Genomic DNA, 126362 nt, shown 5'->3' on the forward strand with positions numbered 1-126362 from the left:
TGGGCAGTCACAGCAGGGCAGAAAGTGGGACAAGAGAACGGCTGGGTCTGTGACCTCCTGGCTACTTGGGTTTCATTTCAGACATAACAAAACGTGGCTGCTGCTTCTCCCCCCCAGGAGTCACAGATAACATGCATGCGGAGCTCAGTGAAGGTGTGACACGTTCCAGTTTTATTTTAAAGGACAAAACCCCTGAAATTTCCAGGTTGCCACCGTATGCCATGAGCTGTGTGGTGAGGTGCTCACTGCCTAGAGCTGCAGCTCAAAGGGATAAATCTTCCCACAGGACAGAACCAGATTGTGCCCTGTTGTTATCGCAACCAGCAATTGGGGACTGCCAGCATGGCCACATTTTTATTTTCACTGCTTTTGTTTGTTTCTCACCGGCGGCTAACTATGCAGCACATCTAGGTAAATGCAAAGCAAGCAAGAAATTTCCTAAGAGACTTTTTTTTTGGGGGGGGGGGGGGGGGTTGGGGGGGGGGTGGAAGCGATGCTTATAGAGGGAGCAACAAGTTTCTAGGTGTGAATTAAGAAAAACCAAAACAAACAAACAACACCTGCTCCTGAAGGAAGTGCCAGCTGTTCCAGTACCACACAGCCTCAACCCTCGGGCTGAGCTGACACGAGGGGAGGGCTCAGGGCTCTGCCTGACCCACCTGGGGTGCAGGTGTGGGGCTCCAGCTCCCTCCCCTCCGGGCTCTTCCCTGCCACCACAACCTTTGGTGCTGTCCCAGGGAGGGTTTTTTTTGCCGCCAAGCCTCTCAGCACGGCGCAATTCCCGGAGTTTGCTGAGGTGCAAACTTTTTTGCAGTGCCTCCTTTAGGACCAGCTCTACCTGCACCGCTCGCTCTCCGAGACCCTCGCTTCCTGCAGTAACCTCCTCCCCTCTCCCTCCATCCCCATCCCCTCACCGGCCCGAAGACACCGGCCCCTCCTCCGCCTCCCCTCGCTGTAAATCCGCCCCTGGCGCTGGGCAGGGGCTCTTCGCTCCTCTCTGTGTCCTAGCACGTTTATTTAGGCGCGGTTAATTATCATCTGGTTCTCTCTCTCTCTCTCTTTTTTTTTCTTTTTTTTTTTTTTGTTTGGTTTTTTGTTTTTTTTTTTTTTTTTTTTTTTTTAGAGGGTATAGGGAAAAATCAGTGCGGTTCTCTTGGATTTCCTGTAGCGGCGGAGGGGGCGAACCAAAATCCCAACCTACTCTGCTTTTATTTTCCTCCCCTCTCCCCAGAGGGGTAGCTGCGACCAACTCGGAGCTGGCACAGTCGTGGGGAGGACACATAGAGCGGATTTACCGCGGGCTGAAGCTTTTCCCTGTCCGGAAGCCGAGCCGTGCCCGCTGAGGGCGGCGCGACACCGGCTCTGCCGTTCCCGCTTCCCGCCGGGATAACCTCACCATGGGCAGGCGGCGGCGGCTCTGGGAGCAGCGCTGCTGCTTCTTGTCGCTGTGGTTGAGCTACCTGGCGCTGTGTGCGCAGGGAGCGGCCGGGAGACAGCGGCAGGAGCGGCCGGCGCTCCGCGCTCCCTCAGGCTCCCCCTCAGGCTCCTCGGCCGCCGCCGCGCCCCGGGAGGACGGGCCGTGGAGCGCCGCCGGTCGGGTCCACAAGCGAGGACAGCAGGACGCGCTCCGAGGGTAGGGTCAAGGCTGAAACCCCCTTCCTACGTGTTCCCCAGGGCATCTCCCCGGCCACGGACCCTTTGCCGGCGGTCTCCGGTGTGCGGCCCCCCGGTACCGCTCCCGCCTCTTTGTGCGGCTGAGGACTCGGGGCTCGCTGAGATGAGAGTTTGGTCCTTGCCTGTGGAATCTGGCCTTCTAATTAGTGCGATGTGATTCAGAGCAGGCGTTGTGGGGGGCCTGTGTAACAGCTAACGACTTGGCCCCGCTGGGCTCCTTGTTCCCATACTGAGATAATTTGATGCTCACTTTTTTTTTTTTTTTTTTTTTTTTTTTTGGGGGGGGGTGGGGGTGGTTGTTCTACAAAGAAATCACGCGGAGTTTGGTTTTCTTCTTCTGATGTTTTGGTGACTTCTTGGTATTTTGAGTTAGTTTATATTTCCTTGCGAGCAGGCGTCCCTTCTGCCTTGTGTCAGATGACAGCAAGAAGCCTGTTTTTATGGCAATGTTTCTCAGACTTTGAATGAAAGAAGAATCAAACTCATCCCTTCTATATCCTTGGTCGCTGCAGCAAGGATGAATGTAGCCTGCTCTTCCCTCATCTACCTCTCCTCTTCATACTAATCAGCTGAACTTACCCAAAATAAAATCTTCCTTGAAGGAAGATTTTGTTCCTTTGGGAGGATTTTTTTTGGTAGTTAACTTCGCCATGCACTTTTTGTTTGTTTTCTGTGGATGGATTCTTCCCATATGTGTGTGTGTGTGTGTGTGTGTAAGTTCTCTTTAGACTGCTTCCTGTTTTCCCATACACATTTATTGATTTGTCTGTGTTGCAGGCCAAATGTGTGTGGTTCTAGATTTCGCTCCTACTGCTGCCCTGGATGGAAGACACTTTCCGGAGGAAATCAGTGCATTGTTCGTAAGTGTCTGACTGCTTTTACTCTTCAAGGGGTAACAATGAAAGTAAATATTCTTCTATGAGTCACTGTTCCATTGGGTATGAGAAAAGCCAGTTCTGTTCTGTGTTTCACCTTATTTTAAAAATAAGGGAAAAAAAAAAAAGATGGATTTACAGGTTCCTTGTAACTGAAGGGCTCCCCAATGACCTTGGTGTGTTCAGAAGAGATGTCTCCACCTAGTTTTTAAAGAAAAAACTGTGACAGCAATGGAAAAAGCAAAAAATTTGTCTAATGAAATACTGAACTGCAGTAACAGAAAAAAAAAAAAAGCCAAAAGGTCTTGATATAGGCAAATCAGATCTTGAAGTTCTTTGGAACTTGGAATTACAATCAACTAGAAAGCTTCTTTACATCTGGGATGCCTATTCTCTTGTCTGTTATTTTTAGTTGTGTTTTGATAGCTGTCAGGCATGTAGATTGGCTACTTGCTGGTCATGGTAGGTATTATGCTGTCAGATGTGACTTTTGACATACAAGGCATGGCAAAAAAAAAAAAAAAAGAAAAGAAATGGTGTGTGTGGGGAATGTGCTCAGTACTCTGGTAGAATGATGTCTTAGGGGATATTTACCATGAAACAGAAAATGAAGTTTAACTTTCTCTCTGTTAGGTAACAGCTTACAGTAGACACTTGATTCCTTCAAACCTTAAATTTTTAGTCTGTTGCCATTTATTCTAGCCTGTCTCTCTCTTGTTTTGTTAAAAAGTATGCTCAACTTCAAAATTCAGGTTCAAGAACATACTGTTCTTTGTGTAAGCAGTAGAGGTCTATGTAATATTCCATCTGATAAACTGCAGGCATGCAGGATGAAAGTGGGGAAGGAAAGGGTGATAAGCCAAGGTCTACCAAACTTTTCACCCTTGATGGCTTCTTCTTTTTTTGTTTGTTTGTTTTGTTTGTTTATTTTGGGTTTTTTTTGTTTCTTTTTTTTTTTGTAATATGATTCCAGGCCTCTCTCACCTCTTCACATCTAATGGTTTTATGTAATTAAACTTGACTAGCTAATATTGGGGATAACTGTGCCATGTGTCACTTATTTTCACCTAAAGCTGACCCAGAATTTCCCATTAAAAGATAATGGTGCCATTCAGAGGAAGAGCCTTCTATTAATGTCCCTGCGGAGTAAAACGAGTTCCTCAAAATGTTCTGTTCACATTTATCAACTCTTTCAATAACTGACTTACTTTAATATGGAGTTTTTTAAGGAGTTAGGCTGCCTGTTACACTTGATAGGCTTTTCAGATTTAGGTTTGTGTCTGGCTCAAATGTGGTTAGGGGCTTTCAGCAATGCTTTCAAGATATCCTTAATTAAAATTGTGACTCTCAGTGCCTCTTAAAGGCCTTGGCCTCAGGTTTGCCCACATCCAGAATCCTCTTTGATTTATTTTTAATTTATTTGCACAAAAGACATATTTTAGCTCTTGCCTACTTACTGCATTCTAATTGCAGCTTTCCAATATGTTTGGAGGGTGAATGATTTTGGCAGACCAGTATTGTCTGTGACACTTTTCTGTTTCTGCTTTAGGTGAAGGTTTAAGCGTGCAGATTTCTATGCTCACATTCAATGTCTGTGGAGATGACATTCCTTTTAAGCTAGAGTCCTTCATCTAGAAAAAAAAACTCCTGAACAGGATGCTGGGCAAGCTGTTAAACGTCTTGTTGGAGATGTACTGGTTATAATTGATGCATATTGTAACTGGTGATTTTAAAGTAGCATTTCATGAGGAGAAATCCATGATCAAGTAGTAGTTCAAAAAGAAACTGTTCTGACCTGACAGTGTTTCAAGATAATCAGGTGGTGGTGGTTGGTGGTGGTCTGTGGCACATTTATGATTAAAAGTGATCTTTTATCTAAAAACCAATGGTGTGCTTACTTTTACTCTTTTGTAATGCAGAATAAACTGTTCTGATTAGAGCATATTTAGGATTAAGGTCTAGGGCTTTCAGTTTGTTAAAAAGTTAGTCCTTAATGGGTAATCAACCAACAAAATGGACTAAATATAAACCTTGCTTCATCAAGAGATTGACCTGTGTTGTATAAAGAGGGACTGAACAGGAACATAAGAAAACAACCCCGTTTCCTGTGCTTGTCAAGTGCACTAAATCCAAGTTTCTCACTTCTGCTCATGAAAAGGTATTTTAAGTCAGTCCATGGTGTGTCACTAATTCCATCTAAGTAGAAAAATCCAACAAAGTCTTTGACCTCTCATACCTTCACATTTGGGACATAATTGTAGCAGAATTTATTGATAAATGTAGATGATGCATTTTGCATCCTTTTGATGCCCAAAGAGCATCAAAAGAGTGTTTGTTTTTGAGATTTTTTTTTTTCTGTACAGGTTGTCTGTTGCACCATATATATCTTTTTTCAGTCCTCCTGCATTGTGCTATAGTGGCTCTTACTGCTTCAGGCTCTCTTTTGATTCATTTGCTACTTGAGGAGATTAATTTCGATCTGCTTTAAAAACTTTTAGACTTTTAGCTTTTTATTTTTTTTGTGGTTCTTTGACTTCTTTCTTCACTGGAGCTGTGGTGAATGGTGAGTGAGAAGGGAAGGCAGGACTCTGGGTCATATGGGGTGTGTCTTTCTTGGGGTTTTTATGATTAGTTTTTAGATAAAAGTGCGGGAGCTACCTGTGTACAGAAAACTCTATTTAGAGAAAGACCACAAAATCTGCAATGTCCAGCATTTGGACATTGACTTGCAACAAAACTGCTTTGGGTAAAGGGCAGATAATCTTAGAAAAAGAAAAAAAAGACCCTAAAATGCCTTTAAGATAGTGATTATGAGAGTGAAGCCCATTGGATAAATCTGCATTGTTTATATATCTTTAAATCTTGGATTCTTGGTAATTTTTTTTTCACAGGTCTTGTGGTCTGAAAGATGTATTTTTAATGATTTTACATTGCTTGCATAATTGGCTGGTATTTCTAATTGGGGAAAGAGTTAATTACCTGGTCTCAGTGATCAGGTCAGTGTCTGAATATACCTGCTTTAATTCTCATTCTCTTCAATCAAAATATTGAAGAAGGTTGAAATTTGTCTTCAGATTTGTTCCAGAGATACTGATCATGCCAAAATTCAGTTTGCTTTATTTAATTTAAAATTATATTTGCATATGTAATAGCTGTCCCAATGCAGTAAGTTTTCGAGTGGTGGGGTTTTTTCTCTTGCAAGTTTAAGACTCAGGTTGCTGTTAATCCCTGTCCCTCTTTTTCTGTGATCTTCCTCAGCAATTTGCAGGAACAGCTGTGGTGATGGGTTTTGTTCCCGTCCCAACATGTGCACTTGTGCCAGTGGCCAGGTATCACCCACATGTGGATCAAGACCTGGTAAGGATTTCTTTGAAAGTCATTCTCTTTAAGTTTCAATGACAAAAAATGCCAACTTCCTCAAAAATAACTTCTCGTTACTGCATATGCAAATGTAAATTACACTCAGGTAAAATACTTAAAGTTCTTGATCAAGTTGCCTGTTTTTTCTATGTGGCAAACTTAAATAAAATACGCTTAAAGAGAGAAGCAAGTTTACAAATGAACATGTGTGGTATTTTCATTGAGTCCATTTCGGTAAGAAATTAAGATTGTGCAGTCCCCAGTGCAATTAAAAGTTCAGACTTGCTACAAAATGGTCGTGGAAGACTCGAGAAAACCTCTCTGTGAGCATACACTCTAAAATATATAGTGCAGATGGCACAAAGCTCATCGCTCAGATCCTGTTTTAAGAACACCTTAGTGGTGTTTTGGCTAATTTTGGGTGTCTCTCTGCAGCTCAGCAGTGCAGCATCAGCTGCAGGAATGGTGGGACGTGCGTGGAGGAGCGGTGCCGGTGCCAGAAGGGCTTCTCTGGTGCCCACTGTGAGCTGCGTAAGTCACAGCCAGTTTGCTTCAAGTGCAGTGAAACACCTGAAAGAAACACTTGGTTAGGGGTGTGGTGTTTAGCTGGCAGTCATTTCCTGCATGAAATGCTTTTGTGTTCTCTAAAATCCAAGTTACAGATTGGATTCACCAAGCAGTTTTGGGAAAACCTTGGGGAGCAGTGTCACTGTGCATCCCACTCTTCATAGCAGATGTTCACTGGTTTTTCATTCTCTTTAACCAAGTTTTCTCTGCCTCAGAACAACAGTCTCACTGCTGGGTTGAAGCATGTTTTTTTTGTTTTCCACTTAGTCTAAGAAAAAAAGGATTATGGTTCAAGCTATTGGATACCTTTTTGTGTTGGCAGACAAGCTAGAAAGTGAATTATTTTCCCAGCTTTACCTATAACAGCACAGTGTTTACAAGCTGTAGCAATTTAGCAAACAATAAAAGTCCCTAAAGGCTGCAGGGATGAAGAAAGACTCAAAGTGGATTCTGAGACCAGCTGACTACTAAACAGGAGAGATATCAATTGCATAAAGCAGTCTGAAAGAACTAGAGACAAACAGAGGGCAGCTATGCAAAAGCCAGATGGAATATTGTGGAAGTTAATTTTTTTTTGTCCTAGTTGTTTTTGTAAATGCTGGAACACAGTCTTCTTGGTTTAACTGGATAAAACTCTCTAAAATTTTAGCAAGTAGTTGTAATCCTGAACTGTGACCCAGGTCACAGAGAAATTTTGTATTAAGGGTTGCTGGTCCCTTTCTGCTTTTGTTAAAATATTGGGTCAACACCTGAATGCTCTCAGATGAGGCAAATTTCCAGTGCATAAAGGAAAAGATGATTAAATTTTGAAGCGATGACCCTGAAGCAAACCAGAAGATCCGAACAAACTCTGGAGATTGGTTTCAGTGTATCAGGTAGTTAAAATTTCAAACTGGATTATGAATATGTGTCTTCTAGACAGTCTTAGAAATGCAAATAGATTTTTATTTCTATTTAGAAAAAAATTAATTGTATATAATGAAGTTAATTGTCTTGCTGAAGTGTTCTCCTTTAATTCAGTAATGTAACATGCAGCAAAATATATTAATTTTATGTGTGCATTCTCAGAAAAAGGTAGTTTTCTTTGGTAGCTCTTGGTAAGAAGTAAGGCTTTATCACATTTCCACACAACAGTATATTTTATTCTCTCCACTATGATACAGGAGTCATGTGTACCTTTCTTCAGTTTGAAATTATTACCTTCTCCAAGTTTCTGAGGTTCCTTTGCCCTGGATACTCAAATGCAACCTCCAGACCGAGGAGACACGTTTAGGTAGCATAATGACTTTGAGACCAGAAGTTTAAAGTTTTGAAAATTTTGTGGCTGTCCTGTAAGCTGAAATGTTTTGATTTGGAACGTATGCTAATTTTGAAGCAATGGCCTGAAGCAGTAACTCCAAAAATAGCTAAAATGAGTTATTTAAGGCACTCTTTTAATGGTGTTTTTCAGCCTCTCTGAAGAACCATCTTCCTTTTGAACTGAGAAAAGTCAGTGGTCTGGCAGGAAGCTTTGTTTTTGATTCAGACTATTGGTAAAGAGTATGAGTGGGTGCTCTGAAGCCCCATGACAGTGAAGTAAATACCTTTTTCATCTAAATGGACTGTGAGTTTATAACTCTTTCACCCCACCCAGCTTCCTCCCTCAACACAAAAATTTTATGTCTTGTTGGGATCTTTTAAGAAGTGCAGTTTTTTCAAGTACTTACAAGGATGAGTTAAGTAAGTAATTCTTCTCCCTTGCCTCTAAACATCACTCCTTGTTCCAGCAGCATCAACTCTGAGAGATGATTACCTGTCTCTTGGACTCCTTTCTCTTCTCCAAAAGTGACTGGACAACACAATATGCCCAAAAAGCCCCTCAAAATAGTTGAGGTTTGACAGCTAGCTGACTTCAGTGAGGGATAATAAGGTCTTATAAGTTCTTATATAATTCCTATGGTTATGAGTGACTAGAGCTGCACAACTGATTAAAATACACTGAATTTGAACATCTGCTGTTAGTCTGTGCTGAATCTGTGCTGAGCAGCTGTTTGCAGTTAGCATCAGCAGGTACTAATGGAATTTGGTTTGCACAGCCATTGCTGGTGGAGGTGCTAGGAGGGAGATCATCTCCAGGCCTAGAAAGACTCAGAGCAGTGGGAGGAAAAGGAATATTTTTTAAATGAAGTATATGTCGATGTTGGAAATATCACTGCCATGACATTATTAAGCTTTCTGTCTGTTTGCTTTGTTAACTGAAGCTCTCTGTGAGAGTGGCTGTCAGAATGGAGGACGTTGCATTGGACCCAATCGCTGTGCTTGTGTCTACGGCTTCACTGGCCCTCAGTGCCAAAGAGGTAAAAGAAATTACTAAATTAATTCGATTTAATTTTATGAGTAGTTATATAAAAAAATGCTGTGTTTACATGTTTTACACTGTGTATTTTCACCCAGTAAACTTTCAGTAAACACCTTAGTATTTGTAATTTTAGAAAGTGTCTTTTTAGTTGTTTTTTTTTGGTTTGGCAGACACATTAAAAATTGACAAATACAAAGCCTAATTGGTTGGAATTCCAGCTCATTTGGGCTGCATATTTTGTCCATGTAATAGTTAAAAGATTAGCTGTCTTTTGCTCTCTGCCACATGAAATAACAATCCAGCGAAATTGCTGTTGGTATTAGGATTGTGTGAGTCTAGATAATTTAAGGATTTTTTTTTTTTTTTCTGTATAACACCTCTTTCATAAGAGGAGCTTGGGAAGTAATTTGCTCTGGTTAGTTAGGTGGAAGTCAGAGAAGGACTGAAAAAATAATCAATTGCAATAGTACAAGAGTCAGTTCCTAAACCCTGTCTTATTCCAGAGTAAGTCTCAGAGGTGGCTTCTGAAGGGAGTTCTGTGGAATTCCCTGTTCCAAATTCAGCTGTGAAATGCTCAGAACTGTGTATAAATTGGGAGAAATATCTTGCACCTTTTTTACGTTTTTACTTTTTTTATTATTATTTTTTTAGCATTTGTTAACTGTGAAATGGAAATAATTTCCAAGGAGGTAAAGGAGCTAAAACCCCAAACTCTGAAAAAGCAGGAGCTTCTATTTGCTATTCCAGGCTGGTTTATATACCCACTAAAGTGTCACAAGCATGAGAGGAATGTAAAGGATCCGTTTGTCTCTAGCTTGTTGTTGTTTTCATTCTTTAAATCTGATTTACAGTTTTCTATTTACCCCATTTCCTGTAGTTGCTTCTTCTGAAGCAAGCACAAGGATTTGAATCTTACATACTTTGGTTAGTAGAGAAATAGGAAGTAGTATTTTGTTAAAATTTTGTTAATACTTGGAGCCATTTTGTAGCCATTCAGAGGTATGTCTGTGCAGGATGTATACCTGTCTGAAGTAAGAGACTACTAAGGCTGTCTGCTTAGAATGAATTTTCAAAGGATTAGACAAGGTTAGGGTAATTTATAGTTTGAGCCTTATTTCTGGTGGATCTTAACACTGCAAATTCTGCTGTCTAAAATGCATTGTAGTTCTAGCTGATGACAGAATTGAAATATTCAAAATTTTTATTATTTTTTTAAATTTAGATATGCTTTTTATTGATTGCCAGACCACTTGGTAAGCTTGCTTTTTGTCTCAGATAAAAGAAATCATTCCTAGTTAAGGTTTGCTTCTGTTCTCTGACTACTTTCAGGGCTGTGGGATCATGTTAATGCATCTGGAGAGACTCCAGCTGTGATGGTGGCTCAGAGTTTTTAGTAATGATATTTATACTTTAAATGGTTTGGCCTTCAAAGCTTGAGAGATTCTACTGCACATGGGTGTTGCAACTTAACTTCTGTGATGATGACAGGGTTTAGATTTGCTTTCTTACGATTCAGTGTGAAATCTTTAGCTGGAGAATTCAAGCCCTGCACAGGAATTGAAACATCAGTGTTTTAGCATCCATATTTCCCATCTGTCCTTGAAATTCCTAGAGTCTCAGTTTTGTGTAGAGTGGTCTTGTTCTGCACGAGTTCATTTGCCTTATGTACATATTTGAAAACTGAGTTATTTCAGTTAAAGGTTTGCATTTTATTGCTTGAGATTGGAGGTATTTTCTTCTGTCACTATAAAAAAAGTATAGCACATATCTAGCTTATATAATTACATATAATAACTATCAAATATATCTAATCTAATACAGTGTGCTTTTACAGCTCTGACAGGGCTAAGTAAAATTTGCCTAATCTTGGTGTTGCATAGACCTTCTTATATTCAAACAAAGAAGTTACTAATTTATTTTACTATTACTCAATTAAAGAAAAATTATTTGTGTAGTATATCTTGATAATAACTACAAAAAGTATCTGGGTGCTCATTTTGTTTATGCTTTACATGACAACATGGAGGACGTGAAAGTACTGTAAAAGATGCCTTAAATGCCTGTTTAGTTCAACAGTAATTTGTAATTTATGCATTTAATATAAGAGTTTATGCTTTCCAGTAAGTAGCAGAATGCAGTGATTTCTTCATCTGTGAGTTGTCATAGTTTCCTGTAATATTTTACAGCAAGAAGTGTCTCAGTGGTTTAATTTTGAACTGAATTGAGAAGCAGTTCATAACTCCTTAAGTAAAACTTTATAGTTTAAGGATATCTGAACTTCCCTTGCAAATCACATCAGTTATAAGAGACGTTGTTTTGTAATTTTTATTTACATCATTCCATTTTAAATGCGCACTTTTTATGGTTCTGTAAATTAAGTTCTTTAAAATTAGGTATTTTCTTGCTAATACAGAACATGTGTAGGTTTCCTTCAGCTTGGCCTCCCAGCCTAAGCTGTATGATAAAATGTGGCTGGTTTTTCAGATATCTGGGCTCTGAGCAGACTAATTTCCGGGCTGGAGACAGGAGGCTGAGCAGTAACTGGTGACTGGCATGATTGGAGTATTTAAGTTCAGGTCTTCTGGGGCAAAAAGAGAGAGAAAAACCTGTTTGGGAGCTCCTGCTTTTTCTGATATGTACGCTGACCTCTTACATTTCCTGTCAAATCTGGTCTTTGGTCAGCTGCTTGTCTTTGATTTGTAAGCACATGAGATCCAAGTTTTTTGTGTGGTGTTTTTAAATAAAACAAAAAAAAAAAGTTAAAATTTCTGCAGTTGAATTTTCCAAATAAAAGGAATAGAAAAAAAGAAAGAGCAACAGAATAAGAGGCCTCATTCTCAGTTGTGCATGTAAGGACTTTTTTTTTCCTAACATGACCAATTCCTTTGCTTTCTCAACATTGTAAATGATAATTGTATCACTGCTTGTGGTTGTGCATTTTTCTGAATTTATAATCTTTGGAGTTAGGAAGCTGTGGAAAAGCAAGGATGTTTTCCTCCTTCTTTATCATGTGATAAAAGGAAGAAGAAGTGAGAAAAGCACATCTTGTCACTGATGTAAGCTTGGCTTCGTCCCATGTAGAGGGATTGTTTACTCTGTATTAAATGGCTCTTAATGGGAAGCAAAAGGGTTTGGAATGAGTAGAAATGTGTAGCTTGGGAGAGCATCCTTTTGAAGAGGGAAGAGAATTTCAGATAAAGCTTTCAAGCTTTGACAGGTAAGAAACTGGCAAAAATAAGGAAATACAGTATTTGAATAGCAGCTTTCCAATAGCTAAAGGGGGCCTAAAACAGATCTGGAGAGGTTTTTTTTTTTCACAAGGGCAGGTAGAATTAGGACAAGGGTGATGGCTTTAAACTAACAGAGGGCAGGGCTGGATGAGATATTGGGAATTAGGAATTGTTCCCTGTCAGGGTGGGCAGGGCTGGCGCAGGGTGGAATTCCCAGAGCAGCTGTGGCTGCCCCTGGATCCCTGGCAGTGTGCAAGACCAGGCTGGACAAGGCTTGAAGCAGACTGGGACAGTGGAAGGTGTCCCTAACATGGATGGGGTGGGAATGAGCTGAGCTTTGAGGTCTCTTCCAACTCAAACCATTCTGGGAGACTAAAATTCTATGACTCTATGTCTCAGAGAATTCTTCCATATAACTTCAAGCTGGGCAGAAGATGGAAAAGCAGCACAGAGGAACAAGTAGGACAAAGCAAAATACATCCTCAGTTAAAGTGTTGTTAGTGTGCAGTGACTGAGGGGAAAAAAGTAAAGAAAAATACAGAACTGAAGTGGACATACACTGAAACAGCTGATAGGCACAGAATTTATAAATATATTTGGAGAAAATACATGTAGTTAAAATTAAAGTAGCATAGCAAACTGACACAGATTTGTGTAGGGGCCAGTCGTTCTCAAATACAATTTTAATATAAAGAAGAAATACGATTTGTATTTAGTCAGCAGTGTTGTTGAAGATGCTTGTGTGTGCTGAAGTGACAGCGATCAGGTCTAAATGAAGCAACAGAAAATGTAATTCCTTAACTAGGTACTTCTTCTGACTGGTATTTAGAAGACCTCCTAACTTTACATAGCTTTTCCTATCTGTTTTTGCTAGCAGTACCATGAGGTGCTTAACAGCAAAAATGTTTTTTGATCAGCAAGCTCCTCTCTTTTTGTGGGAGTCTTGGGAAGGTAGCTTTTTAATTTTGCTGTGGGGTTGTGCTTGGTTTTTTTTTTCCTTTATTAATAGCTGCTATTATCCTGAGCCAGAATAGAGGTATTTTATGGTCTTCCTGCTTCTTTTCTGTCAGTGTACAGTAAATGAAAGACTGACCTGCTAAACATCATTTTAATTCATCTTCAGTCCAATTTTAGCCTTTGGGAAGTGGAGCATGTGCTCTTGGGTTATTTTCTGCAGGTTCATATAGGAGCTCTGCAAGGCATGTTGAATGAAGAAAAACGTCATTAATTTACTGTAGGATGCTCAAAACTACATGGCCCAGTTCACAGCGGGTGTTCATGGTCACTGGAGAAAATACAAGTGTTTAATCATCAACTTGAAGTCTAATTTAACTAAAATAAATAAAGTTCTGTTTAATAAAATCAGCTAAAATTAAGTCACCAGTAGTTTAAAACTATGGAATGTGAAACTTCCTAAGATTTGCAGCTTCATTCTGTCTACTTTTATCTCTTTAATTTTTTGTTAGAAAGTTAATTTCTGTCAGCTTTCAGCAGTTAGTTGAAAGCTAACTGCTTTCAGTTAGCTTACTTCAGTTTTTGGTTTTTTTTAACAAATGAAGCTTCAGTTTAGACTAAAAAAACATGCTTTAATTCCTCTTGGACATAGTAGGAGATAACAATTGCAAATACCTGCAGGAGTAAGAGGCAACACTTTATCTGACTGGTAAGTACCTGATTCAGGACAGTAGCTCAGATTTTGGAAGAACCGGTTATATATTTTGGGGTTTTTTTTGTTTTGTTTTGTTTTGTTTCTTTGAGGCTAGAGATGTTGTCAGGTGTTAGTAATACACACATTTAAGTGCAGTCCCTGCTCACCAAGTTCCTTTTTCTGCTGCAGGTTCTGACCTGTAGATACTGGCCCACATCATCCCTTGATGGATTGTAGCAGGGCAGATTCAAAAAGCTGCTTTCCTGCTCTCAGATGTCAGTACCTAGTGGTGTCACTGGCAGTGCATTCCCTGTTTTTGTCATCCATCATTATCTCCAAAAACAAGGTTTTCAAAGGCAAATATTCACCTAAAGCACTAAAAGCCTGCCAGGTGCTTACAGAATGTGTGTTTGCTTGATACTAGTTGCCATTGGAAAATTTCTCCCATCTGTGCCAGAGATCTAACATTTTACATTTCAATGCAAAAGAGTTAACATTTATCATTTTTAAAAATGACACAGGTAATGCTGATCATGCAATTGCAGTGGTGATGAAGAAGGCATTGTGATCCCAGTCAATGTCTTTCTCTTACTCCATTCTTTTAGTTTATTAAATTCCAGTATTTGAATGACTCTTCGTTTGGCACCAGCAGATGAAAACCCTTCAATGCAACAGCTTTGCTGCTTTTGATGCACTTGAAATCTTCCAAGCTTCTCAGTTTGTTCAAGCACAGGAAAGGCAAGTGCCAAACTGTCATAGAAGTGGGGTTGTTGCACTTAGTAGTTGAATTAAAAGCAGAGGTTTTATGCCTTTAAAGGAGGTTTACAAAAGTAAAATGAAAATATGGATTTGAATGACCTTTTCTGAGGGCTTGAGAGTTTTCCCCAGAGTGCAGCTCAGGCACAGGGAATGTTTCAATCATTTAAAAGGGAAGCTCTGTAGCTCTGCTGCCCTAAGCTGTGAAAAGAAGGAAAGAACTACCAGAATTGTTGTGCCTTAAACTTACAGCCTATATATATATATATATATATATTTTCTTCATATATCTCTTTTTTAAAATCTGCACTCAGAAAGTAGTTCTTTTCCTCTTACCTGCAGGAGGAACAAGTCTAGGAGAAAAAAAAATAAGTGTTTTTTATGTGTTAGGTAGGATTTAGACTAGGTTATGCTCTGCTGCATCTAAAAATTGTTCACTGAAAGGTGAAATGAGGGTCTGATAATATAGGGCAGTGAAGCAAAATCATGGGTGAGTGAGAAACATTGCAGAGGAGAGGGAAGATGATGATGCCTTTGAAAACTTCTGTCTAGTCTTACCTTCTTCCTTCCTCTGTGAAAATTTTGCTCTTTTTCAGATGCATTAAGATGTCACCTTTTTTTAAAGAAGTTGCCTGGATAGAGAGAAAATACAAGAGCTGAGCAAGGCCATGATGGCATTGTTAGAATTTCAGAAGAAAAAATATTTTCATCTGAAAAGTAAAAAACATATTAATTTTATTAAGCTAATTAATTTGTAAGATATCCAGGAAAGAAAAATCTTAATCTATTTTCAGGATATCTAGGAAAGTTAGAAATCAGAAAAAAATTGTCTTTCACAAAGAAAACGCAAATAGCTCTGAAATATTTATGTGCATAGGAAAACTTTTGTCAAATTCAGCAAGTGCTGGTGTTATGTATTACTTATATAGGCATTCTACACAAAATTGAAAGAAGCAGAAATAAGCTAAGCAACCCAATTTTGAAGTACTGGGAAAAAGGAAGAAATAATCAATTTTTTTCACTTTTTGTGACTGTAAAATGTATTATAACAAATTAGATTAATTTCCTCTTAAGTTTACAAGTATTGTGTAGAGGAGCCTTGAGAGATTATCTAGGAAACTCAGGAACCTTGGAAGTATATTTCTATAATGGTTATTAATGTCTGAAATTGTTGTTTTACCCTGGGTATATGTTCTCTGTACACAGAGGTTCCATATTAGATCTGAGAGTGAAGGGGGGGGTTTGGATATTTCTTTGAATATTGCAGTGGTGGAACGAGAAACAGAATAAAGAAAGTAATTATTATTCAATAACACCTGAATAGTAGTTTGTGGAACACCGAGTTTGAAAAGTTAGAAATGGGAAGATACTTTTTTGCTTGGTTGGCTTATTTTTTCTGTCAAAGGGTATAGTCATCCACCTTAGACTTGTTTTGATTAATAAGGAAGGAGTTTGGTAAAACTGTCTCTATGTGGAGCCACGAGGACAAGTGTGGAGAACCCAAACTCTCTGTGGTTGAAGGTTAAATAGATGATAGATATTTGGAAGTAATTCTCTTTTTTGTATTTTTTCCTCTTGTGTTCTTCACACACCCTGGTATTTTTCATCATGTCCATTACGCTTCAAGCTCCCTTACAGTGAATTAAATGTTGAGGCTTAAGATTCTGTAAATTGGATTTGCTTTAAATTTTCAACCATACCTGCCTTCATAAGCAGTAATTATGCAGTATTTTAAAAGCCATAGTTGCTATAATAAAATATAAATGGAAAAGGGTAATCCAGATATTATTGGGATAGTTCACTGAAGCCAGTCAAGAGCACATCGCATCCAGGGTTGCAAAATCATGGAGTACCAAAAGTAAACTGGTTTATTCCACCTCAGACTAATAACTTGCAATATGGGAAACAGGATTAAATTATTTCTGTATTGAGAAGACACATAAATTATCTTCATTCCTGTATTTTGGTTGTTAAAAACTCATCTCTATAATGTCTCCCTGAAAATCTTGTATAAGCCCAAGAGGTAAATTTCTAAAGCCCTTTGGTTTTGTTGAACGCACATAAAAGATTTGAAGAACAGAAACTGTGTTTCTGCCTCTATGCAGACAGAACCCTAGTAAATAGTAGCAGGCTGGGTTTTTAGCTTATTATGAACTCAGATTATCACAGCAGTCTAGACAGTCATCTGGGGAAACGTTTCTTGCAGTTCAAATGTATATATATATTTAATTTTTTCTACGGTTAATGTGTGAAACAGTTGTTTTTCCTACTTAGGTTAATAATTAACAAGATTGCGTTCAGCTCCAGTGTCTGTGGTTTTATTAGGGTTTCTGGTCTTCTGAGAATGCCTTTTGCCTTTTTCCATGCCGTTCTACTTTACACCAACCAGGGGCTGGTTATGAAATATTTTCCCTCCTCATTTTGTGAGTATGGGTGCATTCTGAAAGCCTTGGCTTTTGCTGTGGGGAATGATACTGAGTTCCAGAGTGGGAGGGTGAGGGTGGAGTGTGGAAATCTACACTGTGCCCTTCACACTGTAAAGCACTACTCTTAAAAGGGTGTCCTATCTTAAAATTAAAGTCTTCCTCTTCACTAATGCCAATTTTCTGTTCCTCTGAGGCTGAACTGAATAGCACTGACTTCATGGAGTGGGGAACCAAAAGCCTGTGGACAGTGTAATTCAAGTTTACATTTTATGGTCAAGAAAAGTAGCATATTTTTGCACATTATAAAGTGTTGGCTTCTTAACTGCTGGGTTGTGAAAGAGTTAAGAGCTTAATGTGCACCTGCCTGGCTTTCCAGTATCCAAGCTTTGATGAGTAAGGTTTTTTTGAAGGAGAAACATGAGAGGAAGGAGCAGTAGGCAGCATGAAGGAGTTCCCTTGATGCTTTAGATATTCTGAAGCAAAGATGTGCAAACATCGTGTCAGGTTAGTTGGTATAAACTGCTGAATTTTGCAAAAAAAACCCAAAAAATATTATTCTGCATTTTTATGTCCATGTACACTTTGCCCAGGGGTGATTAAGGCTGTAACTTCCTGCAGTCACTGATGATTAGTATTTCACTGTGTCACATTGTGTGCTGATTGTTGGGATTTCATTAGTCCCATCTTTATGTAATAGCAGGCCCTGTGGAAGTATAAGGAAATAAATGCATTTACAAGGAGCTCCAACCAAACCAAAATTGGACATCTTGCTGGAACCAAAATTCAGGAATGCTTCTCTCCCAGCTTTTATTCTGTGCTTGAAATTTTCTATCAGTCACAGTGTGATGCTTCAGTTACATGTGGAAATATTTTGTTCCAAGAATTTTTTTAAGGAAGTATTTGAATTCTGGAAGGTGCTGAATTCCATAAATTAGAAAAGTGAGGTATTTCCATGTTTCTCTTTCTATGCTTTTTTTTTTGTTTGTTTGGGTTTTTTTGGTGTGTGTGTGTGTGTGTGTACCTATCAAAATGTTTTGTGTCCTGAAGTATTTAGAGGCGTTTTCTTCAATGTTCAGATTGATTAGACAAAATTACATTTTTTTTTTCAGAAATACTGTTGTCTTTCTGCTACTTTGCCATCCCCCCCTCCCCCCCATGTTTAGGTGTGTAATAACAAATTGCTTTTTATTTAATTAATAAGAGTTTTCAAATCTGCAGTTATTTACTACACTAAGACTTTATCTGCTTAGAACTGTTGTAATACCAATTATATAAAAATGTCGGTGTGAACCATGGAGTTGTTGCTTTTGGAAAAGAGCTCCTGCTGCTCTTCCAGCCAGAGGAAAATGAGAATATGCTTAGAATGGATGTGACAGAAATGCTGGTGGAACCTGGAATTTTGCTAAAAGCTACTAAGCCCACACAGATTCCTGCACTGAAGCAGTGGCTTTTCTTTCTTTCATTTACAGCTGCCCTCCACTTCCTTTCCAGCTGTCAAGTGTGTGTTGTTGTTACCCAGTCAGTCACAGGAGTTTGTGTGATGGGAAGTTTTGCATCACAGGAGCTGATCAGAAAAGGTCATGTGGGACCACTAGAACAGTAATAAAATTTCAACCTGGAAAGGAAATTTCAACCTGAAGGAAAACTGTTAGCTCTATAAAAACATCCAGACCTTCATGATGTATTTAATAGCGATGTTCAAAATAATTTTCCACTAAGCTGCTCTTCCCTGTTACATATGAAAATAAAATGTATAGAAGTCATCACTTCAGGTAGTAACTAAAGAACCTGCTGGGAATGTGTCCCAACTTGAAGTTAGCAGCAGTTTTAAATGTTTGAAGGACTTTTGTGATCATTTTTTACGTTAATGACAAACGTGATGCTATTAAATATTTAATTAAGGAATTTACACACAAGTTTTTTAGGGAAAGTCAAGGGAAGGGGGCTTTGATGTTACTTTTCAGGTTTGTAAGAACTCTTCAGTCTAAATAGCAGTACTGCCCACAGATTTTCTCCAAGAGAAATTAATAGCATTGCCAGCTCCCTTTCATATTCCAAGAGACTCATTGTTCATTTCCAGCCAGCAGTCCTTTTTTACCGTAACTTTTTGGATGTCACCTTTGAAAAAAATTATTTTGATTTGTATCAAGTACAATTCATCTACCTTCTTGTTACCTTTGAAGTGTCCCTTATTATGTACTCTGTGTTGGCAGCTACGCATCTACTGAGAAAAAGCCTCCTAAATTTCCGTGTAAAGTTGATTAAAATATTGAAGGAAGATAGATTTTTAGATAATATTTAATAAAAATATGCACTTTAAAAATTTTAATAGCTTTTTGCATTGCTGTGACTTATGATCTGCAGATGTTGGAGTTGAGTAAGAACAGCATTTACATATGCATGTATTTCAGATTTGTGCTCTGAGTATTATGAGTATTGCCAACCCTTTCATGCTCACATGAAAAGTTTCTCAACAAAAGCCCTGATCTCCCTTTCTTCAGAAGGTCTGGGCAATGCTGTCATTTATCCAGAATTAGTGGGAGAACTGGGTATGCCTTGCTCTTCCAGTCTGGATGGTCCCATGGTAGGAATCCATGGGATACCATGGAATTTCCCCTTGGAGGAAGATGGAGCTTGACTACACTTTTATTTATCAAAGTATAGGGATTTCACATTACAAAGAGGAAAATTCAGAGAGTTCAGTTGAAAAATCTCTTCAGTAATCAACAAGCAGGTTCTGCAGCAAGCATCCAAAAAGAATTTCAGATGTCTGGAGAACTCTGAGTGTTAGTAGAAATGATGGGAAATTTGCCACCTATCAGAGTTGTAATGAAGACAGCTGTTTCTCCATCTTGTTTCCTATTAGAGTAACTTTCAGCAAAGTAAATTTAATCTCAGGTCTTTGCCAGTAGAGACTTAATGTCTCCACTCTAGTGGTTCCCTCACACAGAGTGCAGACCCTTGGGCTTTCAACTACGGTGCTGATTTTTTCTTATGTAAGAGAGTGAAGTTCCTGGTAGTGCTGACAACATTTACTTCTTTCCAGCATTCATTTAATAATGTTTATTTAATAATGCTGTTGTATGAAATGGATTCTTGAGATCATAATAATAACCTGTTTGCTCTACTTGAGTCTGAGGTGATGGAAGTTGAACTTAATTATTTTCTTATCTATTCCTTAATATTTCCTAAATCTTTCTTAGGGGAGTGAGGTTCTGTGAAAAGTCCAATGAGAAGCAAATTTGCTTTGTAAGGGAGTGAAACACATGAATAAAGTATTAGTTCTTTAATTTACAGGGGCTGTGAAGGCCTACCTCAGACACCTTCCTCACTCACTCACTCCTGGTGTGATCTACATTGATGAACATGCTTATTATTTGCAGTGTTTTGTTTTTAGTAATAGCAATATCAATCTTCTGAGTAGCTTCTAGTTAAAAATGCTTGTTTCCAGATGCATTGCTTCCTTATTTACTTATGGTTCTGTGGGTTTATTTTTTTTAATAAAAACAACAGAAGATACTTTCATCTAAAATATCAGTCTGTGCTTTCTCACTAAAGAAAACTCAAATTTTAATATTCTTCCAGACAGCTTGCAATGGACATTCCAACATGTGTACTTACCTTTTTACTTTTCTTCATGCCTCACTTTTTCTCTGTCATGTCACCTGGGAAGATGTGAAATTTTTAAGGGCAGGAGTAGTGACAAAATTCGGCTAGAAATTGGATCCTTAAGTGTGCACCAAAATATTTTAATGTTTTGTCCTGAGTGACAGTAGGTGGTATTTGGGATGTTAAACATTATGTTTCAGGTTTTTAGCTAGTGGGTGTTAGACACAGAGGATATGTGGCAGACAGAATATTCCACATCTGTTTACAGCAGGTTTCTTTACATCTTCATCTGAATCATTTGGCCAGAGGAACAGAAAGAAAAATGAAATGGATACTGAGCCAAGACTAGAAGTCTCAACTTGGCAGCTCTTTGTCTTAGGCTCCTGTGGACTAGACTTTTTAATTACAGGTAGAATAAGAATTTTGAAAAGGAATTAATAGAAAAAGAAATCCCAAGAACCATAATAATTGAATAGTTGCATTTGAGAATACAAAATATACACTTTCATGACAGAACAGAAATGTTGCACCATAGCTAAATATTAAAGTCCATGGTTTGATTTTTTTCTTGATGCCAGGAACAAAGTACTCCTCATTAAATTCAATTATATTAACAATGATAAAGGTTGTTATTCTTCAGGTCACTGTGCCTATTGAATATAATATTCTGAAGTTAAAAAACAAAACTGCAACACATGTGCTGAAGATCACTTTCCTTCACCAAAGCAGTTACCCTTTCTAGAGCAACAAATGATTTATAACTTACGTTCAACATATGTTCTTTCTGGCAAAATTATTCCAGCAGCAGTGCTGGCAGAGGAACAAATGAGGAAACACCTAAGAATAAGACAAGCAAACCCATATGGAAAAGATGATTGATTCATAAGTGGGAGTTTTTAAGGTCTGATCAGACATTATAATAATATAATCTGACTGGCCGTGTGAAAAAAAATCCTCAGCTTCATTTGAAGCTACAAGGTATCTTCAGAATGGCATCTGATTTTATTGCATTTGCTTCCCATATGTAAAATTTACTGTGTGGCTACAGATCTTCGTGTGAACAGCTGAACTTTACCATTAACCAGAACATGCTTGCCTTCACTTTTTATTTTAAAATCTTGTATTTTCCTCATAGTATAGAAGAGCAGCCACTAACAGCCTCTTTACATTTGGGCTTCATGCTGGGTAAACTGAACATGTAAAGATTTTTAAAATGGGTGCACTTTTTATGAATAATACATTGTATTACAGTAATATTTTAAAATAATGTTATTATAAAGCATATTTATGAATAGATAACGTGCTGCAGGCTTATGCTGATAAGTATTGTGTGGTTACAGAATCTGAACATTAGATTAATGCATTTTTTGTTTATTAAAGCATGGGTAGGCACCTATGCATAGGTGCTTTCTAGAGTGTATATTTGTATGTAATAGGATATAGTAAGCAATAGGTGTATTGGTATCACTCCTTTTTGTACCTGGCTCATTCATATTCTCTTGAAAAAACATGCTTTGGTGTCTGGTTATATTCTCTGATCTTTCTACTGAACACACTCCCTAAAATGAGCTTTTCATTGCTAGTTTTGACAGAGTTTATACACAATTGTTTTGTGTCTTATGGGAAGGTAGTGGAACTCAGGTACAATTCACAACTCTAGGATGAGTTTCTAGTTTAATTTCCTCTGATGGAATTCCAAGCTTCAGTGTGGAATATCTTTGGCCAGGATATTCCTGTTGGTCACCAGCCATTAAACAGAGAAATACATGGTTTGAATTTCTACTGCTGCATATCTGCTGTGATATGCAGAGATTGGTCCTACAAAAAATTGTATCTTGGAGAAGATACAGTTCTTGGAGAACTGCTGATGCAAGACTGTTCAGCAGAACTACTTATTTCCTGAATGAGAATTGCTGAGTGAGCTGGGGTGTCATGATTGTCACCTGCTGAATGCAAGTTTTGGGAATTTGAAGATATGTAGTAGGTTATTATTTGATTTCATTACAGAGGGCATTCACCCTTGGACTTTCTTTTTATTATGTATTTATTTTACAAGTAGTTCCATTTTTGTGGCTTGATGGTCACAGGGGAAGCTCAGAGTGTAACTTTGAAGACTATTTTGTACTGATAATCAAGAAATACTGAAGTTCACAGGCCTTACTGAGTATTTAGTATCATCAGGCTTTTCTGTACTTGTGTACTTGGTTGACTTTTATTTGAAGTGAAAAGCCCAGCTGAAATTAACTACCAGTGTGTATGACTAACTGCATAAGTCTTTCCTAGACTGATACCTGAATGACCCTTACCAAAGAGAGGGAGCAGAATATTTATTTCTGTTTGAGCTCTCATTTTAAGAGCCCAGGAAGATCAGGATAACATCTCACTTGGAAGACCATTCTTTTGCTTTCCAAAGATGTCAAAGCTCTTTTTTTTTTTTTCAAGGTGAAAGTATCAAGTTATAGAGAGCAAGGGTTATCCCATTTGCATCTTGGTTGTGAGACCAGCTGTACCCTAATGAAAGTGTGTGGAAGGCAGTGTGTTATCCATATATTGGTATTGGAGCCTGCTTTTGGTAGGGAAAAAAGAGGAGGATAGAACAGCAGCAGAAGCAGCCATAACCCCATTGTTGTGCCTTTTTTCATGTGACTGAGTCTGAGTATTGCATTTTCTTCTGGTTTTTTTTAAGAGTTTCCATAAGGATGTGCAATCTGGCTTAGAGCAACAAGCTGTTTATTTATTCCTAGAAAATTTCAGTTAATTGTTGATCCCAGTTTGTGTTGACTCATAAAGTAAAAAAACGTTCTCTTTATGCATGTTCAGTGTTAATGAACTAACTGTTCACAGGAATTTTTCATATTTTCATAAAGTTTCTATGCTTTAATTACTGTACTGCATGCAGCTTGGATTGGTTGTATTGTCTCACCATTTTCTTCTGGAAATAAGTGGTGAATTTCCAATTAGTCCTCTGTAGGTAGAATATTTTGCAACAGGCATTCCAGCAGGAATGATGATTCTGTGACACTCTGGATCTTGGCATGGGTCTTGTTCGGTGAAGGAATATGTGGCTGCTCTGGTCTGCAGCTCCCTTCCATAAATCCCCATGAAGTATTTTAGAAACAAAAAAAAAAAAAAAAAACAGTTTCCAGTCCTTGTTTGCTTAATCTGATTTTGTCTTTTGTTTGCATGCTTGTTTGTTGGTAAAATTCTTCTGCTTACTGTGGATTTTACTGGATATGTTGTCAATGCTCCAGCAGTTTTGTGTCCTGCTGCCCTTCATTTAATTGTATCTTTTTAAAATAAATAATTGAATGATAAACCTAATGAAAATCATTACCTTGGTAATTACTTGGTGGGAGGTGTCATGCAACTTCAGTAAGCAGTGATATATCTTAAATTTCCAGGCAATTTTGTTAATATAGGTGTCTACTGGATTTAAAACCAATTCCTTCCACAGCTCCTAGTGCAGTGCCTTGTATAATACTGTGATCTTTCCTTTTTTCCCCCCAGATTACAGGACAGGCCCGTGCTTCACACAGGTGAACAAGCAGATGTGCCAGGGCCAGCTGACAGGGATTGTGTGCACCAAGTCCCTGTGCTGTGCCACCGTGGGACGAGCCTGGGGACACCCCTGTGAGATGTGCCCTGCCCAGCCCCAGCCCTGCCGCCGCGGCTTCATCCCGAATATCCGCACTGGGGCCTGCCAAGGTGGGCTCCGACTGGAATTCTCAATGTGGTAACTCTTGACAATCACCCTGGAAAACCTTGCTGTGCCCTTGGAAGGTCGCTCTTTTCCTTGTGTGTGGTCTGTGTTTTGTGATGAAATCTGAGTGTGCTTTGCTGCCTCCAGATTTTTGCTGCTGGACCTAGGGAACAAAGCTTAAGTGCTTGGAGAAAAGTGATTATTAATCAATACCAAGGAAAAATATTTGATGTTGTTTTTCCTTATGTGTCAGAGCTAGGCCTCTGCCTGCATGCAGTAGTTTATGTTTTGCCATTCGTCTTGAAGTGATTAATATGTTTCAGACACTATTTTCATAACAGTGTCAGGAGCAGAAACTGTGCACTGCAGAAGGGGTGCATGTTGCAATCTCCAAGTCAAACTCCTTTGTATAACTTGGCCACATAGAATGGGTCCTTGAAAATGCTCTGCTAGGCTGACCCTGACATAGCCTCTAGGGCTTCATTTGAATTATGTGAGACATCAGTGGTGCCCTTTAGCACCCATGCCCACAATAATTGTGTTGTCTTTTTCTGGCAGTATATTCCTGGTGGCAAATAGTTCTTAAGTTACTGGTTTAACCCTGTTTAACCACTGTTGCTAAATACCCTTGGGAAGCATAGAAACAATGTGGTAGTCTACTTTGTGTGATGGGTAAACAAAGGAAGTTTGAACAGCCATAATTTTTGCTACATTTTTGACATATGATTGCTAAATAGGAAGCTCAGATTGTATTTATTTCAGCTGGGCTTAGCACGCAACATTACAAGGTGATGGCAAGGCGTAAATGAAAAATGCTTGGCCTTTCTTTGGGATAAAGGGAGAGACAGAATTACTTTATTTCACAGAATCTTTGCCTTCCAGCAGTCGAAATATTTCCTTTTAGGCTCTGAGTAGTGGTGAATCCTCCTGACCTGAGCTCTGTGCTATGAGCAGGTTGGTAGCTCCATGTCTGCTCTGATGTGAATTACCAGCCCATTTTGATGCAGGAAGGGGCTGGATGTGGCACTTAGTGCCTTTCCAAAACTCCATGTTGCAGTGCAGAGCCTGCTGAAATAAGATCACAGTCTCAGAATGGTTGGGGTTGGAAGAGAGCTCTGGACATCATCCAGTTTAGCCACCTGCCAGGGCAGAGTCACACCATAGGTGACACAGCAGTGTGTCCTTGTGGAGTTGAAATGTCTCCAAACCTCCCTGGGTAGCCTGTTCTGGTGTACTGCCATCCTCGAGAGAAAGCTCAGAAAAAAAACCAAATATTTTCTCTGAGGGTTTCAGAAGCAAACAGAGGGATCTGTACTGCTTTTCAGGGTTTTTCTTTCTGTTGAGGAGATCAGATTTACAGAGACTTTGATACAAGGAGCAAAAACTTCAGTATTCAGTAAAACTACATTTGTCATGTGTCAATTAGACCAAACTCACTCAGTTCATACTTCAAGTGTTTGGCATTTTTTAAGTGAATGCTTACGACACTATGATAGACAGGTTTAGGAGTTGGTGTGAACAGCTGAAAAGCAGTGGAAGTTGCAAGCCTTGCTGTTGGAAAGGAGGTAATAATTTCAGTATGCATTAGATACCCAAATTTGACAAGATGTAACTCCTGAGTGGAAAGCTGCTCCTATTCTGCAAAGGATTTGCATGATTCAATCTTAAATAGTTTTTAGCCCCTTTTAGGGTTAATTATGTTTTCTGGGTAATGTTCTTGTATAGAATGTTGTAGTAGTAAGAGAAGCAAAACCAATCAAAATTCAAATTGTTTAGTTGTGTTCCTTTTTTGTTGTTTTTTTTCCCACAGAAGTTTCTGTTCACATGTCTTAAAGAGCAGTTGTGGCTGTTCAGACACCCCTCATTCCAAGAATTCAGGCAGGAGGAACTTCAGTGTTCTGCCTGAATGAGCTTTATTGCCACTGCTGCATGGCCTTAGGAGCAGCATAATGGCAGAAATCCTGTGTTGGATGTTCTGTCAGTTCCTCCCTGCATTCCTCAGCAGTCCCATTTCCCACCTACATCCTTTCCCTGCAGACAGTTAATTTTTTGCTCCAAGGAGAGAAGAGTGGTCATGGATGAGTTGATTTTGAAAATAGGAAGGTTCTTCTTCCTGCCTCCATTGCTGACATGGTTATGTGCATATAGCCATTACAGGAAATAAAATCCAAGAAAATCTGTTCTGTAGTAGGAATGCACTGTCTAAATTTTAAAGGCACTGATGTGAACTGGACAAGAGAGAGAAGATAGATGGAGGTTCAGCTTCATAATGAAGAGTGATGATTTCTTTTTGTAATCTAGTGCTTGGTATTAATGCGTCCGAGCTGCTGAAAATGTTGGCAGTGTTGTCTAGGATCACTTAACTCCTGCTGTGAAAATAATTATTAAAACAGGGAAAAAATAGCACGGTACTATTTCTGTTGTATGCAGTATTTCTGCTTTCTAGGGTGTAGAGGAAGAACCAGGAGCTCCCCATTGTACTCATGAACCTTTTCGTTCCCACATGCCTGATCAGTTACAAAGAAACTCTCCATACAGATTCCCCGCAGAATTAAAGAGAGAAATTTTAATTTGGACAATTTTTGTCACTCCAAAATTTGTGTCTAACATTTGACTAGATTTATTTTTCCTAGCTTTTTGGTTTTTCAGAGTTTTTTTTGAGAAACAGCCCACAGATCAGAAAGGGAAGGTGCATGTTTAAAGTTAGCTGTACAAATCCCACAGGCATTTTGCAGAGAAAACTCTGCAAAAGCACAAAATCTTTTTTCCTTTACCAAATACTAGACTGTGAACACATGGAAACATTCTACTTAATCTGTAACATATTGAACTTTTGTATATAGAGCTCTGTCTACAAAGTTATTAATCAAATTTGGTGTTTATGGTAAAAAGTTTCTTGTGTTAATATGATTGAGGTTTAAAAGTGTAAGTGGATAATTAATAATGCTGAAATTCTTGTGTGGTTTAGCCTAACTGTCAAAGATACTAGAAAAAAAAAAGCTTCATTTCATTTTTCTTGTATTTAAAAAAAAATTAATACATTCTAAAACAGCATTTAGGAAGCAATTGATAAAATATGCCATTTTAGTAAAAAAACTCCTGTTGTTCTTGACTTTTCTCGGTCCCAAAACACCAATAATGTATTAAAATAAACTTGAATTTTCAGAAAAAGGTGATACTGACACAAAAAACTGCATCACTCTTCTAGCATATATATATTTTTATGATAGGATTAAAGTTGAATATGCTTGCTTTCTTCACATTTAAATACAATGTAAATACCTTAAATATGATGTAAAAATAATGCATTGCATCACTTGGATTGGCTCTTCAGGCTTCAGCAAAGCTCAACATCTATTTGCTGTCTTAAAATAGCTGAAGGAAATCAATGGAAACCAATAGAGCTTAAAATTTTGTTCAGCTCAGGCCTCCAGTGATACTTCTGTTTTTGGGAGGTGTTCATTGACTGCTGCTGCTGCTGTTAATTCACTATTCCTTGACATCTTCAACTTCTAAAACTGTGTAAGACACACTGTGGATTTTTAACAACTTATCTGCTGACACGGGAACCTTAATTTAATTGTTAATAAGGGACAAAAGGCACAGGCACACTGTGTGTGATAAATGGATTTTGAGGCCCCAGGGTCAGAAGACAAACACCACATGTTCTACTCCGTAGGGAGCCTCTGGGTGGGCTGTGTATCAATAAATGCTGGAACCATCTACTTTCTAGATGTTGCTAAGTCATGTCAAGGTTCACAGAATCACAGAATAATCAGGGTTGGAAGGAATCTCTGGAGAGCACCCAATACAGCCCCTCAGTCCTTAAAATACTTCAGACATGAAGTGTTTGATTTCCAAGTAAACAAGCAGCAAGCACTGGTTATTTAGGGGAAAAACAAATTAAAATGGAAAAAAAAAATAATAAAGTCCTTAATCTGTTTGCAGTCTAACTGTTGCATTTTGGACATGTTAGCATGCTGGCTAAATCAGGACTCAGGAACTAAACCCCCAAAAAACCCCAAACCTGTAAAAAATGCTTCCCTTCTTCCTGGACTCTGAGAAATTATGCTTGCTTAAATGGAAAAGCAGGTGACTGGACAAGGCAAATACCATAGATTTATCTATAGCACAAGCACCAGGACGAATAAAAGCTGAGGAAACTCTATAATCCACAAACTCAAGTGGAATTTCAGTGCCTTGTAAGGGCACCTTACATCCACCTGAATCGTCCACCTGAAAAAGAGTTCCATATTCTTGCCAGATGTTATCTGGAGGCACCACACAGCTGGAACAAACAGGTCCAGAAGATTGCTGAAACTGTGGATGGTAATTTCATGGTTACAGGTACTAAGGGAGCCAACCAGGAGAAACTTACTGTTGGAGACTTTTACATACAAACGTACAGAAACACAGGGTGGTTTGTATGTAACCAAATTAGAGCTGGGGGAAAAAAAAACAAACAAAAAAAGCCAAAATCCCAACACAATTTGAAATGGAAGTAGAAATAAATGAAATGCAACAGGAAGTTAATGGAAGTAACTTGCGTATCTTGTGTCAGGTAATCCGATCTGGGTCCTTTTTTTGTGTGTGTTTGCAGATGTTGATGAGTGCCAGGCTATCCCTGGAGTCTGCCAAGGAGGAAACTGCATTAATTCAGTAGGTTCATACGAGTGCAGGTGTCCTGTGGGCCACAAACAGAATGAGGCAACTCAAAAATGTGATGGTAAGTGATGCTGTAGAACATACCTAAAGAGGGGTTTTGCAGAGCATTAGAGCACTTTGGTAATAAGCATTGTTAAATTGTTGAATACTTGCAATGTCTGATCTGGACATGCATAACATCACTGAACTGTGCTTTTACTTTCTACTTTGCAGCATCCCATATTTCTACTTGGCTCTTCCTATTTTGCATGAGATTTTTTTTTTTTGTCTGACTCTTGTGGGTAAAAGATGGTGTTTATTCTCTTTGAAAATTCAGAACTGTTGATAAAAACTGTGTAACATACAACTGCTGCTGAGTTGCTAGAATTTTCTTTGTTTTTTTAAATATATAATTCAGGTAGATATTTGTGGCCTAGTGACTACAGAGTGAAAGCAAATGTGGCAGTTTTGATGAGTCTGGGTGAGTGAAAAATACCAACGAAATGCCCTCCTCTTTTGAGTGAAAAATTAAGCAGACCATGTTTAATAAGTGTAATTTAATAAACATAGACCACATTTAGTCAGCAAACCTGTCAATGCAATTAAGAGCAGTAGTTCCTTATAATTTAAAATAATGTGAAAGAGAATTGCTGAGTTTTTGTGAGTTTGCTGAGGACTTCACTGATTTCAGTGACTTGTTCATGCCTTTGAAAGAAATCAGAACTTTAGACTTCATCCCAAACAGTGGGTGCTTTCACATTTAAGTTGTGCTGATTAGAGGAGTTTCTTATTGAAGGCTTTGACTTGTTTGCTGGCAATTTAATTATAGTAACAAATTACATTATACTCAGTATTCAATTACAAATACATGGTTTGTAGCCAAACATCCCCTCAGAGTTTTACTGAGATTTGCCTACTGTATAACATTCACAGAAAAATGAACTAATATATTCAGTTTAAAAATCATGACTTTTCAATGAAAGTGTTGCTTCTGGTGTTGTTGAAAGTAATATTAATTACTTTTAAAAAATGTTTAAATTCCAAAGTTTTTTTTTCCAGTCCTGTCTTCCCCATTCTTCTGTTTTTCTGTGGTTTGGGATTTTTGTGTTGACTAGTTTAAATTTCTGCTCAGCACCCAAAAGGGTAGTCAGGTATGTAGATGCTCATGGTTGAAAAGGAACAGTGAAAGTCAGAAGGTCCCTGAAAACTTCAAAAATTGTATTAGGAAATTAAGCATTTGGCATGGAAATTGTTATGTTTGTCTCTGACCTCCTGGTATCAGCACATGGGGATTTGAAATACAGGGTAGGGTGAAAGACAAGAGAGATGGAGAGAGAAAGGAAGGGAGAAAGAAAGATAAAAAGAAAAAGAAGGGAAAAAAAAGGGGGGGAGGAGAATCTCTTGCTTTGGCTTTCTACACAAATTAGGACAAGAGGTCCTTTATTGGTCTAGTCCTTGATTTTTACCCACAGACTCATAACCTGTTCGTGGCTGTTTCTCTTGTCTGTCTCTCCATGCCTATGATCCATTCTTTTCTGTTAGAAGTACACTTGGTTTTCTGATTCTCTTGACTGTGGCTCTTTTGATGCCAAAATAATGTATTCAGAGACATGTTTCCTTGCTTCTGAAAACAGTACTTAGAGCATTCTTTGCATTCTGTTTTAGGCTAGAATTGTTGAAAACTTTATTCTGCACTTCTTGGTAAGAGGAAAAGATGAATGTATTTTTAACATCTTAAAAAGCTGTGGTGCTAATGGGACAATGCATAATAGAGGTGAAACATCATCTTCAGCCTTATTTTGCTATTATTTCATGGTTCACTAATCAACAGGTCTTCATTTCCTGATGTTGGCAGCCTGCTGCAGACCAGCTCATATGTTCTGGCTTTTTGTCTTTCTAGCCCCTGCCACTTCTGTCCGTTGCAGAAGTTAAACACTAATTAGTCTCTGGTCACTGCTTCCCTGGTCACATAATTCCCCACAGGGAATTAGGCAAGTAACAGCCCTCTCCTTACAGTTTGTACCATCTTTTCTGGGAAAGAAAAACATTGTGAAAGTTCACAGCCAAGATGGGAATCCCAAAATTACACCAGGATAATACCATACTTACATTACTCTAGCAATGGAGCAGGGAATGAAAGATAAGCCATGGTGCTATTCTGGCTTTTTTTTTTTTTTTTACTTGTTTGCTTAATTAAGTGCTCATGATCTCTCAGGGTTAAATTTATAGGAAAAACCTACAGCAAACTTCAAACAATTGCACTTCCAGAGGCTGGAATCTTGCCATAATTATTCAGACCTGCTTTAGTATAACAGCAATTCTCCTAGGAGAATTGATTATTTCAAGGGAGAGATTTGATACGCCCCTGGGCATCCACATGAATTTTGTGGGTTAGGGTTTTTTTTTCCTATTGTTCTTCCTGGAAACAACAGCACTTGTTAGAATAAGTAGGAATGTCCACATTGTGCTTTTTGTACCATAACAGCTGAAAAAACTGGGGGAAGGCCATTACAGGGATTGTACCAAATTCCAGATATCCAGTTCACCAATATGGTGTCTTAGCTCAACAAAAGAAAACCCCAAACCCTTCGTTTTTATTTTTTTCCCTAAAAGTTCTTGTTGACAATATACTGAGTTTTCACTGTCTTTTTAGAAATGAAATGCTGTTAATTTTTAGGATGTTATTATCTCACAGAGTTAATGGAACTTACATCTTTGGGTTATTCAGAGATTAATTAAATGTAAGGAAGCTCAGAAGAGCGAGAAACTTTCAGTTATGCTTGCTGCTATACAAAAGGGGTGGAGTATTACTTACTGTGTTCCAGGGATCTAATAAATGTGTTTTACTTACTCTTCTCAAATAGCAAATACATCATACTTGTTAAATAGATGTAGTTAGTTGTGACACCCTTTACAATTAAAGGTCTTCTGATAGGTGGGATACCTCTGTTGTTTTTCCAAAAATATACCTTACTGTGTACTTTTGATATCAAAAGTTTAAGACTATATGAAACAGATTAAGGCCTTAACAAAAAAACAAAAAAAGAAAAAGTGGCATGAAGATGGAAAGAATACCTTAAAAGAAACAGCTATATTTCAGATTTTCCTGCTTCAATGTATAATTTCATTCAACTGTATGCTATTCAGACTTGGTCCTACCAGGTAGTACTACTTTCTAATACTGTTCTCAAGACTAAAACTGTTTTCAAGGAACCCTTTCCCAGAATTCAGCAGTTAAGAGCCCCACTTCTGGTACTTGTAATTTAATTATTTATAAAACCCTGCTTTCCCCTAGCAGTAAAAGCCATGAATTCTGAATTGTAGGTAGCCAGGCTAGGTCCTTTTGGCAGAAACTCACTGGGTAATAAATCTGCAAAATTTTTTTTCACACATTTAAATAATTATTTCTCACGTTGAGACTGGCTGTCCCACCCTGTGTGCAGCACTGGAACCATTCATGCCACAGCTTCACCCTTAACACAGCATCTCCTCTTATTTATATTTGGAGCATTTTCCCTGAGACCATTAATTTATGTATTTTGGAGGAGGGGGGAGGGAAGAAAATTAGTAACTTTTTCAATCAGCTTCACTAAACATAGGCTTCCTGAGGTGAGGTCTCAGAACTTCCAGTCAGAGGTAATAACGGTATTTTGAAATAATTGCACATGCAAGAACCAGGGAGGGGGAAGTAGAGACAGAGATTTGGCTCAAAAACCAGTGAAACAAAAAATCCAATTACTTGTTATTGCTTCAGTAAGTTTAAATTATTCTTCCACCAGGTTTCTCCACGTTAATTGGTTTTGCTGTTCACATATAGAAGACTATGGAGTTTTCCTTCTGCTCTGATCACTGCCTAGATTTTAGGAAGGTGCTTTTTTACCTTCCCAACTTCCTGTCATTCTTGGACAAGAGCCCTAGGGAGTGTTGAACTCCCATGCATGTAGCTGGTTAGGAAGGACAGTCTGCATCCTGCAGCTTTGCAGAAGTGGTGAAAAACTTCCTTCATATGCCTTTCACTTGCCAGCTACAAACTCCTTATTCACTGCTCTGATGGGCTTTGCACTGTTGGACCACTGGTTTGGAATTTGGCAGCCCCTTGTTAACACACAGCAGCTCGTTTATCAGCGTGGTGACATCTCACTTTTTACATATTTACACACAAAATTGCCTCGGCATTCAGGTGGCACCACTGCTTTCAGTCAGTGAACTGAAAAAATATATATTTGAACTGGCCAAAAGGTTCATTTGCATTTGAAGGGCTTCGCCAAAATTCTTTCTTGCAGTCGGAGTGTTAGGGGGCTAGAAAGCAGTCAGATCTCATGAGCAGTATTTGTGTGGTCACAGGAAGCCCAGAGATGTCCTGGCTGGCTGCTGTGCCATCCTTCTCCCTTCAGCCTGAAAGCAGGATGTGTATTTTGGCATTCCAGTTGTAGCTGTTCTGTGCTTCTCAGAGGTGCCACTGAGTCATTCAGAAGAAGGAAATTTCAGCCTGCTCTGGTATACTCTGTGATTTGAAGTGTTAAACACCTAGTGCATCTATGAGGGAAACCTTCAACAGGTGGCAAAGAAAACTATTTTCAGCAAGCAAGCACCAGCAATATTTTATTCAGAGTTAAATAACAGCTTCATTTCAGAAAAGCTCTCTTTGCCTCTTTTTCCTGCAGCATGTACCAGTGCTTTGCTAATTATCCCATGTCCTTTCCTTTTTGGGTAGATATTGATGAATGCAGTGTCATCCCAGGGATTTGTGATGGTGGCGTTTGCTCCAACACCGTGGGGAGTTACTTCTGCATCTGCCCATGGGGTTTTGTCACATCTGTGGATGCATCCTGCACTCCTGGTAGGTGCTCCAGCCATCTGGCACTTCCTCCCTGTCCCAGGGCCTCACTCAGTTGTCCAGGCAAACATAGGAATTGTTAATTTTATTTGTTTCTCAGTGATGGGCATCTGATGAGCCCAAAAGTTAAGCTCACTTTGGTTCTAAAGGAGCAAACATTTATCCCTACTTGGTGCTTCAAATCCCATCTCACACAGGTTAATTTAACCTTTAATTTAACCTGGTCAACATAAGGCATAAACAGAAACTCAAAAGGCACTAAGTAGCATATGCTAATGTGACACTAATTTGTCAGAAACAGATAATGAAGCAAACAAATTGTTAGATTTCAATAGATTGCACCTTTACAGGACAGTTTATTTAATAGCTATCCTTACATTTTTGTTTATTCCCACAAGTCTTGATTTCTTATATAAAAGTGCATGTGTTAAGTATGTGATTTAATCCATTCTGATCAGTTAACTATAAATACTGCATGCCACGTGTAAAAACCTTAATGATTGATAACAGTAATGTATTTTCTAGGTCTCATGTGATTCTTATTTGAGCTATTCAGAGCTCTTTGTTCTCATATTGGGGAAGGGATAGGAATTCTGAAGAGGTTTATGACCTGTATATAAATGACGTAAGCACGTAGCAGCACAAGACCAAGTGATTTAATAATTTTTTTAATGATGTAGCCAACCTCTGTTATTCAGGGTCACCTGAAGAATGCCAACTTCAAATACATTGTGGCTAGGCTCAGGAATAGTGAAAACCTGTGATTTCCAATATGATCAAAATTTCTATGGATTTTGGCATATTTCATAATTTAATTTTTGAAGTCAGCTCCCAAAACCTGACTGTTGCAGGAAAAGGGCAGAGGGCAGGTCCTTATGTTAAAAAGAAAATGTGCCTGGAAGTTCTTCTGCTCCATATACTTGTATTAGAGTATAATTCATATACTCTGGAAGTATAATTTCTCATTCACTTAGGAGAAGAGTGAAGAATGCAAACCTTAATACAAAGTACTTTATTCTTCCTAGTTTAAGATGAATATTTGCTTTCAATTAAAGCATCAGGATCTGCTCAGTCCATGTCCTTTCAAATTAATTGAGCTTTACTTGCAGTCAGCAATCAGGACTGTGACAAAGATCATTTGCCCTTGAAAGAGAGTAGTTTTCACATGGCATTTCCAAATACTCTGTTGTACTTTCAGTCAACTGAGCAGAGCAGAGTGAACAGTATTTTTTTCAGTTAGATACATCTAAACCAAGGAAAAATTAATTAAATTAATTTATGGTGTTGATCTCGCTACATGAAGTATCTCGGGTTTTGCCATGATAGAGTTTATATATACACACATACACACACACATATATATGGTTTTTTAAAATTTCTTTTTGTCTTTCATATCAACCACATTTCCTGTTGGATTGAGCAGACTTTAGAATTGCATGGTGGATTAATGCAGAGCTAATGCCACTGCACCTGTGTGATCCTGCAGTAAATCCAGTGTGGAGTATGTGGGCAGATAATTATTGGGTGCAGTTTAGATGTTGTTGGGGTTTTTGTTTGGTTGGTTTTGGTTTTGTTTATTTAAATACAGCTTGCAAAGCATTTTCATCCTTACCTCAGGTGAACAAGGGAAAGTAGCTTTGAGAGGTCATGTTGGTGCCTTTTTCTCTGGCCCTAAATATACGAGTCAGGCAAAATCAGGGTGATAAAAAGGGTACCTTTATATGAGGATCCTCAAATACACAAATTCATCAGGTAGAAAAGGCTGAAGATGCACCCACCGTGTAACACATGTACAGTTTTTATAGATTCTGGAAATTAGTGTATCTGACATGTTAGGAACCAGTTAGGAACTCTCGTGGTGAAGTAATTCCACCTTCTAGTTCTAGCACCTTCTAGATTCTCCCCCCTTAGGATGAGATCCAGGCCCTGTTTACAGAAGTCTGTCTTGGAAAGTTGGTTTCAGTCCTGATTTCTAAGGGAAAACCATGCAGCACAGGGATCCCGGAATTTGTTTTGTCATTCTCCCTAGGAAAATCTTGAAACCAAGGTGCAATATGAGGCTACAATGCTACATGTATAAAGGATACAGAGAATATATAAAAGAAAGAAGGGTAAAACCAAACCGGCATTCATGTCACTATTTTGTTTTGTTTTGTTTTGTTTTGTTTTGTTTTGTTTTTGTTTCTGACTTGACTGCCAGACCAGAGAGCAGGCAGCTGTTTCTCCAGCACTGTGAGTGGCCGCTGTGCCCAGGAGCTGCCCGGGAGGCACACCAGAAGGCAGTGCTGCTGTGAGTCTGGCCACTGCTGGGCTAGTGGCTCTGTCCAGGAGGTGTGTCCTTTCAGAGGATCTGGTGAGTGCCCCTCTTGGTTTGGCTGGTTTGTTTTCTCCTTCCTGGTTCATTCTGCTTTGGGTGGAGGTCACTGGAGTGTTGTAAACTGGTTTAAAATGTAGGCTAAACAAAAAAAAAATAAGGTCGTGGATTAGATTATTATTTCTTTCCGTGTTTTTAATACTGATATTACCATCTATTAACCATTTTTCTTTTTGGTCCATGGTTGTTTGGGACGTGTTTCTTTGATGTCCTTTTGTTGACTTCGGAATTGGTTTTTGGGAAATAGTAAGATTTTGTGGTCAGGCTCAAGGAGAAAGTGACTCTTGGGGTTCATAGTTAATTTTGATTTAAAGGAGCAGCTGCTCTCTTGTTCAATTGCATTTTGGGTTACTTTGAACTAGAATGCATCAGATTTTAAGTTGCTCTTTTGGTTCTGCTCAGAGAGGAATGGTGCACATCCCTCACGAGAGGTATTTTCTTTATCAACACCTCCAAGAAACCAGGGAGTTACAGTGCTTCTGTCAACACATCAACGAGGCTCTTTCAACAAATAGTTGAACAAATATTCTTAAATTACAGCATTCTTTTTTATAATTCCTTGTATCCTTCCTCAAGCAACGCTTGCCCACAGCCAAGGGAGGTTGGGTGCAGCAAGGGGAATGTGCGCCGTTGGGGAATTGAGGAGTTGCCATCCTGGATTTTGTAGCACACAGGGAGAGCTGTGCCTTCCTTTTGAGCTGTCTGTGAGACGCTGACCTGGTCTGTGCTTCTCTGTCCCCCCTGTCTGACAGATGACCACCGCAGGCTGTGTGTGGACAGTGCCCCTGCCCTAGGCGGCTCCCGGCGCGGTGGAGCTGGAGGGAATGGATTCCTTCCTGGGGGCAATGGAAATGGCTTCGGACCAAGAGGAGCAGGGTTCATCCCCATCCCAGGAAGCAACGGATTCTCCCCAGCTGTGGGTGCAACAGGGGTAGGAGCAGGTGGTCACAGTCCCACTGGAAGTGGCCCGATCATTACAGGGCTGAGTAAGTGCTTGCCTTCTGACTTGCTTGACTTTTTTTTTCTTTTTTTCACTATTCCTTCTGTTTTTGTTTTATTTTTACTGCTCAATCTGGATACAATAGAGTGTTCTTAAGACTTAAAAATGACTTTGCTATCCAGTCACGTTTTAAACACCTCAGCTGATACATCAGGAAATTCAGGAGCCCTCCTTTTAAAAAGAGTTCAAAGGCAGAGGTTTTTGCTTGACTTCAGTTACAGAGTCCCTGAGCATGTGTTCCTGTTGAGGTGTCTTTGTCAGCCCTAATAAAACTCCACATTTCTAAGTGTTTTCAAAAAACCCACCGGGGTTTAAAATAAACTGCCTTCTGTATTTCCTCTTCCAACTGTAAAACCTACTTACTCTGCAGAAACAGTGCCTTGGCTGAAAGCCCAAGGTGAATGATTTTCTGGCAGAAGTCTCATGGATGCCATGAGAGGATAAACATTGCTTATTACGTGTGTAAACACATCTCTGGGATCACAACCACAGAGATCATAAAATGTAAGAAGTGTTATTAAGACAGGTACACCAAAAATTGCTTCGACTTTCACACAGATTGTGGTTTATCCATGAGCTCACTGACAGGCTCATCAGGCCATAGACAGAAGTGATAAACCATATTTAGGAATATTTGTCTAATGCGGTTTTTATTTCCAAGAACTGTTTGTAGTTGTTAGTTTACTGCCAAGTCAACAGATAGTGCTTTGAAAAAGGTGGTTTTTATATGTTTGTGCACCTGATTACATCCTTTCTGAAGCCAAGTGTAATACATTTCCTTCATTTGAAAATATAAATATCTGCCTCTTATTCTGATTTTTTTATATTAGCAATACTCAATCAGACAATAGACAACTGCAAGCACCATCCCAACCTTTGTTTGAATGGACGTTGTATACCAACCCCCTCTAGTTACAGATGTGAATGCAACATGGGATATAAGCAGGATGCAAATGGGGATTGTGTTGGTGAGTGTACATTTCAAAATCCGTTTTTGTAATCTTCTTCATCCTTAAAATCCATGCTTTTTTTTCAGAGAAATCATATTCATTTTAATGATACTGCTCTTCAGAGAGAGTGCAAAGACCATGATATTAATTACACAAGAATATTTTCAGTTTTCTATGAGAGTAATCTGTTTTTTTACCAAGAAAAAAAACCCTTTCATTGTAGATACTGGTATTGAGTACTCCTATTCCTGCATTTAAAGGCTATTGCACATTTTTGTCACATTCAATAAAATAAGTTCTTCATTTTCTTTTTTGTTAGGCTCACAAAACTCCACTTTTGGGATGTAGTATTGTTATGATCATTATGGTGAAAGGTAGAATTTATGTTTTTCCTCCTTATAAGGATTTATGACAATTTGAAAAACACAAAATAATTTTAAAATTGCATTAATTAACTTCTGGTTAAAATTGCATTTCATATGAAAATACAGAATGCTAACTTTATATAACAGGAACTGAATTTGGAATCCTACACTTTTTTTTCAATTACTGTGGACTTCACTCTTGCAGTGTCCAAAATTCATCAGTTATTTCAGAGAAAATACAATATTTGGGAGTTCTTGTGGGGTGATTGTGTGAAGAGGAACTCCCTATGCAGGATACATAGATTAATGTATAGGATCCTAAATAAAAAGTTCTGGTTATATTTTGGGTTGAACCTTTGTTTAATGAGTCTTTATAAAGAGATTGAGATCTGTGAATGAAAAATATCACACAGGAGCTTGTTAGCAGTAGGCTTCATTCACAGTAAGTGTGGGTTTAAAATCAATGTCTAATGTCTCTGTGGATTGCAGGTGTCCTAGTTCAGCTCTGCTCTTGCATCAGAGAGGTTGGTTGTACCCGGCCACTGTACACCCTCATTTTAAGAAAACTCAGTTAACTGGAAGTCCACCATGTTCCGAAGCAGTTGGACTGCTCCCATAGTCAAATAATCCAGAAAGTTTTCAGAGCATCTAATCTCATTTAAACAACAAATTTGCAAAAAACAAATTCAGCTTATTATTATTATTTCTTGTCTTATCCTCCCTACACAAGGAAAGCAGTTCAGCTCTTCATTTCAGTTTTTGTACTTGTATGTTGATAAGGTTCTTCTTTATGATATGACGAGCTTGATTTTTTTTTTTTAGCTTTTTTATTTGGGTGGGGGTTTTCTGTACCTCTAATCTCTGACTGGGAAGTTCAATGGGCTTTACTGTCTTGCTGCATCCTTGGGTCTCAGGAGCCATAATCACATTGTAAGTGGGAAGTAGGAGTTTTGTGATGTCTGTCTTGCATGGCTGTTCTTTATAGAGTATAGAGAATCCTGAGCTCCAGATTTAGCATCACTGAAATCTATAATATTTTTAACTCTGGTGGACCTTGACACTCAGAGATTATCTGGCCTCTTGGACTATCTTATCTTTTTAAATCTAGCTCACATCTTGTGTTCATATTTTTGTTACTTGGGGATCAAGTTGAAGCACACGGGTTCTAGCAAGTAGAGCTGTATGAACTTAGTTTTTAGGTTTTCAGTTGTCAGTGGAGTATGGCAGTAATCTGTGGTTTGAAAGGCCCGTTACCTTTCATATCTGAGTTCTGAGACAGAAAAATAAATGTGTTCTTGATAATGTGCCTGTAATTCTGTCCCTGTCTCTTCTGTGGGGTCACCCTGCAGGACACTTGTTTGGCAGTTTCCCTTCTACTCCAGGTTTGTGATAATGGTGAAATTGTATCTAATTTTCAGTTTGGGGGTCTGAGTGCCTGAGAACTGTGAGGTTAGGTTAATTGATGCATTGGGGAAAAAAAATAAAGTTGACCCGGTTAATTCTCTAGCGTACAGGTATGTGCCCAGTAAAAATTTATATTCACATAAGGAACTTAATCTTGACTTTGCAATGCTTACCTCAGCATGAAAGAGTAGACTGAAAACAGAGACAATTTTGGATGGACTGGGACCAAAACAAAAATTTCAATTGGTTCAACAAAAGCTGAAGATGCAGTGCCAGCCACAGTGCTGTCCCACGTTGAAAGCTTCCCCCAAAATGACTTCAAAAAAGTTTGTGTCATTTCCCCAATTTTTTTCCTGCATGAAATAAATCAGTCATTACTAATTTCAACTCTGCAATGGTTTGCCTTTTCAATTGCTGCTTCAATTCAGAAGATGTTTTATAAGAGAGTGAATTCTGTGAATTACAGATAACTCTTTGGACTCTATAAATATCACAGCCTTGTTTCACTGTTATTTTCTAATTGTATTATAAAGAAGCAGCCAAAGTATCTAAAGTTACCCAGTGAATTTGGGATTTGTGAACAGCAGTTGCTGCAAATTACACAGAAAGTTTCTTGGAAATATGGCAGGAACCTAACTGCAAGGATTTCATGTGTGTGCTGATGTATATTAAATTAATTTAAAGGCTTGCTTGAATCTCATTTGAATCTTTCTCTTATTACTGAAAGAGCACTCTTGGGGCACTGGAAATAGGATTAATGGCACATAAATGAACACTATTTCTGTCTCCATGCTCCTAAAGCAATAAATTAAGGATCCAGAAATGGTTCACATATTTTTCTATGGAATTAAACAAAAATATAACTCTGTTTCAAGATTGATCCTGCCAAAACCAAAAATGATGGTGTTACTTGTTTTTCCCTGACCTAGACTTGCATTATGCTGTTGCCACAACAGAACGTGCCTGATGGGCCCAGGACCATGAATGTCCCAAGTGGTCTGACTAGGAATGGTCAGTCCTTTTCTCCAAAATAGCTTTAATTTTATTACCTTTCCTTATTAATTTCTGCTCATAAAAACTCTGGATAAAACTGTAGAGATTCCTAAAAAATGGGAGCAAACCTCTAGGTGTCCACTGTGTTGAATTTTAGTTGTCAATACGAGTATACCTATGTAAAATTCTGTAATTTGTCTCGACTCACTGCAGTAAGTCTTTTAAGGGGGGTTTTGGAAGTTTCCTGCTGTGCCTGAGAGAGTTCTGACAATTTGTTAGAGATTAAAATCTGAGAAGTGTGTGAGGCAAGTGCTGAAAAAGAAATATTTGACATTGAAGGGGATATGCTGGGAGACAGAATAAATGGGTTAAATATCTCTGTCTCAGATGTTTCCTGTTTATACTGCTGGAATATGCATGCTTTCAATGCAAACTCAAAGCCAACAGCTCCTTTATACCACCATACATTTACCATTTCCCTCGGTTATCAAGAGCTTATAAAAATAAGAGCATCTTAAGATGAATGTGGAAGTCATGTGATGCACATGGCTTTGGAAGGATTTCCAAAGCTTAAGTCAGCTGTTTCGTAAAGAAACTCTGCATTCCTGCTGCAGAGTTTATAAAATTGCAGACAGGTCCTTTCTAGCATGAACATGGGCTTTCTTTTTTTTTAAGCAAGTTGAAGCCTGTAATAGAGAAGGTTCTAAATGTCATTCTCAGAAGTAAAACTAAACAAAATAGATGAGTGCTGTATGAAGTATTTTTAAGTTCCCCCTGTGCTTACTTACAGTAAAGCAAGATATAAATACAAATAAAATAATTTGAATTGTGGCACTTGAAAACAAAAATTTCTGTCAAGATGTGATTCAGAGTTTGATGTTCTGTTGGTAGCTGAGGACTTTGTCCTGAAGGGTTAGTGTTCAATTCTCCTTGACCCCTTCCCATATCAGCTGAGCACTGAGGAAAAATCACTTCTCCTAAAAATCACCCCAGTCATGACAAAGAGCATCCCAACATCCAGGCATAGCAGAGAGGGCAGGGAGCTACTACAGTGATACAGATTGGCATGCAAAACCTCAGTTACCTCTGTATTTAACACTCTGAATTCCTCTTTTCTTTATCTTGTCTCAGTTCTTGTGGTTTTACTGCAGTGGTGGTTCCAGCCAGTATGTAAATGTAAATGAGCTAATTACTTGGGAGGGGAGGTATTTGATTATTCCATTTGCTTTTCCTTTGTTCATTCAGCTGTTTACACAGATTGTATCTGGGCACCAAGAGAGCTGTAGAGACCAGGCCATTAAATCAGTGACTTGTGTAAACACAGATCTCTTTATGCACACTGGTGCTCCCAGTTTGAACTTCTGTGTTCATTAGCAGGGTAATTCCTGATAAATATGTGGTCTTATTTATGATTAAATTACAACAAAACTAAACTTTTACCGTCTTTTATAGTGACGTTATTCGTGGAACAGCACTTTATAGAAAGTACACATAAGTATTCTTACGATTTCAATTTATTGTCAGATCCCAGTATTCTCAAGATGTAATGAGAGAAATTGTAGAACCAGATTTGATAAGGAGGTGGAAATTATCACAAAAATTGCCCTGTGATTTGCTTGGTGTTTCTGGAAGCACACACTGCTTAAATGCATGAGAAAAATCATCATTGTTAGCACCTGATCAGCAGTGGCTTCAGAATTTTTTTATGGCAGCTTTCAGCCAGATGCCAAAATCCTTCGAATCACCACTGGCTTTGTGGTGTTAAAAGCCAGCCTAAATGAAGAAATGAGTAATTACAAATACATTGTAAATGAAATTAAGTGCCTAGCTAAAGGAAAAAGTCAAATTAGCAAAAGTTGTTGATAAAGAAATGGGAGATTTAATCAAGGGATCCATTTGTCACACATAAATTGAGCTCTAATGGAGAGTAGCTGCTTAGGTCATCCTTTAGGAGCTGCAGTGGGGACTCAGCCAGCAGTCCTGCCCTGCCAGACCAGTGGGATACACCCACTCTGCTCCCTGGATTACAGTGCACAAGGATCCCAGAGCATTTACAGAACGCTAATGGGGTGAACAGTTGATGTTATTTTAGATCTGGGAATAGCTGTTGTGAGCCAAAGACACGTCTGGCTCACTGGTAACTACTGGGCATCAAGTTTGGGAAGGGTTCTTGAAAATAACTGTTGAAGTTTTCAGAGCCCCTTGTTCAAATCACAGTTATTTCTGACCAGTTAGCTGACATTTAAATTGGTTAAAATGTGTTTGGTTGCACCCAGGTGCCCAAAACTTTTAGAACGGAGAGTAAGGTACATTATAGGAAAGGGTTAGGTTAAATCTGACATTACTCGGTGCAAAGACTGGGGTTGAGGATGCAGTGGGGCATAAATAATTGAGATGTGGTGCACAGACTGTGGTCTCATTAAGAATCCCTCCTGCTGGTGTGCAGCCCCTCCTCACTTCTTTACAACAAACCTGTAATGTAATAGGGGTAGTTTTTGGATTCCATGCTTTGCTCTGATTTTAAAGTGCCTATTTTGGTTTATATTGATTTTATTCTGAAGGAGCATAAATGGTCGTTGAGTTAAATTAAACTGGGTTGTATTAAATCAACCATTAAGACAACCATCAGGTCTCAAAATCCTCAAGAAAATTCTTTTTCTGTTGTCCCTCAAGATGCTTACAAATGATGCAGTGCCACTTCACTTCTGGCAAATGCCTGCCTAGCTGAACCAGGAACAGCCCCGTGCTCCTAGAAAAGTGACTGCCCCAAGAACAGGCTTCACTATTTAGCATTTGGCTGCTAGTTACCATCTTGTTCACTCAGAAGCTTCCAGACTTGGAAGGGGTGGGGGGGGGGGGGGGGGGGGGGGGGGGGGGGGGGGGAACGACAAAAAAAATGTTGTAGGTGGTGTGAAGTCACTAATGCTTCTCTGTGCTGCCAACAGATGTTGATGAGTGCACAGCAAACCCCTGCTCCAATGGGGACTGTGTCAACACACCTGGTTCCTATTACTGCAAGTGCCATGCAGGTTTCCAGAGAACTCCTACCAAGCAAGCCTGCATTGGTAAGAAAACTGCTCCATGTCTGCTGGTATTGCAGATGTTCTGACCCCTTGCCTCAGACTCCTTTTGAATTAAAAAAGTAGGAGTGCAATTTCAGTAAATCCCCATGTTAAATCAATTTGTATTCTAGATCTGGGCTGCTCCCCTATTAGTTCTGTTGCTGTCTTCTAATATTTATCCATTATTCTGGAATATCCATCCAGGGAATTTCCCAGACAGGAGTTCTTTAAAAAATCCAAAAAAACAAATTGAATTAGAGCTGCTTTTTTTTGTGTATATATGCAGATGAAAAAGTGAGTAGGTTTTTTAAAGTATTCATGAAGGAGTTGCAAAGCATCACAAAATACAGCATTTGCTCTACATGTCTGTAAAAGTAATATTTTTACCTGATGCAATTCCTGAGTTACTTTTGAACTTTTTTTTCTAAGTAACATTTAAGTGACTTGCCAGCATTTTTCAAAGCAATAATTGGTGTCTAAATGCATTTTTATCTTGCCATGGTTCTCTGTTTGTGTAAGATTTCATTTGTTTGGCTTGGTTTGTTTTTTCTTCCCCTTAGATATCGATGAGTGTGTTCAGAATGGTGTTCTTTGTAAAAATGGCCGGTGTGTGAACACGGAGGGAAGCTTCCAGTGCATTTGCAATGCTGGGTTTGAGCTGACTACAAATGGAAAAAATTGTGTGGGTAAGGACTCTTCTAAAGAATGGGGCAGACATTAGCTTGGTAGTTCTAAAAATTGTATTTCATATGGCAGGTAAGGATCGTTAAAGATTACCTTTACTGAAATACTGTGAATTTAGAGGCCCTTCATTCAAATAGTTATCATACAGAACCATATGATTTCAAAGAAAATTTGGGGTAATTTTTTGTTTTTGAAGCTGCACGTCTCCTCAAGGGTCCTAAGAATAATATTTTTCCATAAAGCTTCACAGCAAATAATCCATAAATCAGCATTGCTGAAAAATAGACCTGTTTTTAATTTTGGCTGCACGGTGTCAAGAAGAAACCTTGCTAGCTAAACAAGCTTAATTCTCTCAGGCTGTGGAAGCTTTTTATCCTCTCATTTATGAAATAAAGACACTCCCTCTTCTTGTGTACACAGCCTGCTGAAATATGCAAAGCAGCTGATCACAACATGAAAAAAAAAATCGCTGCTTTTTCTGTAGAGTGAAAACTCTTGAGATACTCTATCAGAGTTATGATTAGAAACCAATCTTTGAGTGAAGAAATATGCCACACCAGTCCTGATTGATTATTTTCACTTTGTTGTCTTCTGGAGGGTGAGAAACTAAAAGCAGTTTTCTTTGCAATGTTCTGTAGACCATGATGAGTGTGCCACGACAAACATGTGCTTGAATGGGATGTGCATAAATGAAGATGGGAGTTTTAAATGCATCTGTAAACCAGGATTTGTCCTGGCTCCAGATGGACGTTACTGTACTGGTATGTGAAACTTGGGGGATATTGACTGAAAACAGCTTTTCCTGTCTGTTCATCCCTGCAAGATTTGGCAGTCTTGTCACATGGATTGATTCAATGCCATATAACACCTTGCTGCTCACTAAAGTAGATTTCTTTAGCTGCCTGGATTAGAAACAGATCCTTACTTTACTAAAAAAACTATTTAATAATATTGTGAAAGCTACAGTGATTAATAAATCAGCTTCTGAAAATTCTTGGAGTGTTGTAAATGAATCAGGATATTCAGACCCTTTGTGAAGTGGCAAAGTGAGCAGCAGTATGGTAAATTTAGGAGGTTTGAAAGATTTTGCATTGATGAGCCCCACCCCCACACACATTTTCCACATCATTATTCTGATAATTCAGAGTGCCTAACACTTGAATCATTTTACGGGTCACCCAGCATTATAAGCTTTAAAAGTGCAGTCACTAAAAACTTCCATTGAACATTTTAAGAATACAGTCTGATTTATCTTCAGTTTCAGCAGACTAACTGAAGATACCTGGTGCTGCTCATAGATCTGGGTTTGGGCTTGAGCCACTTCTCGTAAATCTTCTAAATTGTTAATCTTCTGATTTGAAGCTGTGCTTTCCTTAGTAATATGCAGTAGTGCTTAGAAATTGATGACCATTTAAAACTTCTTTGAAATTAAAACTAACCATCATAAGGATATTTTGTGTCTGGTGCTCTTCAGCCACACTTTAAAGCAAAATTAAAATATCATGGGATGGACAAAGGTGAAAATTTATCCTTGATTTTGCTTGACGGAGAATATGAAGTACCTCTGTTCCTACAGTTTTTCTGCATGTTTTGGGGATATTTTGTTTGTGCAGCTGGAATTTTGATTATTCCAAGATAAAATTTTTCCTAGAAATAAAACAAGGATATTATTACCTGCTATCATAAAGTAATATGAAAATGTTCTGTATCTATTAGCTGTAATCTTGCTTTAAAACAGATTGATTGCTGAAGTGTCTTGCCTCCTCTTAGATATTGATGAATGCCAGACTTCAGGAATTTGCATGAATGGTCACTGCATAAATACTGAAGGCTCATTTCGGTGTGACTGTCCAGCTGGCTTGGTTGTTGGAGTTGATGGTCGTGTGTGTGTAGGTAAGTCAGATTTATTCCTTTTTTCTTCATAGAAAAACAAGTGGAATTATCAGGTTAATTAATTGTCAAATTATTTCCTTCTAAATAATGTTGACCTCAAACAATAAACAAGATGCAATCCCATAATCCTATTGTTAAAGGACAAGAAACTTAATTTCCTCTGTGGAATTGAAGAGTCACTACCTGTTTACCTGTTACTCATATAAAAGTAAGCTTAAAGTGCTTACTCTTCCTGGCATCTCCTTTTGATTTTGAGACATACCCTTTCTAGTCTGATGATAAAAAAATATTTTTTTATGTAATCAGTCTCTTATCCTCTCAAATGGTACTGGTTGGCATTTTAAAAGATTCTTCACTAAGCTCTGCTAGGAGCTCCAGCCTATCTTCAGGGAGCTCATGGAACAAAAACCAGGTAATTTTCCAGCTGATGAAGAATTAAAATAAATGGGGGGGTCAGAAGTATTCAATCCCTTGTTCTCTGCTGATTGCTGATGAGGAGGGAGGAGAGGAATAAACATTTGACTGGGATTTGTGAGAGTTATGATTCCCTGTGTGCTTTGCAGTACTGCAAAATTCCATAATTTAATCTGCAGGAGATATAATCTTTTCCCTCTGAGTATCAGAACATCAGTTCTATATTCCCTAAATTTCTCCTTCCCCAGCTCTTGCATGTGTCTGTCATCAGACACATTAGTGACCAGAGACTCTGCAATAATCATATTTATTAATCAGTGGTATGGCTGTTCTTGCTGATAAACACATGGATTTTATATCTGCCTTTGTTTTATGAGCATATTGCCAGATAAAGGAAAAACAGACTGCATCACAATGCTTGGAGGTTCACACACCGAAGGGATGGGACATACTAAATGTTGCTGTTATCAGCTCATTTCAGATAACATTTCAGATGGTGCAAAAGTTCAAAATTGTTCAAAACAAAAGCTAGGACAAGTGTTTCTACCAAATGCCAGCACAAGCTAGCCCCCTTTTCTGTTACTTCAGCTTTAAAAATGCATGATAAAAACTGAGACTGTCTTAAAACCATAGGCTCAAAAAAAAACTAGGACACGTTCTCAGTCTCTCAGTTGGAACCCAAATTTTGTTGTTTTAAATAAATTAAATGTTCTAGTAAGCAAAACTATACTAAAGATTGAACCAACAAAAGCAAGTTGTGTTCCCTCCTGTGTGGTAGCTGAGTTGTTTTCTTCTGGGTTATTAAAAGTTTGGGGAAAAGCAGTGAGAAGTTAAACAATGAGAAAAGGCCTGGTGTACTGTTTAAAATATTGGAATTTCAGTGCTCAGAGGCCCACCAACGAAACCAGATTTGAGTACAGGCTGTTCAGTACCTTTTTTGTGTTCCAAGTTGGCCTCGCCTTTACCCCTGTCAGTGATACAGCTGCAAAGAATCAATACAGTACTCAATTTTCTGTGCTTTCATTTACCTAATGTTGCCACAGTATTAGCAGCAAAAGACTTGACAGGTTGGCCATCATCTGTGAACACCATTTATTTAGAAGTTGCATGTTATGCAGCTTTAGGTTTTACCATAAATGATTCTTTTCAACAGGAAGTACCCTTCATAAGACAAAAAATCATAAAGCAGAATCATGATCTAGTTGGAAAATTCATTTAAAAAAGATGATGTAATTATTCCAGCCATAATGTACCGTAGGAAATTTCAAATACTGCATAACAAAATATCCTCACACATGACTTGAGAATAGAATTTCCAAGCCAATCCACTGTTCAGAATTGTATATGTGTGTTTATATATAATCCACATGCTGTGTTAACTACAGGAATTCTGTGTCTGGCCATTCTATTTCATATATTGCACGACCTAAATAATACTTTTCAGAACATTCTGGCTGCTCGAAGATCATTGGTAGTTTGAAAATTAATAACTTAAATTGGACATCTTGTAAGAGCATACCCACAAAGTCTGTTAGGTAACTAGCAAGGATAATAAAATCTAAGAGCCCACAGTCCAGCTGTCCCACTCTTTCTCTGAGCTCTGCTTTACTTTTGAATAATGACCTTGATCCTGATGGGAGTACACTTTTAAAAAAGAAAGCTGTTTTACTTAGTATTTATAAGTATGGCTGAGTCAATCACAAAATGTTATACAAGCTTGAAAAAGGTACAGCAAAGGGGAACAAATGCTTGGAAAAGGAACAGTTACAGAGTCATGGAACAGCTAGATAAATACTTGGAGCCAAACTTCCAATATTTGAATATTTGCAGGCTTTTTAGGTTTGGCTGTACTTCCAGCTGCAGCTCCATGCTTGGACACCTCAGCTGGCTCTGTGTGTGAGCGTGTATCACCTCAGAACTTGTGCTGAGCTGTGGCCCCAGCTTCACACAGTTCTCTGCTGAGACACCTCTAATTACCTCTGCCCACAACCAGAGTCATCCAGCACACAGCAACTAAGCTTTACTTTACTCTAGTAATTGTGTAGAGCCAAATGAAAAAAGTGTTTGTCATAAGCTTGATTTGTTCTTCTAAGGCTCCTGGATGGGTGCAGTGACTTTCCCTGAGTGTGGGTCAAGCACTGGTCCACCTGATATTGACCACAAATGTGGTGATGATCATTTTTGTAGGTATTGAAGTGCTACACTGCTAAATTTAAGAGTGTAGAAGTGCTGTGCCTTGGGTAAGAGTGGAGAGTCCCATAAACAGGTTCACAGGTACAGCAGCAGCAATGCTAATCTCTGATCCAGAGCAAAAATTAAATTCTTGGTGCACTGAAATGAGTAGCTGAAGGCTAATCTAGCTAAACATGGGGAGCAACCCAGGTTCATCAGTAAGGTCCAGACTCAGAACTGTTGTGAAATGGAGAACCTGAGCTTTTGTGAGGTGCCTGCAGCAATTAAATCATCCACAAAGAAATGCCTGTCCTTATTCTTGCTTGTGGCACAGCCCAAGGGGGAATTGCTGGTGGGAGAGACAGCTTGGTTCTTCATCCTTCACAAGGTTAATGAATCACAGACTGTGTAGATCAGACTGTTTTCCTGTAACGAGGCATGCAATTGTCCCCAGGTTCTCTGTGTCACTTCTCTAAAAGCATTGATGTATGCTGAAGCACTTGCTCTCTTGTGCAGAACAGTTGCTCAGTACATCTGTAGCTTCCTTCAGCTTCTTCCCACTCTTCACATCTTTGATGACCTTCCTCCAGAGTATTTCTTTCACACTTTCCAGTCTTCTGTTCCTCTGCAGTTTCCCTTGGTGCTGTTTCCTTCCCTTGATTTGCTTCTCCATTCACTCACAGACACATAACTAGGAGGAAGCCTCCTCTTCTGTGGCAGGGCAGTGGTTGAAAGTCCCTTTGTTCAAGGCAGAACTTGTCAGAGTTGTCTTGAGGTGGAGGGAAAGGATGCAATGCCACTAACTGTTTTGCAGAGTAAATGAGCAGACATTTCTTGTGCAAAAGTCCTTGACCGTTTTCAAGCATCATAATCTTTTCCTGATGTCAAGTGCAAGCAAGTTGTACTGGCTTCACCTAGATTCTTGGCAAGGAAAAAACTCTAAAATCGAGGACATATTTAGCTGTGCTCCAGAACTATCTGTTCCATGGGATACCAAAAGCAAGAGAAAACATTTATGTGCAGGCATTATGTTATACAGGAGCCAGCTTACAACACTCAAAGAGCCGACAGAACACATAAGGTATTGCCAGTTCTTATTTGGATTGGCTCTGGATATTCAACATTCACTCTAAAACTTCTCATGCAACTTTTCTGTGTTGTTTTGGGGTCATACTTCAAGCAAGTAACTGTCTGGATCCCCTCAAATCCATTTCAGTTTCTGAGTCCACTCAGGCTCATGTCCAGGCCACATGCATGGTGGTTTTACTGGGGCACTGAGAAGGAACATGAGTTAAAGCTGTGTTCTGTTCTGGCCCATAAAGATACCTGAAACAAAGAGTATTTCTGCAGTTCCAGCAGTGTCTGTAGAATTGTAGGAGTCAAAAGTAAAGACTATTTACTCTGTCTGTATCCTGCAGTTCTCAGCTGCGTTTTAGAAGGACATTATTAGAAGAACTGTCCAATCACATGCTTCTTAAAAGATCTCTAATACTCTCCTATAAGCAAACATGGGAAAAAGCACTGAACCTTAGAAAGACCAAAACCAGAAAAGTGCAACAAGACCCCAGACTGCATAAAGAGCAGTCTCAGACGCTCAAAGTCAAAGGCTGTCAAATTGATTTATGTAATTAAATCAGATCTAAGATTGGCAGCATGTACATGGTGAGTCTTACAGGTGTATGGTTGGCCTGTGTAATTTTTCTGCTCTCTTTTATGGCGTGATTTTTGGGGTTGAAAGAACCTTTCAGGTGTCCTGTGTTTTGTTTGTGTGATAAGTGGTGGTTTATGCAGGCCATCAATTCCAGTCCTCTCCCTGGGGATGACGCTTCAAATTCCAGTGTGGCTTTTTAATCACAAACCTCCTGAAGTTTCTTACAGTCTGGGCAGTATCACTGCTTTCCTCACTGCCTGCTTGTGCGTAAGATTTGCTAGGCTGCTGCTCCCAGCTAGATTCTGGGGCCTCTTTGGTGTGCTAATCCAGCACTGCTGCCTGTTCACATATAAACCTATTAAGATGGTCATGTCACATAAATACTGGTCTGCACAACGTGCTAAAATTGCATTTCTGTTCATGATCTTGTAAATACAGCTGGAGACCACGTTCCTCCTTTCAGAAGCAGGTATTGCCCGTGTTACCAGCCCTGGGCTGCTGGTGAGTTACCCTACCTGAGGAACCATTTTGGAAGTCAGAGATGTCTGTGGTATTTTTCAAAGGGAAGAATCAGCTACCAAGTGCTGATCCAGGCCATCCTGTGTTTCTTACTGGGATATTTGTTGATGGATTTACAGAACTGCTTCGGGGTGTGGGTCACCTTTGCTGGGTCCTTTGGAATGCCTTTGAATTTACTCACAAAATCCTGGTTTAGGTGGTTTGGAAATGTGCTCTGGAGAAAACCCCAGGAGGTAACCATACTGAAAATTGGCCTTGGTGCCATCAGGATTATTAAGGCAGTGCAGATGTAGCCAGTAAGTGACATTTTGCTGACCAAAAATATGGGGTTTTAGCTTTTGGGATAGCATGGATAGCATGCATACATCTCACTCAGCCTAAGGAAATAATTACTTCTCCCCTTGTCCTTTTTCTTCAGATACTCATGTGCGTAGCACGTGCTATGGAGGCATCAGAAAAGGGCTGTGTGTCCGTCCCTTCCCTGGTGCTGTGACAAAGTCTGAATGCTGCTGTGCCAACCCTGACTATGGTTTTGGAGAGCCATGTCATCCCTGCCCTGCTAAAAACTCAGGTAAGATTTTGTGTTTCTTGGAGTGGTACAGTGAACATACAGACTTTAAATGAAACAAAACAAAAAAAAATCTTGTTGAGATCACATTGTTGATTTATTTAATGCTCTGAAGAAAAGTGAATGGGGTGAATTTGGTTTCCTGAATGAAGTGTTTGCTATAAGTAATAATTCTTGCAAGACAATAAGCATAATTCTCCAGTGAATCTGTAAATTTCCTGGTCCAGTCAATCCAGCTTAAAAGAGCAGCCCATATTTTTTCTAGAAGTTTATATTTCATTTTATAACAATTAATTCTTTAAGTAAACCTGGGGATTGATTTTCAAAAAAAAAAAATCTCTTTACTACAGAGCTGAGGACATCTTGGACAGAATTTCCAATTAGTATTGTTTTCTGAAGCATCAGAAAACTATTTAGAAAAAAAACAAATAAAACTGACAGTGTGATAAAAAGCAATAACTTGACACAGTTTTGTCAAGACTGTAAAGAAATCACCTGAGGGTTTAGCTTTGGTCATCTAATTTTGGTTTTGTATATATACATGAAAGCTCAGGATGGAGTGCTACCTGACAGATTTAACTAAATTATCTGTAAATGGTTATTTTTATGTGAACATTGGCATTTCATTAGTGTAGAAAAAACTTTAGAAAACAAAAAAAAAGGATTTAGTTTAGGATGAAAGAAGGTGAAATACTGGAAATAACATTTTTTTTCCCCCAACATCTCCACCTCAACTGAGCAGCTGAGTTCCATGGCCTGTGTAGCAGTGGAATAGGTATTACTGTTGATGGAAGAGGTATGTTGCATGGTTTTTTTTAAGATATATTGATTATCATGGTTTAGGGCAATCTTTGGGAGGAAATTTCTGAAGTGTTTTTTTTCTAGAACGTAAAGTTAAACAGTCCCTTAAGGTAAACTTCTTTTGAGAAAAGTGGAAAAATTTATTTAACAAGCAATTAACAATTTAACAATTCATTGTCTTAACGTCAGCCCAGGACAATGATCCAAAATTAAAAAAAAAAAGAAAATCGTCAGACTTATATTTTTTGAAAACATACTAGAGTGGAGTTTTTAACTTCCAGATTAATATGTTGATTTTAGTATTTTAATTCTCAAACAAAAGTACTTGAATGTCATCTAGAGAAAAGGCTGGAACAGTGCATTTTTCCTGACCCTATCAAGGAAAAAAAAGTTTCAGAGTTCTGACCTGTGGTTTTTTCTGGTTTTTTTTTTTTTTTTTTGTGTGTGTGTGTTGTGTTTTTTTGGTTTTTTTGTTTGGTTTGGTTTGGTTTGGTTTTTTTTTGTGTGTGTGTGTTTTTGTTGTTGTTTTTTTTGGGGGGGGGTTTTGTTATGTTTTTGTTTTGTTTTGTTTTCTGTTTTTTGAGATTAGATATTCTTTCAGACTGGCATAAAACAGTTTTCTCTCATTTGACTGGAGTCACTTGCATTTGCAGTTGATTTTCAGTCAGCTGGGATAGTAATAGAGCAGTTTTTCACTCCAGAAACAGTGTTCACTCATGGATCATTTCCATGGACAGATTGTTTCTCTGTAGAGTTAAAAATTGGAAGGGAGCTTAACTGAAAATAAACCATATCCTTATGAAAAAAAGTCCTGAAAGTGACCACTTGCATTGAGTGTTGGGAACTGTAAAGCTCCAGATCTTTTTTCTAGTATCATAGAGGCAGAGATTTTTAAAAATAATGACTGAGCCAGGTCTGAAGTAGGAGCAGAGCATGCTGCAGCTTCCAGGTAGGTAAAATGGGTTGAAGAAGGAACAGGAGGATATAGGAAAAAAATTATTGCTAGGTATTTGTCTGATGTGTTAATAATTATCCTTGTCGGCATTGATACTCCTATGCAGCAGGAGCAGAACAAGAACTCCCATCATTACACTTAGTAATAGCCTAAATAACATTTTAAAATAGTACTTAAATAAAAGAAATTATAGGGTTTTTCAGTACTGTTATTATTTGCATATTTTTTTCTTCATTACTTAACATGTTGTAAGCTTGTATGAATAATTTGAAATCCATAGAATTTATAAATTCTCTCAGTTTACTTTTCAGTGAATTACACAAGGCCCATTGAAGAATATCTACATCTCAGAGAAATAACGTCAGCATTCAGTAATACTGTTGTACAAGCAGCATCCTACCATAAGAATTTGCATGCAGCCTGGTAGAGAGGTTATGTGTCCTTTTGGAGACACATAAAATACAGTTTCTCATTGAAACAACTGTGCTGTCTAGCAAATGTACTACAAAGATCTTGGGTTCACATCTCAATTAAAGTCCTTTTTTGTTCAGGTTTCTAGAGCAAACACAGGGTTCTCTGTACATCTTTTGCAGCAACACTGCAGCCCATTTTCATGCTTGTACACTCCTTCTGTGGCTTGTCCCAAAGATTCAAACATGTCTAGTAAGCTACAGGATGCATTTTGCTCTAAAGAAAATAAAAATCTGAAGTAGTAAGAAAAACTTCTTACAAAGTTTTTCAGATGTCTCATAGCACTGAGTTTTATCCAGGGGTAGCATTTTTTTTTTTTTTCCAAATGCACATATGATTAAATATAAATCAGTATCTAAACTGCACTGTGATTAAAGAGGAAATATTCTTTACAAAAAGTTGAGCCCTACCAGTATAACACAAGCCTTTCATGAAGTCACAGCTAGGCCAGCAGCCTTTCTTTCCAGGGCTTGGGAAGGGAACTATTTAAAGTAATGGAATTACCATATGAGAAGGAGGAAAATATTGAAAAACCCTCTCTTCCTCAGAGACAAGAAGTATTAAAATTAGTCTGTTACTCGTCTTATAGTTCATATGAATATTTTGGACTTTTCCAACTACAGCAGAAATTTTATATGGGACTGTAAGTTTAGGGAATATAACTCATCCATCATCCTGTTCAGTCTGTCTGAGAAAAAAATTTAGATTTCCAACAAGTTCTTATAGGACTGAATATGTTGTAGTTTTGACCTATGCATTACTTGTGTATTAGGAAAATTCTTGGGTCATCTAATAAATTATAACTTCTTACCTAGTAAACCACAGCCACTGGGTGCACAGGCTAAGTATTTTGCATCAAGCTTTTTCTTACAGACATGTAGTTTGGTGTTAGTTTAGGTTGGAAAGAGTATCCGGAGGTCATCCAGCCTAACCTGCTCAGAATAAGGGCATCATCAAAGTTGAACCATTTCTCAAGGCCTTGCCTGGTGGAATTTGGAAAATCTCCAAGGATGGAGTTCCCATAGCCTCTTTGGGCAGCTTCCTCCAGTGCTTAGCCACACTGGTATTGAAGAAATTTTTTACTGGTGTTTTAATTTCAATTTCCACTGTTGTATCTTCTGAGTGTTGTCTCTTGCCACGTCACTGTGCCCCTCAAAGAGGAATCTGGCTCCATCTTGTCTGTAATCATCTGTTAAAATGAGACAAGTGCTGCTAGAGGTCCCTCTGATATTCCCCTTTTTCAGCTGAACAAATCCAGTCCCTTCAAGCCTCTTATTATACCTCAGGCACTGATGCTGCTGAGGGAATTTAGCCACACTGACATGAGCTCTGTGTAGTCCAGGAGAATTCTGAGGGGAAAGTTTTGTAATCCAGGTGATAGTTTAAACAGAGCAGAGGCATTACGGGACCTGTTGATTACCAACACAGAAGAACTAATTAGTCATATCCTGATGGCAACCCTCGTGTTGGAACTCATGCTGAGTTTTGAGGGGTGTGGACCAGGTGGGGAGTAAAGACACCCTGAATTTCATGAGCATGAACTTTCAGTTGCTTAAGGCATCAGTGAGTGGGATTCCCTGGGGAGCTGCCCTCAGGTTTAAAGGAGCGGAACAGAGCTTTGAGGATGTTTTCCTGAGATCAGAAGAGCTCTCTGTTCACACCTGTAAGAAACCAGGCAAGAAAGGCAAAGACCATGGCTGAGTAAGGCTCAAACTGAAGAGTAAGAAGGAAATGCACAGTCAGTGGAACCAGGGAAGAATGCTGTGAGGAATAGAGGAGAGCTGCCCAGATGTGTAGGCATGGGATTGGGAAAGCTAGGGCACTCTGGGGCTGAGTTTGGCAAGGAGTGCCAGGAGTATGACAGGCTTCAGTAGGTGCATTAGGAGGCTTGAGGAGTGGGGCCATTTAAAGTGGACCAAAACTGGACAAAGTATTCGAGGTTTGTGGCATACTGTTAATGTCAAATAGAGGAATAATCACCTCTTTCAGCCTTCTGGCTGAACCTGTTCTGTGCCTTGTCTCTGACTGAGAGCCCTGGTATCCTGTGAGTCAGGTGCTGCCCACACCTCTCACAGGAACAGGTTTGTCATGCCTATCAGTGTCTGATTATCTCCTGGTGGTGTGCTGATGCAGATATTAACGAGTGTGCTTTGGATCCTGATATTTGCTCCAATGGGATTTGTGAAAACCTGCGTGGCAGCTATCGCTGTAACTGCAACAGTGGCTATGAGCCTGATCCTGCTGGAACCAATTGTGTGGGTAAGTTGTTTGTTGCTTTTTTATTGTGGCTGAATTATTTACTGCTGCATTGATGCTGATTTGGCCTGACAGAATTCAGCTAGCAAGACATCTACTTCCTCAAGCTGAGATCAAAATGCAAAAAGCCTGGAATGATGCTTTCCTCAATAACTGCAGAATCATTATTCTTACTGTATATTTTCCTGTCATGTGGTGGGTGAGAGTTGCTCTTTGGGAAGTGTCAGCAGGAGGAAACATTGCAGGTTTCACTCCCCATATATTTAATTTTATTATTCATGTCCATACATGAAATCCAGTGGGGTTCTCTTGATATTTTTTTTTTGGGAATTCTGACATCCAAAAAAAAGTGTGTTATACCAAATGCATTGTACAATCATTTTGCTTATAGCCTGGTAATTTTAAGCAGAAGGGCGAAGTTTGTTTAATTTGAAAGCTAATGGAAATCTCTCTGAAACCATCAGGATGTCCAAAGTATTGTCCTTAAGTACTGCATTTATTTTGGTGAATTATTGCTCTCTGTGCTTAAATATTTACTGACCTGTCACTGCTGTTGGTGCTCAACAAAACTCCACCAGTTTTTCTGGGGAAGACTTGTTCTATACAGCTGTGGTATAGTTTTCATATCAAACATTCCTTCCTGATGATGCAAAGCAAACACAAAGTAAATAAAGTGTGTCTTTTAATCTGCTTGAATAAAGGAACTTTATATCTAGTTGCTTCCTAAAGCCCTAAATATGACCTTTTGCCAGAAAAATCACTGCTGCAGGAAAGTATTGGTGTTTTTATTTTTAAAATGCTGCAAGGAGTGTCCATTCTCCAAGTGGATTTTATAGGAAGGGGTTTTATTTATCTGGTTACTCTTGGGGTTAGGTAAGTCTTTATATTTACTTAAATAAAGATAAAGCTGACTGAATGTGAGGATGTGTTTATTTTTGGATAGAATTCTTCCACAAAAGAATTTGAGCACTCAGATAAAAGGTTGACAGATTTTAATTAATGACACAGTTTATGAGATGCCAGGAAATATAAAAAATGGCCATCAGTCAGAATGCAGACAGTATTTTTGTCAGGTTGGAGTGGGTTTAATTCATGAGCTACATTGTTTGGTGTTTTTACAGAGCACATCACAAGAGATTAGAGTCAAAATCTGAAGTTATTCCATAAGATTTGAATGAAACAATGCATTCAATCACACTGCAAAGTTTGGGCTAAAGGATTGTATGACAACAAGGTCAAAATTTCTCTTGAAAATGTCAGTTTACAAATTTGTCTCCTGTCCTTGACTGAAATCTCGTGAAGTTAGGTTAAGGACAGGTTAGTAAAGAAGAGCTCTTTTTAATTCATGGCTGCCAGACTTAAATCTTGGATTCATTATCTGGGGAAATTTAGGCTTTGTTGTCTGAATCCCACAGGAATAAGCACATCTTAGAAAATCTAAAGTAGCTGAGGAAAGGAAAATTCTCCAGATTGTAGTTATATTGTATTCTCACTTTTCTTCTGTATTTTTTAAACTTAAAAACTCCCTAAAAATCTATTTAATTAAGGATTTCAGTTGCAGTATCAGGTTTGGGAAATCAAGCAGTCAATAAAGATGAGTCAATTTGAAGCAGGATAAAATGTCATGTTTATCCTGAGTTATCCTATCAATATTCTTCTGTTAACATTGGTTATTTTGACATGTGATGGGCATTAACGGAAAAGGCTTAAAATTATATTTTCTTCTTTCATAGCAGAGCAATGAGGAATACACATTAGTTTTTATTAGTGTTATTTTCAGTTAGTTTAAGAGGAGTTCAGGGAATTGTGTTAATATATGGGATTTTCTTAATCTGTGTTATCCTGATCTTAATCATAGTTGTTTTTTTTTTTTAATACAGTGTTCCTCTGGAGGGGAGGTGCATGTGTACTCTTGAGATTGCTGCCATACGTGAACCATACAGGATAGATTTTAATCCACTTCATGGATAACAACAGCAATTTCAGCCTATAAAACATAGAATGTCAACACACTGCTGCTGTGTGTTTAAGAAAAAAGAAGTTAAAATACCATTTTCAAAACAAACAGGCTTTCCTGAATTTATATGACGTAGTCATACAAATGACAAAGATCATTGTCATTTGACCAAGGTCATTCACCAAACTCAAATGGCCAAGGTCATTGCAGAAAAACATAATTATTCTTTTAAGACTAACCATGAGCTAATTTTTGAGTTTGCCAGTGAGAAAAAAAACAGAACAAAACAAACAAACAAACAAACAAAAAACTTTAAAGGCAGGACAAAAATTTTTGCAGCAAGAACCTGATAGTGAATTAGAGCTTTGAAAGTAAGAACTGTAATTTTTGGCCGTGGTGTGTCTCCTGTCCCTGCAGACATCGACGAGTGCTCTGTGAACGGGCTGCTGTGTGACAACGGGCTCTGCCGGAACACCCCGGGCAGCTACAGCTGCTCCTGCCCCAAGGGTTACCTGTTCAGCTCGGAGACAGACACCTGTGAAGGTGAGCAACCTGCACGTCCTGCCACATTTGTTGTTTCTTATGTCACGTCACAGCGAAACGCTCACGGGAGTGATGGCAGAAATCAGAGGAAGAAAGACAGAGCTGTGATGCTGCATACATCTTCTATTTATGCAGGTTTCTCTGCTTTTCAGTGTGTTAGGTATTGCTGTTGGATTTCTTTTAAAGTAATCATATAATTTTTATATGATAATGTTTTCCTTTGCTTGGCTACAACATCTTAAAACTACAGTAGAGGGAGATACATGCTTGCCTTTGATCGTGTAGCAGGAACACCATGTCTGTCATTCAAGGAAGTGCATCTGCCTTGATCACAGTCTCCTTTTTCTTTTCTCCCTTCTTCCCTCAGTCTGTGGGGATGGTTAATTCTAGATCAAATCCTGTTGTCTGTTGTGCATTCCAGGACCTGGGTATTACTACCTAGGAATACTACAGTCATCCTTTATTTTTACAGTATAATCAAAATTTCTTTATTGTATTACTATTTAATACAGATGTTAAAGCAGCAAAAATGTCATATAGCAGAGACTAATGACAGATTTTAATTATTAAAAAAAATACATGGCAAACTGTACCCCAAAAAAGTGATATTGAAAGCATTACTTTTTGTGCCAAGTCTTAATTAGTATTCGGAGTAGTAGAATTTTACTGGTCTTCTTCATTTTTTGTTTAGTTCCATAGTCTGTAAATCTCAGTATTTGTTATGTTAGAAAGTTTTTATAGTAAATAGTTCTGCATCTCTTTGAGTGATAGGGAGGCTGTAATTCTTCGTTGTGAAACACTTATTATGTGAAGCAGTATTATCATCAGATTTTTCTGAAGTGGTGGAAAATATTACTGTCCTAAGCTCCTTATTATTATTGAGCAGGCAGAAGTTACTGCCATACAGCTAAGCAAACATATAGAAAAGAAAGTGGAAATGGTTCAAATTATGGCAGTATAAAATCATTCACATGTTCTATACAATACATCTTCACCCCTTCTATGGAAAAGAAATTATATTCCTGTATATTTTAATATTAATGTGGGTTTCAGAGGTCACCTTTAAAAGACAGTTCTTGCTCCTTTTGCATGCTAAAAATTGGTGCCACTTGTCCAGAGTGGGGCTTTTCTTGTGCCAACCCTCATGGATTTACAGAGCTTTCTGTGCCAAGTTGTCTCAGTGCCTATCTACCCAAAGTGCTCAGGAATTTATTCTCCAGGGTCTGTCTCTGTCATTAGTATCTGTTCACTGGAAGATTTCTGTCTGTGAAAACAGTGTACTCTGTGCCCTTAATGTACATGTTTCTTAAGGAATCTTCTAGACAGAAAAACTGATGTAGTATGGTAAGGGGAGGTGCTTACTACCAAGAACATCAGAGCATAAAATATTAACCTAAAGCTGGATGGATGAGGAGCCAGAATGCAGACAACCCAGCCAGTCTCATTGAAATAAAATGTATCTACGTTTTCAAACCACAAACTTGGATTTATTTCTTAATGGTAGTGATACTGTTATTATTAATACATCTAATAATCTCGTCATTAGATTGATGTCTAAATTTAGCCAGTGAGGTAAAAAAAAAGCTGGTCAGGAGGGGTTTTGTGTAAAAGTGTCTGTAAAACCTATTAAATGTGTTGCTTTTTTACTCATGTTGGGTAGGCAGTAGTAATGCTAGGTTGGCAGCAGAGAAAGAAATTATTCTCTTTCTGCCCAAATCCTGTTTCTCGTAATTGGTTTTGGAGTTACAAGTTCACTGGTTGTAAAAACCTTCTGTAGCCAGGAGTTCTGTGTTGAGCACTTAAAAATGTTCTGATGCTCATTAGTCACCAAGAAATTTTTAATACAACTGTCATCAGCAACCCTGAAGAAACAACAAAACTGTTGTTTCACTGTTTTTGTATGTAGTTCAATTTAATTTTTTATCAGTTTGTTGCAAGGAGTACAAGACTTGTTTGAGGCTCCACAGTCCTGAAAGTTGAGACCTTTATGACAAGCTCCATGGTTTAGTTTGTGTTTCCAGTGACATAACTAGTTAAATGTAAACCAGATGTGCTTTGAAGTTCATTTCCAGGAATGTACAGTGGACTGTTTCAATTTTTATTTCTCTGACGTTTACAATGCACACTCACTTCACTTAAGAGAAAAAAAAATTTAAAACACACCTCAATAAATATCTTCATTCATAGTGGGTTTTATTTTACCATACAAAATAGTGTTAAAATCCATTTGGTTTCCTGCTTACTTTTTAAAAACTACCATTTACTAGTATTATGAGAAGGTGTAGGGAAACAGTTTTTGGAGTTTGTTTACATTGTGCATATGATAATTTTTCACTTGCTTCAGCTGCGCACTAATGCTAAATGCACTTAATATCATGTTTTAGTCCTTTTTTTTTTTTTCCTGGAAGGTGATTTTGGGATGTAGTCAGTTCACTATTATCAGCCTATTACTGTCCAAATTCACTGGGTTTGGCTTTTTGTTTCTTTTTTTTTTTTATTCTCCTTACTTAGCATAGTGCAAAAGTATTATCAAATGCAGAAGGGCGTGGAGCATGGCCCATGGAGCCAAGAGATCTGCCTCTACTTTTCAAAATGTGTTGAACTTTGGCCCCTCTGTCTCCACTTACTTCCTTCTTTGCTTGTAGTTTCAGGGATATTGGCTTCTAGGTGTGGCCCCCAGTTATTTTTTCTCAGGTTTTGGTTTAAACTCTGAAAATTTGAAACAAAATATGACTTTTCTTAGAAGAAAATTGGCTGTAATCCTACCTTGCTAAATGCCAGGGAAAATTAAAGATAGGAATGATAACCTCATATTACTACCATAAATGTGAAGCAATTTTAAATTTCATGTATGTTCTTGAAGTGATGTTTTTGGATAGTGTCACCTGTCTGCTTTTTACTTTGTCTTGCACATTGGTTGTGTCTGTGCAAACCTGTGTGAGGTCTTTTTAACATGAGCCAGTGTGACAGTGTGACACTTTACATGAAAATCACCCATTTTCAGCTTTAAGTAGCTTCAGAGATGATGCCTGGTCCCTCATGGAAATTCCTCTGAAGTTGCAACTTAGTAAAAGAAGTGAGGAACACTCATGATTGTTTGGACAGAGAATACACCCCTTCCGTTTTGTTAGTTTGTCCTGTCCTTTTAATTTTTTCTCACTTTTTTTTAAAGCTAGACAAACTTCTGAAAGCATGATGGCAGATGGAGAGGAAGCTAAATTGTGTCTTTCTCCCAGAGCATTTCTATTCAGAGGATTATTTGACATAAAGTATATACTTAAGATTCCTTTTTTTGTGTCAGTGAGATTTATGATTTTAAGAACCATTTGGTTTCTCTGCAAAAGCAGCAGAGAACACTCCGCACAACCAAGCGTTGCTGGCTGGAGAGAGAGTGGGAAGCAACAGAGGCAGGGAGCATTCCCTGGGTAATAAAAAACTGAGGTAATAGAGTATAAAATATATTCACAGAGAGGAGAAGGCCTTGGTGCAGAGCATATAATTGGTGGTGAGGATTGCTGATTGCCAGCTTGGATGCAGAGGGTCTTGGAGCTTATTCTGCCAGAACTAATAATGAGGCACATTGTCCTGACCTGATAGAGCCTCTTAGATTTTACATCCCTGTATCTGTGTATGATTTATCTTTAAAATGGGCAATCCACAGTTTTAGAGTAGGCTTCAGAAACATGAAGCTCTGTTGTTGTTCAGAAAGTTGCTGACAGTCAAAGACAAGTCCTGTTTGCTCTTTGTAGATAAGTCCATTAAGTAAAGGATCTGTGAAAGCTGGCTTTTAAATTAAGTGCTTGCTTTTGGCATGAAGAGTGACATCACAGTTTCCAAAGTTTCCCAATTCTGGGTAATTTTATCTCTCTTGATTTATTTTTTTTTTAATAATAGATGCATGTTATTGAATTATATATATTTAAATACCTATTGCTTCTTGTGATGCACATCTCAAGTGAAATGAAGGCTTGATGCATCATATTAAAATAGAAAATTGTATCTCTTAGAAAAGTTAAAAAAAACATGGAGGTCATTTCAATTTGTGTTGAAAATGATCTCTTAATGCTATTACTGTCTCTAGTGTTTAGCTAGATACTGCATTAGATTATATTTAATTTAAATTAAGCTGGTTTAATTTATAGATATTACAAGATATTCCTCAAGCACTGCTACCAAACATAAGCAAGCGCTAAACATTTTTTACTTCTGGCCTGCCAAAGGGAACTGGTTGGATTTGAATGTATGGCTTGATTCAAGATGCATGTAAAAAAAAAATAAATTGGTTGGGTCCAGAAAGAAATGGTGGATATGCATCAACAGTTCTTGGAGAGAATTTGTTTGTATTGTTTTAATCTTAAAACTGATTCCACTTAAAAGAAAAAATCAGAAAATAATGCTGTCTGCTGGGGTCCTATTCTTTCATGTGAACGAGCTTAAGAACCTCAGAGCCATAATAAACAGGATTTTGGGGCTAAAGAGAAGTGCAATTTACAGTATTCCAGTTGCAACTGCTATTTCTTCAACATTTCCATAACTAGAAAATTGCAGCCAGCATTGTGATATTTTGCTTCTGACGGGGTTTTCTTAATTCTTCTCATGGAGCCATAAATGCCAGAAACAATGAGGGCTTTGTTTCTACTCTGCATGGTGTGGCTGGGAATGCATTTGCATTCTGTGAACAAAGAGTTTTGTTTTCTCAAGGGACCACTTGCAGTTGATGCTGGAGAACTTTGTGGCTCATGGTGTTGGACATTAACTGTCCTTGTATAAAAGGCCCATTTAATTAACACTTCAAAAATACATGCACTTCAAAAACACAGGCTGCCTGTGCCTGTATCTTTTGAATGCCATGCTGGGAGGAGGGGAGGGGCAAATATTTCAGGTAGTCCTGGTCCCTCACAGTCCACAGCAGCATTTAGAGAGTATAAATTACTGTGCAATATTCCCCAGAAGCACTCTGTAGTTCCAATAATGTCTTTTGTCTCTGGATTACAGATATAAATGAATGTGAAAGCAGCCCATGTGTCAATGGTGCCTGCAGGAACAACCTTGGGTCATTCCACTGTGAATGCTCCTCTGGCAGCAAATTGGACCCTACAGGACTGATTTGTATTGGTGGGTATTTCCTCCTTTAATTTTCCCTTTTTATAAATAAATACATACACGCACACACACAGAGACATGTATTCTACATACATATTAAAACATTGGCATCCTTTGAGGATTCATTTGGATAAACAGCAGAATGCTGAAGAGGTTTTATTGGAGTAGCGTTTATTAATGGGCTTTTTTTCCTTGCCTTTCTAAGAAAATTCAAAAGAGTTACAGTCTTCTGTACTTCACAGGTGTTCATAAGCTGCCATTATATCATATTATTTGTGTAGCATCATTGAAATTATTGTAGTATGTGTGGTCCAACTGTGTTGCAGTGTCATTTATAAGTAAGTGTCATTATTAAGTGGGTGATGCTAATTTTAAATGTTAATTTTGTTTTCAGATGGATTTGTTTGGTGTTTTCCATTTGAACACCTTGTCAGGATTTTCTTAAGATGGAATAAATGAATGCAAAGACTCAAGTTTCTATTTAATGAGGGAATTCTTCCATGTCTTAATATGTTTTTTAAGTTAATGTTACTTTTGTGTCCAAGTCTTCTCTTACATTACCTTGTAGCATCACTGGCTGGTGAAATTTATTATTGTTTTTGTTTTGTTTTCATGTTGTTTTAATTTCTTGATATAACCACACTAATGCATGTTTTTTGTATCTCTTATTTTTAATCTTGTATTCTTACATCCAAAGGGGTCACAAGTTCATCAAGAGCCTAATTATGATAGTGTTCTGGATTCACTTTGCAAATGGTTTTCATTGGATTGGTTACAGTATGAGGTCCCATTTGGCCTGAATAGCAGTGATAAATAACATAAAATATAAACAAAAAAATTAGCTGAGTAGTCAGATAAAAACTGAAGAACAGGTCCAGCTACATACTGCGAGCCTAATCATTAGTTTTTCATTTGGCAAAAATTGTGTCAGGAACCATGTTTTCCCACTGCAAGTGTGATTATGTTAAGACAGAAGGGTCAGAAGTAGAGCTAATGCAAGACATAGCAGATTTTTACTGCTAGAGCCCAGTTTTTCCACTTTGGCCAAAATTTCATCAGCATTGGAAGCAATGAGAGGAAGGCAGGATGGGTTATTGAAAAGCGAGTGATGGGCTGGAGATTACAGGTGACTTACTGTGTGGAAGAACTTAAAAATGTTCTTGTCAAATGTATGCCATTTTAAATCTCAAGTTGATTTTCCTCCATTACCTTTGTAGAGAAAGACTTGTGTATTTAATATGTTTTTATTTTTTTTTAATCAGATTGCTTCTGTAAAGCATTGCCGCAACAACAGATAGATACCTTATTCCTAAATATAAAAGAAGGCCTAAAATTGTATTGAGGTTTAGGATTTTTTGTGTTCTGCATAGGAATGATCAAAGTAAGGTAATGTCTGATCCTGACAAGTTTGGGGTTTTTTTTACTTCCAAATTTGCTCTCAATGTCAGAACCAGAATCAGTACCAGATTATTTAGCATAGATATGAGCCATTTGTCTCCTCCTGTGAGTTACCTTGGGCAGAGAGAAAAATGCTTCGCTCAAAATACAGTAAGAATGCAATTCACAGCATTTGCAATCAGATTTTAGCTCCAACCTTCAGGAAATGAGAGTTGTAAGTTCTGCAGTTATAATAAAAACTTTCAGCAATGATGTTGACATACTGTGCTTGCCCATGAGCAGCTTTTGCAATATTAAGACCATGCTCAAGGAGAGAAGAAAAGAGTGGAATTGTTTTTTGAAGCATATTTGAAGAATACAAGTGTTTCATTACTATTTTGGGAATTGCCCATACCTTAGGGATACTGCCATTTGTGCTTTTTGAAATACACACTTTTGCATGCTTTTTATGCATATTTTTAGTCACGATTTGTGGAGTTCATACAGTGCACAGTAAATAGGATGCCATCTGCCTGTAGTATGCATATATTCTTCTTCAAGTCAGAATCAAAGAGATAAGAGCAACAGAAGGAATGCTTTGATGTTGGTTAATAACTCTTTCACCAGAGATTTTTTTCTGGACAAAAGCGATGATGCAAAATGAAGGAATAGCCTGAAAAAGATAAGCAGACTTTGCAGGATAGTGTGGATGCAGCTGGTGTGAACAGAAGCATCTGCTAATTTGTAGAATTTCTATAATTTTTGAGACGCTTTGAGTTATTGATTTTTCACTCCTATAAAGTTGGCAAATAAAAGGAAATAATCTTGAGCTCTATATTTATGCCCCTGTTCAAATATGGAGCTCTGTCCCACATGTTTGAGACCAATGTTAACCTAAATAATACAACTGTTTTACACTTAACTGTTAATGAAATACCGTGCCCAGTTTTTGGGGCTGATTCCACTCATATTATTGGGCAAGTTGTTTTTTTTCCTGTTGCTTTAACCAAAGAAAGGTTGTGCTCCCTGTGCTCCACATAATTTTGTAATATGGCAGCTTGATAGAAAAGTTGAAGCTGTTTGGATGAAAATAAGTCGTAATGATTCTGTCTTAAGCACATTGTTCCTGAGCATGAGGTATTGGTAATATATCTGGCTTTTTGCACATACAGTGCATGTAAATTTTAAACCCAAATACTCTTCTCTTTTCATTATTCATCAAACTAAATTTGTCTGTGTCACTTGCTTAGCCTTGAACTCTGAGTATGCACCTACATTTAAATCTAGCCCAGGCTGATCTGGTTTGATCTGACCTTACAGTCTGCTTTTGCTGTCTGATCACCAAGGTTGTTGCCTTGTCTCAAGAAATGTACAATTTGAGCGTAACCTTGTAAAGTTAGGGAAGTGTAAAGGTGTTGAAGGTAAAACTTATGAAATACATACCTGATTTGAGATCTGACCGACTTTTCAAAGTGAAGCTAATGCAGTGGCAGAACCAGACCCCTAAGATAATATAGAACCCTCCTAACCACAACGTTTGGTTTATTTTTTAAACTTAAAACTTTGAAGGTTTCCCTTCAAGAGATAAGAACACCTGAATTTCAGAAAGGGTTCAGGCAGTCACCTGGGAAAGGGAGTCCCAGGTTGGGATCTCTGCTTTTGTGTATTTTTAGATGGATCAGTGACTTGCTGAAATAAATTAATAAATCCACTGCAGTGTGTGGAAGACCTCTGCCAGCTGTGGGACCTGGATGGTAAAATGCCCTTTAAACCAGTTCTAAACCAAAATGTGTACGAATTTTCTCTTATGGAAGTTTTTGATTTTTAAAGAGAGCCTGTGCTCCCTTGGTACTCTGCTTGCTGGTGTCATGGACGTGGCACACCAGCTCTTCTGGCTGTGACAATTCTGTATTGCTTTTGCTTTCTGTTCTGCTGCAGACAGCCTGAAGGGGACTTGTTGGCTTAATATCCGAGACAGCCACTGTGAAGTCAACATCAATGGTGCCACGCTGAAATCTGAGTGCTGTGCTACCTTAGGAGCAGCTTGGGGCAGCCCATGTGAACGGTGTGAATTGGGTATGCTCCAATATCCTGCATCTTTTGGGAGGAGAGAATAAGTATCACCAGTAGATTCATATGATCTCTGTTTATAAAAAAAATCCAAACAAAAAAAAACACCCTTCCAAAAAAACAAAACAAAAAACCCCAACCAACCTAACCAAACAAGGAACACCAAAACCAACCTCCAGTCCCAAAAAACCTATGAAAAGAAGTTGTCTTCTTTAGAAGTTACCTATTTTAGACTTGGAATCTCCACCATCAGAGATCATTCTAATAAGTTTAAAGCCTGTGAGGAGATAGCCTGTGAATAAACCTCTTAATGGCTACAATATGTTTAATCTCCACAAGGACTGTGTATTGACTGGAATAGAGAGGTAAAGGACTAAAACAGTAAAGCGAAATATCTGGTAAAATTCTAGATGACTTTTTATTTTGTGGGCTGTTAACACCTTTTTCCCAGATCTTTTCAAACACTTGCTTGTGTACCATTATTGATTACAGAAGTCGAGATTGCAGGGCTACTTATGGAAGCTGGAAGCATCAATACTAACTACTCCAGTTTGTGGCCAAAAAAATACTGATCCCCTTAAGGTTTGAAAAATGCCATTGGCAGCTGAACTGGTGTCTAGATGTTTTAGCCTCTCATTTTTAATTGGAGCAGTCACTGTGTGCACATGTATCCCCCCTAACAAGCAAAGTGCAAGCAGCATCCAGGAGAGCTCTTAACTCTGCAGTGCAGGAAAGATATTCCTTTGGGCTTCAGGAAGCAGCATGGTCAGGTTAGACTGGTAAAACTGTTCAAAACCTAATCAGTCTAGACAGATAATTAGCTCAGATTGGGTGTGTTTAGCCCCTGAATTTCCTATTCTGCAGCTAGTTAAATTACAGCAAGCTCTGAAATCACTATATGATGGTACATTTCACATGCATCTCCTAATCTCATTGCTCAGATCCATTATTAAACTTTGGTGGGGAAAAAAAGCTGATAATTGGCATTACTACAATTTTAAATCTTCAGGCCCTCTTAAATGAGTTTTACCTTTTAGCTACATGTGAGTGCAGAGACTGATCTGATTAGATGCTGATCATTTCACTACGGAAAGCACATGAGAAAGTAATGGTCTAAGATTTAATTTCCTCAGCTATTCACTTAGTTTAAACAGCATGTATGAGTCAATACTTTTCTTGATTGAGGCTAGACCACCACCTTACACAGTGAAATTATCAGAAAATTCTGAAGATAGATATACTTTTAAATTTTCTGCTCCTTCCTTGCTGTCACTCTAAAGCAGTAACAATATCTTTTTGGCTTGATTCCAGACACAGCTTGCTCAAGAGGATTTGCCAGAGTGAAGGGTGTTACCTGTGAAGGTGAAGTTTTTGCTTTTTACTCAAGATGTCACTTTTCCCTGGCCCTCCCTCCCTTCCCCCCACCCCCCCCCCACCACCCCCCGCCTTTGAAAATGTGGGGATAAAAGGGGATTTATTGTGTTGCTTCTTTCCTGTGACTTAAAATTCTCAGTAGAGCTGTAGCTCTCCCCTTGGAGTCAGCAGGTAACTGAACTCTTTGTGTCCCGACAGACGTAAATGAGTGTGAGGTTTTCCCGGGGATTTGTCCCAATGGGCAGTGCATCAACAGCAGAGGCTCCTTTCACTGCGAGTGCCCCGAGGGGCTGACCCTGGACGGCACAGGGCGAGTGTGTTTAGGTAAGAGCACCCCCCACTCTCACAGCTGTGTCCCACAGCTGTCCAAAATCGTTCTTCGAGGGGCTTGAAAGAAAGCGTGAGTTATTTCTGAATTATCCCAGATAATGTGTTGCTCAAACACCAAAATATTGGTGCCAGTTCAGAGAAGAGTTGTTAGTTCCTTCGAGGAATAGTTTTTGAGGCTTGTTTTGGCCTCAGTGCAGTCAGTAGGCTGTGCTAAAGTGCTGTCCCTGCTCTGGCTCTTGTTCAGGAACAGCAGTGTCCTGGGTGAGCACAAATATGCTGGTGCAAATTAGTGGGTTTTTTTTCAGTGCACAGGCCAGTTTGCATTTTTTTTTTTTTTCTTTTCTTCTTTGACATTTGGGTACACAAGTACAATACTTTGCCTGCACACTTGGTTGATTCTGGTAGACCTGCTTTGCTGCAAATGGAATGGGCCCTTGAGTATCATAACCATAAATAACTTTTCTGGAAACCTTATTGTGTTCTCCTGCTAACTGGTGTTACAGTAAGCCTACAACAGTCAGCTTTTTATTTTTAATCTGTATTCACTGCATTATTAAATTAATTAATTAAGTAACATAAATATAGGGAGGAATCTTTTTTCTTTTTTTTTAACCACAAGAGCCACAAAAGGGTCATTTCATAAGTCAGAATACCTGGTACAATAAAGAAGTATATGTGCCTGCCCTGTCAAATACACACAGAATCCTGAAAACCATGGTCATATGAGGGTAAGAGTGTACCTTGATATTGGGAGACAGCAAAAGAAATTTTTGTACCTTTATGTGGCACAAGAAAGACATAGAAATTTAACTATAGTGCAACATTAGCAACTTCAAATGACTAAACATTGTGCAGAAATGCGGATTCTTGAGCAGGAGCTGAGCATTAGTGTGTACTTGTGTTCTGCCAGTTGATGGGGGCAATTTAAAAAACACGGACACCGATGGAAAGAGTGGTCTTACTTTACTAAGCATATAAAGGCAACACAAAAGTAAAATAGTACATTCAATAAAACCACACTTGGCTTTAGCAAGAAGCAAAAGTAAGCAAGGTAGTGCACCTAATCATTACTATATGGGAGAAATGATAGTGATTGAGAAAGATACATCACCAATTGCCGAAATACTTCCCCATCATCCAGATCCTCAGTCACTGTGGAGCCTCATTCACAGTAAGGACATGGAAAACTTTTCCCAGCAATTGGGAAAATCCTGCATGGTGTGTCCACCCATAGCTGAGGTGTCCAAATTCATCCCAAAAATGAGTCCAGCTTTTATAGGCCCAAATCACCAAGTCAAAGTGACTTGATTATGTATTTTTAGCAGAGAAACTCCAGGATATGATGGCGCACATCCCAATGAGCAGGGGCCAGAGCACAGGCCTCAGCTTGCAAGGTTTCCCCTAAAATACCCTACAAACAGGCCTCTATTAATGAAGAAACTGATGCGTTTTTCCAGGGCTACCTAAAAGCAGAGGCCAGACAAAATTAAGGGAATAAAGAAGGTGGGTATATTTATTGGAAGGCCTTCAGGTACATTTCGGATAGACAAAGCCCCCTCAGGAACTGTCACAGGTTTTCACGCTTTTATAAGTTTGGTCCATGTACATCTTGGGGATTAATATTTCAATTACAGCTTCAGGTAATGAAGTCATTTATCTCAAGTTTGCTCTCCCTAACTCACTTTTATTTGCACTTCTGGGGCCTGAGGCAGTGAGGTGTCCTTGATTTCCAGCCTGGAGAGGAATTGATGTGTCTGCCCAAAATGGGGAAGCAGCAGCTCACACTGGGTATGGAGTTTAGAGTTATACACTAAAGATGTATTGTATAACTACACTTTAGGGCAGGATTATATAAAATATATAAGAAAAATATCCAAGGTAAAATCCTAAGGCATCAAATGGCATTTGGGAAATTTTCTTAAAGTGGCACATTTTTCAGTAGATAATTACACAAGATTATACAGAGTTAGCATAAGTGTCTTTGTAATCTATTTTTAGCTAAATAATACTGATGGTGTTAATCACAGAGCACCCAGGGTTCATCTTTTAGGTCAACTCCCAGCTGAGGCCTGCGGCTCAGGCCTCAAGGGAGAAGCAGCTGAGGAGAAGGGATAAATGCCTGTTTGTTGTTGTGGGACGCAGATATTCGCATGGAGCAGTGCTACCTTCGTTGGGAGGAGGAGGAATGCGTGCAGCCCGTGCCCGGCAGGCTCCGGATGGATTCCTGCTGCTGTGCTGTGGGGGCCGCCTGGGGCTCCGGCTGCCAGCGCTGCCCCACGCCTGGCACCGAGCAGCACCGAGACCTGTGCCCCAGGGGACCCGGCTTCAACAACAGGGGGGATGTTCTCACTGGCAGGCCCTTCTACAAAGGTAAGCCTTCCTACTGTATGCCTGAGGGTTAATTGTGGGCGTGTACATGGCGGTATCCTGAGGGAGTTGCAGTGTTTGGGGCTGGTGCTTGAGAGGTTGGATAAAGGGATTGGCCTGAAAGAGCTGAGAGTACTCATACCTTGAGGTGGCTACTAGAACAGAGGCTGGAGATTAAGAGAGTAGGACAAAATTAAGAGAGTGAATGTGGGTGTTTATTGAAGGTCTTCAGTACACCTTGGGCAGTCAAAAGCCTCCGAGAGTCTGAGAGTCCGCACCCAAGATGGACAGCTTCACGTTCTTCACACAATTAAAAGTTTGGTCCATTTACATATCAGGGGTTAGTCCTTCATCAGGTGATGAAGTAATTTCCTCCAAGTTTGGCCTCCCACAATTCACTGTTGTTTATGTCTCTTGGGGCCTGAGACAGTGAGGTGTCCTTGAGTTTCAGGCCTAGAGAGGAATCATTTTCCCTGAAAATGGGAGAACAGTAGGTGACAGGCTATGGAGTTTTAGAGCTATATACTAAAGCAGTATGGGATCTGAAAAACATAAAATCTAAATCCAAAGGCATCAGTTCTGGTGTCTGAGGATGAATTGTGGGTGCATCCAAGAGGGTATAGTGAGGAAATTCCAGGATCTGAGGCTGCTTGTAAAGTGTGTTTGAGAGATGGGATAAAGGTATTCTCTGTTTTCATGGGAGCTTGAGAGAAAAAGGTGCAAAATCTGAATTGGGTGAGGAGAAGAAAGAAGTTCCTAAAGGAGAGGAGCTCTGAATAATGAGAATAACACAAAACATGCATGTTTTTTAAGCTAGTGCTTTGCAGGGAATGAACTGAGCATCAGATGGTCTGTGAAGTCAGTTACTTTAGATGTAAGCATAAAATATTACTAAAATCTGACCAGGGCTCTCTGGGAGATTGAAGAAAGGTTGATTCTTTGTCTGGTCTGCAAAATCAGTGAGTGATTAAAAGGAGAGAGTGTCTGTTGCATTATGATCATGAGGCAGTGACAACAAGGACCTGCGGTGATAAAGGAGTAAACAAAAGTATTCTGTCCAGTTTTTGCTGGCTACACCTTCTGTAGAGAAACAACAAAACAGAATAGGCTGGAAAATGTTAAGAAACCCGACCCAGGTTACTTCGGATGGCCAAAACCTGAGAAGAAAAACTGTAGTATTCTGTGTCCAGAAGCTTAGGTGATCTAAGAATTTGTTAGGTTTTGTTTCTTTGTTTGTTTGTTTGTTTGTTTTTAATTTAAAAAAAAATTAAGGATTTATTCTGAAGCATTTGTCTTGGAATATTTTGAGTTGCTTGCAAAAACTGTAACAGATTGGACCTCTGCTTCACTATAAATAAGCTGTGATTTTTAGGAATTGTTACTCTCAGGCAAACCTCTTGATTTTTGTTTGTGATTTACAATAGAAGTAAGGAAAATAACAGCAACAACGATAGCAACAATAATTTTATCAACATTTGTTTAATTTAAAAAATTAATTATTTCATGAAGCTTGTCTAGGCTGAGATTTTCTGAGGTTTGTCTTCTAGTTTCTGGTTTTTTTATTTGGACTACTGTTGTGTTGTTCTATTCACAGAAATGCAAGGAGGTAGATGTTTATTTCATTGAAGTTGATTCTCAGTTGAGGACATTGCCTCTGCAAATAATATCACAAGACTGTAGGAAATCCTTGTGCTATGCAAAATCCTTTAACAGTTTATGTTACCCAGCATTGAGGAGAGGTGAAACATTTCACTTGACATTCCACAAAAGAAAATATACCATTTTCAACACTGAGCTCCAGATAAAACTCTGGCAGTCTCAATTTAAAAACTGAACACAGTTAACCAGGTAATAGTTGCATATTTTACAAGCTGGGTCAGGAATACCAGGAATATTGATTGTGCTACAAAGCAATCTTGAGCACAATACGCATACCAGAATTTCAACTCTGAAAGCATCACTGCATTTCTTTGCTTGCTAATAAACATAAAGTTTTAGCAACTGGTTTTGTGGATTGTGAAGCAAATAAAGCAAGAACAGTCCAAAAGGCAGGGAAACATCTTGCCTCCAGTCAAGTCTCCAAGGATGTCCCCTCTAACCCAAACCCTGCCTTTTATGCTCAGTGCAGTTGGTAAGAAGGAGCAGGAAATTCCCATTGATTCCATATATCTTTGTGGTTAAGAGTGTTCATTTCTTTGCTTTTATTCCTAGATATCAATGAATGTAAAGTGTTTCCTGGCATGTGTATGAATGGTAAATGTAGAAACACAATTGGAAGCTTCAAATGCAGATGTAACAGTGGGTTCACTTTAGATATGGATGAAAGAAACTGTACAGGTGAGTAAGCCCTACATTTTCCACAGTTTTCCTGGAATCATGGAATAGTCCTGGTTGAAAAAGACCTGAAAAGACCAACTCCTTCAACCTGTGGTGGGTAAAGGGAGCCCAGATGAGATTAACTAGCACCCTGTCCATCTCGCGAGTGATAGAGATTCCACCACATCCCTGGGGCTTTTTTAAGGACCATGCTCTTGTGGCATAGCTTGGTGGTCTGAAAACCTAATGCAATTCATTCAGTTTCTAAGAGCTTAATCTTTGGGTAGAATGGCCAACAGTCAATAAATGCAACAATTTTTGTAACTGATGTTTAAGGTGCTCAGTTCATGCTGTATCAGTACAAAAAAAAGTCAGTAAGAATCACCAGCGAAGCCAAGTTTAATGTTCTAATACGGAGATTATCTTAATTTATGTTCCTTACTTTCTTGTCACTGTATTATCAGATAAATTTAGAGACTGCAAGTTACTTTTCATTTAGATTTCATGGCTGAGGACACACAAGGGCACCTCAGCAATTCTGACACCAGTGCAACATTAACTCAGGAAAATACATGCTTATGAGTTTAATTTACAACTTCAGGATTTTGTTCTTTACTGTCTGAAAAACCTGAAGATAAGCTTGACAGTTCTGTGGCTGTGAGATCTTGGATGCCTGCATTGTGGGTGGCTCTGTGCTGAAAATGAAGGAGGTTTTGTTACAACATACAGGCATCCATGAGTGTGTCTGAGTAATAACTATGAAGTGTGGGTGGTAAGGCATGTTCACTGAGGTTGGTCTGGGTGCTAATGTTGCCCTAACTGGTGATTTCCTTGTTTTTATAGTGATTGCATTGATGAAGAATGCATTTAACAAACTTTATTTCTAAACTAACCAGAACAGGTCAGAAAACTCCTCGCAAAAGCTTTTTTGCCATCTGTTCTGTGGTGATGAAATTATTCCACTGAGCAGCTGTAGAGAAACAGGTTTTCTTAAATGGATTACTTTCTTGGTTGTTTTAAATCAACAAGAAATTGTTTTATAAAGCTTGTAAGAGCCCTGATACTCAGTCATGTCCCAGATCTGCCACGTGGGTCTGACACTTCCACACATCTGTGAGGACTGGGTGTCATCACCCAGCAGAAACCTGTCCATGGACAGTGGCACAAACTCCTCTCCTGCAACACTCATCTGTTTCACTGGATCATATCCACATTAAAATTCCTCTTGAGACTTTTGACTCACTACGAGTGTGGTTTAAAAAGAGCTCATCTGTCTTTTCTGCTATAGTTTTCCACAGTAGGTTTCATTCAAAATTAACTAACAAGACAACCAGTGAACTATAAATGTAGCTTTAATATGAGCTAATTCCTAATGGAAAGGGTGTATGTAAGCTTATAATGCTATTGCTGGATAAATATCTTCATAATTATCAAATTACAATCAATTGCACTGTAGTAAATGGGTCACTTGATACCCCTGTAAGAATGGTATCTCAGAATGTTTTACACTTAATTATTTCCTGAAGAATCTAACCTTAAATTACACAATAGAAGCAAACTTGTTACATAGTTTACAATGACCTGAGAGCTCTGATGACACAGCCTTACAGATCTTTCATGAACCGTTTCACATAATCAGATGTTTCTATAAGTAATCAAGTTTTCTTTGTTGATTTGCATACTGTATATGGTTTCTGTAGACATAATTTACAGTGAATTCTTTTCTGTGAGGAGCAGGATAACCTTAAACCCAGTTTGATTTTTCTACCTCTCTGCTGCAATGAAACAGACATTGATGAGTGCAGGATCTCCCCAGACTTGTGTGGAAGTGGTACCTGTGTCAACACTCCTGGCAGCTTTGAGTGTGAGTGCTTTGATGGCTACGAAAGTGGATTTATGATGATGAAGAACTGCATGGGTAAGTGTTACCAGGATGCCCTGGAGTCTCCATTTGCTGTGCAAAGCCTGGCTGTTATCCAAACTACCACACTGAATACTTCAGCTATGTCACTGTTGTGTATTCATGAGCATATGAGTTAGATATGCAGTTTATAGACACAGATAACTGAATTAAGTATATAGCCTTGCTTGTTCTTTTTGCTAATTACTTATACCCTTAAGAGACACTTATTCTGTACAGATATTTTAGAATGGCAGGAATTCTTCACACAATTAATTTAAAAACTGCTAATGGGGTACCCAAACATTTGGTAAAGCTAGGAATAGAAAGCTGGGGTTTCAAAAGCAGTGTCAATCCCTTTTCATTGCCTCTTCTAGGACTCAAGAAATTCTTACAGCATTTCCTGGAAAAATAATTACATCTCTTTAATCTGTTTAAAGTTGTAAGAATAGGTCTGGAGACACCAAAATATGTTTAGCCACCTTTAAAAAATCTTGAGTTAGGCTTCTGTCACCTTTGCTTGTTTTCCTACAAATTATGATGCTTTTAGACTTCCCTGGAAGTCCAGAAATGTGAGTGCATCCTCCAGCTTGAACATCTCTTCATCCACACCTGTAATGTTAGCTGGTTTTATCAGGTTTGTGAGTCAAATACTCAGTTTGCCTTTACGAGCTGTAGCCAGAATATTTCCCAGCCACACTATGGCATGCACAAAAGTTACCAAACTGAGGAGTCATCTAGGTAAAAATTGATACACAAACATACACCATAACTGCATCCACAGACAAGAACTTCAGTGCATACATGAGTAGGTGTCTGGTTGCCTTGTGCAATTAAAACACTATACATCACATTAATACATTGTTCTAAAGGGAAATGTCAAAAAATATGCTGCCTTTGCTTGTGTCCCATGTTTTACTGAATACCTAATATTAAATGATGAATTTCTGGTTTTCTTGAGAGAAAAAATACCCATCTTTATAGTTAATAAAGATATATAGTTTTTTGTTTGCCCTGTTGCGTGGCATGAATAAAGGAGCAACACCATGAAACAATACTTTTATTTTGTCACCTGTAGACAATGGGAATTGCTATTCTCTTGGTTGCCCCTTGTGTATGCCCATTTTATATCTGTCTATGATGGTTTCTCTGCAGATATAGATGAGTGTGAACGCAACCCTCTGCTGTGCAGAGGTGGCACCTGTGTGAACACTGAGGGGAGCTTTCAGTGTGACTGTCCCCCAGGGCATGAGCTGTCACCATCAAAGGAGGAGTGCTTAGGTGAGTTTCAGCTCAGGAAAATAATCTTCAGCTTGAGGAAGGTCAGTCCCTGGCAAAGGTGGGGTCACAGGAATCTCTTAAACAAATTAATGCTCCTCCTTTATGTTAGTATCTTCAAATCAAAAGCTAAAAGCCTTTAAAATCCTTCAGTGCCTGTCATGCTGTTGACTCCAAAGAGGAGTGTTTTACCAGGGCTCTTGGGGGTTATTTAGCAACTGAAAGGACTGTACCACTCAGGGGAGCAATTTAAATCAGTCACAAAAAGGTGTTGTCCTGTCTTGAAATGCATCTCTCCTTTTAGCACATAATCCTCCAAAATTATAAAAAAAAAAGGTAAAAAAAGGCATATTATCGATTTGGCTTATTTTCTTGATGGAAAATAGCAAACTTGGTAATTAATGCCCACAGCAGATTATGTAATTAATGGTCTCAGACCTGAGTCAGAGAAGATAAATCTTTGGACACTAGCTTAAACATGCTGTGCAGAACTCCATTCCTTGAACTGGAACATGCCAAAAGCAAGAAAGAAATTGAGTAAACCTGAAAGCCATCAGTTTGCATTTTTACCTCTCATTCTTCCTGGAACCTGAGCTGTTAAAGCTGTTTAATGTTCTGAGTTGCTACTGATATGGAACTGTTCTTCCCCAGATGTAAATGAATGCTCGTTGAGTGATAGTCTCTGCAGAAACGGCAAGTGTGTGAACATGGTTGGGACGTACCAGTGCTTCTGTGACTCAGGCTACCAGCCCACTCCTGACAGACAGGGATGCACAGGCAAGTGTTGAGCACCTGCACGTGGGAGTTTGTGCTTCAGCTGCATTGTTCCATCTGTCCCTGCTCTGATTTAATTTCACACCTTCCTTTTGAAAATTAGCAGGGCTGTTTTCTCATGTGCTTTGAGGCCTATCATGAGCTATTGTGGAAATACAGAAGTATAAAGGTATTTAAAGAAGGTATAAAATGATGGTTGCTGTAGTGAACCCTGCAGGATACTTTGAAATTATACTTACTGTACTACTCCATTAAAATCAGAGGTTTGACCTAGCAACCAGAAAATACACCTAGATTTCTTGATCAAGCAAGAAAAGCCCCATGCATTGATTTTTCTTTGTATCTTTCATTTTTTTTCTCCTTATCATTTTTTTCTCCTTCTCCATCTCTTTAATCTTTTACTGTAATAATACTGAATTACATAGTTGCCAGCTCATCAACTCCTTGCAAAGGAGAACAGCAGTACAGAGAGGGGTTTTTGTTGGCTTGTTATGGATATTTTTTTGCAAAAATACAAATTTGTGGTACATTTCAGGCTTTTAAGTTTCTCAGGGTTTCCCTTTTTTTCATTTCCAAACTTTGTTTCTTGAGCTTTTTTTCACACCCCTAGCAATACACTGGAACAAAAGTAATATTTAACTTAGCCACTTCCTCCCACAGATGAAAAGCAGTTGTAAGAGGGAAAAATGAAAATCAGAGACAGTAGAATGAGAATAAAAATTCAGAAGGAAGCCACTGACAAACTTCTTTATGTAAAATGTAAAGGGAATATGATTTTTTTTTTCTTAAAGAAGTAGACTTACAGTTATCAATGTTGTTCCCCCAGATATTGATGAGTGCATGATAATGAATGGAGGCTGTGACACCCACTGCACTAACTCAGAAGGCAGCTATGAGTGCAGCTGCAATGATGGCTATGCTCTGATGCCAGATGTCAGGACATGTGCAGGTAGGTTTTTGCACCTGAAAGGCTCCAGCATCACATCTTTCAGCCACAATCAACATGGTGTTTCAGCCCATCCATACCAGAGTGACAGAATTAATATCTGCTTTTTTTTTTTTCCTCCGCTCAGATATTGATGAATGTGAAAACAATCCAGATATCTGTGATGGTGGGCAGTGTACCAATATCCCAGGGGAATATCACTGTCTCTGTTATGATGGATTTATGGTTTCTATAGACATGAAAACTTGTGTTGGTGAGTAGCTGTGTGCACCAAATTTAGTGCAAGATTTGAAAATTCTGCAGCTTTTGTTTCAAGATGTTCTTTCTACTGTGTCCTTGAAAGTGGGTATTGAAATTATGTATATAATTATATACATAATTTTGGTAAGTCCTTTTGGTAAGTCCTTAACAATAAACCAGATTCCATTGTTAAAAAACATTGATATGATTTTACTATAATGAAAGATGTGTATTGAGAAGGGATTAGTTGAGGGGTGCAGAAGGGGGCACTTCAAGAATTTTGCATTGGAAGAAAATTATTATGGTCACGAATATGTTTTAAGAAAATTACTTTTAAGTGATTCTTGTAAGAAAATGTTTGCTTCAAATTCCTTCAATTAGCATTCCAAAAAAAAAGTTGAAAACAAATGGTATTTGTTTTACCACAGATCAGTGTTTATCCTTACTTGTTTTAGGGAATTTACAGAGTAGAACAGCTGAAATACATTGTGACCTCATATAGTAGGTATTTTCACCTGAACTAAAGTCTTCCAAAATGACAATAATGTCCAACTAATAAGTAATTTATAATCACCTACAGATGTGAATGAATGTGATTTGAATTCCAATATCTGCATGTTTGGGGAGTGTGAAAACACCAAAGGCTCCTTCATTTGTCACTGTCAAGCTGGGTATTCTGTCAAGAAAGGAACCACAGGGTGCACAGGTAAAACAGATTTCCAGTAATTTTTCACATGGTTCATTTGGCTTCTAGGTACAATAAATGCACAAGTGTTCACACACAAGAGAAAGGTTGGTATCTGTATGTATTTGCATCTATATCTGTCTGTCTGTCTATCTATCTATGTATCTATCTATCTATCTATCTGTCTTATCTCTGAGTGTTTCACATCTGCTAGCATATGCCAGAGTTTTAAAGGGAGTGTTCCTTCACCAGTATCAATGCTGGATGCCCCTTAAAAACTAATTTTTAAAGATTTTATCAGCACAGGTTGTGTGAGCACCCATGTTGCAGAACATGGCTTCGGGTGGCAAGGCTGCAGTTGTGTTGGAATTATTTTATCAATGCTCAGTTGTCACATGTACCTGGAGGGTGAACTTAACTCAAACTGCAGGAAAGGGCCATGTGGTCTAAGGAAAGAAAAAGAGGAAAAATGAAAGTATACAAAAAATCCTTCAGCCTTTGCCAACAATTTTTAAAGTTCTGTAGTCACTCATAATCTCTGTACAAGTTCCTGTGATATTTAAGCAGTACCTTTTCTTTTGCATGCTCTCAGTAATCCAAGCTCATCCAAAAGAAGCTGACAGAATTTCTCCTACAATTTCATGTTTAGGAATCTGTTCTATTACTACTACAGCTCTGGCTGTGTAATTATTTTTATAATTGAAAAGTGGCTGTGTACCCAAGGGCCTCATTCCAGTTTTAGACATAAAAAGATCAGCATATTTCATATTTCTGGCAAAGAGCGTTAATTTCAAGCTGAAGACCAGTTGTGGGAAAGTGGACTCATTGCCATGTTTACAAACTAAGAGCAAAAATAAAATGCAATTGTCACTCCTTTTTACTAATACAGAATACAAAATAGCTTGCTTGAATTATTCTGTGTTCTTAAACATTTGTTTTTTATGGAACTGCAAACCCTCACAGTGGAAATATGTAAAAGGAACAGAATTTTTAATATTATGATGTAAATACTGATAGTTTGTTTTGTGCTTGTAGATGTGAATGAGTGTGAAATTGGAGCTCACAACTGTGCCGTGCACGCCTCATGTGTCAATGTGCCAGGAAGTTTTAAATGCAGTTGCAAAGAAGGTTGGATTGGAAATGGCATTAAGTGTATTGGTAAGTATATGGAAAATAAAGATCTTTTTTTCTCTCTCTCTTTTTTTTTTTTCCTGAAGCATGTACTGTGACTGTGTGATTAGTCAATTAGAAATAAATAATTATTCTTCTATCTGCTGTGGCCTGTGGGTAGATGAGCATGAAAGATTCTTATATTTCACAGATTTGGTTTTCTAAGAAAAAAACATTTTGCTGTCTCAGAAACATAATGCTGTAAAATCTTACTGAATTAACTACATATTTTACAAAGTTTATATACAGCTGCTACTAGAATGTGCAAAATAAAAAATAAAAAATCCAGAAATTAATTACCTTTTGTTTTATTGTTTCCCATCAGTTATGTATTTCCAGTCCTTCAGACATTTTTTTGTAAATTTCTTGTGATATATCTGACTTACAGATCCTGATATAAATCAATTGGGACTGGATAGATGGGAAACTTGTATCTGCATTTGCTGTGCTGCTGTAGTTGTGTATGGCCCCTTGCCTTGCCCTTTGGTGGGTTGTAGTAACTGCCTTTTGTTTTCAGAACATTTTGGGATCTGTGGAAGAAGAGCTTCATTTAACAATTAGGCTTTATTGATATAATATGCTAAAAAATTTTACCGTATTATGAGATTTCTTGTTTCTTCTTTTTTTCTTCTTCTTCTTCTTTTTCTCTTTTTTCTTTTTTCTTTTTTTTTATACATATTGACATCCAAGTGAATAGCTTGCATTAACTCTCATGGGGCTGCATTGTTTTCACCTTCTTCTATTACTTGAGGAGACTTTTTTAAAAAGTGGCAGATTTTTACATCACTACATTTCTTTGGTTCAGCTTCTTTTTTAAAAAACTAATTTTGAATTTAAGCTCTTTAATCATCCAAGTGATGAGTCAGCTGAATTCCATCTGTTGCTCAGAAATATTCTGCCTAGTCCCACATGTTGTAATTTAAAGGAAGTACTAAAATGATATCGCTGTAGATGAACCCTGTATTATCTAATAGTAAATATGCGCATTAATGAGACATAAATCATATCTGTAGTGGTGCTGGTTATCTTGGCAGTTCATTGCCAGTCAGTTTTCTAATTGCTGTGCTGCTGCCTTCACTTACTATCTTAATGAATGATCTGCAGATCTTGATGAATGCTCCAATGGGACACAGAGGTGCAGCACCAATGCCCAGTGTGTGAACAGCCCAGGCTCCTACCACTGTGCCTGTGCAGAGGGATTCACTGGAGATGGCTTTACCTGCTTTGGTAAGGAGTTTGGTGACACCTGACTTGTTCTTGGTTGTTCTTCTCTTGTATGGAGCCTTTGTGAATTAGACCTAAGCCCGCAGTGCAGGACAATAAATGTGAAAATGTAATTTAAGATCATGATGCTTCTTTGTCTGCATATGAAATGGTGTCAGAGGCACCTGATTTGTTCTTTTGATTTGTGTGCCAGTTTGATTCACCAGGTCCATTTTTTGGGGGAAATTCCTGTCTGCTGCTTCTTCCTCCTCATCATCTTCATGCCAATTACTTTTAAAATGCACGTCCTGCTTGCAGCAGTGCCTCTAGTCAAGAACACCATAGGTCAGCTCTATTACAGTTCCTCTCTCTGGCATCATCTGTTTTCCCATCACTCTATTAGTAGAACAGGATGTGACCAATAACAAAGGACTTCTTTAAAAGAAAAAGAAACTGCAGCTAAAAACCATTGCCCATTATCTCTGCGTTCAAATTTGTAGATGAGAATGAACATTGTTATTCACACAGCAACTGACTTAAAATAAACTGACATATATTGTATAAAGATTTTATATTAAATATTAATGACAATGTCTTGGGCTACTCTGGTCTTTATCACTTATGGAATGGAGATGCAACATTATCTCTGGTCTTGATTTTTAACCCTGTATTTGGTCAGCTTATTTGAAGGTCAGGAGAAGTGCATCCTAATGATAGTAAAATACCTAGAAAACTACTGTGAATGTATTCATTTTTGGCTAGCTGGCTAATTACTAATAAAAATTAATTTACAACTTAGAAACAAGGTTTTCTGTTTAGTAGTCTAAAATTTTCTGTTTGAGAATAAAGGCTTTCAAATATGACTTGGTTTTTGTATTTCAAGTTCTTGCTTCATGAGCTCAAAGTTTTATCCCTATATTGAGCTTCTGTGTTTCTCTCAAAATCAGATGGAATACTAATTGTGGACTAATAAAATTAAGAAAGCATACAAATTTTTTTTTGACAATCATATGCATACCTGACAAAATTACCACTTCTTATGATGACTGCAATGGTGAATGCCCTCCCTTGCCATTCTCTTTCTTTGTAGCTCTTTTGGGGCATACATATGTCCTGGTGTGCAAGCAATACTTGTAATGTTCTTCATCCTCAAAGAATATTTTCTAAAGTGAATATGATAATAATTTTCTTCTATGTATCTTCTACATAGGAAAATATGCCTTTTGAACATTTTTTTCTGTCAAAATACTGTAGCAATATGTACTAAGAGGCAAAGTTTTGACTTTCTAAGCAAGGTATTTAATTTATTTGTCAAGATTAGTAGTACTGAATCTTAAAAGCTTGCATTATTTAAAAAAAAAATCTGCTAATGAAAAATAAGGAGTAAGGAAATGTGGCAAGGTGAAGGGGATAATTTTGGAAACTGTGTTTGCTTTTCTGTATTCTTTCAGTTTACTTCAGGGTATCAGAAATTCTGTTCTATAGCTTAAATGCTCAACAGCGCTATTATTTTGAACATCAGGATATATTTAGTGGTATTTTTGATGGTGAAACCTGTAGTTTCAGAGAGGTTTTCCTATCTTCCACAGATGTTGATGAGTGTGCAGAAAATGTCAACCTGTGTGAAAATGGGCAGTGCCTGAATGCCCCTGGCACCTTTCGCTGTGAGTGTGAGATGGGGTTCACTCCTGACTCTGACAGAAAGTCCTGCCAAGGTGAGCTGCTGCTGCTGTTCTCAACTTTGTTCTGAGTTGGGGTTGGCTGCTCTAAAGCAAGGAACAAGCAACAAGGACCTCAACCTGGAAACAGAGAAAGCACCACATGTTTCACATATAAGAAATTTCTTCATTGTGAATTATATTGGAAGGTTGCTTTCATTTTTTTAATGATTTTTTTCCTGGCCTTCATCCATAAATCCCAGAGTAGAGGTTTGCCTCAGTAATTTTGTGACTTTTTTTTTTTAAATTCCATTTTGTCACTATTGCATGGTGTGTGGAAAATCCTGTGTTATCTTTCTAGTCCATTTCAGCTTCTATTCCCTATTGTATTCTTATACCTTTTGTTGTTGTTGTTTAATATGACTATCTTAGATGAAAACATTTTAGCTGGTGCCCCAAACCTTTTAGCTTATTTCATATTTAATGGTGGAAACCACATAACATCTTTGGACATTAAAATTCTTGGTGAGATACGAAAATTTAATCTCTAAGATGCATTCCAGAGTCTGGCATGTTCTAACATTCAGGTGTACATGTATGAATCAGACTTCAGAATAATTCAGGTGCTCCTGAGGATTTACCTGTACCACTGCATAGTCAGATTTGTTAATTGTTATAAAGTATTATCAATCATCTTTACTGAATTTCTTGGTGCATCTCAGTCCTATCACAGTGGTGCCAGTGGTCTAATAAAAATCCCCTAATAGTGATGCAATCTATGCCAGTAAACCAATGTTTTGAAAAGCAATGTAATTCTGATTTTTGTGTCAGTGTGTTGGAGGATTTGGGTCCAACAATTAAAGGACTTTGAAAAACTGCTTGATATATTATTGTGATTGCAGCAGAGATCTGAAAGCATTCCACTGATTAGATTGGGGTGTTGTAGACCTAAAATATCTGCATGCTGAATTCTTAAAAGAAGTAAGCGTTTATTTCTCTCATTTTGATGTTCATATATTAATTTGTCCTATGGTAACAAGGGTCCTTGGTCGATTTCTACAATAAAGGGGCAAAATCCAGTCTTCATTTAGTGAAATAATTGTAATACAAATTATTAAGTTCTTCAGAAGTCCCTTGAGATGTCAGTACATTAGCTTCTCAGTGACCTGATTTGGAGGTTGTTCCATGGCCATACTCCAGGGTATTTAGAAATTTTATTTTCCAGATGAAATTGACTCAGGATTTTGGACGTTAAGCATTTTCCCTAAAAAACGTGTCTCTGAAAATGCCCTCAGAAGTTAACTTTTCTGATGTGTTACTATAAAGAGGCATTTTATCACTTCTCAGCCTCCAGCTGAGGTAATCCAGCCAGGTTAAAAGTAGATATTTTATTACTGTAATAATTTTAATACCCGTTTTGCACGTTTTGTGCAAAATTAGTTCATCAACAGAGCACTGTACTCAGAATTTCAAATTAAGATTTGGCTGTGCTTCATAAAATGATATTAATGCTTTCCACTTCCCTGTCTGTGCTAAAAATAATTTGCTATTACGTGCCAGAATTGCATTTGCCTTTTCCACAGCTGCTTTATTCTGGCAACTTAAAGTCTTGCTGTCTGAGAGTACATGGAAGAGATTTTTTTCCCAGTCTTATCCTACTTACTTTGAACTCAGAAGTCTTTTACAGTTTGTGCCTGGAGCCATAGCTTAGCAGTCTGTGGTGTTAGTGTTCAACTCCTTTCTACACTGCAGCTGACAGAATGATCCAATTTTCTGTCAGTGTCTTTCAACTTGACTTCATCTGCAATTTAGAAGCATGCAGGCAGTCCTTTGGATGCATTTTAGCTCATCTGTGTGTAGTTATTACATAGCTATTTCATTGTGGGCTTGCGAAAACATATATTCCAATTTTCTCTGTATTTTTCCTCCAAGGACACTATGCCTACACACTTTCTTCTTATTACACTTCTATACAAATACAAATTCACAAATAGAAATTTTGTGTAGTATTCCACACAAACTCAAAGATGATAGTTTTTAAAATATTTTGCATGTGTCTCCTTTTGCTTTTATAGTGGGATGACACATAACAACAACAGCAGCAATAATGACAACAATAAAGTGGTAATGCTCTGTAACTTTCTTTAAAATATTCCCTCAGACACTGATGAATGCTCCTTCCAGAATATTTGTGTGTTTGGCACCTGCAATAATCTCCCAGGAATGTTCCGTTGTATCTGTGATGATGGCTATGAACTGGATCGAACTGGGGGAAATTGTACAGGTAAATCACTGCTTTAAAAAAACATCAGCAAAGAAGGTGGCTTCTTAAATATGCAGATGAACAAAGTTTGTCTGTAGTCATTTGGTGAATTATTTGTAAAACTTTCCTTCAGTTTCAGCTAAAATCCACTTGCATTTGAAACTTCCTTGCTTTGTTGTCTTAGGAAGTAAAATTATCCTTTTCTGTCCAATGGGCAGATTTTTGAATGTGCATTTCCTATTTCAGATGTTGATGAATGTGCTGATCCCATTAATTGTGTTAATGGTCTTTGTGTAAACACTCCTGGAAGATATGAGTGTAATTGTCCTCCAGACTTCCAGCTGAATCCCACTGGAGTGGGTTGTGTGGGTAAGTAAAAGCTTCCTGAGGTATCACTTCAGAAATCACTGCTTTTAGGCAAATAAAATAGAAGAATAACTATTGCACAGTTCTGTACATCCTGTTAAATAGTTGTTTAGTGTTGTCTCTCTTGACATCAATAACTATCGATGTTCATGAAGTGCAATGACTTCAAGAGCACAAAGTCACCTGAATTCCTCCTCCTAGATAAAAGATTACAGGTGAATGCCTGCTGTTCTTTGCTGATCATGATGTGCAGCTGTAACCACATGGTATTTTTATGTAGATAATCGTGTGGGCAGTTGCTACCTGAAGTTTGGACCAAGAGGGGACGGGGGTCTGTCCTGCAACACTGAGATTGGGGTTGGAGTCACTCGTTCCTCTTGCTGCTGCTCACTGGGAAAGGCTTGGGGGAACCCCTGTGAGACCTGTCCGCCTGTCAACAGCAGTAAGGAAATGTTCTCATGTTCTCCTGATGCTGCCTTAGTTCAGAACGGATGGAAAAAGAATTTACAGTCTTTTACTGTATACATTGGTTATTCGAGACAAATTTCCCTGCCACTCTTAGAGGGACAAGGGTGTGGACCTGAGCATCACAGACCTGGCCTTTAGTCTTCTGTGGCTGACTTGGTGCCTGCTCTCATACTAATAAATCTGTGCTATCTTTAGAAGGCACTTCCCACCAAACCACTTGATACTTTAGGTAGTTTTGGGCACTTTATTTTGCCCTTACTTTTCTCCCATTTAAAAGAAAACAAATTTAAGAGATTTGCAAATGAGAATGAAATAGAGTGCATACAACTGCTGCGCATTTTTGGTCAGCAGCTCCAAGCTGGTAGGGAAATATATAAATTATACTTAGAGCTCAAATCATGGCTACAGTTTGGAATAATTTGAATAATTTTTCATTATTCTCCAGAGAAGAGTGTTGATAACTGTTGTGTATTTATGTCTAAATCAATCTTTAGTACTTTCAAAACTGTTATCTAATGATAGTTACCAGCTTCATAGAGCTTTGAAGGTCTTCAATGAATAATGCAGCACAAATGTCAAATATGTTGCTCTTTAAAGCCTCCTAATAGTAGGAATTCCAAATTTAACACTTATCTTTATCAGTGGCATACTGACATTTCATATTAAAGAGCTAAGCAAAACAGAAAATATGTGCTTTTGTAAGAACATAGTACAGAAAAATCAATATTGTGACTTTCTAAAGAGTATCAGAGGTTATTGCTAAAAAGAAAGCAGAACTCCTAATCTTACATTGTTTTTCTGTTAGTCTAATGCATCTGCTTGATTTGCTGTGAACAGGTCAAAAAAGGAGAAACCAAATTACTGCAGGCATTAAAAACACAGGTGACATTTTATGATTCTGTTGTCATAATTTTATATTTTCAGAGACTGACATGTCTCTTGTTATACTTTACTTTAGCTGAATACAACACTCTCTGTCCAGGGGGAGAAGGATTCAGACCAAATCCCATCACTATTATTTTAGAAGGTGAGTTTCTTATAAATGACTGTGATGACTAATAATAATGACAAAGGGGTCATCTTTGAAGAGGAACTGCATTTTTCAGAAATGATTATATTTAGTGCAAATCAAAAACCACTGTTAATGTGAATTGTGAGACAACATGAAAAGGCACACAGCAAAAGAATATTGAAGAAATCCTGCACCATTTCAGTAGGAAACAATCTAATACATACCTTTTGTGTGCTTCCTTATTTTAACTGGATTTCAAAATTGGGCCCTGAAGGATAATCATTTATGAAAATTACAGCTTATCAGAAGAAGGTGCAAATGTCAGGAAATATTCATCAGACAAAGCAGCTCTGGTTCCAATAAATGGGCAGAAGTGAGGAATTAGATGCCAAAATCCTGTAAACAGCAATGGAACATTTGGCTTAACAAGCTGTAACTGTTCCTTAAGGGCTGTTTGAATGGAAGAGAATGAGCATCTTATCCATGCATTCCTGGAGAGCAATGTAGAAGCAAAAAAATAACCCAAAAGAACCACACATGACAGTTCAAAGTTACTAGTTGGCAAAATTTCAGGGTAGTAGTTAAATTCTCTTCTTTCTTTTCATTCTGGAATGAAAATACTATGAGTTTGGTTTTTTTGTCTTCTGTTTTCAGACATTGATGAATGCCAGGAGCTGCCAGGTCTCTGCCAAGGTGGAAATTGCATCAACACTTTTGGCAGCTTCCAGTGTGAATGCCCAAGAGGTTACTATCTCAGTGAAGAGACAAGAATCTGTGAAGGTTGAGTCCTTTGAATCTCTTCCTCTGTCAGAGTGCAGTTATTATGAAAACCACTAATTTTTAATCTTAAATCCATAAGTGGGCATGGTACCCCCTACCCTTTCCTAGAGTCTTCCCTAAAATCATGGTCTTTGGCACCAGTGATACAATTAGGACAAAGCCTGAAGTGGGACAATTGGATATATTAATGTTTATTTTAGGTATTAGACCTCAGCCGCGTGTATTCAGTAAACTAAGGGGTTATTGATGATTTCTGGCTTCTCACTTCAACACCTTGTATCCCTTGCAAGTTTTATGATGCTCCCTGCATTTTGGGTGTGAGAGTAACAGTTTTACTCAATATGAAGTAAAGTTCATACTGGTTTTCCTTCTGTGTTTGAGATTTTTCATAACTATTAACAACCAAAATTGTGAGTTGACCCAGAAAGTAGAAAGTGACTAACCCTGCTGTAAGGTGTGAATGTCTTTTTGTGAAGTTGATTTGCACCTATTTCAGTGGCAAGTTCAAGAACTTTTAGTTTATTTAGTGTGTTGTCTTGTATTTAAGAGAACTAGGGCTAAACTTAGAGGTTAAATATTTTCCAAGCTATTCTTTAAATGAAGCATTTTTGTTATCTTAGCATGGTTTATTATGGTAGTTTTTCTCAGAAATATGTTCTTGGACTTGGACCACTTCTCCCTCATCAATTGGAGTATTTTTTCCTTGGTCTCTAGATATTGATGAATGTGTTACGCACCCTGGTGTCTGTGGTCCTGGCACCTGCTACAACACCTTGGGGAACTACACCTGCATTTGTCCACCTGAATATATGCAGGTGAATGGAGGACACAACTGCATGGGTATGTGAAATGCCATCTTTACAAGAACTGCAAGAATATCAGACAGATTGAGGGCCAGACCCTGTGCTTTGTGTTTGTTATGACTATTTTTAGTTCCTAGTTGTTGTCATGTAGTCAGGAAAGAGATCCCTGTGACTGGCATGCAGCATTCAAGGACTTTTACTCCCTAACAGGGTACAATGTTCACTGTTTTATTTAGCTGATCATTTCCAAATGGTGGGGTTTGCCATACAAATGGATCTCACGAGTATCTGCACTGTAGTTATGATTTATTAGGAGTTTGGCTTTTCTCCCCTAGTGTCTTTAAATGAAAACAGAAAATATGTCACATAAGTCTAAAACAAACACTGTAGACTACATCAATCCTTAAATTATTTTTAAATGCCTGTGTTTATGTTGCATTCAGAAAACAGAGTTAATGAATCATTGTCTGGTTTGGTAGGGGCTTCATATTTACATAGTACCTAATTATCATAATGTTGGTTACTTCATAAGTGCTTCTCTTCTCACATCCAGACATGAGGAAAAGCTTTTGCTACAGAAGCTATAATGGAACCTCCTGTGAGAATGAACTGCCCTTCAATGTGACCAAAAGAATGTGCTGCTGCACATACAATATTGGAAAAGCCTGGAACAAACCTTGTGAGCCGTGTCCAACTCCAGGAACAGGTAAAGCTCTCTGTGGTCACCTCATTTTGTTACTTTCTTTGCTTATCTGCTGCTTTGACCTAATAACTAAACTTAACATATAATCCCAAAAAAAGGTGCTTTTACTGTGAAGTAATACTGGTATTGAAGATACTTGGCTGATGAGAGATACTTCCTGTCTAGTCTGTCTTCGAAGATAATTAATTTAGGAGAGTGTACATTCTTGATAGTTGGAGACACATTTATCCTGGTATATCTGTCAGAACATCAGGATTGGGTTTCATGCTGGATGTAGGAAGCCTTTCGAGATTTTTCAGCTATGTCTCACATTTGATCCATTATCTTCTTAGTTGCTTTTACACTTCCTCTGCTGAAGGTGACTGAACTTGAAGAAATTGCTCAGTTTGTAGGGCATTTGCAACAGGAAGTAAAAAATTATCTTCTGTAAATGAAGGTGAAAATAATAAAGGACAGTTAATTTTCAGTCATTCTTTATGGAATTGATTTCCTGGAATAAAACATCCCTGAAAGCTCAACTCAGAAAAGACATTGGTGGGACAATCACCAGCTCTCAGGGAAACCTGACATTTATTGAAAGATCATTTACATTTGAAAAAGAGAGCAGAGGTGCTTAGCTAAACCTAAAAAAATAATGTGCCTGTTTTGTACAAATACAGTTTATTGTTTTATTTACTTGCCCCAAGTTTACTGGTTTAGTATCACTAAATCTATGTCTCTGTGCTGTGATTTTACTTCTATTCCAAGTGGTTTATCCTGATGATGGGAAGTAAACAATGGATAATTTAACAAAGATTTTCACTCACAGTAAAGAGGATGAAAATAGAACTGAAAAAAACCCAGCCTTTTTATTTTCCTTCTTAAATAGTAGGAGGGTGAATGAAGGAATGTTCCTAGCAGTAACAAATAGGAAATGGAAGAAAACTTGAAAGAGGAAATACATGTTTGCTACCACAGAGAGCTCATGAAATTCTTTCCCATAGTAATTTATCTAAATGTCATAAAATTGTCATCATGGTGACAACATGATGAGAAAAGTACAGCAAACTGCTAGCAGGGATTCATGCAATTCATGTTATTGGGTAGAAGAAAGAATTCTCCTTTCAGATTGGTGTCGCTCAAATTCTTAAAAACTTCTGCAGCTTTTAAAGATTTGTTAAAATCAAAATTGCTTGGTGTTGTGCAAACAGTTATGGAGTTTAAATATTTCCTGAGATATTTCCTTATTGTCTTGTTAGCTTTTCTAAATGACTTTACTGGTCTTGCAGGCATGGTTGAACTTTTTTCACCATGAAAAGGGTTTGTGCGAGGATCAAACACAATTTCCAAGTGGAAGTGATTGAACAGCTGCCCTTAGGTTCTATAATTAGTTGTTTTACACCCTGGGTGGGGGCTGCACATCACAGACAGGGTTTGGGGTACAATGACCCTAACCATGTGACCAGACTGAGCCCAGTGGCTCATAAGAGCATTATTCTGCCCTGGTGAGGATTGTAAGTGAACTTTACATCCCCATGCATTTCTGGGGTTTTTTGTTTTTTTTTTCTTTCCTTGGTGAACAGAGCTCTTTCTTCCTTTTTCTCTGTTTATGCTTAGCAGTCAGTCTCTGTTTGATGACTTTCTTGTTTTAACTAGTCAAGACTATTTTTTTTTGGTTTTACATATTATGCAGATCATAACTATTAGCATACAGACTTTAATCAGAAAGAATAGGGGTTTTTTTGTTTGGTTTTTTTTTTTTACCCAAAAAAGTATAGAGAGCTGCTTCACTGTTAAGAGATAACAAAGAATGTACATAACTCTTTTGTAGTTTGGTAATTTCAGGAGTGCCTGTCTCAGTTTTTTTTCCTGTTCTTTTTGTCCTAAAAAATAGTATAATTATAAGTATGTGGGGTTCTGAAATCTTTAAAGTCATGGATGCAAAGCCAGGCTTCCAGAAGGTAAATCTCTGGCATGTTTTTGTGTGGATATTTTGGCACTTGGTGTAAAGACATTTTCATACAATCCTTACCTGTGAAAAACTGAATTTAGTGAAATTCATGAAACATGGAGGTAGCATAATAGAACGAAAGAGGTCCTGCAACCTTGGAGCTTAATCCTCATCCTCCCAGACCTGATGTGTTTTATCATGGCGGACACCACTAGGACAGAGTAGTTAGCACAGGTCTCTGTTTTTGTCTTGATACATTTACTGACAGCAGTAAATGGCATACATCTCCTTGCAGGAAAGAACTAAGTTGCTAAACCTCCAATCTTATGCATAAGTAGTATGTAAAATATATTAGTCTATTAAATCATTATAGTAACATGTATTAAAGATAATGAAAGAGCAATAAATTGCTGAGTGGTAAAGCACTGTGGTAGACAGCTGTGTAGCACTGTACCCTGTACTGCAAGAATAACCTGGGTGAGCATTAAGCAGCCATTAAATAATAGGACAGAAGAAAGGAGAAAATTCTGATGTTCAGATACACTGGATCCTGCTTGGCTTAGAGATATGACTAACTATGTCTAAATGTGGGAAAAAGATTTTGCCAATATCATTCTAAGCAGTGATTAACTAAATTTTCTAATAATGAGGATGTTTGGCATAAAGGAGGCAAGAATTATCCAATTTATAATGTTAGTTAAAGATTTCAGAATCATGAGCTGCTGAGGAGCTGCCATTAAAATCACAGAGATGTAGATGATAAGAAACTGAAACTACAGCCAATAATGTCCAAAATGGCTCCAGATTAAAGAGCATTACTTGAAGGAATACCGAAGCAGCTCTTTGTTTTTCATTTTTTGGTATTAGAATAATTTGTCAGCATTTCAGGTTTAGAGACATATCAAAGGCAGGCTCCATACTCTTCCTTCTGTTGGGTAAAGAGGTTTCCTGTAGGTCTTCAGTAGCACCAAGAGTGAGCTAACCTCATGATAGTCTCCAGATATTAACCTTTGAGAAATCCTTTGAATTTTATGTCAATCTGATGTTTTTGTAAATTTTACTTTTTTAAAGCACATTTCACTTTAACCTAGTGCCCTGAATGTACAAATAACCCTGCCACACACCTTGAAATGCTTCCCTGGCAGTAGTTTGGGAACTGAATATTGAAACATACTTTTTCTGGATAATTTGAATGCTGATATGATGTAAAAAGGTGCTGAATAGCAGCTGAATGGTTACTGTTTGCAAACTGTTCCTTCAAACTGGTAGTGTCTTCACCCTGGAATTGCTTCATTTCCCTCAAACAGGTACCAGTTCCTCTGGTAGTATTATGCAATTTTGAAATGCTTGTAGTTGTAGGCCTGTCATTTTTTATATTTCTACCTAGATAAAAAAATATTACTGTGTAGTAACTATTACAATATAATGTGTAGTAACTTTTTGTCTGGAGAGCTCTGTTCTGTCACATGAAACATCATCTGCAATAATTAATAGAATCCATCCTAGAAATTTTTCTCTGCATGTTGCGAACACACTCAATTTCAAACACCTGTCCTAGAAAACCCTGGGTTAATTTATTTTGCACCTCACACCAAGCATTTCCCATTCTCCACGTGCAAAAAGAGGATTCTGAAGGAGCATATTAAAAAATGTGAAGCATCTCTTTTTAAAGCACAGTCTCCATTCTGCTGAACAGTACAGTGGAACTTACCTGCAGTAACTCCACATAAAATAAAATGGACAGTATTGTGAAAGAAGCTTAGGTACTGGTAAATTATATTTGTTTCTCATATTTGAAAGTGCTGCTGTAGATTTGCACTACAGAAGCTTAGAAAGCAGGAATAAACCTTAAGGAGTTCTATTAAAAAACAAATACAAAACCTTAACTGAATGGCTGCATTCTTAAATGAGACATTTACTCATGTGCCAAAGTCTTCAAAGATTTGAGGAAAGTATGAATTAAAATTTCAATTTGTATTAATTTATTGGCAGTCTGAATTTTCAGTGCAAGCTCTAGAAGAAGCAATTGCCTCCCTGAATAGATTTGGCTTAAAACAACTCCTGAGTAGCTGAGAAGACTGCAAGTAATTCTTGGGAGACTTAGGCATTCCCTGAAAATGCATTGCTCTCTATTTTGCTCTAGTTGAATTCAAGAGCCTGTGTGGGAATATTCCTGGGTTCACTTTTGACATCCATACTGGAAAAGCTGTTGGTAAGTTTCACCATTCTTATTTTTACCAAAAATTGTTTTGCATAATGTTTTTGTGCCTGTGTAATGTTAACCACAGTAAACATGTCATATACTTCAGTTGTTAAATTTCATTTTGGAGTTACGGTGGTGAAATAAATTGAGACCAAGTTTTATGTAAAATATTTGTTTGTTTGTTTGTTTTTTTAATTTCTACATTTTGTTATGTTTTGCTCATGTTGCAAAATCTAGCTCATGATTTTGAGTTTTAATTGTTGAGATAAAAAGTTTTGCCTTCAAAAATACTGTGGGACTTGTTTGCACCTTTGTAAGTTTTGCATCTTGGTATCTTAGCTATACTTAGTATAGCTCTGTTTTGATCACTTGCTGGATTTCATATGCAATTTTCTGTCATAATGGGCATATGTATGGTTTTATAACCTGTGTGTAATTTCTGTAGATTAAAAGAAGCATCTCAACTCAGTTTTAAACATGGTGAAAATGAGAATCCTTGCAGAGGATGTGTGTAAAGGCATGATGAACTGTACTTAAAGTAGCTCCTCTGCCTTTTCAGACATTGATGAATGTAAGGAAATCCCAGGAATCTGTGCCAATGGAGTTTGCATCAATCAGATTGGCAGCTTTCGCTGTGAGTGCCCCACTGGATTCAGCTACAATGACCTGCTTCTGGTCTGTGAAGGTGATTTGAAATTTGGTTATTTTCTCCTTAGCCCCCTTAAGCTAATCCTAAAGGGAAATGGAACATCTAATTCATGTGGTTTTCAAAATCTAGGAGACAGACTATGAGCTTTTGTAGGGCTCAAGGTTATAAATCAGTTTAAGTGCTTGTCTTTAATAGAGATGCATATGCACTTAATAAAATTTGTAATTGTTTTCTGTCAAGATCCTAAATAGGTAGTCAATGTTTTTGTTTTGTTTTATTTTAGGGAGAAAATGTATTTATTGTTCTTAGAACTTCTCAAAGAAAAGTATCTTTTTTTTTTTCCCAACTTGTGTCTCTTCTGCTACAGTTTTAAAGGCAGAGATACTCATAGAAGCTAATAAAGTTTGTGTGTGTTAAGTCAGTATGAGTTTTGTCATTTGTTTGAGGATTTTGTGCTAACATGTGCAAACTAAAAAGTGGCAAAATGTGCCACTTATTTTCAGTTCAAAGGCAAAGAGGAAGTTTTTTTAATGCAAAAATTTCTTTGGCAGATGTTACAAATTTGCAAAGTGACTTTGATGTGTGGTAGATTGGATTTGTGGGATCCTCTTTCATCTGAAAGGTGACATGGGTGAGGTGGTGTTGATTTTGCTTTTTGTGTGCATTCCCAGCACGTGGGGCTGGAGGTCAGGCTGCTCGAGCTTTGTGGAGGAATGAAGTTTTCCTCTTGCACAGGCAGATAATACAGTGTAAATCTGAGGCAGGAGTGGTTTCTAATGTCTGAGCTGTTGGTGTTTCAGATATTGATGAGTGCAGCAATGGGGACAACCTCTGCCAGAGAAATGCTGACTGTATCAATAGCCCTGGGAGCTACCGCTGTGAATGTGCTGCTGGCTTTAAACTGTCACCCAACGGTGCCTGTGTTGGTAAGAAATCAGAGGACTTCCCTCTCCTCTTTTTACCTCACCAGTGGTATGCATGTGTTTGTCTCAGCAACCTTTATTTTCTGTCACCTTGTGCATTCTGCTGTTTTTCTTGATAGTCACATTTATCAGTAAAAGTAAAGACAGGGTGATATTTTTAAAGGATATGTTCTAGGTATCAGCCACATCATGATAGTGGTTTTATCCTCAAGGTGTGTAGGCAAGCACTTCCTGTAAAATGAAGTTCTGTTATGATTCAGATTTACTTAGAGATAATTTTGAATCTGGTTTTAATCGTAACAATGGATAGTAAAAACATTATTGTGTAAAACGGGGATATAATGGAGGTCAATAATATGCACCATCTGTTCTGTGTTTTTGTTATAGATCGCAATGAATGTCTGGAAATTCCTAACGTTTGCAGTCATGGTTTGTGTGTGGACTTGCAGGGAAGCTACCAGTGCATATGTCACAATGGCTTCAAGGCATCTGAAGATCAGACTATGTGCATGGGTATGGAGAGAAAATACTTTTCAGTGTGTGGTTTGTTTGGCTGTAGGCTCTTTGCAGGGGGGAGGATGTGTCTAATTTTTTCAGTTGGTTATGCTGACATTAAAAAGCATTTCTGTTTTTTTTTTTCATTTTGTTTTGTTGTTGTGGGTTTTTTTGTTTTGTTTTGTTTTGTTTTTTTTTGTTGGGTTATTTTGTATTTTTTTGTGAATAAATTCTGCGAAGTTGTCCTTGGAGGGGATAAATTAGTTTGAGAAAAAAAACCAGAACAAATCAATGGGTTCAGAGATAGTTCCACATTACTGAAGAACCATTTCTGCATAAATACATCGTAGTGGCTTATTTGACAGGGAGTTCTATGGAATGTATCAGAGAGTGATAGAGCTTGGAGCTAAAAACACACATTTTCAATTATCTAAATCTATTGAGTTAATGTGTTATTTAATAAACAGAATACCCCTTTTAATGTGACTTTATACTAATTTCATGTGAGAATGATGGTATGATAAAGATGATACAAGAAATAATTTTGAACAGTAAGAATGTTCTTATTCCTTTAGTTCATAATCAGTTCTACAGGGTTTTAAAATGAAAATGTGATGCATTTCAGCTTCAAACAGATATTTAAAACCTATTCATATTACAGTACATATTCATATTTGCCTAGATCTTCTTGTATTTAAACTAAATCACATTTTCCAGACGTTCAGAGGAGGATATTTGGAAAAGTGACCTGTTTGTACAAAGCAAAATTTTGAAGAGCTAGCAGGACAAAATCTGAATAGCTTCCAGATCCCCATGAAACTCCAGAAATTACTGTAACACACAGCAGGAGACATTGAACTTTAGTCCCTTTTAAAAATGGATGTTTGCAAAAGTTTGTAAGCAGCCTTTGCAGTTCTGGATGTGATATTGACATTATCCATTTACTTCTGTAAATTGAATTGCATTTTCAACAGCTTTTCATGGGCTCTGAGATAAAATGTCACATAACAATTGATAATTTGAGGGCTGTAGTGTTTAATCCTTTGTAATCAGTCCTGATCACTTGTATATGTTAAAGAAATTAAGAAATGTTACTATGGAAACCAAAAAGATGGAATGCCTTCAGATAACTGCACATACACATTTATTTTCACATGTAACAGTACCTTTTATTTTAAAATACACACAGAACTACATCATGTGGTGCTTTCCTCTGTACTGAGAAGCTGTAAAAATCTGTAGCATAAACACAAAAAGTGACAGATGAAACGAGGGACCATATTTTAGGATATTGCAATTATGCACAGCCAGCACATTCACCCGTACCTGGGAAAACCAGTTCCCACATGCAGTTTGTCTCTCCTTGCAGATGTTGATGAGTGTGAGCAGTATCCATGTGGAAATGGAACCTGCAAGAACACGGTTGGATCATACAACTGCCTGTGTTATCCAGGATTTGAATTAACTCATAACAACGACTGTGTGGGTAAGAGACCTAAGACAGGCTTTTATTTTCGTTGCTGCTGGCTTGGCATGCCAAGGACAGTGTGTAGTTAAACAGAAGAGATGTCAGTGTGTGAAGAAAGTTAATTGAGTGCAGTAGCTTCTGATGTTACCAGCCCTAGAGGTTAATCCTTTCTGTCACATTTTAAACTAATTAAAAGTGTTTTTTAATTACAGCCAGTTGAGGTAATATAATATTCTCCTAAATATCTGTACTACTGGGGCAGCTTTCAGTTCACTGATATTTTAATGCATCTCAACTCCTTTGGACTTCCTTGGTATTTACAGCACATCTTTGGCTACAGGCACAGTCCCCAAGCACCACTTGTTATAGCCCTGTCACCACCAGTGCTGCCTCATGAATTTAAAGTAACTCCTTTATTTCACCATTCTGCTTGATTCTTGCACAGGGTGAGAAAGAAGCAGACCAGCAGTAAGAAAGCCAGGACAGCTGATCTGTAGTCTGCTCTCCTAAAAGGAGAGAAGTCACAAAGAGCCAACACAGGCATTGCTATTTCACATTCCCTAAAGCACAGGGCACCAGAATATCTGGTGAGTTTGGACTACTTTAATTCCTGGGTTCTTGTGATAAAGCAACCAATACCTTCCTGGACTGAGAAATAGGCTCATAAACATCAAGATCTTCTCCCTTGTGCAGAGCATAAGCAAAGAAAAGAGGGAGGCTTCATACACAGAAGGAAGACACAGCAAATTCTAAATAATCTTTCAGCTTCAGGAGAGAACTAATACATCTTTTTAAAAAGCATTTTGAATCCTCTTCTTGTCCAGGAAAACAAAAATTAAAGCAACAAGAATGTGCTGTAAAGTACAAGTTTTTCTTACAGCATGATAATTATCCACTATTCTTTTCATTTATTCTTCCTCATCCATATTTTTTCTCGTGTAGTGCTCCTTTAAGTTTGCATTACTACAAAATAGCAAGCATTTTAAAATGTCATTTTCAGAACTGCTACAAAGGAGAAAATCATCCTATGGAAAGCAAATAACACAGTCCAAAACTTGATATTGGCAGAGACAGGTTTATAGGAGGAAACTTGAGTGTATACAGATCCAGATAAAATCCAGAGCACCCCATGTAACATTTTTTCTGTTGGTAGACTTGGTGTCATGCAGTCCCTTACAAGTAATTGAATATCTCCAGATGCAGTAACTGAAGTAATGCTATAGCCTGGAAATTGTAATACCCTGTTAAAAAAATGTGGTTTAATTAGAACATGCCCTTTATGCTCAAGTGAGAGTTATTTCCACAGGCTGTCAGCTGATTTTTGTTGCTACAAATTATACTTTTTTCACAGAAACACTAATTCTTGAAACTTGAGTGTGTATATAACACACTGTATGTACTTTGCTGGGACTCAACTCTAGCTTCTTGGGTTCAATTTTGATTTTTTTCAATTTTTTTTTTATCAGATATTGATGAGTGCAGTTCCTTCTTTGGTCAGGTGTGCAAAAATGGACGGTGTTTCAATGAAATAGGCTCTTTCAAATGTTTGTGTAATGAAGGATATGAGCTTACTCTGGATGGCAAGAATTGTGTTGGTATGTATGAAACCACATTATGTTCAAGTACTGATGATCTGAAATTAGCTAATACCTCCCATGTAGAGGGAAGCAACATAGTCTGACTGTCTAAATATCAAAAGAGACTGATAGTGACTTAAAAGAAAACACAGTAGAAGTAACAGACTTTTTTTGGAATAGGCAATTAATTGCCTTAAAAAAAAAGAAAATTAGTACAGAACCCTTCAGTCTTTTTAATGTTTTGTTACCATAAGATTTACAAGATTCTAAATGTTTCTTGATTTCCTCCTCTTCCCAAAGATACCAACGAGTGTGTAGCACTGCCTGGTTCATGCTCTCCTGGTACCTGCCAAAATTTGGAAGGATCATTCAGGTGCATCTGTCCACCAGGATACGAAGTAAAAAGTGAAAGTTGTATTGGTAAGGCAACTTGTAGCTGTTGTTCCTGAGCAAATTAAGAATTTCTATGTGGCTCTTAATTGGGTAGAAAGCAGTTGTACACCCTAATGGTTGTGAATGTTTCCTGAGTTAAAATCAAGGTGAGAGGGCATAGATGTGAAAAGTTTTCAGGGAGAGATTTTGAAAAGGAAGACAGAAGAATATTTTGTACTGTATAGTACTCTGTTTTGAACATTGATGCAAGCAAAAATACTTTTAAAAAAGCCAAGTTTTTTTATCTTTCAGTCACTTTTGAAAAAAATCCAATTCATAAAACAGATGTGCTCGCTGTATTTATATAATTTTTGCAGAAAGTAATTATTGGCAATCAGTGCATGAACTAGGCATTTGGTTTCAGAGGGAAGCGAAGTTTAAAAATTTTGATAAAATTATGGCAGTTACAGGAAGTCAATCAAATCAGTTTCTTCTAACAACTGTTTTCTGATTTTACCTTTTGTATGATGCCTCTCAAGTGCTGAGATTCACAGGAGGAGAAGGAGGATACAGCAGTCCTGACCTCAATTTTTATGTTGCAGCTCGCTCATAGAGGTCTCACTTAGAGCCTTGAATACCATTCAGGAGCTGAATGTCACACACTGAACTAAGATTTGCTCTGGCAGAGAACAAGAAATAAATTCAAGTTCCAACTCCCTTTTCCAACAGAGCAAAGCATGGGGTACTGTAAATTTATTGGGCATTAGAGATTTGACTTGCTACCATCTAATCCGTGTGGCTGCAGGAACAGGAACCATTTTGAACTTTTTGTCGTGAACGTCAGGATTTATTTTTCTAAGCCCCAAAGTTATCTCATCCACTTATATCATGCCACCAATATTCAGTTTGCCTGCCAACTTCATGATTTCTTTTGGCAGCTGCTGACTCCATATTAGCAGTTATGTTTGAGGCAGATTCAAATCACCTACAGTTCTAAAATCATGAATATAAAATAATGAAAGCTTTTGGTTTTCAAGGAATGTTACTGTTTATGGCCACTTTAGTACCTTGTCAGAATGTGGTTTTGAGAGCATCAGTGAATTCCAGACAGATTTTTGCCCAAAATGAATGAAAGGGACTTGCTTGCATTCTTTTGTCATCCTGCCACATGTCCAGAAAATGTGAAGCTAGAGCTCCTAGGAAATGCCCAGACTATCACATCTGATTGCACTAAAACTTAGATTAATATTTTGACAGCCCTTGAAGCAGATGTTCCCCATTACTCTCTCCTGATGTTGTGTGCAAACAGCTTTATGAGAGTCCATTACTTCTCTGTGTGATGTGAGGGCTAGCAGTGGCTGATTGCTTTGTCATAATATGCAGGAGAAACCAGAACAACTGGGGCCACAGGATAATTCTTAGCTTTTACCTACCCATGTGAGATATTCCCTTCCATTTTATAGGAGTAAAGGTGGAAGGACTCGTTTACTTCCACAGTCTGGCTGGTCGCTTCTCTATCATGGCCACAGAAATAGTCAGCACCAAACCATTCATTGCAATAATAATGAGCACTTCAGAAGAGAAATTTTCTTGTCCTATGCATCTGAAATGCTGAGCTTTGTATATAAACAGCTATGACAGCAACTGGGATATTATTTACCATTTTCTCTGAAATAAAATGGCTTAGAATGTTTCACACAGGAAGAGCATGTCTGGGGGAAGCTACTTCAGAGTAGCTACTGCAGAGTTCAGTCCAATGCCAGATTGTGGTTCAGTGGTTTGTCCACGTACCTAACAGCAATTTCTGAAAATGGGACTCAAGGTAGTATTTTTAAGAAGTTACATCACAGAATCCCACCTGATTTCCTGCATTGATCCACTTACCTTTTCCAAATAATAAAGATTGTATTTCCATTGTTTTCTTACCTGCTGAAAACAGGGTAGTTTTCTAAAACTCAGTAAATACAGGCAAAAATGGGCACTACAAATTTGAGTATTATGCATATTCAATGAAGCTAATTTTCATGGAGAGAGCCTTGCTCCTGTACTTTGGTTAAGCTCAGTGTGGCTTTTATTGTAGAATGCTTATGTATCCACAGGCTTCTGTGATCATTTTCCAATATTCCTTACTGAAAGACTCAAAAAGCGTTATAATTTGAAGATTGTTAAAATACGTCTCATAATTATCAGATTATAATTAGCTTTGAAAATTACCTTAGCATGGCAGCTTATATAGTCTTTTAATATTTGCAGAGTAGGATAAGTTCAATACAGTTTTGAATAATAGATATCAAAAAATAAGAGTCTCTTAATGTATTATTTTTCTGCTTTGTCTGTTTTCTGTATAGATGGGGATGTACACCTGATGCTGTTTGAGCTGCACAATTTTACAGGCACTTGATATTTGTGCTAAATACCAATACTTTGGCTTATACTTTTGATAAATATTTGATAAAATATTATATTTTATTATATGCTGATATTAAAAATAAATTTTAATTGTCTTGTAATATATTATAGATTATTCAATTGAACAGGAATACATTTTAAATTACACAATGAGAGTGGCAGTAAAAGACTGCTAAATATAAATCTGTGTGCATAAGTACAATTAAGAGTGTCACTCTACTAATAACTAGCTATAGTCTCAGTCCCAGAATCTTGACAGGAAGCATAAAAAAATACTCCTTTAATTAAAAAGAGCCCTCAACACATAGATTTAAAAAAATAATATGTGGATGTTTTATGCTTACAGAAAAATATTGTTTTTATGGGAAATATATTCTGAAGGCATTTGCTTAATGTTTATATTTTGAGTATAATGAAAAACAGAGAATGGTATTTAGAAAAGAAGGTGCATGCCAGTGAGAAACTCTTAATTTGAAGGAGTCAGTGAAACCTACAGGCTGCTTTATCTCTTGGGCACTTTATTGGAAGCTGCTGCAGTTAAATCAACCAATCAATAAATAAACAATTTTCCTTAACCAAGGAGTTCACAGCAATCAAGGTTATGGTGAAGGTTTCTCTGTTGCTTTACAGATATTGATGAATGTAACGAGGATCCCAACATCTGCCTCTTTGGGTCCTGCACAAATACCCCAGGAGGTTTCCAGTGCATCTGTCCCACAGGTTTTGTGCTGTCTGATAATGGGAGGAGGTGCTTTGGTAAGTTCATGGTTAAGGAATGTAATAACTCAGTCTAAAAGATAACAGATACTCTGTAGAAACCCCTTCCAATTTATATCTTTATAAGGATTGCTAAGTGCTTTTTTAAAACTATGAGAAGTACAGGTCTTATGTTACTTCTCTCAGGGCAGTCATCATCTAACTTGGGAGAAGGTTTTAGCTCTGCATAACTGTATTTTCTTCTCCTAGATACTCGTCAGAGCTTCTGTTTTACCAACTTTGAGAATGGGAAGTGCTCAGTGCCAAAGGCTTTCAACACCACAAAGGCCAAATGTTGCTGCAGTAAAATGCCAGGAGAAGGATGGGGTGATCCTTGTGAGCTCTGTCCAAAGGAAGAAGAAGGTACATATTTAAAATCTAAAATTTGTTGCTGTGGGAAAAGGATGAGCACATTGGTGTTGTACTTTTTGATCATTAGAGGGAGAGATCTTTCTGGCATTCGCTCTCAGTGGCTTTTTCTGGAATGATTTTTCAAGTCAACAAAAGGCATAAAATTAAATGGAAGAAACCACAGACTTCTTGGTTTTGCTCTGTAGAGACCTGAACTAGTATCCTTTTTGGAAGGCTTCACCTATCTGTCATGATTCTGTCTCTCACTTGCTCTATTTTTTAATGAAAATGTATCTCTGCAGTTGCTTTTCAGGACCTGTGCCCATATGGTCATGGAACTATTCCTGGAATTGATGATACACGTGAAGGTAGGTATTCTTCTGAATATAAAAACTAAATACTAGTACCTGAAACTACACTTGGATATTATAGGATGTGACAGATTATTTCTCACAGCTGCTGGTGACAAGAGGCTGATGTGTAAAATGTAGGAGCACTTTCTGAAGTGCATGGCTCTTGACAAACATAATAGGGTGCTTAGGGGTTTCTTCAATGCCTTTTGTAAGACTTGAAATGCATCAGCTGAGTGATTGTTAACATCTTCCTGCTTTTTAGATGTCAATGAATGTCTTGAAAGCCCAGGAATTTGCTCTGGTGGTCACTGCATCAATACTGATGGATCGTTCCGCTGCGAGTGCCCCATGGGGTACAGCTTGGATTTCACAGGAGTGGACTGTGTAGGTGCGTGCAGTTATAGGAAATGGAACTCCTGAATTTAAAACACAGCTTGTCCCAGTTCTCTTCACTCTGCATTTATTCGTTATGTACAGATACAGATGAATGTTCCATTGGCAACCCCTGTGGAAACGGAACGTGCTCTAATGTGGTTGGCAGCTTTGAGTGCAGCTGTCACGAAGGGTTTGAGCCAGGCCCAATGATGAATTGTGAAGGTAACCTGTGCTCTTTATTATTTTTTTTCCTCCTTTGGCTTTTGTCCAGTCCTCAGCTTTCAAATTACTTTATTAGCCATGTATTTCATACCGTAGTAACTCAGAGGAAAAGAAAGTTACGGTGTTGTGAAGTATGTCACTGGAAAAAAAAAATAATTATTTAAGCAGAACTTTTAGTGTATCACAGGACTTCCCACACTCAGTGGGAATGCCCCATGTGGGGCATTCTCACAAATGTTATATTTTATGAATCATAATTAGTTTGTTTTCTGAAGTTGACATTTCTCATCACACAAAAGTACATTAAATATGAGCACATAATAAAAATCTGAAATAGGCCTGCCCTAACTTGCCATACTAAGCTCAAGTAGTTCTATATATGTACTATGCCATTATTCTTAAGCAGAGCATTGTTCAATTTTCTCTAGTCACTCAAAAGCTAATGGTTTGAATTACTACCTTTCTGATAATTTTAGCTGAAAAGAGAAGCATAGGTGTAATAAAACCTTCTTGGTAAGTGTTTTGAAACTTACTAGAGAATGACTGTTTTGTTTCTCTCTGTTCAGACATCAATGAGTGTGCTCAGAACCCCTTGCTGTGTGCTTTTCGTTGTATCAACACTTATGGTTTCTATGAGTGCACCTGCCCAGTGGGGTATGAACTAAGGGAAGACCAAAAGATGTGCAAAGGTAATGACTGATGTATGAACTTCTCCCCACCTCCCAGCACCAATATGTAATCCAAATATTTCTGTAAATCTTGAGTTCATCTTCTTGGTGGAATGTAGCAAACAGCCCAGCAGGTGATGATTTGCTCTTTCAGAACTCAAAGCAGTATTTAGTGGTTTTGCCATCAAATGTAACCCTTGATGGGGACTGCAATGCCACAAATGTCACAGTGGTGAAATTAATCTTTAACCTGACAAGATGATACAACTCATGAAGGTCAAGATAACTGCAAATAATCATAGATTTTGAACTTTTCCTTCAGTGTTTTACTTAGGGAAGCCTGTACATCCTTTCTCTTGAAGCTGTCTTCAGGAACTGAAGGTGTTAGAAGAAAATTCAAACACAAAATATGCTTTTATTTTTTCCAGATCTAGATGAGTGTGCTGAAGGTCTCCATGACTGTGAATCAAGAGGCATGATTTGCAAAAATCTGATTGGTACCTTTCTGTGCATTTGTCCTCCTGGGATGACCCAGAGACCTGATGGAGAAGGATGCACAGGTAAAGCTCAGAAAGGGAAGAGGACATCTAATGGAATATAAACAAGCAAGCAGATTAAAATTTTCTTGTATATGTGTGTATATATATTAAATCAGAAAATAACAATTCATGGAGGACACTTAAGGTATCTAATGATACTCATCATCTTAAACTTCCTATTTTGTTTCAGTGTGAGTTCTAACTGACTAATAAGAATTGCAGACTAAAAGCTCCATGGCTCAAAAACTAAATCCAGAAGTGTTTCAGACAGTTGTTGCATCTAAAAAATTAATTTTCCAAACAAATGAGACCTCATTTTATGGGTAGGAAGTAAAATTTTCTTAAATAAAAAGTTACATTTCCTTTAGCATTAATATAATGTGTCACTCCTTTAAAGAATTAAGACTTACTTAAGATTCTGAAACTACTTATAAATGCAATAAAAAACCAAAATATATGGAAACTGCCATAGTTCAAAACAATTCCCTGTCCTGAAAGTAAACAAACACCTTTCCACCATCATTTACTCAATTAGTTGAGGGGGAGACATTAGCTATATTTTAGAAAATTGTATTTCTTTTGGTATATCGAAAAAAAACCAGGATTATTCAAAAATCATCTGGGGGAAAAAAATATTAACCACCCATCTTAGTGAAAGTTTTATATGGAAGTATTTTATTAGCAATGTTCCTTCAACAAGAGAATGACTACTCTCTGTATAGAGATCTTCATGAGTTTTTTTTATTTTAGGGAAAATAATCTGTATTAATAAGAATTTTGTCCTTTTATTTGGACATGTAATTCTGCCTTTAAAGAGCCCGAGGTTTTTCTAAGTATCTTAAGTTCTGAGCATTTTAAGCGTCTAAAAAAATTGAGTAATTTCTTACAGTACATGTGGCATTAGCTGTGGAAGAAAATACATGAAGACTGTAAACTTTCAGGAAAATTATATGTAGACTGAAATATGACTTACTGCAGGAGAGATCAAGTGTATTCAGAGATTCTTGATGGTTATAGAGTGAAGATATGTCATTACATCATGCATGTATTCCAGTTTTATTTAAGTATTACTTTCCAGGTAAATGTTGTGATTGGAACTTGCTCTGCTGTGTTTTCTTCTTCTTATAGTAAGCTGTGAAGCATTAAAGCTTTTGTCCTGGGATAAAGTACAGAAGGAATGGAATTGGATAACATCCCTAGGAAATCCCTTTCAAGGCTTAATCAGTTGATTTTTCCACATCTTGAAAATATTTTTCAAATATTACATTAAATATTTAATGTATTCTAGAGAGTCTGATATATTTTCTTGTAATTAATTGTTGTGGTTGTTGATGTTGTTATATTTTTTTCTCATTTCCTTTTTTCACTGCTGCTATTATTATAATTTTTATTAATGTTATTATGTTTTTTGTGAAGATGAAAACGAGTGCCGCTCCAAGCCAGGTGTCTGTGAAAATGGTCGTTGTGTGAATGTTGTTGGGAGCTACAGATGTGAATGTAACGAAGGATTCCTGTCAGGTCCATCAGGCATTGAGTGCCTTGGTAAATGTCTCTTTTGTACATGTCACCTCACATTAGAGAGTAAATGCAGAGGGAAAATTAGCCTTCTGAATGCCTAACAGCTGTTGTGTCTACAGAAATTAGATAATTACACTTCTTAATTAAATAATGATACAACACTAAATAGTATTATTAAATATTATCAAATAATGATAGGAATTAAAAGCTTGTAGCAAGCAGGCCTCACACTGAGGTGTCTTAATTCCATAGGACATAAATGTAGGCAAAATACAGGTATTTTTAAAGAAGGAGAATTTAGTCACCTTGAGATAATTAAAAAATGGATGCAGAATGAAATTGAGTGTTTGGTTATTCAGAACATGATCTTAAGTACCATATGGCAACTAGGCATCTGAATTTTCTGTACCTTTAACTCAGATGCAGATTTAAAGTGCTATGATTATATTAGAAAATGGCAAGGTTTTTTTTTTTTTTAGGCAGGCCTGGAAAATAAAAGCTGATGGAAGGTTTTTGTTCATCAACCTGTATTTTCTTTTTAATACATTCATATTTGTCAATTGCACTACAAAATTCATCATTCCCATTTTTGGAGTCAAACAGAGCTGCAAAAATTTCCTATTTCTTGACCAGTACTGAAAGGATGTATTTATTAGTATTCTTGTATGAAAAAAGCATAATTATCTCATGCCATTACTATAAAACAAGCTCCCTGTAAATTGTCATGAGGAGTGTTTTGACTTAATGGCTAAGCAATAACATTGAAGTGCAGAGTATTTCCTAAGGATTAGAACCAGATGGGAAGAGAAAACTGCAGTCTGTGAGCCCCAGCCAGTCATTAATGCCAAGGAAATACCCTGTTTGGAGGTCATTATTGCTCTCCTATATTTAATATATAATTTTCTTATTATTTTCTGCCTTGGGAAGGTTTGCTTTTTGCTGCTTTTCATTTCGGGTTTCCTGGGTTAGAAATTACAATGAGAAATGGATCTGACAGAAATACAGAATTCGCTCTGAATTATAGCGTAAGTGTTAAATCACAGATTAAATTGTTTTAAATACATTGTGCAAACCTTTATATTCCACTCACATTAAAATTCATTCCACATCTCAAACTGGGGACAAAGCATTTATGTGTTCTTCAGGTCATAATGTCCTTAAAGACCTCCACAATATCCCTGTCTGGGAGAACAGAAATACGGAGTCTTGCAAAGTACTACTGCAAATATTTTGTTTCTCTCAGTAAGGACAGCTTTATTTGATGTAAACAGTTAAATTTCCAGGTGGACAGATTGAGTCTTTCCTAAAGCCAAAGTTTGCCTTTTGCCTAATTCTTATAAGAAATGTACAGATTCTTCTGATTTGTAAAAAAGAAAGTCAGCTGAGTATTGATAAATTTACACAAGAAGGACCACTACTATCTTTGAGAGAAAAAAAAAATAAATCTTTCATTTACAAACATAAGCATTCTCAAATCAGTAATTGAAAATGTCTCCATTTTAATCAAGAAATAAGACAGGTGACATACCCTGTATAGAAGATATAATCTCTGCAAGATTTGGAGTTTCTATTAGCACTGGAAACTGAGATTTTTTTTCTCTCAGCTCCCTCTTTGAAGGAAACCTGTAGGAGCCCCATGACTTTAAAATTTTGCTTCCCTTTCATTATTGAAAATTATTTAAAGATAAAAGATTTAAAGGTTAAAATAGAATTAGTCTGTGGCATACCAACAATAAGGCCACACACTTCTATTTTTTTCCCCAAGAAAATCTAGGAGTACCACTGAAAAAGTACTGAGTTGCATATACACTTCTAAGTTTTAAGGAATTTTTATTCAAACCACACTAGGATAATTACAGATGATCAAATGTGTTATTTTGGCCAGTAAAATAAGCAAACAAAACAAACTTCTAACCCCACTCCACATAAATTATTCAAATGCAAACACAGCATAGGCAACTGAGGTGGAAGCTCAGTTTTGCCCACAGCCTGTTTTACTGCCAAGGGCAGACCTTTCCTACAGGCAAAACTCTTACCCAGCTCATGCAGATACTGAACATTTGGGATGTTTTGGATGTATTTGGAATGGCAGCATATTACCAGAGCACACAGCAGTTCTGAAAGGCTAGATGAAGATGGACTTCATGGTTGCTAATACACTTCTGCTGCTTGAATATATTGACAGAGAGCAGAATAATACGCCAGATGCTTAATGGAGCAGATCTTTATCTCCTCTATTCCAGCCTCTCTCCTCTTTCCTTACAGATAATCGCCGGGGGTTTTGCTTTGCTGAAGTTCTGCAGACCATGTGCCAGATGGCTTCGAGCAGCCAGAACCTTGTCACCAGGTCTGAGTGCTGCTGTGATGGGGGCCGGGGCTGGGGGAACCAGTGCAGGCTCTGTCCCCTCCCCGGAACCACCCAGTACAAGAAACTCTGTCCACATGGATCAGGCTACACCACAGATGGAAGAGGTATTTGCAGGGATGAAAAGAGTCAGAAAAGAGGAAAAGAATACGTTCGCATGCTTAAGAAAATGCAGAATTCTCTTTGAAGTTCCTTTGAAGAATTTCCTGTTAAACAACAGAGTTTGGTTTTTCAAATAATGCCGAGAGACCAGAAATTAAAAACACATTTTACAGTAGCTGCAAACAGATCAACTGTGCAGAATTTTCAGGATTAGGATCTGGTTGGAAGTACCAACCTGTAACTAAAAGCTACAAGTTATACCAAAGTTTTTGTATTGCTGAAAAGCTGGACACATGACAAGGGCAACAACCATCTAGTTTAACAACTACCACAATGCTTTGCGGGTACTATTTCCACACAGAAAGCAGAAGCTAATGTGTATTTCTTAATGTTGGTGATAATTTTTGACATGGAAGTAGTCGTAAGAAAATTCTCTTATATGGGGTTTGTATTTTGAATTAGCAAAACTGGAATCTGAGTACCCAGTGAAACAGCAGGAGGGTCTTGGTGCAAAGAATAGTAATGAAATTTGAAAAATGTTTGACTTTGGATTCAGATCCATTTTTAAAGAGGGAGAAAGTTCCTGTCAGAAGCATGATGATGAGGAACTCTGCAAAAATGGAAGAGAAGAAAAAAGTCAAATTCAAAACTGAGATGTGACATGTATTTAATAATTTCTGTACAGATATTGATGAATGTAAGGTCCTGCCAAACCTGTGCAGGAATGGGCAATGCATTAACACCATGGGCTCCTTCCGGTGTTTTTGCAAAGCTGGCTATACCACTGACATAACTGGCACATCTTGTAATGGTAAGATTCTGTAATTAATCATCAGTTATTGTTTTAGTTTGTTCACAGTGATGTACCAACCTTTGTAAACCCCTGTAGCAAACCATTCTTTATCTCTTTTATCTCATGTCTGTAATTTCTTTTCCTAATACGCATTTCTGGTTTTGTATTTCATCTGGGGAGATGGAGGAAAAAGCTCTGCTGGCAGTATTCATGCAGTAGAATGATCACTGAAGTCTGTTAAAGTGTAAAACCACTTTAAGTGGCAAAGCAACTCATTACTTCAGGGTCTACATTTTTCCCACTTTTTTTGTTGGTTTGCAGGTACAAGCATACCATAGTATATCAAAAAAGTAGATATTTGTTGCATAGATGAAAATACCAATGCCACTGTCACTCTACTGTATTACTCCTTCAAGACAATTTGTCTTGGGAGTGGCAGACCCATATAAACTCCACAGCAACATATTTGTGGAGAAAGGAATAGGAACCCTGAACAAGTTTGGGTGGGGGGGCTTTCTTCTATGAGCATTCTTCTCTGAAATGTTGTGCTGTGTGGCAGATATCTTTCTGTCAGAGAGAGGAGGACAAAAGATAAGTTAATATTTTCCTCTTGTTAGATCTTGATGAGTGCTCCCAGTCTCCCAGGCCATGCAATTTTATCTGCAAGAACTCAGAAGGGAGCTATCAGTGCTCATGTCCCCGGGGCTATGTCCTTCAGGAAGATGGAAAGACATGTAAAGGTAAGAAGGTTATACACAGTAACTTTTAGTTTGGCTACTACAACTTAAAAGGAGTTGGCTTGGAAGTGTGGTATTTTTATCAAATTTGATTAAATGTGCCTCTTTGTTGACTTTTTTAAACAACAACATCTTGCTTTCAGATCTTGATGAATGCCAAACCAAACAACACAATTGTCAGTTTCTCTGTGTCAACACCCTTGGAGGCTTCACATGCAAATGTCCACCTGGTTTTACACAACATCACACAGCTTGTATTGGTAAGAAAAATACTGGTTTTCTTTCATAAGCTTTTCTTGAAGAACAACATTGTCAACTATCTCTTGTGCTCTTTATGCAGAGCAATAGTGTCGAGAGGGCAGAAAACAGATTGGAAAAGCAGCAATTACAGATAAAGAAAAAAGTCTATCCAGTCTGTCCACTGTTTCTATTTTTTTGGTTAGTAAAGAGTTGTACATATTTAATACATGTTATTATGTTCTAAGTATAACCACATGGAGACAAAAGGGTAAATTATTAAAATCTCATTTAAAATGTAGTTAACCAAAACCAGACAGCATTTTTTTTTTTAGTAGATACAGATGTCTTTAGATCTTAAGTATAAGTATAAATCTTGCCAACTGAAACTGCTTTAGTTCAGCTAACACAGAAGGACAGCATTTTTCCAGTATCAGCAATTACATGCCTGCTCTTCCCCACTCATATCACAACTGAACTACCACTACCACTTCCAGTTTATTAATTACTCATTGCTCTGCATGAGCCTCATGGCTCATGAGGCATTCATGGTTCATCTGGCATTTAAAAATGAAAAGCTACAAAATAAAATGTTGCACCTCTGTGGATTTTATTGTTATGTTCATATATATGAACATATCTAACATCATGCAACAGGGTAAACCAACATTCTATCTCCTCTGTATTTTGAAGATAACAATGAATGTGGTTCTCATCCATCACTGTGTGGATCAAAAGGAATTTGCCAAAACACTCCTGGAAGTTTTACCTGTGAATGTCAGAGGGGATTTTCTCTGGATTCTACTGGATTAAACTGTGAAGGTAACTCAGAACAGTCAAGACTTTTTTTATGGTGCAAATCCTTACTTCAGTTTCTTGTGAACCATTTTATGTTAAAGACAGAGAAAACAGCACCAGCCACAGTAAAAGTAATTACAAAAAGAAATTGGAAAGTATTAGACTAATTGTAAGCATAACAAAAGCATATGCAAGAACGTACTGCCTCAAGTAATTTTTACAGAAATTAGGATAAAAAGGTGACTGTCTAGTTGAACTCTTCAACAGTTGTTTTCAGACTGCCATTTCAACTTGACACAGGTTTGTGCATCTAAGTCTAGTAGTTGTAGGGCTTTTTTGCGTTTATGTCTTCATGTGTCTAAATAGAATCTTCTCTACAATTTTCATTTTGGGTAATTTTAATTGTCCACCTGAAAGTGAACTAAGATTAGATTCTAAATTCTGTACTTAATTCTACCACAGAGTTACACACTGAGAAGGCCAATTCACTGCATTCAGAAAGATAATTATTGCAGTTAAAATGCAGGTTGCATTGATTAGTTTTATCTCTCTCTGTTGGCCCAAGGGGAAGCCTCAGTCAGGAAATCTCTATTTGAGAGCTCCATACTTCTCAATGGGCTTCAAGTATTGAGCAAAGAAGAATAAAAGGCAGTACAAGGAGACCTGGCTGCTGAGAATTAAAAATGCAAGATCATAACTGAAGAAATTTATGACCTCTCAAAATACCAACAACTCTGACAGAGTATTTAAATCAGGAATTGATATTTAGAGGCTATTTCTAGAAAAGCAGTCCAGAATATATGCAGCTAGAAGTTTTACTAAGATTTATCTCCTGTCAGTTTACTTTGTTCTCATTAAGTGCATATGCCCTGATGTGCCTATAAAACAAAGAAATATGTTTTTATTTTCTACTAGACTTGCAAAATGTACCTTAACAATTAGGTTGCTTGCAATCTACTTATTTCCTATAGCAGATACAGTTACAGATGTCTGAGTTTTGAGAATTAGGAGGGTGGGATGTGGCTGTCTCCTTTTGTTAACACTTGTCTCAGAGACGATTTATGTGTTTTTTTTATTTTCAATTGCAAAGACATCCAAATTTGACATTCAAACATTACAATATGTTTCAGGAAAGTTTATCCCTAAGTGGTTGGGTTAAAACTGAAATTACAAAACCCCTCAAAATCTGAGCATTACACTAAAGCAACAACATATGGGATTACCAGGAATAGTGTTTATTCTCCAAATTTGATTGCTGAAAAGGCTCAAGAGCTCAAATCAGGTTATTGATGGAAAGAACTAAACAGTTAAATTCCAGACTTTCCAGAACAGCAACCTGCATGGTCCATCTTACAGCACTGCTCCTCTGTCATAAGTTACAGAACCACAGAATGGTTCGGATTGAAAGGGACCCCAAAGCCCATTCATTCCCACCCCATCCAGGTCAGGGACACCTCCCACTGTCCCAGGTGCTCCAGCCCCAGTGTCCAACCTGGCCTTGGGCACTGCCAGGGATCCAGGGGCAGCCACAGCTGCTCTGGGAATTCCACCCTGTGCCAGCCCTGCCCACCCTGCCAGGGAACAATTCCTAATTCCCAAGATCCCATCCAGCCCTGCCCTCTGGCCCTGGGAGCCATTCCCTGGGTCCTGTCCCTCCATCCCTTGGCAATTGTCTCTCTCCACGTTTCCTGCTCCATCCTCTGCTCATCCTGGAGCCCCCTCTGGCCTGGCTCCAGCAGCTCCAGCTCCTTGCTGTGCTGGCCCCAGGGCTGGGGCAGCTCTGCAGGTGGGGTCTCACCTGGGGCAGAGGGGCAGAATCCCCCCTGCCCTGCTGCCCATGCTGGGGCTCAGCCCAGCACAGATTTGATGTCTTGGGCTGCCAGAGCACACAGCTGGGTCATGACAAACTCCTGATCCACCAGTGTTTGGCAGTGGTTGTAATCCTGTGTCCTGCTCTGCTTTCCTCCTGAATGCACAGATGTGGATGAATGTGATGGAAACCATAGGTGCCAGCATGGCTGTCAGAACATCCTGGGTGGATACAGATGTGGGTGCCCACAAGGATTTATCCAGCACTACCAGTGGAATCAATGTGTTGGTAAGGAGACAAACAGCACAGCATGCATTTAAATAGGAAATGTATCACAGTGTTTGTAGGGACAGCACCAGGCAAGGGCAAGAATGAGCAGAGCAAAGGGTGTGCAAACAGAAATCTTTTTTATCTGTCTCACACTCCTTCCATACATTTACTACTCCCAACATAAATCAATGACATGAGGCAGCAAGAAAATACGCTCAGCCTTTTGAAACTCACTGTGACAATTAGCTTTCCTAGAAAGGTCTAAATTCTGACCTGTTTCTTTTGTGAAAAATCTCTATCATTGAATGTTCATTGAATTTCTGCAAGTATCAATTTAAATACCTCTGCTGAGGGAAAAAAAGTATTAAAAAACCATACCTGTCATTAAAAAAAAAATAAAAAAACATTAGGAATTTAAGAATTCGACAGAATAGCATCTAAAGCAAATGGTGAGAAAAAAAATCAACCAAACCATTTAGGATCTCCTACTCTCAAAATACAGTCTTAATGCCAGCATTAGTTCTTTGTGCAGAAAATGGGACAAATTAGGAAGCTCAGGAGTTCTGTTTAGATTTAGCTCATTCAATCTATCCCTTATTTTCTGTGGTTCATGAACTAAGATAATATCACATACAAAATGAAACGTGGGATTTTCTTTTTTTAATAAAAAGCAATATGCACAGAAACAATGACATCCTGTGCTTTTCACAAAGTCCAATACAAAATATTTACCTTTTCAGGTTCTCTTTCATGGTTTTCTGTCAAGGGTGTCATAATCAGAGCATGACTGTGAGCACTGCCATTCATTTCATTTAGGCTGATTTCACTGTCCTGATTCTGTACATAAAAATTAGTTTATTTTACCCATTTGAACATTAAGTAGCACACCAGCCAGTTTTTCTGAAGTCCCAGTCACCATGATCAGTCCTGACTCAATACTGCTCTTCATCAAAGAAAGCAAAAGACTGGGGCGAGAGTGATGGAATGCACAATAAACAGCTCTCACAAAACCCCAAACCAGCTTAAGTTTTTGTAAATCATAGTCCTCAAAAGAATCTCCCTCCAAGTGATTTGCCTCCAAGCAGGCAAGAATGGCAAAGCATTCACTAGTGGTCTTGGTGAGGAAAACATACAGGTTTTTAAGAAATGCCTTGGTTAGAGAAATAAATAACCATGATACCAACTACCAAAATGTGACTTTGTACCACAACCTTCCTGGTTTTGGGGTTTTTCTTTGTTTGGTTTTGGTTTGTGGTTTGTTTGTTTGTTGGTTTGGGGTTTTTTTTGCCTGAAACCAAGCCACAGTGACTGGAGGTGTCATCTCTACATCTTAACACCCACAAGTGAAGATGATACTCCTTTTTCAGAAGCCAAGTCTCTGTGGGATGATGAGGTCAAGGATGTAGCAGATGTTGCAGATGTTCTCATTTGTTAACTGCATCATGCTGACCTGCTGTCTCTCAGACTAGAAAACACCAGTATTTTTGTGTTTGCTTACCAGATGAGAATGAATGCTCCAATCCTCACACGTGTGGCTCTGCTTCTTGCCACAACACCCTGGGAAGTTACAGATGTGTCTGCCCATCCGGGTTCTCCTATGACCAGTTCTCCCATGCCTGCCATGATGTGAATGAGTGCTCCTCTGCCAAGAACCCCTGCAGTTATGGTTGCTCCAACACTGAGGGTGGTTATCTCTGTGGCTGCCCACCTGGCTACTACAGAGTTGGACAAGGGTGAGTTTCTCCATGTGTTTCTCCACATTCAGAAGGTGCAGAGGTGCAAACGAAGGACAAGCTGCCAAGTCCTTTCAAGTTTTGCACAAAATATCTGGAAACTAGAAAGAAAATAAAATGTCTGTACGTGCATTAATTTTAAATGTACCATATAAACAACACTTTCTATATGTTATATTTAAAATTAGTTAATTAATTAAAATTAACTAATTAAGATTTCTGCTTCCTCCCCCAGTAGCAGCGCATGAACTCTTTCACAGAACTGCTCAGTGGGGCTTGATAATGCAAGGGGATAGGTACCATGTGCTGAGATAATTAAGGAGTTTAAGTGTCACTGATCAATCCAGAACATTAAACACAAATTAACATTGTTCTGGTACAGAACAATGGGTAAATTCTGTAGTACCCAAACTTCAGGGCATGCTGGCTTTGTTCGGTTTTTCTGTAGAACTGTAAACGAAAATTAGATCAGGCTAAAAACCTTCAGCCAGCATTTGCATTTCCCTCAGTATGCCACGCTTACTGTGTGAAGGAAGTTAATGTACAGCCCTCCTGCTGAGGGAAGGGCAAGGAAGGGGATACAGACACTGTGGCACAGATTGGACACACTCCATTTAGCAGGGACAGTTCACAAAGGAGTAACTAAAACACATGTTTTCATTCCACAGACACTGTGTCTCGGGGATGGGGTTTAACAAAGGCCAGTACCTGCCACTGGATAGAGATGCTGATGAAGAGAATGCTTTGTCCCCTGAAGTGTGTTACGACTGCAAAATCAATGGGTACACCAAAACAGGCAGCAGGAAGAAGAGAAGTGCTAACAATGTATGTACCAGGATAAAAAAGCACTGTAATATTTTTCGAGGTGTTTTCAGAGATATGACACCAGTAGTAAACAGAGCAAACCTTTTAAACAGGCTGCATTCAATGGTGAAAAATATATTTTCTCCCCCTGCCTCACTTAGGTCCTGCTGGCAGTAATAATTTGACATTAATCACATCAACAACTGTGAAAGGATGAGGTTTTTAAACTTTGCAAAGATTCCTTTGTAGTGTGAGATGTGGTTCAGTTCCTCAGAGTAAATTGAGGAGAATAATTCTCCTTTAATTACAGAGATCTGGCCAGCTGGACAGGTCTTGAGCATGTTCTGCTGCCATGAGGAGGTTGGGCAGCAATTATGGTCTGGGACAGCTAAACAGGTCTCCTTGCAGAAAATCATTTTAGTCTTGATGTCTGTTCCGTAGTTGTTCATAGAGGTGGGGGATTAGACCTGGCTGATGGAAATCAAATATTTACAGAATTGATGAAGTTTTTAGAGAATTACGCTTCACATTTGATTTTTTTTTCTTGCTGTGTTTTGTGGGCTTATAAGGTAAGTTACAGAAAGTCATATCTAGTTTGTAATTGTTAGATCTTGTTATTACATTTTTAAAATACCGTTAACCTTGTCAGTTTCTAGAACTTTCTGGGCAGTAAAGGTGACATTCATAAACTGTGTGAAAAAAACAACAACTTTCTAATTGCTGTTGTCATCTGTGGGGTTCAAGTATTTTAAACACTGCATTACTTGCTCCTGTCCAGAAATTTTCCTTATTTTCACTGTGCTTTTTTTAGTTGCATTACATACTGGTACAGTAATTGGAATTTTCAGAGGAGGTTTCAGTGAATTTTCATGCAGTGTTGTGAAATGCCTTTCTCTCTCATTTCTGTTGGTCTTAAGAACATAAGAGCTATTGCTCTTGTGTGTGAACACAGTAAACAGAGGTTTCTCCTTATGGTGGTGCATTTCTCCCCCCTCTTTTCCAGGCTGCACTGCAATCTGAGAAATCCTTGTTAGGCCTCAGCCTTGAAAGTTAAATCTGGCTTTTGCTGTTACCTTAATGATTTGTTTAAGTGATCTCAAACACTTGTTCCTAACAGTGTCCTCTTTGCAAGTATGAAGTTAAACAGTTCTCACAATAATCTGAAGTCAGAGCCTGCTGTTCTTTCTTGTTGTGAGGCCTGTTGGAGGCCTTTAGGATTTACAGGGCCTGTCATAGGGAAGGTGTTAATTATCTTGATAATTCCTCTCTCCAGCTCTGACACTCTTCCCTCCTTTAGGTGAGCTGGGGCAGCCTGGGCACGGAGAGTCCCCTGAAGATGAGCGTGGCCATGTCCAGGCTGGGCCGTGAGCCCATCCTGGAGCTGCTGCCGGCCCTCAGGCGCCGCCATGTGCGCTACGCCATCTCCGACAATGGCGGTGAGCGCGGAACCTTCCAGATGGTCCTGAGGGACGGCTCCAGCCGATTGCACGCCGTGAGGGGCAGGGCAGCGCCCGGCCTGCACGCCCTAGAGATCACCAGCGTGCCCCTGGAGATGGAGCAGCTGGAGAGCGGCCCTGAGGACGGCCATGTCCCCGGGGAGCGGGGGGAGGCCCTCAGGGTGAGGCTGTGGGTGCACCTCCATTAGCCACGGTGCTGTTCTTCACCCGCCTCCCTTCTGTCTGCACGCCCCAGAATATCTGATTTCAAAGCCATTCTGCTTTGGAAAAGTGTGTTTTTGAGGGGAGGAAGGCAGAGGGGGAGGAGCCCTTCCTTTCCATCCTGCCAGGACTGCAGAGCCGCCCTTTCAGGAGGGTGACTTAAACCTCTGCCACTGCCAAAACTTCTATTATGAGGGCAAATCATGGTTACTGTATCTTTTATATAACCTCGATTTAAAGTGTATTAAGAAAGCTAAAGTTCAAGAAGTCATCACATGGCACTAAATGGCACAAAAATGTGAGCTTTTTTTTTTTTCCTGTTAGCAATCGGCAACACTTTGGGTATTTTGCTATAGTTCCTAAAGAAAAAAAAAATTTAGAAGTTTATTTATTTTTAATGCAGTAATATATGGAGAAAATAACAAACTATGTTAACAAAAAGGGAAAACTGCTTGTTTATCTTTCATTTTTTAAATCTGAGCTATAACACTTTAGGGGTATTTTCTTAATCAAGAAAAAAAGAAGTGGATTTGAAAGATGCTTTCTTGTCTACTTGGACCAGCATACAAAGAGTATATAAGTAATTCTAAAATATATCACAGCTGACAGATCACTGTAGTAGGATATCCTGAAGTGGGATATTGTAAACTGTTCACATAGTAGAATATTCTGAAAGGCTCTTGCAAATGACAACTAAGAAAAGAAAAAGGGGAAAAAACAAGAATCATAGAGGACAAGTATCACAATATCAGTCTCTGCAGAGTTCATATTTCACAGCATCTCAGTGGGATTGTGTTCTGAATCATCCACAAAGAGTGGAGAAAGCACAAACCCTGTAGCAAAATACCTGGACTGTTTTTAATCCCCTTGGAACTGCAGGACCAAACTGCAGAACCAAACTGCCCTTCCCTTTGTGACCTCACGAGCCAACATAGGCAGCCACACCTCATGCTCAGAAAGGGTGCTCCACAAACTGGCATTAATTAATTCCTGCAGGCAGCTGAAGGAAATGTCTCTCAGAAGAGAATGTTTCACTCTGTGTTGGTGCTGGCTCAAAACCAGGGTGCATTTCCTGAGCCCAGAGTCAGGATTGCCACACCTGCAAACTTAATGATGGAAGTTATGTATTTGAAGTTCATTTGTTAGAAATCTCATTAATGCTGTAGTTGTACACGCCTCATTTTATCATAGCTTGTTCTGTAAGAAAGATGATTGTACAATGACTTGAGTTTTAGTTTACTTTAGTGATTGATATTTTTTTCTTTTTATGTTTTGTACTGTCCTAAGTGTATGTCTCAATGGTGCTTTCTGTGACAGCTGGTGCCTGTAACTAGCCATGCAACAGAATCTCACATGTGAAAATAACCAAAGCACATCCAGGATGTGCTCCAGTTGCATGTAAGTGCTGACCAAAGACTATACCAAGTTAAACTCAGTGATTTTTCTTCTATTTTTGTTGAGTTTGGGGATTTTGAAAAGAGATGTCTTAAGAAAAAAGCTTTCTCTTGAACATTTGTATCATTAAGACAACACTTTTCTTGCAATAAAACTTATTTTGGGTTATTTTTTGTCCTTTTTTTTTTTTTTTCCATTCAGAGTTAAACTGGTGATTGATTCAAAGCAGTAGCCAATACTGGGGTCTGGAACCACATTTATTTAACATTACTTTCAGGTATGGTTGTGCAAGTTTCATTAGGATTCAAAGCTGCTTCTGGGTAAAATGACTGACATGCAGGGAAATAAAGAGACCTCTAGGGGTCTGATAAATACCCTAGAGCACAGCACTGACTTTAAGGCTGTTAAAACTGTAATAGAGGGTTTACAAGAAGGCTGCTCTCACTCCAAAATTGGAGCTCTCTAGGAAACACTGCCAGGAAAGCTGTCGGACTGCACACAGCAGAGTTTTGTCCTTTGTTGTCAAACTCTCAGGAGAGAAAGTAGCAACACTCACACATGACTTCTCTGAGGCTAGAAAGTCTGGAGGATGTAATTGTCAGGGAATATTTACATATGCTGTGCACACTTTTTTTTTTTAAAAAAAAAAGGCTACAAAAAAACTAAGAAAGAAAAGAAACTATCATCAGGTAACACCTGCATTAACTAATTACACAGTAAGTACAAGGTATAAAAGAAGTGTTATTTCTTTTCTGGAAAGGCAGCATTATCATCCACCATTGTAAATTGTGTAAGACAGTTATACACAATCCTAGAAAGAAGTCACTCCCAGCTTCAAATCCAGATGAAAAAACAACTAGAATTCAAAGAAAAAAAAAACATCCCAAGGTATGAATCAAAAACCTCTTTGCAATCCATCCTGTCACAGTATGTATTTATATACCCATTTCTCTTAATTCTGCCTTTTCACAGCTTCTAGCCTTTTAATGAGAAACATTTAATGAGAAAGCTGACTGCACATGTACAGACAGACTGGTGTCCCAGGAAGCTCCAGAACCTCCAAGTCTGTTGCTAAAAGTAAAATTAAGATCTTGCTATTTAAGTGAGCCTGCAGTATTATCTCGTGGCAGCTCAAACCAAGATTTTAGTGACCAATTGTAAGACCTAAGGTAGGCCTAGGAAGCAGGGACTTTAGTTATAACTATCTGTACTGTGTAGTACAGACACAGGTTTGATTAAAACCTTTTAGTCTAATCACCATCATTAATTTTTAAAAAATTATTTATATCACTTGCATAAATGTCTCTGGCTTGCCATCTTGAATCCCACAGAGTTGTATAGAAGGCTCAATTAGACCCATTCAATCCTTTACACATAAACTGCTGGCATAGCATTCCAGAAAGGACTGTGGGATTCTCATATGGGATTTTGTCGTACTGACTTGGAATCAGCTGTCACAGCTTGGATTGAGGCCTGCAGGTGACAGCTGCAGGGTCTTTGTGCTAAACCCCACAGAAGCAAAACTAATTAACAGCAAAAAAATCTCACTGCCCTGAGTGTGTTTCTTAATTCTTCCCATGTGTAATAAGTTTAACTAACACCTAAACTAAACTGAAGCTGCAGAACAGGCATGCCTTAACTCCAAGAAAAGGGCTGGGTTTATGAAATTCTCTCTGGGGAGGTGGATTTTCACACTTCTTAAGGCAGGAGGGAATGAAAATGTGAGAGGGAGGATCTTGGATGAGCTTTCTCATCCAAGGTGAAATCCTTGGTCCCTATTTTGACTGCTTGTACGTTTGATACCAATTTGCTGTAGCAGAGGTAGGAAATGAGTTATTTGCTCCCCCAGAATTACAGAACTGGTGGAGGAGGTTCCCACACATGTTCCCAGAAGCTGACCACACATCAGCATGGGTGGTCACAGAGCTCTGATTTGTGGATTTGGGCACGGTTTTAGCAGGAGCTAAATCCTCCCAAAGTCTCCTCCCTGCCTGGGCTGGTAGAAAATGAGGTTGTTTCCCAAATCCTATGAAAATATCAGAGAAAATACAACCTGCTCTAACACTGTCTTTTTTGTGTTAGCAAGCCAGGCAATTCTTGGCCAGGGTTTGTGAGTGTGGTTGTCAGATTTTTTAGCCTCCACACTGAAGCCGATGCAAATCTTTTTCACTCATTTATACATTTTTTTGCAAGCTGTGAAATTACTGTTGGTTCCAAACTACATCATTCTCTTCATTAATTAGTGCTCTTTCCTGGTTAATGATTTTTCACTCTTCATGCTCATTTGGCCCACATTTGTAGTCCTATCATCTTTTTTTTTTTCAGACAGGGAGTTACCAACTTTCCAGGCCTTCATCTCCTCTGTATCTTCTGGTTGTTCCAACATCCTTGAAGTGCCATGGATTTAGGACCCCAGATGTTCAATCCTCAACTCCCTTTGGCTTTGTGTATTGAAGCCTGTCAGGGTTAGTTTTAGCAAAAATAAGTTTTCAGTGATTTAATGATCAAAGGAACAATAAGAGTCTGTGAAGAAATCTATCTAGTGCTGGCTAAAAGTGGTCTCTGCTTACAATTTAATTAAAGCAACAAATTAAAAATTAATTAGGAGAGTGATAGCATTTCCATTTCTACTCATGGCCAAAACCAGACCTCCAGACACAAAGAATGCCAGCAGGAGCAACTCTTCATTGCCTCAAAAAGCACTTGTTGCACAAGCAGGGATTTTTTGGTATGTTTTAAAATCCTGTGACTGAAGCTGTTTTTACATAAAGTAAATATGCAACACTTTTCTGCAGTTTTGTCCAATTCTGGTATTTCTGTATTGCTCATATGCTTAAATATTTGGTATTTCTATGCTTCAACCTCTAGTGTTTCCTGAACAATGTAGACTCAAAAAACCCTGTCAGTTGCCACTAAGATTTGCCCCTGGGCAAGATTACTAAGAAGCTGCCAAAAAAAAAAAAACAACCAACCAAACAAAAAAAACCACAAACAAACACCAAAAAAAAAATAAAAACCAAAACAACACAAATATGCACATGGTTAAACAGACATTCCCTCTTCTCTGCAATGGTGAGAACTGAAGAATTACTGTCACCACTACACCTGAATTCTGGAAATACTTGGGAGTTTTAGGCCAGATCACCAAACTCACAGCTGAAAATGAGCTGTGTTCCCAAGCCCTGGCTTCTTGTGGTTTTGAATCCAAAGAATAAATATGCATTTAAAAAAAAGAGGATCTGACCCCCAGTTTACTTAACAAAAAAGAAAATCATTATGTACCCAAGTGAGGGAAATACAAGGGCCTCTCTGTGTTCTGTAAAATAATGTTCGTATCTCCAGGCCTTGCTGTCCTTCATGTGGAGAGATGGAGAGGGGGAATATGAAATAACCATCTGACCACAGCATTCACATGAACATCCAATTTAAAAAAAAAAAAAACTTTGTCTTTAAGATCAACACAAAGAACAACCATAACACCCAAAGGCACAAATTTCACTGTTCTGTCTGCTCCAGAAAAATCATCCAGCAGAAGGCTGAAAGGAACTGACTAAAAACTTATCAGTTCCATAGAAACCCTGCCATCCCCAAGGTTAAAAGGTAATTGAACTGTTCTCCCCAAATCATGAAAGCCACGAATTCTTGGAGATCAGAAATAAAAGCAGCTTTTAACATGTGAGATGGACATTGGAGAACTGCTCCCACACAACACTGACAGGCACAAATGGCCTGAGTCAGGTGTGAGCATTTACCTTGAACACCCCAAACCTGACAAAATTTCGAGAATTTCTGAGAAAAACATTGCGGAAAATCTGGAAAAAAATACAGCCTAAAAAAACCCCTAAAAATACATGAAAATTTGCACTAAGAAACACAGAAATCCCCTAAAAATCACACTAAAAATTAGCCAAAAGGTCCTAAAATCTGCACCAAAACAGGCAGAAATTAACATCAACAAGGAGAAGCTGTGTGGTGCAAATACAACACATCTGGTGTGCTATAATTGGGTAGGAAGTTTAGATCATAATTTTGTGCACGTATTTTTACCTGGGTGTATGCACAGCCATAGAGGAGCAATGTCAAGGAGCAGATCTGGTAATACTGAGACGAGCTGTGGCAAAAATCCAACCATTCCTCCCTCTTCCAAGTGGGCTTTTAAACTTGTATAGCTTTCATATTTTATGCTTAATTAATTAAAACTAAGATTAGAATGCCAGCTCCAGTCTCCTGCTATTGCACCCTTCACATCCAAGCTGCTCTCATTTCCATTTTTAGGGATAACCACAGTCTTCAAGTTTGGAAATGAAGTCTGCAATCCCACACCATCTGATATTCACAGAGTTCATTTTTCCCCTCATCTAACTTACCCATAAATTATCCAAGAACTAGCTTAACAATTACTGTGTCACAATTTTACTTTTTTTTTTTTTTAATTGTAAAATGACAGCTAGTGTTTGGCTGGATGCCTTCTTTTCATGGCATTGTTTCAAACACACATCTGGGAGACTGAAAACCCATAGTTAAGAATCAAGATTCAGCTTGAAATGCCTGTTGTTAAATCTACCAGGTATCTCACAGAGTTTAGATAATATAAATTAAAACAACACAAAATAAAACCAACAAAACAAAACAAAACAAACCAACTACACTATTTTTAAAGCCAAACTCACTACTGGGATACCTCAGCTCTCTGTCCCTCAGTCTTGATCAGTAAAATTGGTAACCAGACAGTTCTGCCAGCAACAGCCACACCTCTGGAAAATGCAGTGTGTTTCTCCACAGACCTCTGAACTTTATAGAAAAAACATTTTCTGAATCATTCATTGAATCCTTAGCATATGCAAGCACTTTAGGCTTTTTTTTTTTTTTTAAATTTCAGCATGCCTAAAACCCAGTGAAACCCTTTACATTGTGTACAGTTTTGACACGAGTCAAGCACAGGGTGATGGTGTCAAAAAGCTGCTCTTGAATTGGAGCTGAGATTCACTGGGCTGGCTCCTGGTGTTGCTCATCCATTAATGCCACCCCATGGAAAATACCAATTATGCCAGACATGCCATTAATTAAACAGATTGAAATTCCTCTTCTTTCTTATCACATGGTGCAAAGAAATGCTAAGTGTTCCACAGAATGAGACCAATCCAGTCCCAAAATAGCTGTTTTTTGGCTAAACAGCAGCTGTGGGGGAACTCGGTTTCAAAGCCAAGATGAGAGCAGAAGATGATGGTTTGAAAATAAATTTTATTTTCTGTTTTTTTCCTATATTTATTTTTATTTTTAAAATTACTCTGCTACTGAGAACACTGATGTAAATTTTATAATTTACACACACTTCAAAATACGAGAGTTTGTGGAATATGGAGCTAATCACAGATGAGTCTTTTTTCCTGCTGGATGAAACTTCTCCAGTCAAAGGAAAACTGAGCTGCTCTTCCTCAGGCCATGTGTTCCTAAGAAAGTACAGTCCAGAGAAAGGGCCCAAGGAAAACAAACCACAGCAACCAAACCCTGAATGGAGCAACAGCAAAGAAAATGCTTGAAAAGCTCTTGTTTCCATAAAGTTACATTCAACACCCATGAAAACACTGCTGCTGACAAGAGCAAAATAAAAACCCAGCAAGAGACAGCATGAAAAGGGCATAAAATATGGATGTAACTGGGCATGGTCAATCAAACAAACAAACAAACTCAACAAACCTGTCCTTTGTGGGAAGCAGTGATTTTTTTTTAATGTTTCTGTGAAGTTCCGAAATGAGCACAGACAGAAATGGGGTCATCCTAATTTTCCACAGAACATGTAAAAATGTTACAATCACAGTGCCAGATCTGCCTTCTCCATTGTCCAGACAATACCTTCCAAAGTGAATGAAATAGAAATTTCTTCTACACATGAGAAGAAGCCACTCTTAACTGTCAAGTTCTTTGTCTCCAGACTAAATACTAAAAGTATTTGTGTATCATATAAATACTTTTTTTGGTGAAATAACCACCACCTTCCTAAGAAAGCTCCTTAGATTTGCTTTTATTTAGTGTTGCTACTTAATTTAAGAAAAAAACCACTTCTTAATTTTTCACTTTCAGCCATGCAGTAACATACAAAGAACTGTGCATTCAGGTGTAGAATTCAGTCTGCAACACAAAGACTGGTTTTAGGGGCAGCCAAGAACAAATATTCTAAAGTGAGTCTGAGAATAACCAAGATTTGTTAAAAATCAAGAGGAAGCAGAGTCTAGAATATGGCCCACACAAGCTGTCAAAACCCCAAAGTTTCAGTGATCAAGTATCAAGCATTCCATAACTAAATGGTTTATATTGTAAAAAAGTAAAAAAAACACTGGGGGGGGAAGGCAAACCACTTTAAGCCCTTCCATAATACAAAGTGCTTAAAAAAATAAAAAATTAGTATGCACAGGAGGCATTCATACACCCTCCTCATCCTGCTGTGTATTTCCTTACACCACTTTTGATGTCCTCTCCAAAGCAGAACTCAGAACCACAGGATCTCATTTACAGGGATTCATCTTCTGCCAGTTCACTCCACCAGATCATTTCACAGCTACTCTCGTGGCAGACACTGAAATTCTCACCACTCTCAGCTCCCAAGCCCAGACGTGAGATGCCTGCAGAATTTCTGCAGGTGACATTTTGTTTCTTCCTGTCCTGACAAAAGCATTTAGGTGCCTCAGAGCACACCTGAAATGTGTGTGCTCCCACAGGTTGGAACACCAGGTGGGAGAGGGAAAAAGTTTCTCCTACATCTCTTGAGAAGCAGGAATATTTCTGTTTCTTGAAACAGACAAAAAGGAAGCAACCTCCCAGGAAACTGCAGCTGCTCAAAGTGGATCACCTGGAGGACAAACAGCACCATTTTCAAAAACCTGTCAGACAATGTGACCTGACCAGCCTCAGTTTTACTAAAACCACCACGAAAACCTGAAATCTTTGGAGGAACATTGGTATTCCTTGGTAT

The 126362-nt window shown here is 38.2% G+C and overlaps 1 protein-coding gene across 2 annotated transcripts; it reads left to right on the forward strand.

The window, feature by feature from the left end:
- Positions 1–1397: 1397 nt before the first annotated feature.
- On the forward strand, positions 1398–117984 carry FBN2 (fibrillin 2). 2 transcript variants are annotated; one of them, XM_062513743.1, is made up of 66 exons: positions 1398–1633; positions 2452–2534; positions 5808–5906; positions 6345–6440; positions 8717–8812; positions 23991–24188; positions 28784–28909; positions 33542–33667; positions 35865–36017; positions 36791–37024; positions 37869–38006; positions 43696–43815; positions 44373–44498; positions 45135–45257; positions 46267–46389; positions 51564–51716; positions 52456–52509; positions 56074–56199; positions 58571–58696; positions 63692–63811; positions 67115–67252; positions 68558–68608; positions 68819–68944; positions 71093–71320; positions 73529–73654; positions 75423–75551; positions 76689–76814; positions 77463–77588; positions 78412–78534; positions 78659–78784; positions 79352–79477; positions 80492–80614; positions 81731–81853; positions 83419–83544; positions 85649–85771; positions 85997–86119; positions 86397–86558; positions 87543–87611; positions 88251–88376; positions 89091–89216; positions 89733–89885; positions 93956–94024; positions 94575–94700; positions 95465–95590; positions 95975–96100; positions 97452–97568; positions 99017–99145; positions 99428–99547; positions 102539–102664; positions 102875–103027; positions 103318–103383; positions 103631–103756; positions 103846–103965; positions 104532–104654; positions 105062–105193; positions 106589–106714; positions 108956–109162; positions 109843–109968; positions 110568–110690; positions 110831–110947; positions 111618–111746; positions 113701–113820; positions 115304–115535; positions 116204–116364; positions 116728–116735; positions 117637–117984. In XM_062513743.1, exons 1-66 carry the CDS (start codon positions 1398–1400, stop codon positions 117982–117984), a joined length of 8691 nt encoding a protein of 2896 aa, XP_062369727.1. The 2 variants fall into 2 exon arrangements, with proteins under 2 accessions (XP_062369727.1, XP_062369728.1); XM_062513744.1 differs by lacking the exon at positions 116728–116735 and adding an exon at positions 116914–116922 and having other exon boundaries at positions 116204–116360.
- Positions 117985–126362: the final 8378 nt, after the last annotated feature.

Source organism: Cinclus cinclus, chromosome Z, assembly GCF_963662255.1.
Source record: "Cinclus cinclus chromosome Z, bCinCin1.1, whole genome shotgun sequence".
NCBI lineage: Eukaryota > Metazoa > Chordata > Aves > Passeriformes > Cinclidae > Cinclus > Cinclus cinclus.

What these genes read in the sequence shown, in the direction of transcription:
- FBN2 (XM_062513743.1), top strand. Translation starts at nt 1,398, where the DNA reads ATGGGCAGGCGGCGGCGGCTCTGGGAGCAGCGCTGCTGCTTCTTGTCG. An exon ending in GTGTCCTTTCAGAGGATCTG is followed by an intron (nt 36,018 to 36,790) that starts GTGAGTGCCCCT and finishes CCTGTCTGACAG; the next exon opens with ATGACCACCGCAGGCTGTGT. An exon ending in AAATGGAAAAAATTGTGTGG is followed by an intron (nt 44,499 to 45,134) that starts GTAAGGACTCTT and finishes AATGTTCTGTAG; the next exon opens with ACCATGATGAGTGTGCCACG.